This window comes from Capricornis sumatraensis, chromosome 3 (genome assembly GCF_032405125.1).
Source record: "Capricornis sumatraensis isolate serow.1 chromosome 3, serow.2, whole genome shotgun sequence".
NCBI classification, from domain to species: domain Eukaryota; kingdom Metazoa; phylum Chordata; class Mammalia; order Artiodactyla; family Bovidae; genus Capricornis; species Capricornis sumatraensis.
In genome coordinates, this window is record NC_091071.1 from 54390692 (window position 1) to 54534870 (window position 144179).

Below are 144179 nucleotides of genomic sequence, written 5' to 3' on the forward strand. Positions count from 1 at the left end.
CAGATGTGAGTACGTTTCTCACTAAATATTTTAACAATGCATATCTTTAACTATAGTTGAATATATTTTTAGAGTTTTTTCTCTAGAAGTAAAATGTACATGTAATAAAATTCATAAAGCTTAAATTATGCTTTTTGACTTTATCAAATGCATTTACCTACATAAACTGAATCTCTATTAAGATGTGGTTCATTATGATACTTGGAAAGTATCCTTGGGTCTGTTTGTAGTCAATCCCTGTCCTGCTTCCCACCAAAGAGGCAATCATTTTACAGTTAAAAAAAATTATGAATTAGCTTTCTCTTTTCTAGAACTCCACATAAATAAGATCATACATTATGTGCACTTTTAGATAAGGCTTTTTCAGCCAGCATAATGGGTTTGAAATTCACTTGTGTTACTGTGGATATTGTTAGTTTGTTCCTTTTCACTTCTGAGTATACATTCTATGAATAAACACAGTTTGCTTATTAATTCTCCTTCTTATGTACACTTGGGTTGTTTCCAGTCTTTGGCTATTATTTATAAAGCTATAATGAATATATCTTTTCATTACTCTAAGTACTAAGAAACAGAATTTCTGGATTATAGGATAGGTATACATACATTTAGTTCTACAAGTAACTGTCAGACCTTTTTCAAAAGAGGTTGTATCACTTTATACCCCCAGCTAGCAAAGCACGAGAGTTCTAGGTGCTCTACATTTTTGTCAAAATATTGTCAGTCTTTTTAATTTTAGCCACTCTGTTGGATGTAGAATAAACATTCCCCCCTCCCCCTTGGCCACTATAGCCCCTACTTTCAGAGACAGTCTTAATATGCCTAGATTTCTTGACTTTTGGATATGTCTCCCTTTAGGAGCTGAGTGACACTACCAAAGTGATTTCCTGATTGTCTTCTCTCTGGGACAGTGTGTCTGAGTCAACATGATAAGTATGTTAGTTATTAATATTTTGTGTAACTACTGTTGCAGCTGATGAGAAAGGCAGGTGAAAGCTATTCTTCCAATTAGACAAAGAAAACCCTAATATCTTGGGAATCTGCAGACTATTAGAATGGATGCACCTGTACAACCCCACTGTTGGCATGCTTGGAATGCAGACTTGAGCAGTGAGAAACAGCTGCTTTTTAATTACTTCTTTGGCTAGAATTTCTTCCCCACTGGCTCTCAAGGGGATGAGAGGCAATATTCAGGGTAGCTTATATAATAGCCATAATTTGTGTGTCTCTGGAAAAGCAAATTTATTGCAATGAAAAGGAATCTCTCTTAGCTTGATCTCATGAACTGGGGAATCAATCCTTAATTAGATTGATATGTTATGATCTACTCTTAGAGAATATATCTTTTGGATTATTTGGGAAGCATTGCTGAGAGTGAGTTAGGACCGTGGAGGTTTGTATTACTCAGGGCTGCTGTAACAAAATGACAGGGATTGGGTGACAAACTAATTAAATAAATTAATTTTCTCACAGTTCTGGAGGCTGGAAGTCAAAGATCTAGGTGTTGGCAGGTTTGTTTTCTCCAGAGGCCCTGCTGTTGGCTTGCAGATGGCTGTCTTCTCCCTCACATGTCCTCACATGGCCCTTTTTCTGTGTCTTTTCTTCTAAAAGGACACCTGTCATATTGAATTAGGACCCCACCTTTATTACCCCCTTTTAACTTTACCTCCTTAAAGATCCTGTCTCCAAACACAGTCACACTGAGGGTTAGAGCTTTAATGCATGAATTTGAAGGAGACATAGAGACATAATTTAGTCCATTATAAGCCTTATCATGCTTCCCTGGTAGCTCAACTGGTAAAGAATCTACCTGCAATTCAGGAGACCCCGGTTCAATTCCTAGGTTGGGAAGATCCCCTTGGAGAAGGGAATGGCTACCCACTCCAGTATTCTGGTCTGGAGAATTCCATGGACTGTATAGTCCATAGGGTCACAAATAGGCACAACTGAGTGACTTCACTTTTCACTTTCATAAGCCTTATATTAATAGGTAATACCTGGAGAAGACAAAAAGGGCAAGAAGCATTAATTAGGCAGGGAAACCTTTCAGACCATGATGCAAATCTAACATCCATGAAAGGAATTGAGGAAGGAAGCAGAAATGGATAGGGAAAAACCTTAGCAAGTAATGCAGATTTTGGCAAAATTAGTGGAGAACTTGGAGTGAATGCTGGACTTGCCCAATAGGATCCTGTCATGGGAAGAAATGGGCAGACTCTACAGTGCTCAGTTTTTGGCTGAAGGCTTTGTTCACTTCAGTTCAGTTGCTCAGTCGTGTCCGACTCTTTGCGACCCCATGAATCACAGCACGCCAGGCCTCCCTGTCCATCACCAACTCCAGAAGTTCACTCAAACTCATGTGCATTGAGTTGCTGATGCCATCCAGCCGTCTTATCCTCTGTCGTCCTCTTCTCCTCCTGCCCCCAACCCCTCCCAGCATCAGAGTCTTCCAATGAGTCAACTCTTCGCATGAGGTGGCCAAAATATTGGAGTTTCAGCTTTAGCATCAGTCCTTCCAGGACTGATCTCCTTTAGGATGGACTGGTTGGATCTCCTTGCAGTCCAAGGGACTCTCAAGAGTCTTCTCCAACACCACAATTCAAAAGCATCAATTCTTCTGCACTCAGCTTTCTTCACAGGCCAACTCTCACATCCATATATGACCACTGGAAAAACCATAGCCTTGACTAGACAAACCTTTGTTGGCAAAGTAATGTCTCTGCTTTTGAATATGCTATCTAGGCTGGTCATAACTTTCCTTCCAAGGAGCAAGTGTCTTTTAATTTCATGGTTACAATCACCATCTGCTGTGATTTTGGAGGCCAAAAAAAATTAAAGTCTGACACTGTTTCCCCATCTATTTCCCATGAAGTGATGGGATGAGATGCCATGATCTTAGTTTTCTGAATGTTGAGCTTTAAGCCAACTTTTTCACTCTCCTCTTTCATTTTCATCAAGAGGTTCTTTAGTTCCTCTTCACTTTCTGCCGTAAGAGTGGTGTTATTTGCATATCTGAGGTCATTGATATTTCTCCTGGCAATCTTGATTCCAGCTTGTGCTTCTTCCAGTCGCCCAGCGTTTCTCATATATACTCTGCATATAAGTTAAATAAGTGGGTAAAGTATAATCTAAAGGCTATGAATATGAAATATATCCATTTAATACCCTGATGGCCACTTTATGTATGTGATGTTTTTCCCAGTAAATTTATAGATCCTATGTTTGATTACAGTAAATGACATTGAATCATGTACATCTTCCTCATAGTATTTCAGAGATAATGGCTCTCCTTTTATCAAATACCAGTATTTTATTTACCAGATGATACAGTTATCAACTTTTTTAAAAAGGAAATTAGACCATGACATAGGCCTTCTTTCTTTCCTCAAGGGAGTCACCCCTTCCCTGCAAAATGAGGAGAGAAATGAATCCCATCCAGTTGCTTTAACTCTTTTCTCCCAAGCTGATTAGGTATTAGACTTGTATTTTATCTCAGATGTCCAGAAAAGACAGGTTTATAAGACAGAAAGTAAATTAGTGGTTTACCAGGACTGGAATTGAGAAAGGAATTAACTATTCACAAATGTAAGAGATCTTATTGGTGGAATGAAAATGCAATAAAAATAATTTGTGATGGTGGCTTTACCACTTGGTATAATTACTAAGAACACTGAATTTTAGACTCGAAATAGATGAATTTTACCATATGTAAAATATAGCTCAATAAACTCACTAAAAAAGTGAAAGCTGAAAGTAAAACCCTTGTTACAAAGATATAAAAACCTGTCAAGTTTGGGAGGAAAAGTGTACCTGACGAACATATTTAGTAAGGGAAATTCAAGCTATTAATATTGTAAATCAACAGCTTTATCTTAAGGTGACTTATCCAATTATATTACTGTGTATTCTATACTTCTATAGTATGAAAAATTTTCTTTAAATAATTGACAAAAGCTATATAAAATTGAAGTTACATTAAGTGAAAATTGCCCTCCCTACCCCAAATAACCAATGACAAAGATATAATAATTTTCTAACTGTGAAAGTAAGTTATTTTGAGAAAAACTATAATAGTTAGGTATAAATAACATCCAAAATTCAAATGATAGCAATGGGAGATGTTTGCTGTGTCATAATATACAGCAGGTTGAAGAAACGGTTTGGAGTACTCAAATGTGTACAGTACATAGGGCACATATTTGAACACCACACTGAGAGTCTCTTCTGCATTGTTGATCATAAATTGGATTGGTTAAGTAATTAAACTGTGAATTTTTGAAGGTCAAAGACATTGTTTCCTTGGCATGTTTTATTTGTACTCTTCTGTATATATTTAATAATAGTACATACTGGGCCAAATTATTAAAGTAATTCAATTATAGCAAATGATAATACTCAACTGAGAGAACCATTAATCACTTTTAATCTATCTGTTGCAGGCATTGGGTTCTTTTTACAGCATAGACTTTGTAATGATTTAGTTTCAGGCAATAATGCACAAATACGTTTAGTCTTAATAACTCATAAAGTACTAAAATATTGAACAACTTAGATCAGATCCACAAAAAATTTATTGACTGAAAAATAGCATAGATTCATATATTTTAATTTAAGACTATAAAGTTCATGGTATGTTAAATATTTGGAATGAATAATTTTTCAGCCACTGTTACAATTTGTGGGTCTCAGGAGAAGACTGTTACGGATGTCCTGCTCTCTGACATTTCTCCATTCATCTCTGGTAGCAAAAATAATTTTGTAGCTCTGGGAATTTTTTCCCATATACATCTTCTTCATATATCATCATCATCATCAGTTTGTTTATGCCATTACAGACTATTGACTTCAGATTTATCCTGTTCTTGTTCCTCAGGAAGGTTTAAGTATCACCAAGCATCTTATTTTCTTCTAATGTCCTTCCTCACTGTCTTTAGGGTCAAAGAGGGAGTGGTGGCAGAATCATTTGCATGAATTGGCTTTAGTCTATCTGTAATTTAATTCATCTGTTCTGCTTTTCAGTGCCAAATGTTTGAGAGAAACTAGAGTTTGGGGAGTGGATATAATAAAGTGCATGGATATGTACACACTGATAGATATTAATTCATGATTACTTTCATGGCTTGATTGCTGGAGGTCCATGGACTCTCCTGTTCTTTTATCCTTTGCTTTGGAATCTTTAGACTTCTAGTGGACTTAAAACTTTATCATGGGTATAGTTATCTGTAACTGTAAGAGTTGGAGGATAAAGTCCTTCAAGGCTTTCCTTGTGGCTCAGCAGGTAAAGAATCCGCCTGCAATGTGGGAGACCTGAGTTCAATCCCTGGGTTGGGAAGATCACCTGGAGAAGGGAAAGGCTACCCACTCCAGTATTCTGGCCTGGAGAGTTCCATGGACTGTATAGTCCATGGGGTTGCAAAGAATCAGACATGACTGAGCAACTTTCACTTAGTCATTTTGCTATGAGGACAGTTAAAAAAGAAACCAACTTAGCTTGAGATATAGGAAAATTTACTGAATCAGGAAGGAATATTTAAAGTCTTTGCTTGGAACTTTCTAGATCTGAAAGCCATATTTTCTCAGACATATTAGGAAAACATTGGTTATACTGGCCATCTTCAGAATCTATAGTGTATTTAAAGAAAAATCTTGTAGCATGGAAGGCCAAATTTAAAAGTGAAGGTCAGTGCATGCAGAACACCAGCTGAGACCAGACAGGAGTACCTGACCAGTGGAAAAGAATATATAGAACCACAAAAACTCATAAGGATTAAGGAACTAGGCGGTAAAACAGGAGTGTTAGTAGGATTGGACCTGCCCTCTACGGGTAGGGGAAATGAAGCAGGGGTCCAATCCCCACATTGGGGCAATTGTCTGAGTCAGGGGAGAAACATTTAAGGCTGAGAGTGAAACAGCTGATTCGTGGCAGCCTAAATGGAATGAGAATCAGAAAGTCCTTGCCATAGCCATACATAGCCTAGACAGGGACGCAGGTCCCCGAGAAGGTGCAGTGGCTGGGAGCTAGAGTTTAGGGATTGTGGAGCAATCCCAGGGTGAGGGCTGCTGTTGACTGCAGAGAGATGGATGGAGGGGATGGGAGGGAGGAGATTGTGGTGGGAAATGTCTGTGAAGGAAAGCCAGGCAGCCATGGAAGCAAGGCAATAACGCTGAATCACGTGTATGGGGTGGAGCCATCACCATAGCCTCTCTCTTCCCACATGTGAGCATTGGCAGCTGAACAATAGAGAGGCTGGAGCACCAAATGCCTGATGCACTGAACTACAGAGTAGGACTCCACACAGGGTACTCCTTTAGGTGACTGATGTGCCAAACTACAGAGTAGGACCCCACCAAGGGTGCCCCTTTAAGTGCCTGTTGTGCAGATCTACAAAGTAGGACCCCAGCCAGGGGCCCCCTCTATGTGCCTGGTGCTCTGAACAACAAAGGACCCCAGGCAAGGGAGTCCTCTAAGTACCTGAATGGGCAGAGCTAAGGAGAAAGACTGGCCAAAAAGGCCTTCTGATTTATACCTATAAAAGGCTCAAAAAAAGACTCTGATAGGGAGTCCTATGGTGGAGGCAGTCCGTATCCTTGTACACTTGGTGCCCCCAGGGTCCCTGCAAGCCAAGAAGCTGCACCACCTTCATGCTCAACTCTCATTGGGGCAGAGCTGTCAAAGGCGAAAAAAGTCTTGCGTCTATGCATGCAGGGTCACTTAGGTTGTGGTCAACTCTTTGCGACCCTGGGGACTGTGGCCTACCAGTCTTCTCTGTCAGGGGAGTTCTCCAGGCAAGAATGCTGCAGTGTTTTGGTCAACACTGGTTGCTATACCCTTCTAGAGCACTATATTTCCTGCTGCCCTAGCTGCCAACTCCCTGGTGCTACCAGAACCCCTGAGACCCAAGCAGCTGCACCATCTTCACACCTGGCCCTCACTGGGACAGACCTAAGTCCTCCATGGCAGCCTCAGGAGCAAACCTTAGTGGATGACCCACAAGCAGAGGTGGAAATAAAACCACAATTGAATCCCAGGGGCAGTGTGAATAAGGAAGAAGACCTGAAACCTTCCCACCAGCTGTACAAGCTGCAGATTAAATCCACGTGATCAACTAGGCAGCCTCTGTGTCTATGGAATATATAAAAGGACACTGAGAGCTCCTACAAAAGAAAAAATGCACTAGTTCTGATATCTGTGGACATTGGAGGCAAGAACACAGGAATAGGACCAGATTAGAAGCTGAACTGCCCCCACAGCAGCTCCAGAGAGCAGCACAGTGTTGGAGGGCACCCTAGGGAGATGAGGTGGACTGTGACTCACAGTGAGGGAAAGGACCCTGACAGCAGTGACTCAAGAAAAACATTTATTATTCTTATGTTTTGACCTTCTTTTGGATTTTTTTTTCTTTTTATTACCTTTTTCTTTTTTCCCCCTTCCCCCCCCCCAACCCCCGCCGTTGTAGTTGTCAGTTTTATTGGCACTGCTGTTGCTGCTGCTGCTAAGTTGCTTCAGTCATGTCCGACTCTGTGCGACCCCATAGATGGCAGCTCATCAGGCTCTGCCATCCCTGGGATTCTCCAGGCAAGAACACTGGAGTGGGTTGCCATTTCCTTCTCCAGTACATGAAAGTGAAAAGTGAAAGTGAAGTCACTCAGTCATGTCTGACACTTAGTAACCCCATGGACTGCAGCCCACCAGGGTCCTCCGTCCATGGGATTTTCCAGGCAAGAGTACTGGAGTGGGTTGCCATTGCCTTCTCCGTTATTGACACTATGAAATTTAATTAAGTTTTTGAGCTTTTATATTTTTTCTCTCAATCACATTATTTATTGTTATAAACGTCTGCCACTACATTGGGCTTTTGCAGTTCTGTGGAGAGTTCCTTTTTTTTAATCTTAATTTTTAGTTATTTAAACCTATTATTATTTTTTCTACATTTATTCCTTTGTTTGCTTTTCCTACTGTTCATGCCCCCTTGCAGTTAAAATTTAATATATTTAAATATTCTTTATCTAAATCTATTTAACTTTGCATATGTCTTCTTTCTTCCTTTCCTCTCAATATATTTGTCAATCTTGTTTTCACTGATTTATTCCCTGCTTGGCACCTTGCTTTAGTTTTGTTTTCCAGCTTGTGATTTTGTTAGTTTTGTTCTTAACTGGTAGATATAATTTTTGATTTCTTTTGTTCACCAGGTAAATCTACTGTACTTTATTTTTGTTGGACTGTTTTGATTTTGCTTATGGGTGTATATGTATACGTGTATATTCCATTATTTTGATTATTATTTGCCTTATTTTGTAACTGCCATTTGTCTGGGGTTCATCTTTGGATTCTTATTTTTGGGTATCTGTTTTAATCTCACTCAATGACATAACAAACCACTTGTGGAATCTTCGTTTCTGACCAGAGATCAAGCCCTGAGCCTTTGGAGTGGGAGCACTGACTCTAAGACCCTAGACTACCAGAGAACTAACCCTAGGGAGTATCACATAGTGGGAACTCACCCAAATGAAAACACTTAAATACAAGACCCTGCATCACACAATCACCAGTAGCACCCTGTGCAGGATGTCTCATCTAAACAACAAACAAAACAAAAATACAAACCCAATCATCAGCAGACAGGATTACCACCTCACTCAGCCTTGAGCATCAGAGGAAAAGCAAACAAAAAAATTCAGCACAAATCTCACCCTATACAAAGCTTACACAAACCACTGGACCAACCTTCAGTTCAGTTCAGTTCAGTCACTCAGTCATGTCCGACTCTTTGTGACCCCATGAATCGCAGCATGCCAGGCCTCCCTGTCCATCACCAACTCCCGGAGTTCACTCAAACTCATGTCCCTCGAGTCCGTGATGCCATCCAGCCATCTTATCCTCTATTATCCCCTTCTTCTCCTGCCCCCAATCCCTCCCAGCATCAGGGTCTTTTCCAATGACTCAACTCTTCACATGAGTTGGCCAAGGTTTTGGAGTTTCAGCCTCAGCATCCCAACTTTAGGAGGGTAGAAACCAAAAGGAAGAAAGAATTCAACCTTGAAGCCTGGGAAAAGGAGACCTCAAACACAATAAGTTAAAAAAAATAATAAAAAGGCAGGGAAATACAACACAAATGAAGGAACAAGCTAGAAACAGAGAAGTCCAAATAAATGAAGAAGAAATAGGCAAAATACCTGAAAAAGAATTCAGAATAATGATAGCAAAGATGATCAAAAACCTTGAAAACAGAGTGGAGAAAATGCAAGACTCAATTAACAAAAACATAGAAGAATTAAAGAATAAACATACAAAGACAAACAACACAATTACTGAAATTAAAAATACTCTAGAAAGAATCAATAGCAGAATATCTGAAGTAGAAAAATGAATCAGTGAGCTGGAAGATAAAATGATGGAAATAACTTCTGAAGAGAAGAATAAAGTAAAAGGAATGAAAAGAACAGGATAGTCTCAGAGACCTTTGGGACAATATCAAATGCACCAATATTCGAATTATAGGCATCCCAGAAAAAGAAAAGGAAAAGAGAGGGTATGAGAAAATTTTTGGAGAGGTTATAGTTGAAAATTTCCCCAACATGGAAAAGGAAATAATCAAGTCCAAGAGGTGCAAAGAGTCCCATACAGGATAAACCCAAGGAGAAACATGTCAAGACACATGCTAATCAAAATAACAAAGACTAAACACAAAGAAATAATATTAAAAGCAGCAAGGGAAAAGCAACAAGTAACATATAAGGGAAACCCCATTCACTTAACAGCTGATGTTTCAGCAGAAACTTTGCAGACCAGAAGGGAATGGCAGGATATATTTAAAGTACTGAAAGGGGAAAATATACAACCAAGATTATTGTACCTGGCAAGGATCTCATTCAAAATTGATGGAGAAATCAGAAGCTTTTCAGACAAGTGAAAGTTAAGAGAATTCAGTACCACCAAACCAGCTTTACAGCAAATGTTAAATGGACTTAAATGGTCAAGAAATACAAGGGAAGAGAAAGTTCTACAAAATCAACCCCAAACAATTAAGAAAATGGTAACAGGAACATATATATCAATAATTACTTTAAATGTAAACAGATTAAATGCTCCAACCAAAAGACATTGACTGGCTGAATAGATACAAAAACAAGACTATATATATGCTGTCTATAAGAAACCACTTCAGACCTCAAGATACATATAGACTGAAAGTGAGAGGATGGAAAAATACATTCCATACAAGTGGGAAGCAAAAGAAAGCTGGAGTATCAGTCCTCATATCAGATGAAATAGACTTAAAGATTATTACAGGAGATAAGGATGGACATTAAATAATGATCAATCCAAGAGGAAGACATACAATTATAAATATCTGTGCACCCAACATAGGAGCACCTCAATACATAAGACAAACACTAACAGACATAAAAGGAGAAATTGACAATAACACAATAATAGTAGGATACTTTAACACCCCACTCATACCAATGGACAGATCATCAAAAGAGAAAATTATTAAGGAAACACAAGTCTTAAATGATACATTACATGAGATGGATCTCATTGATATCTTCAGGACATTCCATCCAAATGCAGAATACACCTTCTCAAGTGCACATGGAACATTCTCCAGTTCAGTTCATTCGCTCAGCTGTGTCCTACTCTTTGCGACCCCATGAATTGCAGCACACCAGGCCTCCCTGTCCATCACCAACCCCCAGAGTTCACTCAGACTCACGTCCATCGAGTCCGTGATGCCATCCAGCCATCTCATCCTCGGTCATCCCCTTCTCCTTCTGCCCTCAATCCCTCCTAGCATCAGAGTCTTTTCCAATGAGTCAACTCTTCTCATGAGGAGCCAAAGTATTGGAGTTTCAGCTTCAGCATCATTCCTTCCAAAGAAATCCCAGGGCTGATCTCCTTCAGAATGGACTGGGTGGATCTCCTTGTAGTCCAAGGGACTCTCAAGAGTCTTCTCCAACACCACAGTTCAAAAGCATCAGTTCTTCGGTGCTCAGCTTTCTTCACAGTCCAACTCTCACATCCATACATGACAACTGGAAAAACCATAGCCTTGACTAGACGGACCTTAGTCAGCAAAGTAATGTCTCTGCTTTTGAATATGCTATCTAGGTTGGTCATAACTTTCCTTCCAGGGAGTAAGTGTCTTTTAATTTCATGGCTGCAATCACCATCGGCAGTGATTTTGGAGCCAAAAAAAAAAAAAAAAGTCTGACCCTGTTTCCACTGTTTCCCCATCTATTTCCCATGAAGTGATGAGACTGGATGCCATGATCTTCGTTTTCTGAATGTTGAGCTTTAAGCCAACTTTTTCACTCTCCTCTTTCACTTTCATCAAGAGGCGTTTTAGTTTCTCTTCACTTTCTGCCATAAGGGTGGAGTCATCTGCATATCTGAGGTTATTGATATTTTTCCCGGCAATCTTAATTCCAGCTTGTGCTTCTTCCAGCCCAGCGTTTCTCATGATGTACTCTGCATAGCAGTTAAATAAGCAGGGTGACAACATACAGCCTTGAAGTACTCCTTTTCCTATTTGGAACGAGGCTGTTGTTCCAAGTCCAGTTCTAACTGTTGCTTCCTGACTGCATACAGATTTCTCAAGAGGCAGGTTAGCTGGTCTGGTATTCCCATCTCTCTCAGAATTTTCCACAGTTTATTGTGATCCACACTGTCAAAGGCATTGGCATAGTCGATAAAGCAGAAATAGATGTTTTTCTGGAACTCTCTTGCTTTTCCCATGATCCAGCGGATATTGGCAATTTGATCTCTGGTTCCTTTGCCTTTTCTAAAACTACCTTGAACATCAGGGAGTTCATGGTTCACATATTGCTGAAGCCTGGCTTGGAGAATTTTGAGCATTACTTTACTAGCATGTGAGATGAGTGCAATTGTGTGGTAGTTTGAGCATTCTTTGGCATTGCCTTTCTTTGGGATTAGAATGAAAACTGACCTTTCCCAGTCCTATGGCCACTGCTGAGTTTTCCAAATTTGCTGGCATATTGAGTGCAGTATTTTCACAGCATCATCTTTCGGGATTTGAAATAGCTCAACTGGAATTCCATCACCTCCACTAGCTGTGTTCGTAGTGATGCTTTCTAAAGCTCACTTGACTTCACATTCCAGGATGTCTGGCTCTAGGTGAGTGATCACACCATCATGATTATCCGGGTCATGAAGGTCTTTTTTGTGCAGTTCTTCTGTGTATTCTTGCCACCTCTTCTTAATATCTTCTGCTTCTGTTAGATCCATACCATTTCTGTCCTTTTTCGAGCCTATCTTTGCATGAAATGTTCCCTTGGTATCTCTAATTTTCTTGAAGAGATCTCTAGTCTTTCCCATTCTGTTGTTTTCCTCTATTTCTTTGCATTGATCACTGAAGAAGGCTTTCTTACCTCTTCTTGCTATTCTTTGGAACCCTGCATTCAGATGCTTATATCTTTCCTCTTCTCCTTTGTTTTTCTCCTCTCTTCTTTTCACAGCTATGTGTAAGGCCTACCCAGACAGCCATTTTGCTTTTTTGCATTTATTTTCCATGGGGATGGTCTTGATCCCTGTCTCCTGTACATTGTCATGAACCTCATTCCATAGTTCATCAGGCACTCTATCTATCAGATCTAGACCCATAAATCTATTTCTCATTCTCCAGGATAGACCAAATCTTGGGTCATAAATTAAATCTCAGTAAATTAAAAAAAATTAAAATCATATCAAATATCATCTCCAACCACAAAGCTATGACTAGATATCAATGACAAGAAGAAAACTATAAGACACCATAAACACATGGAGATTAAACAACATGTTTCTAAATAACCAACAGGTTACTGAAGAAATAAAAAGTGAAATCAAATTTCTAGAAACAAGTGACAATGGATATACGATAACTCAAAACCCTTAAGATGCAGCAAAAACAGTTCTAAGAGGGAAATTTATAGTAATACAATCCTACCTCAAGAAATAAGAAAAACATTGAATAGACAAACTAACTTTATGTCTAAAACAGCTGGAAAAAGAACCAGCCGCCCCCCCCCCCCAAATTAGTAGAAGGAAATAAATCATAAAGATTGAAACAGAAATAAATTAAAAAGAGAAGAAAGTAACAATAGTGAAGATTAATAAAGCTAAAAGCTGGTTCTTTGAGAAGATAAACAAAATTGACAAGCCTTTAGGCAGACTCATCAAGAGAAAAAGACAGAAGAATCAAATCAACAAAATTAGAAATGAAAAAGGAGAGGTTACAACAGACAATGCAGAAATACAAAGGATTATAAAATAACGTGGAAGAAATGGACAGATTCTTAGAAAAGTTTAGTCTTCCAAGACTGAGCCAGTAAGAAATAGAAATTATGAACAAGCCAATTACGAGCACTGAAATTTAAGCTGTGATCAAAAACCTCCCTAAAAACAAAAGCATGGGACCAGGTAGCTTCACAGGTGAATTCTGTTTTGTTGTTATTATTTTATTATTATTATTATTTTTTTAAATTTTCTAAAACCAATACAGTATTGTAAAGTTAAAAAAAAATAAATAAAAAAATTAAAAAAAGGAAAAAAAATTAAATTTATTTATTTTAATTGGAGGCTAGTTACTTTAAATATTGCATTGTTTTTGACATACATCAAAATGAATTCACCACAGGTGTACATGTGTTCCCAATCTTGACCCCCTCTCCCACCACCCTCCCCATCCCATCCCTCTGGGTCATCCCAGTGCACCAGCTCCAGGTATCCTGTATCCTGCATCAAACCTAGACTGGTGATTCATTTCTTGTATGATATTATACATGTTTCAATGCCATTCTCCCAAATCATCCCACCCTCTCCCTCTCCCACAGAATCCAAAAGACTGTTCTATACATCTGTGTCTCATTTGCTGTCTCCCATACAGGGTTATCATTACCATCTTTCTAAATTCCATATATATGCATTAGTATACTGTATTGGTGTTTTCCTTTCTGGCTTACTTCACTCTGTATAATCGGCTCCAGTTTCATCCACCTCATTAGAACTGATTTAAATGTATTCTTTTTAATGGGTGAATAATACTCCACTGTGTATATGTACCACCACTTTCTTATCCATTCATCTGCTGATGGACATCTAGGTTGCTTCCATGTCCTGGCTATTATAAACAGTGCTGCAATGGACATTGTGGTACATGTGTCTCTTTCAGTTCTGGTTTCCTCGGTGTGTATGCCCAGCAGTGGGATTGCTGAGTCATAAGGCAGTTCTATTTCCAGTTTTTAAAGGAATCTCCACACTGTTCTCCATAGTGACTGTACTAGTTTGCATGCCCACCAACAGTGTAAGAGAGTTCCCTTTTCTCCACACCCTCTCCAGCATTTATTGCTTGTAGACATTTGGATTGCAGCCATTCTGACTGGCGTGAAATGGTATCTTATTGTGGTTTTGATTTGCATTTCTCTGATAATGAGTGATGTTGAGCATCTTTTCATGTGTTTGTTAGCCATCTGAATGTCTTCTTTGGAGAAATGTCTGTTTAGTTCTTTGGCCCATTTTTTGATTGGGTCATTTATTTTTCTGGAATTGAGCTGCAGGAGTTTCTTGTATATTTTTGAGATTAGTTGTTTGTCGGTTGCTTCATTTGCTATTATTTTCTCCCATTCAGAAGGCTGTCTCTTCACCTTGGTTATAGTTTCCTTTGTTGTGCAGAAGCTTTTAAGTTTAATTAGGTCCCATTTGTTTATTTTTACTTTTATTTCCAATATACTGGAAGTGGGGTCATAGAGGATCCTGCTGTGATGTATGTCAGAGAGTGTTTTGCCTATGTTCTCCTCTAGGAGTTTTATAGTTTCTGGTCTAACGTTTAGATCTTTAATCTACTTTGAGTTTATTTTTGTGTGTGGCATTAGAAAGTGTTTTAGTTTGATTCTTTCACAAGTGGTTGACAAGTTTTCCCAGCACCACTTGTTAAAGAGACTGTCTTTAATCCATTGTATATTCTTACCTCCTTTGTCAAAGATAAAGTGTCCATAGGTGTGTGGATTTATCTCTGGGCTCTCTATTTTGTTCCATTGATCTATGTTTCTCTCTTTGTGCCAGTACCATACTGTCTTGATGACTGTGGCTTTGTATTATAGCCTGAAGTCAGGCAGGTTGATTCCTCCAGTTCCATTCTTCTTTCTCAAGATTGCTTTGGCTATTCGATATTGTTTTGTATTTCCATACAAATTGTGAAAATATTTGTTCTAGTTCTGTGAAAAATACCATTGGTAGCTTGATAAAGATTGCATTGAATCTACACATTGCTTTGTGTATTATACTCATTTTCACTATATTGATTCTTCCCATCCATGAACATGGTATGTTTCTCCATCTATTAGTGTCCTCTTTGATTTCTTTCACCAGTGTTTTATAGTTTTCTATATATAGGTCTTTAGTTTCTTTAGGTAGATATATTCCTAAGTATTTTAATCTTTTCATTGCAATGGTGAATGGAATTGTTTCCTTAATTTCTTTTTCTATTTTCTCATTATTAGTGTATAGGAATGCAAGGGATTTCTGTGTGTTGTTTTATATCCTGCAACTTTTGTATATTCATTGATTAATTCTAGTAATTTTCTGGTAGAGTCTTTAGGGTTTTCTGTATAGAGAATCATGTCATCTGCAAACAGTGAGAGTTTTACTTCTTTTCCAATTTGGATTCCTTTTATTTTGTTTTCTGCTCTGATTGCTGCAGCCAAAATTCCAAAACCATGTTGAATAGTAGTGGTGAAAGTGGGCCCCCTTGTCTTATTCCTGACTTTAGGGGAAAGACTTTCAATTTTCACCACTGAGGATAATGTTTGCTGTGGGTTTGTCATATATAACTTTTATTATGTTGAGGTATGTTCCTTCTATTCCTGCTTTCTGGAGAGTTTTTGTCATAAATGGATTTTGAATTTTGTCAAAGGCTTTATCTGCATCTATTGAGATAATCATATGGCTTTTATTTTTTAATTTGTTAATGTGGTGTATTACATTGGTTGATTTCCGAATATTGAAGAATCCTTGCATCCCTGGGATAAAGCCCACTTGGTCATGGTGTATGATCTTTTTAATGTGTTGTTGGATTCTGATTGACAGAATTTTGTTAAGGATTTTTGCGTCTATGTTCATCAGTGATATTGGCCTGTAGTTTTCTTTTTTTGTGGCAGCTTTGTCTGGTTTTGGTGTTAGGGTGATGGTGGCCTCATAGAATGAGTTTGTAAGTTTACTTTCCTCTGCAATTTTCTGGCAGCGTTTGAGTAGGATAGGTGTTAGCTATTCTCTGAATTTTTGGTAGAATTTAGCTGTGAAGCCGTCTGGACCTGGGCTTTTGTTTGATGGAAGATTTCTGATTACAGTTTCAATTTCCATGCTTGTGATGGGTCTGTTAAGATTTTCCATTTCTTCCTGGTTCAGTTTTGGAAAGTTGTACTTTTCTAAGAATTTGTCCATTTCTTCCACGTTGTCCTTTTTATTGGCATATAATTGCTGATAGTAGTCTCTTATGATCCTTTGTATTTTTGTGTTGTCTGTTGTGATCTCTCCATTTTCATTTCTAATTTTATTGATTTGATTTTTCTCCCTTTGTTTCTTAATGAGTCTGGCTAGTGATTTGTCAATTTTATATATCATCTCGAAGATCCAGCTTTTATCTTTGTTGATTTTTGCTATGGTCTCTTTTGTTTCTTTTACATTTATTTCTGCCTTATTTTTTTTTTTTAAGATTTCTTTCCTTCTACTAACCCTGGGGTTCTTCACTTCTTCCTTTCCTAGTTGCTTTAGGTGTAGAGTTAGGTTATTTATTTGACTTTTTTCTTGTTTCTTGAGGTATGCCTGTATTGCTTTGAACTTTCCCCTTAGCACTGCTTTCCAGTGTCCCACAGGTTTCGGGTTGTTGTGTTTTCATTTACATTAGTTTCTATGCATATTTTGATTTTTTTAAAATTTCTTCCGTGATTTGTTGGTTATTCAGAAGTGTGTTGTTCAGTATCCATATGTTGAAATTTTTAATAATTTTTCTTCTGTAATTGAGATCTAATCTCATTGCATTTTGTTCAGAAAAGATACCCGAAATGATTTCTTTTTCTTTTCTTTTTTTTGAGTTTACCAAGGCTAGATTTATGGCCTAGGATGTGATGTATCCTGGAGAAGATTCCGTGTGCACTTCAGAAAATGGTGAAATTCACTGTTTTGGGGTGAAATGTCCTACAGATATCAATTAGGTCTAACTGGTCTATTGTATCATATGAAGTTTGTGTTTCTTTGTTAATTTTCTGTTTAGTTGATATATCCATAGGTGTGAGTGGGGTATTAAAGTCTCCCACTATTATTGTGTTGTTGTTAATTTCCCCTTTCATATATTAGGTTTGTCTTACATATTGTGGGTCTCCTATGTTGGGTGCATATATATTTATAATTGTTATAGCTTCTTGTTGGATTGATCCTTTGATCATTATGTAGTGTCCTTCTTTGTCTCTTTTCACAGCCTTTGTTTTAAAGTCTATTTTATCTGGTATGAGTATTGCTACTCCTGCTTTCTTTTGGTCTCTGTTTGCATGGAATATCTTTTTCCAGCCCTTCACTTTCAGTCTGTATGTGTCCCTTGTTTTGAGGTGGGTCTATTGTAGACAACATATATAGGGGTCTTGTTTTTGTATCCATTTAGCCAGTGTTTGTCTTTTGGTTGGGGCTTTCAACCCATTTAACTTTAAGGTAATTATTGATAAGTATGATCCCATTGCCATTTACTTTATTGTTTTGGGTTTGAGTTTATACACCCTTTTTGCATTTCCTGTCTAGAGAATATCCTTTAGCATTTGTTGCAGAGCTGGTTTGGTGATGCTGAATTCTCTCAGCTTTTGCTTGTCTGTAAATCTTTTGATTTCTCCTTCATATTTGAAGGAGATCGTTGCTGGGTACAGTAATCTGGGCTGTAGGTAATTTTCTTTGATCACTTTAAATATGTCTTGCCATTCCCTCCTGGCTTGAAGAGTTTCTATTGAAAGATCAGCTGTTATCCTTATGGTGATCCCCTTGTGTGTTATTTGTTGTTTTTCCCTTGCTGCTTTTAATATTTGTTCTTTGTGTTTGATCTTTGTTAATTTGATTAATATGTGTCTTGAGGTGTTTTGCCTTGGGTTTATCCTGTTTGGGACTCTCTGGGTTTCTTGGACTTGGGTGATTATTTCCATCTCCATTTTAGGGAAGTTTTCAACTCTTATCTCCTCAAGTATTTTCTCATGGTCTTTCTTTTTGTCTTTCTGGTACTCCTATGATTCGAACGGTGGAGCATTTAATATTGTCCTGGAGGTCTCTGAGATTGTCCTCATTTCTTTTAATTCATTTTTCTTTTTTCCTCTCTGATTTATTTATTTCTACCATTCTATCTTCTACTTCACTAATTCTATCTTCTGCCTCTGTTATTCTTTTTGTTGCCTCCAGAGTGATTTTGATCTCATTTATTGGATTATTCACTATATATTGACTCTTTTTTATTTCTTCTAAGTCTGTGTTAAACTTTTCTTGCATCTTCTCAATCCTGGTCTCCAGGCTATTTATCTGTGATTCTATTTTGATTTCAAGATTTTGGATAATTTTCACTACCATTATTTGGAATTCTTTATCAGGTAGATTCTCTATGTCTTCCTGTTTTGTTTGGTTTGGTGGGCATTTATCCTGTTCCTTCACCTGCTGGGTATTCCTCTATCTCTTCATCTTGGTTATATTTCTGCGTTTGCAGTGGCCTTTCTGTATTCTGGCAGTTTGTGGAGTTCTCTTTATTGTGGAGTTTTTCCTCACTGTGGGTGGGGTTATATTGGTGGCTTGTCAAGGTTTCTTGGTTAGGGAAGCTTGTGTCAGTGTTTTGGTGGGTGGAGCTGGATTTCTTTTCTCTGGAGTGCAATGAAATATCCAGTAATGAGTTATGAGATGTCAATAGTTTTGGAGTAACTTTGGGCAGCCTGTATATTGGAGCTCAGGGCTGTGTTCCTGTGTTGCTGGAGAATTTGCATGGTATGTCCTGCTCTGGAACTTGTTGGCCCTTGGGTGGTGCTTCGTTTCATTATAGGTATAGAGGCATTTGACAAGCTCCTATCGATTAATGTTCCCTGGAGTCAGGAGGTCTCTGATGTTCTCAGGGTGTGGACTTAAGCCTCCTGCTTCTGGTTTTCAGTCTTATTTTTACAGTAGTCTCAAGATGTCTCCTTCTATACAGCACCATTGATAAAACATCTAGGTTAAAGATGAAAAGTTTCTCCACAGTGAGGGACACCCAGAGAGGTTAACAGAGTTACATGGAGAAGAGGAGAGGGAGGAGGGAGTTAGAGGTGAACCGAATGAGATGAGGTGGAGTCAAAAGAGCAGAGAGCAAGCTAGCCAGTACTCTCTTCCTTATGTGTGCTCCACCATCTGGACCACTCAGAGATGTTCACAGAGAAGAGGGAGGAAGCAGATAGAGGTGGTCAGGAGGATAAAAGGGGGGCAATGAAAAGGAGAGAGACAGATCCAGCCAGTAATCATTTTCCTAATTGTTCTCCACAGCCTGGAACACACAGAGATTCACAGAGTTGGTTAAAGAAGAGAAGGGGGAGGGAGGAGACAGAGGAGACCTGGTGGAGAAAAAGGAGAGTCCAAAGTGGGAGAGAGCAGTCAAGCCAGTAATCTTGCTCCCAAGTAAAAATGGGTATTGAAGATTGGGTTCTTAAAGGTACAAAATTGATAACAAATACCAAAATCACTGCAGATAGTGACTGCAGCTATGAAATTAAAAGACGCTTTCTCCTTGGAAGAAAAGTTATGACCAACCTAGACAGCATATTCAAAAGCAGAGACATTACTTTGCCGACTAAGGTCCGTCTAGTCAAGGCTATGGTTTTTCCAGTGGTCATGTATGGATGTGAGAGTTGGACTGTGAAGAAGGCTGAGTGCCAAAGAATTGATGCTTTTATTCTGTGGTGTTGGAGAAGCCTCTTGAGTCCCTTGGGCTACAAGGAGATCCAACCAGTCCATCCTGAAGGAGATCAGCCCTGGGATTTCTTTGAAAGGAATGATGCTAAAGCTGAAACTCCAGTACTTTGGCCACCTCATGCGAAGAGTTGACTCATTGGAAAAGACTCTGATGCTGGGAGGGATTGGGGGCAGGAGGAGAAGGGGACGACAGAGGATGAGATGGCTTGATGGCATCACTAACTCGATGAACGTGAATCTGGGTGAACTCCAGGAGTTGGTGATGGTCAGGGAGGCCTGGCGTGCTGTGATTCATGGGGTTGCAAAGAGTCGGACATGACTGTGTGACTGAACTGAACTGAACCAAAAACTAAAGATTAAAAATCTAGAGTAGAGGTTGGATTTTCAAAAATACAATATTAAAGAAAAGAAGAAGAAGAAAAAAAGACAAAGTCACAAAAATTATTTCTAAATATATATATATGAGGTTTGCTTTAAAAATAGGGTCTTTTAAAAGTAATAATATGGTATAAAAATGAAAATTAAAGCAGTAATAGAGGACTGAAAGATTAAAAAAAAGTTAAAAAAAGAAAAAATAATGATCGTAAAATTAATAAAGCTACATCTAAGACTTTCTCTGGTGTTGTGGGCAGTGTGGGGTCAGTTCATTTTCAGATAGTTCCTTTGTCTGGCTTATATTTCTCAAGATCTATAGGCCCCTTCCTATGTAGTTGGTACTAACTACAGGGTTTTAATCTATTGCACCTGTCACTTCCAGGGTGTTTCACTCTGTTTTAGCTTCTTCTGTTTGCTGGTCTCTTCAGTGTCTGATTTCCACCCTGACACAAGGGGGTGGTGGTGGACACTTTTTTAGGCTCACTTGTTCAGTCACACTGTGGGGATGGAGGGATGCTTCAAACAAATAACACTGGTATGTGCTCTCAGTGTCTCAGCTACACTGGGCTTGCCCTCGCTTATGGCGCACACAGTTCAGGCTCTAGGTTGCTCTGCTGGGAACTGTCCGAGGCTGGCCCTGGGCTGCATGCAACTCCGAGGTCTAAGCCGCTCAGGTTCAGGCACTTGGGTAGTCCTCAGAGGCACAGACTTGGTTGGGCCGGCGTTTTGTGCCCTTACCAGGTCCGAGCAGCTCAGGTGATGAGGTGTTTGGCGAGCATGGTCGCTGCGACTTATTGCCTCTCCCATCCCTGCTGCTCAGTTTTCTGGGTGTACCACTGGCACACCTTCTCAGGTGGATGATGACTGTCCAGAATCCCAAGAAGTCTTAGTTAGCAAAGAAGCCTGTTTGCAGTTTGGTAGATAATGTCTCTCCGGGGCTGCGATTGCCCCCTTTCGGCTCTGGCTGCCTATCACTGGAGGGGAATGGTCTGCAGTTGGCTAATTCTGTTCAGTCCTTTGTTCTGTGCACGGACCTGGTGGTGTCTTTTGTTAGAGCTTTTCATGGCATAGCTATCCCACAGTCTTGTTTGTTAGCCCAAGTTAGTTTGCTCTGATTACCCTCAGGGCATTCAGGCCTGATCCTTACTCTAATCAATGCAGCCTGCACCTCTCTTCCCAGACACCACTTGGTAGTGGTGTATGCGGGCGTCTGCTGCTTCTCTGCTGGGGGAGTTACCACTGGGCTAGTAATCTGTGGGTTGTAATTATTTATTTATTTTTCCTCCCTGCTATGTTGCCCTCTGTGCTTCCAAGGCTCACCACAGACTCGGCAGTGAGAGTGTTTCTTGGTGTTTGGAAACGTCTCTCTTTTTAAGACTCCCTTCCCAGGACGGAGCTCTGTCCCTACCTCTTTTGTCTCTTTTTTTGTCTTTTATAGTTTTTCCTACCTCCTTTTGAAGACAACGGGCTGCTTTTCTGGGTGCCTGATGTCATCTGTCAGCATTGAGAAGTTGTTTTGTGGAATTTACTCAGTGTTTAAATGTTCTTTTGATGAATTTGTGGGGAAGAAAGTGATCTCCCCGTCCTATTCCTCTGCCATCTTAGGACAACCCCCAGGAGAATCGTATCAAACATTTAGAGAAGAGCTAATGCTTATCCTTCTAAACTCTTTCAGAAAACTGCATAGAAAGGAACACTTCTAAACTCATTCTACAAGGCCACCATCACCTTGATACCAAAACCAGGCAAAGACAGCACACACAAAAAAACACCAAGCCAATATCTCTGATGAACATAGATGCAAAAATCCTCAACAAAATTTTAGCAAACAGAATTCAGCAACCCATCAAAAAGCTCATACATCATGATCAAGTTGGGTTTATTCCTGAGATGCAAGGATTCTTCAATATATGGAGATCAATCATGATGATACCCCATATTAACAAATTGAAAGATAAAAACCATATGATAATCTCAATAGGTGCAGAAAAAGCCTTTGACAAAATTCAGCACCCATTTATTTTTTTTTCAAGTATAAAGAACTTTCATTTATTTATTTTTTAAATGGTCTTGTGTTTTATAAATAAATTTATATTTATAAATAAATTTATATTTATTTGTAAATTTTTATTTAATAAAAAATTCATTTAATTGGAGGCTAATTATTTTACAACATTGTAGTGGTTTTTGCCATACATTTACATGAATCAGCCATGGGTGTGCATGTGTTCCCCATCCTGAACCCCCCTCCCAACTCCCTCCCCATCCCATCCCTCAGGGCCATGCCACTGCACCAGTCCTGAGCACCCGTTCTCATGCATTGAACCTGGACTGGCAATCTGTTTCACATATGATAATATACATGTTTCAATGCTATTCTCTCATATCATCCCACCCTCACCTTCTCCCACAGAGTCCAAAAGACTGTTGTATTCATCTGTGTCTCTTGCTGTCTCACATATAGTGTCGTCATTACCGTCTTTCTAAATTCCATATATATGCGTTAGTATACTCTATTAGTGTTTTTCTTTCTGGCTTATTTCACTCTGTATAATAGGCTCCAGTTTCATCCACCTCATTAGAACTGATTCAAATGTATTCTTTTTAATGGCTGAGTAATATTCCACTGTGTATGTGTACCACAGCTTTCTTATCCATTTGTCTGCTGATGGACAACATGTCAGTTGCTTCATTTGCTATTATTTTCTCCCATTCTGAAGGCTGTCTTTTCACCTTGCTTATAGTTTCCTTCTTTGTGCAAAAGCTTTTAAGTTTAATTAGGTCCCATTTGTTTATTTTAGCTTTTATTTCCATTACTCTGGGAGGTGGGTCAGAGAGGATCCTGCTGTGATTTATGTCAGAGAGTGTTTTGCCTACGTTTTCCTCTAGGAGTTTTAAAGTTTCTGGTCTTACATTTAGATCTTTGATCCATTTTGAGTTTATTTTTGTGTATGGTGTTATAAAGTGTTCTAGTTTCATTCTTTTACAATTGGTTGACCAGTTTTTCCAGCACCACTTGCTGAAGAGACTGTTTTTTCTCCATTGTATATTCTTGCCTCATTTGTCAAAGATAAGATTCCATAGGTGCATGGATTTATCTCTGGGCTTTCTATTTTGTTCCATTGATCTATGTTTCTGTCTTTGTGCCAGTACCATACTGTCTTGATGACTGTGGCTTTGTAGTATAGCCTGAAGTCAGGCAGGTTGATTCCTCCAGTTCCATTCTTTTTTCTCAAGATTGCTTTCTATTCAAGGTTTTTTGTATTTCCATACTAATTGTGAAATTATTTGTTCTAGTTCTGTGAAAAACACCGTTGGTAGCTTGATAGGGATTGCACTGAATCTACAAATTGCTTTGGGAAGTATACTCATTTTCACTATATTGATTCTTCCCATCCATGAACATGGTATATTTCTCCATCTATTTGTGTCATCTTTGATTTATTTAATCAGTATTTTATAGTTTTCTGGACTTTCCTAGTTGCTCAGAAGCTAAAGCGTCTGTCTACAATGCGGGAGACCTGGGTTTGATCCCTAGATCGGGAAGATTCCCTGGAGAAGGAAATGGCAACCCACTTCAGTACTCTTGCCTAGAAAATCCCATGGATGGAGGAACCTGGTGCAGGCTACTGTCCATGGGGTCGCAGAGTTGGACACCATTGAGCGACTTCACTTTCACTTTCAGTTTATAGTTTTCTATATTGGTCTTTTGTTTCTTTAGATTTATTCTTAAATATTTTGTTCTTTTTGTTGCAATGGTGAATAATTGTTTCCTTAATTTCTCTTTCAGTTTTCTCAGTTTTGTTAGTGTATAGGAATGCAAGGCATTTCTCTGTGTTAATTTTATACCCTGCAACTTTACTATATTCATTGATTAGCTCTAGTAATTTTCTGGAGGTGTCTTTTGAGTTTTCTATGTAGAGGATCATGTCATCAGCAAACAGTGAGAATTTTACTTCTTCTTTTCCAATCTGGATTCCTTTTATTTCCTTTTCTTCTCTGATTGCTGTGGTTAAAACTTCCAAAACTATGTTGAATAGTAGTGGTGAGACTGGGCACCCTTGTCTTGTTATTGACTTTAGGGGAAATGCTTTCAATTTTTCACCATTGAGTATAATGTTTGCTGTGGGTTTGTCATATATGGCTTTTATTACGTTGAGGTATGTTCCTTCTATCCCTGCTTTCTGGAGGGTTTTTGTCATAAATGGATGTTGAATTTTGTCAAAGGCTTTATCTGCATCTATTGAGATAATCATATGGTTTCTATCTTTCAATTTTCTAATGTGGTGTATTACATTGATTGATTTGCAGATATTGAAGGATACTTGCATCCCTGGGATAAAGCCCACTTGGTCATGATGTATGATCTTTTTAGTGTGTTGTTGGATTCTGTTGGCTAGGATTTTGTTAAGGATTTTTGCATCTATGTTCATCAGTGATATTGACCTGTATTTTTCTTTTTTTGTGGCATCTATGTCTGGTTTTGGTGTTAGGGTGATGGTTGTCATAAAATGAGTTTGGAAAATTATTTTCCTCTTCAATTTTCTGGAAGAGTTTGAGTAGGATAGGTGTTAGCTCTTTTCTAATTTTTTGGTAGAATTCAGCTGTGAAGCTGTCTGGTCCTGGGCTTTTGTTTGATGGAAGATTTCTGATTACAGTTTCAATTTCCATGCTAGTGATGTGTCTGTTAAGATTTTCTATTTCTTCCTGGTTCAGTTTTGGAAAGTTGTGCTTTTCTAAGAATTTGTCCATTTCTTCCAATTTGTCCATTTTATTCGCATATACCTGCTGATATATAGTAGTCTCTTAGAATCCTTGGTACTTTTGTGTTGTCTGTTGTGATTTCTCCATTTTCATTTCTAATTTTATTGATTTTATTTTTTCCTTTGTTTCTTGATGAGTCTGGCAAATGGTGTGTCAATTTTATTTATCCTTTCAAAGAACCAGCTTTTGGCTTTGTTGATTTTTGCTATAGTGTCTTTTGTTTCTTTTACATTTTTTTCTGCCCTAATTTTTAGTTTTTTTTTTTTTTTTTCTTCTACCAACCCTGGGGGTCTTCATTTCTTCCTTTACTAGTTGCTTTAGGTGTAGAGTTAGTTTATTTATATGACTTTTTCTTGTTTCTTGAGGTAAGTCTGTATTGCTATGAATCTTCCTCTTAGCACTGCTTTTACAGTGTCCCATAGTTTTTGGGTTTTTGTGTTTTCATTGTCATTTTTTTCTATGTGTATTTTGATTTCTTTATTGATATCTTCTGTGATTTGTTGGTTATTCAGAACCGTTTTGCTTAGCCTCCATATGTTGAAATTTTTAATGGTTTCTTTTTTTCCCCTGTATTTGACATCTAATCTTACTCTATTGTGATCAGAACAGATGCTCAGAATGATTTCAATTTTTTTTTTGAATTTAATAGGGCTAGATTAATGGCCCAGGGTGTGATGTATCCTGGAGAATGTTCCGTGTGCACGTCAGAAAAAGGTAAAATTCATTGTTTTGGGGTGAAATGTCCTATAGATATCAATTAGGTCTAACTGATCCATTGCATCATTTAAAGTTTGTGTTTCCTTGCTAATTTTCTGTTTAGTTGATCTAACCATAGGTGTGATTTTGGTATTAAAGTCTCCCACTATTATTGTGTTATTTTTAATTTCCCATTTCATACTTGTTAGCATTTGCTGTAATATTTTAGTACTCCTATGTTGGGTGCATATATATTTATAATTGTTATATCTTCTTGTTGGATTGATCCTTTGATTATTATGTAGTGTCATCTTTGTCTCTTTTCACAGCTTTTATTTCAAAGTCTATTTTATCTGATATGAGTGATGCTATTCCTGCTTTCTTTTGGTTTCCATTCCCATGAAATATCTTTTCCAGCCCTTCATTTTCAGTCTGTATGTGTCCCTTGTTTTGAGGTGAGTCTCTTATAGACAACATATATAGGGGTCTTGTTTTTTAATAAATTCAGCTAGTCTTTGTCTTTTGGTTGGGGCATTCAACCTATTTACATTTAAGGTAATTATTGATAAGTATGATTCCTGTTGGCATTTACTTTGTTGTTTTGGGTTTGAGTTTATACACCTTTTCTGTGTTTCCTGTCTAGAGAAGATCCTTTAGCATTTGTTGAAGAGTTGGTTTGGTGGTGATGAATTCTTTCAGCTTTTGCTTGTCTGTAAAGCTTTTGATTTCTCCTTCATATTTGAATGAGATCCTTGCTGGGTACAGTAATCTGTCTTGTAGGTTTTTCTCTTTCCTCACTTTAAGTATGTCCTGCCATTCCCATCTGGCCTGAAGAGTTTCTATCGAAAGATAAGCTGTTATCCTTATGGTGATCCCCTTGTATGTTATTTGTTGTTTTTCCCTTGCTGCTTTTAATATTTGTTCTTTGTGTTTGATCTTTGTTCATTTGATTAATATGTGTCTTGGGATGTTTTATCTTGGGTTTATTCTGTTTGGTTATCTTGGACTTGGGTGACTATTTCCTTCCCCATTTTAGGGAAGTTTTAAACTATTATCTCCTCAAGTATTTTCTCATGGCCTTTCCTTTTGTCTTCTTTTTCTGGGACTCCTATGATTCGACTGTTGGGATGTTTGACATTATTCCAGAGATCTTGGAGGTTGTGCTTATTTCTTTTAATTCTTTTTTCCTCTCTGTTTCATTTATTTCCATCATTCTATCTTCTTCCTAACTTATCCTTTCTTCCTGTATTATTCTACTGTTGGTTTCCTCCAGGGTGTTTTTGATCCTATTTATTGCATTATCCATTATTGATTGACTTTTTAAAATTTCTCCTGGGACCTTATTAAACATTTCTTGCATCTTCTCAATCCTTGTCTCCAGGCTATTTATCTGTAACTCCATTTTGTTTTCAAGATTTTGGATCTTTTTACTATCATTATTCTGAATTCTTTTTCAGATAGACTCCCTTTCGCCTCCTCTTTTGTTTCGTTTCATGGGCATTTATCATGTTCCTTTCCCTGCTGAGTATTTCTCTGCCTTTTTATCTAAGATTACTGTGTTTGGGGTGGCCTTTCCATATTCTGGCAGTTTCTGGTTCCTCTTATTGTGGAGGTTCCTCCCTGTGGTTGGGGTTGGACGAGTGGGTTGTCAAGGTTTCCTGGTTAGGGAAGCTTGCATCAGTGTTTTAGTGGGTGGAGCTTGATTTCTTCTCTCTGGAGTGCAATGAAGTGTACAGTAGTGAGTTTTGAGATGTCTGTGGGTTTGATGTGACCTTGGGCAGCCCGTATATTAAAGTTCAGGGCTATGTTCCTGCATTGCTGGTACGACCGCTCTGGAACTTGTTGGCTTTTGAGTGGAGCTTGGTTTCAGTGTAGGTATGGAGGCTTTTGGATGAGCTCTTATTGGTTAATGTTCCCTGGAGTCAGGAGTTCTCTGGTGTTCTCAGGTTTTGGTCTTAAGCCTCCTGCCTCTGGTTTTCGTCTTATTCTTACAGTAGCCTCAAGACTTCTCCATCCACACAGCACTGATGATACAACTTCTAGGTTAATGGAGGAAACATTCTCCACAATGAGGAGCACTCAGAAAGTTTCGCTGAGTTACATGGAGAAGAGAAGAAGGAGGAGGGAGATAGAGGTGACCATGAGGAGAAGAGGGGGAATCCAAAGGGGAGAGAGAAATCTATCCAGTAATAAAATCCCTATGTGCTCTCCACAGCCTGGAACACCCAGAGAGGTTCATGGAGTTACATAGAGAAGCGAAGAGGGAGGAAGGAGATAGAGGTAACCAGGAGGAGGAGAGGAGGGGTCTAAAGGAGTGAGACAGATCTAATCAGTAATCAGTTCCCTAAGTGTTCTCCTGCCAGGAGCCAGCACAGGAGATCTCACCCATGACAAGGTCATGTGAAGGAGACCTGACAAGCAAGGCTTCAGGACTCAAGGGACTCCCTTGGCTGATCCCACCCGTGACAAGTTCATGTGGAAGAGACCTGACGAGCAAGGCAGATCAGGACTCAAGGGACCCCCTGGACCTGCTCAAACATCAGCCCCAAACTAGAATCTGTCTGTCTACTGTTTACTATATTATGCCTTTCACCAACTCCTCTAACACCAACGGGGGGCTATCCCCGACCACCTTTCTCTGAAGAAAATCAGCTTAGTGCTCTAGTTAATAAATCTCCTGGGCGTAATAAGAGTGTTTCAATTCAAACCCCTCTGATGGCTCTCTAACTTGCCTGACAGGTTTATCTGGACTTTACAACTACACTTGTGATTGTTTACAGCCTCCCAACCGCGAAAGGCATGGGAAGCTTAAATAAAGGCTTTCGAGGAGCTAAAAATTATTAGAATGGTACTGGTGAAGGGTCTCATTGTTGAGCCAATGTTTGTTGCCAAGTTTTCATATTGTGTGCATCAATTAACATAGTTGATATATAGAAATATAAGTAGTGGCCTTGATATTAACAACACTAAACCTTGAGTTAATAAATTCTTTCCCTGTTATAGCCCACTGCACCTTTGCCCTATAGGAATGCAACTTGATCTAGTGCTTTCAGAGAATGGCGCCTGACTTTAGAAAAAACACTTTTAGAGAAAATAAGCTTTCTGGTTAACTAACCTTTATTAGAAGAAAGAGTCGTAAAATGTTAATAGGCCTCCTGGGCAGAAGATGATGTAAATTACCTATGAGTTGTATGTACAAATAGGCATGCAGAAAGAAAGCCTGGTCTCGATAAGGGTCAGGGCTGCTGACCTTGCATGACTCTGCATCTTCCATTACTCTTTATGCACAACTTTAAAAATAAAGCTGTGGGCCTTGCTCACTGAAGCTTGGTCACCCCGTGTCACTTTTTTCCCTCTCTCTCTTTCTCTTTCCTTTTCAGGTTGACTCCCTGGAGCACAGAGGCCCTCTGAGTTCACTTTCCTGTTTGGGCTTCTAAGACTCACTCGAGAAGGTGCCAAAGGTGGGGCACCTTCAGCAGTTTGAAAGGGCGCCTGTGGCCTATGTGAACAGTGCAAGTCACGTGCTGGGGCTTTATTGGCTTTCTGTGTACACAAAGGAATATCAGTCTCTTTCTCTCCTCTATTTTCTTAACTGCAACATTCATTCTTTCTTTCTCCGCTCCCCCCCCCCGCCCCCCCCCGCCTTGCTGATGCTATCACCCTGAGGATATTCCTGGATCCAACTGGGGCTGGACTCCCATGTTCTCCACAGCTTGGAATACACAAAGAGATTCACTAAGTTGGGAAGAGAAGAGAAGTGGGAGGGATGAGATAGAGGTTACCTAGGGAGAAAAAGGAGAGTCAAAAGGGTGAGACGGCAGTCAAGCCAATAATCACACTCCTAAGTAAAACTGAGTACTGAAAATTGCATTCTTAAAGGTACAATATTGATAACAAATACCAAAAAGCAAAGATTAAAAATCTAGAGTAGAGGTTAGGCTCTCAAAAATACAGTGTTAAAAAAACAAAACAAAATCACAAAAATATAAAATATATATATGAAGTTTGCTTTAAAAATAGGGTCTTTTTTTGCAAGGTAATAGGTTATAAAAATGAAAATTAAAGGAGTAATAGAGCATTTAAAATAAAAAAATTAATTTAAAAAATGATATTAGTAAAATATATCTAGGAATTTCTTTGGAGCTGTTGAGGGCAGTGTGGGGTCAATTCAGTTTGAGATAGTTCCTTGTTCCAGCTTATACTTCTCAAGAGCTATAGGCCCCTTCCAATATAGTTGGTGTTAACTACAGGGTTTTAATCTGTTGCACCTGTCACTTCCAAGGTGGTTCCCTCTGTTTATTTTGACTTCTTCTGTTCGCTGGTCTCTTCAGTGTCTAATTTCTACCCTGACCCCAGAAGGTGGTGGTGGTCACTTATTTAGGCTCACTTGTTCAGTCATGCTGTGGGAGGGTGGGACACTGTAAACAAATATCACTGGTGTGTGTGGGGAGTGCTCACAGTGTCTCGGCCAACTAGGTTTGCCCCCACTCACGATGTGTGTGCTCTCCGAGTGTACACTGCTTAGGCCTCAGGTTGCTCTGCAGGTACACTGTCTAAAGCAGGCCCTGGGTTTTGTGCATTCCCAGGTCTAAGCTGCTCAGGTTCAGGTTCTTGGGTACTCCACAGAGGCGCAGACTCAGTTGGGCCTGCATTTTGTGTCTTCCCCATGTCTGAGTAGCTCAGGCGACCAGGTGCTTGGCTAGTGCACACTTCCCAGGTGTGGTGCATCTTATCACCTCCCCCATTCCAGCTGCTTGGTTTCCTGGGTGCACAGTGGGAGAGCCATCTCAGGGGTGCCATGTGTCTCTTCTGAGATTTGATCTCTGGCTGCGACTTTCATGGTGGATGTCAACCATCCAGGATCCCAGGGAAACTTGATTAGTAACTGGGAGCCTGCTCACAGTTTGGTAGAGGATGCCATTTCTGGGGCTGAGATTGCCACTTTCTGGCTCTGGCTGTTGCCCACCTTCATCCCTGTCTCTGGCAAGAGATGGTTTGGTCGGTTGCCAGCTAGCTCTCCTCTGGTTTTCACTCAGTTGTTTGCTCTGTGAGTGGCTCGACAATGCTTTAGGTTAGGGCTTTTCACGGGAAATTTCTCTATCTCTGGCTATCCCACAGTTTGGGTTGCTATCTCACGTTATCTCCCTCAGATTGCCCTCAGGGCATTCAGGCTCGGTTCTTTCCCTATGCAATGCAGCCTACGCCTCCCTGTTCAGCCCCTGCTTGCTGATGGTGCACGTGAGCGTCTGGGCTACTTCTCTGCTGGGAGTTGCCTTTAGGCACGTAATCTGTGGGTTTTATTTATTTATTTTTCCTCCTGTTATGTTGCCCTCTGAGATTCCAAAACTCCCCACAGACCCGCCAGTGAGAGTGTTTCCTGGTGTTTGGAGATTTTTCTTTTACAACTCCCTCCTGGGATGGGGTCTCCATCCCTAACTCTTTTGTCTCTCTTTTTATCATTTATATTCTGTCGTACCTCCTTTCAAAGACAATGGACTGCCTTTCTGAATGCCTTGTGTCCTCTGCCAGCATTCAGAAGTTCTTTTTTTGTGAATTTGCTCAGTGTTCAAATGTTCTTTCAATGATTTTATGGGGGAGGATGTGGTCTCTCTGTCTTATTCCTCCACTATCTTAGGACTGCCCCCCAATCTGTGTTTCTAAATTGGTACCTATTGATGAAGTTAGGCTTCTACCCTCTTTGAGACTGGGAGATGCAGGTGCTGTCTTCCTCACTGATTACATTTTGAGGTCCTTGAAAGAGGTGTTCCTGGGTTATTAAGCAGCTTTGACTGAGTAGATTACAATAAGTTGGAAAATTCTTAAAGAGATGGGAACACTAGACCACCTGACCTGCCTCTTGAGAAACCAGTATGCAGATCAGGAAGCAACAGTTAGAACTGGATATGGAACAACAGACTGGTTCCAAATAGGAAAGGAGTATGTCAAGGCTGTATATTGTCACTCTGCTTATTTAATTTATATGCAGAGTACATATGAGAAATCCTGGGCTGGATGAAGCACAAGCTGGAATCAAGATTGCTGGGAGAAATATCAATGACCTCAGATATGTGGATGACATCACCCTTATGGCAGAAAGTGAAGAACTGAAGAGCCTCTTGATGAAAGTGAAAGAGGAGAGTGAAAAAGTTGGCTTAAAGCTCAACATTCAGAAAACTAAAATCATGGGCCTCTGGTCCCATCACTTCATGGCAAATAGATGGGGAAACAATGGAAACAGTGACAGACTATCTTTTGTGGCTCCAAAATCACTGCAATGATGATTGCAGCCACGAAATTAAAAGCCACTTACTCCTTGGAAGGAAAGTTATGACCAACCTAGACACAATATTAAAGAGCAGAGACATTATTTTGTCAACAAATGTCCATCTAGTCAAGGCTATGGTTTTTCCAGTAGTCATGTATGGATGTGAGAGTTGGACTATAAAGAAAGCTGAGTGCTGAAGAATTGATGCTTTTGAACTGTGGTGTTGGAGAAGGCTCTTGAGAGTCCCTTGGACTGCCAGGAGATCCAACCAGTCCATCCTAAAGGAGATCAGTCCTGGGTACACTCCGGGAGTTGGTGATGGACAGGGAGGCCTTGAGTGTTGTGGTTCATGGGGTTGCAAAGAGTTGGACAAGATTGAGTGACTGAATTGAACTGAAGAGGTCTTTACAAAAATCTACATTGCAGAGGGGCAAAGGAAGAACTTACAATTTTTCTAAAGCAAATACTTTATGAGAGGCCAGGGCCCAGAGTCAGGAAGAAACCTGTCTTAAATTTAGCCAGTGTGAGGGTATTGTTAAGGCTCTCTTGGTTAGTTGTTTAATTAGAGCTCTTTGCTTATAAACCCGAAGTTTCTAATTATACAGGCAGTTTTTTGATATTGGAGAAGCGTATGAATGTTGTTTTGATCTTCAATAAGTTTTATTCTTGTGCTAGACTAGATGATGTAAAAATGTAATCAAGTGATAATTACTGATAATACAGATAACAGAGGATCACTTTAGGTGAGCTTTTTTGGAATGATTTTTCTTTTTTTTTTAGACCATTTCTATAATGAGGTTTTGATGTATTAATTGATGTGGGTATTTCCTTTGCCTTTTAAGTTTTTGAGAATATCCCCCCATCTTCATCAATTAAGTATTTTTATTAGCATGTAGTTTAGTTCCTTTTTAGTTGTCAGTGAAAGAAATAGATTGCTTGGATGTGGAAACTATTGAGTTTCCTTTTATTAACCTACAGAGGTGGATTTAGCTAAAACCCAAAGCTCGGAATTTTCTGAGCTTTTCAAGCTCTGCTTCCCAACATCCAGTTTACAGCAGATTGGTTCTATAGACTTTGTCCTTGCCCCAATACAAATGCATGTCATTTGCTTCATTTTTAATAGACAAAGAACATGTCTGATGACTTAGTCTGGTTGTTTTATTTTATTCAGTCTTCTTGTTTTAACACAGCTTAGTCTTTCTCCTCCACTCTATGTTTATAACAAAAACTATTTTAAAAAATGAGTGTATCTGATTCTGAGGAAACATAAGTAAAAATAAAATCTCTTGCCAACCCAGTGAATCCTCTCCATTAAATGTAAAAAGAATGAGACAGCTTTTTTAAAAAAAAATGCAAAACCATTAAATCAGATTGATGTGCATTATAGGCAATATGCTAAAGAAATTAAGAGGACAAAAGAAATCATACTTTTTAAATGTAGTCAGGCAGACATAATCCATTATGGATATGCTAACTGCAAGGAGATCCAACCAGTCCATTCTAAAGGAGATCAGCCCTGGTTGTTCATTGGAAGGACTGACACTAAAGCTGAAACTCCAGTAATTTGGCCATCTCATGAGAAGAGTTGACTCATTGGAAAAGACTCTGATGCTGGGAGGGATTGGGGGCAGGAGGAGAAGGGGATGACAGAGGATGAGATGGCTGGATGGCATCACTGACTCGATGGACATGAGTTTGGGTGAACTCTGGGAGTTGGTGATGGACAGGGAGGCCTGGTGTGCTGCAATTCATGGGGTTGCAAAGAGTCGGACATGACTGAGCAATTGAACTGAACTGATCTGTCTTTATCCAAGGAAAAAGAAAAATTCATTTATTTTATTGACAAGCAGGAAGTTACAACTTGGAGCCTGGCACCTCAGCTAAATTCCTACAGATACAGGGCAGCAGAGCATCATCTTCCCCAATGTTCACATATCAAAGGAATGGCTTTCAGGTCCCCAATAAAGACCTTCCTGGGCATGTACAACTGGCAAGAGGCTCATTAAGCTTTTAAAAGGATTCACATACATCTCGAAGAGATAGAGAAAACCTTTATGGTTTCAGATGTTCTAAAGAAAAGGTAAGAAAAGGGTGGGGAAATTCTACTTGCTGTTTCACACTATGGAAAAATTTAAATTTAAATTTCTTAGGTGTGTGTTCACCCTTACAATCCATGCAATGTTCTCCTTCTTTCTTTCTTTCTTTCTTTCTTTTTTTTTTTTTAATTCCTATTAGGGAAGAACAGTTTTACCCTCTAAGTTCTATCACTGGTCTAATTACTAAATTGAGATAAAACATATTAATAGAAGAAAGAGATTTAATTTTATGTGTCTGGGAGCCCCAAAGTTATGAGACACAAGGGCAAGCTGGGCAGTTGAGGCTGATGTGCCAACCTGAGTTATGGAATCAGAGAGGGGCTTGGGATTTCCAAAGGGAGAAGAATTGTTTCTGTGACAATAAGAAGAGTAGATGTTTGGTAATTAAATGCTTGCCTTGCCATACAGATAGGTCTTTCAGGTAAAAAAATAACTCTCATAATAGCTTTATTTCTGATAGGCCTCCTGTATAAATTCTTTTAGGTAGTTAAAAGAAAGAAAAACTTTTCTTAAAGAGTCAGCCAGGTCTTGATTGCCTTCAGCTCAAAATTGTCCATATGTCAAAATGACACTTTTTGGGGTCACATATTTCCCTTATGGAGATTCCTTGGTTGCTCAGTGATAAAGAATGATCCTGCCAATGCAGGAGACACAGGAGGTGTGAGTTTGATCCCTGGGTTGGAAAGGTCCCTTGAGGGAGGAAAGGGCAACCCACTCCAGTATTCTTGCCAGGAAGATCCCATGAAGAGAGGAGCCTCATGGGCTACAGTCCATGGGGTTGCAAAGAGTCAGACATGACTGAGCATGCATGCACATGCCTTCTCCCCTCACTCCCAAACAGCTTCATTGACTAAAAGCATCTTCAGTCAATGTGAATTTGTGATAACATTTTTACATTTCACCAGAAATTATATTAAAATCTCACAGAATCTGTTTCTTTCAGTTCAGTTCAGTTGCTCAGTCGTGTCTGACTCTTTGTGACCCCATGAACCACAGCAGGCCAGGCTTCCCTGTCTATCACCAACTCCTGGAGTCTACCCAAACTCACGTCCATTGGGTCAGTGATGCCATCCAACCATCTCATCCTCTGTCCTCCTCTTCTCCTCCTGCTCTCAATCTTTCTCAGCATCAGGGTCTTTTCAAATGAGTCAGCTCTTTGCATCAGGTGATCAAGGTATTGGAGTTTCAGCATCAACGTCAGTCCTTCCAATGAACACCCAGGAGTGATTTCCTTTAGGATGGACTGGTTGGATTTTTTTGCAGTCCAAGGGACTCTCAAGAGTCTTCTCCAACACCACAGTTCAAAAGCATCAATTCTTCAGCACTCAGCTATCTTTATAGTCCAACTCTCACATCCATACATGACTACTGGAAAAACCATAGTCTTGACTAGATGGACCTTTGTTGACAAAGTAATGTCTCTGCTTTTTAATATGGTGTCTAGGTTGGTCATAACTTTCCTTCCAAGGAGTAAGTGTCTTTTAATTTCATGGCTGCAATCACCATTGGCAGTGATTTTGTAGTCCAAAAAAATAAAGTCAGCCGCTGTTTTGACTGTTTCCCCATCTATTTGCCATGAAGTGATGGGACCGGATGCCATGATTTTAGTTTTCTGAATGTTGAGTTTCAAGCCAACTTTTTCACTTTCCTCTTTCACTTTCATCAAGAGGCTTTTCAGTTCTTCACTTTCTGCCATAAGGGTGGTGTCATCTGCATATCTGAGGTTATTGATATTTCTCCCAGCAATCTTGATTCCAGCTTGTGCTTCTTCCAGCCCAACATTTCTCATGATGTACTCTGCATATAAGTTAAATAAGCAGGGTGACAATACAGCCCTGATGTACTCCTTTTCCTATTTGGAACCAGTCTGTTGTTCCATGTCCAGTGCTAACTGTTGCTTCCTGACTGGCATACAGATTTCTCAAGAGGCAGGTCAGGTGGTCTGGTATTCCCATCTCTCTCAGAATTTTCCACAGTTTATAGTGCTCCACACAGTCAAAGGCTTTGGCATAGTCAATAAAGCAGAAAGAGATGTTTTTCTGGAACTCTCTTGCTTTTTCCATGATCCAGCAGATGTTGGTAATTTGATCTCTGGTTCCTCTGCCTTTTCTAAAATCAGCTTGAACATCTGGAAGTTCACGGTTCACGTATTGCTGAAGCCTGCCTTGAAGAATTTTGAGCATTACTTTAGCAGCATGTGAGATGAGTGCAATTGTGCAGTAGTTCGAGGATTCTTTGACATTTCCTTTCTTAGGGATTGGAATGAAAACTGACCTTTTCCAGTCCTGTGGCCATTGCTGAGTTTCCCAAATTTGCTGGCATATTGAGTGCAGCACTTTCACACCATCATGTTTTAGGATTTGAAAGAGCTCAACTGGAATTCCATTACCCCCACTAGCTTTGTGTGTAGTGATGCTTTCTAAGGCCCACTTGACTTCACATTCCAGGATGTCTGGCTCTAGGTGAATGATCACACCTTCATGATTATCTGGGTCATGAAGATCTTTTTTGTATTGTTCTTCTGTGTATTCTTGCCACCTCTTAATATCTTCTGCTTCTGTCAGGTCCATACTATTTATTTCCTTTATTGAGCCCATCTTTGCATGAAATGTTCCCTTGGTATCTCTAATTTTCTTGAAGAAATTTCTAGTCTTTCTCATTCTGTTGTTTTCCTCTATTTGTTTGCATTGATCCCTAAGAAGGCTTTCTTATCTCTCCTTGCTATTCTTTGGAACTCTGCATTCGAATGGGTATATCTTTCCCTTTCTCCTTTGCTTTTGGCTTCTCTTCTTTTCACAGCTATTTGTAAGGCCTCCTCATACAGCCATTTTGCTTTTTTGCATTTCTTTTTCTTGGGGATGGTCTTGATCCCCGTCTCCTGTACAGTGTCATGCACCCTTATCTGTAGTTTATCAGGCACTCTGTCTACCAGGTCTAGTCCCTTAAATCATTTTCACTTCTACTGTATAATAAAGAATTTGATTTAGGTCATACCTGAATGGTTTAGTGGTTTTTCCCACTTTCTTCAATGTAAGTCTGAATTTGCCAATAAGCAGTTCATTATCTGAGCCACAGTCTGTTTCTTTAAAACAGCATAAAGCCAGATCAAGATGGAGGAATAGAAGGACATGGAGCTACAAATATATCAAAAATACATCTCCATGGGGAAGAATTCTCACAAAATATTTGTTGAATGCTGGCAGAAAATCTCATAAAATCAAAACCAAAATTGCAAGAAAGATCATCATGTAACTGGGTGGGATAAAAAACAAAAAGAGGAAAAAGGAACCAAATGGGACCTGGCACTCTGGGAGGGGTCTCTGAAAGAGGAAAGGTTTCTTTACCCCGGGAACTCCATTCAATTTTGGGGAGTTCAGCCAAGACAGAAAGGGAGCTTCAGAGGCTCAGAGACGAGTGCAGTAGGTGTCTTCTGGCAGGCAGAATAGAGACCAGCACAAAGGTCCTAGCCACCTCCCTGCACCCCCCAGCTTGAGACACTCACCTGCTGGTATGGGCAGGGACCATGTATTGAAGTTCAGGCTTCAGAGGACAGACCTGAGGAGAGGAGTGTGTTGGTTGCATGAAGACAGCTGAGTGCTCTGTGTGGCAACCAGGAGAGAGTGAAGAAGGAACCCAGGTCCATCATTAAAGCTCTATTGTTAACCTCTGTGCTTGAAGGGAGGGCGGGGCCCAACATAACAGCCACATTCTTACAAGCTCATGGAGGGAGCACCTCTACTTCTAGCAGTTCTGGGAGCTCATAAGCACTAGTGGGTTCTCCACATATGAAGGGGGTGCTGAAATTTGATCTGATGCACGGGGGCTTTGCAATCCCCAGATTTACACCACCACAGGCTTTGTAAACTCAGCACCTGTTGGGGCTTCCCAGCAGAATACTGGCACTCCTATGGCTGGGTCAAGTCTGGCATTAGCAGGTGTGTGCTTTGTGGGTATGGCTGCTCACACTGAAGCAGGGCCGGGCTCTCAGCTGTTTCCATTGTTCCCACGTTGGGTGTGTGGCTATGCATTCTGGTACCCGACTTCAGTGGGTCTTTGTCTACAGATCTGCCCTGGTGGCTTTGTGAACACAATGCCTGAGGGTTTGCATTCCCATGGCTGAGGCAGGGCTGAGGGCACTATGAACAATAGTATTCTTTGTGAACCTGCACAATGAGTGGCGGATGACACCATAGGGTGCACTTCCCTGTGGATACCACCTGCAGAGGAATACTCAGTGACTCATCTCCCAACAGGAGTGCTCCAGTACTGCCCACCTCACACCACAGTTCAGAAACAGATCTGTGGGCTTCTGCACCAACATTTGGGGAGCAGACCCTGCATCCCCAACAGGGCTATGACAAGCACAGAGTAAAGAGGAGGCCCTGATCAGCCTCCAGTGCAAGCTCTGGTCATCATAACACCAGTCACATCCCCTCAGAGGGATAATGGGCAGCACACACTGAAGAAAGACATGGTAGGCATCTATACTAAAGGCAGACCTTGCACCAAAAATATTAGAGTCACACAGCCTACACAGGGATGTTCCCATATAAAAATAGCCCTCTAAGACCACAGTAGGTAACTGTTCCTCTTAAACTCTTAATCAGAGAAATATAAGTAAAATGAAGAAGTAGAGGAACCATTTCCAGTTAAAAGATCAAGAGAATTCCCCTGAAAGAACAGTGAAACATCTCTCCAGTGTAACACACTGCGTTCAAAATGGAGGTAATAAAAATATTGAAGGAATTAAGAAAGGCCATTAATAGAAATGTAGATTACTATAAAAAGGAACTAGAAATTATAAAGAGAAACCAGGTAAAATTGGAAGACTCATTTACCCGGACAAAATCTGAGCTAAAGGCAATAAATAGTAAGCTGGAAGACAGAATACTGAAAATCAGCCTATCAGAACAGCAGTCAGAAAGACAAGAAAAGTGAAAGCAGTATGTGAAACCTATGGGATAATGTAACTCATGCCAATCTTCCCAAAATAGGGATCCCAGAAGGAGAAGAAAGGAAAAAAAAGGATCCAAAATGCATTTGAAGAAATTATAGCTGAAAATTCTCAAACCTAAAAAAGAAAACAGATATCCATGTAGAGGAAGCATACAGTATCTCAAACAAGATGAACCCAAATAGGCTTATTCCAAGACATAGTCTAAATAAAATGGCAAAAGTTAAAGAGAGGATGAGAGGATTCTAAAGTCAGCAAGAGAAAAACAAACAGTTAATTACAAGGGAACCCCCATAAGGATATCAGCTGATTTCTCTACAGAAATGTTGCAGGCCAGATGAGAATGGTAAGATATTTTCAAAATCCTGAAAGGGGAAAACCTGAAACCTAAGATACTCTACTCTACAAGATTATAATTTAGAATAGAAGAAGCAATAAAATATTTCTCAGACAACCAAAACTGAAAAAATGCAGCAATACTATGCCTATTGTAAAAGAAACATTGAAAAGTCTCTAAATAGAAAAGAATCTATAGGAAAAGAGAAAATCATAGTTGGAAAGCAAATCACTTAAGTCAGTATACAGATTAAAGAAAAAAAATTGTGAAAGCAATGACAGCTACAATGAACCAAAGGAAAACTATGAAAATGTAGAAGAAAACATAAAAAAATCAAAATATTGAAAAGAAGATTAAGAAATGCAGATTTGTTTAAAATGCGTTTGAGCCTATATGACTACCAGTCTAAAGCAAGTAGATATCGTTATGGTTTGAAAGTCACTCAGTTGTGTCCGACTCTTGGCAACCCCATGGACTATACAGTCCAGAATACTGAAGTGGGTAGCCTTTCCCTTCTCCAGGGGATCTTCCCAACCCAGGAATTGAACCCAGGTCTCCCTCATTGCAGGCAGATTCTTTACCAACTGAGCCACAAGAGAAGCCCAACAATACTGGACTGGGTAGATTATCCCTTTTCCAGTGGATCTTCCTGACCCAGGAGTTGAACTGGGGTCTCCTGCATTGCAGGTGAATTCTTTACCAAGCGAGCTATCAGGGAAGCCCTAAGTAATGGGTTAACATACTTAAAAAAAAAAAAACCAAAACAGGATAATCACAAATCAAAAATATTCAATAAATTCACAAAAAAACAAAAGAGAATACAAGCATAATACAAAAGAAAACCATCATACCACAAAAAGTAAAACATAAAGGAAAAGAAAGGAATGAAGAAAAACTTAGGATCACCTGGAAAACTGGTTTAAAATGGCAATATATACATCAGTATCAAATTACCTTAAATGTCCATGGACTGACCGTTCCATTCAACAGACATTTGGGGGGCAGGTGGATAAAAAAAACAAGAGTCTACAATATGCTTGCCTACAAGAGACCCATTTTAGGGTAAAGGACACACATAGATTGAAAATGAGGGTATGGTAAAAGATATTTCATGTAAACAGAAATGACAAGAAAGTGGGGATAGCAATACTTATATCAGACAAAATACACTTTAAAACAAAGGCCATAACGAAAGATGAAGACGGCATTATATATAGGTAAAGGGATCAATGGGAGGGATTGGGGGCAGGAGGAGAAGGGGACGACAGAGGATGAGATGGCTGGATGGCATCACTGACTCGATGGACGTGAGTCTGAGTAAACTCTGGGAGTTGGTGATGGACAGGGAGGCCTGGCGTGCTGCGATTCATGGGGTCGCAAAGAGTCGGACATGACTGAGCAACTGAACTGCACCGAAAAGGGATCAATACAAGGAGAGTATAAGAGACTCATTAACATATATGCACACAATATAGGAGGACCTAAATACATGAAACAAATACTTCCAGACATAAAGGGAGAAATTGATTGCAGTACAATAATGGGAAACTTTAACACCCACTCACACTAATGAACAGATCTTATAGACAGAAAATTAGTACTAATGTTTATCATGATCTTAAAATGCTCAAGGAGTCAAGAAGAAAATAATACTTGCATTTATATAATGTACTGGAAAGAAGTATGTGTTCTTTAAAAAAATGTTAATGAATGTTCCACATTTCTATATTTTAAAGTACTTCTGTTTGCAACTTTTTCACATATATCCCCCTGAAGTGATCATTTGCAGTGTTGCTGAGGCATAGATTTGAATTTAAGGTGCTGCGTTAGGAGAGCTGGAACAAGTAAATTATCTGGTAAGTGAAGTTAGCTGCTATCACGAAGCACGTCACAATTTGACTCTGTGATTCTCTACTTATTAAGTATGTATGTAATATTTCTTATGAGGTAATTTCTGTTTTGAATTTTGGTATAAATTTATATCCATAGTTTACATGTTTAAGAGAGTTTTATGATATAACATTTGTATAAGCTGAAGTTTTCTAATGTTTTATATGATTCACTGCTTCCCTTTTGTTTTTACTTGGCATTTTTGTTAAATCTTCGAAAATTTAAATGCTGGCAGTTCAGAATGCCCACTGAAGAGTATTTCTGAGGCTATTGATGGGTCAAAGCTGTAAAAGGTGTAAGAGTGAGCAGAGTGGGGAGTAAACAGCATTTGTGGTTCAAATTAGGATGAAGGAATCCAAAGGAGAAGATCCAATGGATGAAACAGGAATCTCTTGCTCAGAGAGAGATGATTCACCTAGAAATAAAATAATCAGAACTTCTGTTTTTTAAGTGTAGGCAATCATTTATCATATGGATAAAATATACAGAATCTTAATCACTCTGAGAAAAAAAGCTATATGCTTTTATTTAAAATGGTTTTATTTTGTTCAATGAGTTCTTAAAGTTTGTACAAAGAAGGTTGAGTTGTTTTATTAAAATATTGCTCATTACTCTTTAGCGTCAGACACTTCAATTATTTTTCAGTGCTTTTACAATAAAGTCCAAAGTCCCCAGTGTTTAAAAAAGGCCTCTGTGGTATAACCCTGCTGCTGCTAAGTCACTTCAGTCGTGTCCGACTCTGTGCGACCCCGCAGACGGCAGCCCACCAGGCTCCCCTGTCCCTGGAATTCTCCAGGCAAGAACACTGGAGTGGGTTGCCATTTCCTTCTCCAATGCATGAAAGTGAAAAGTGAAAGTGAAGTCGCTCAGTCGTGTCTGACTCTTAGCGACCCCATGGACTGCAGCCCACCAGGCTCCTCCATCCATGGGATTTTCCAGGCAAGAGTACTGGAGTGGAGTGCCATTGCCTTCTCTGGTATAACCCTAAGCAATGTCTATACACCTCTGTGTCCCAATTTAAGCTTCCCTCCTTCATCCTACAGCCTTGCCTAACCTCCTGCAGTTCTCTGGGCCACACTGTTTCAGGCTCCTGTGACTTTGCTTGTTCATTCCACAGCCAGCCCTCTTGGGAGTGAGTCAGGAAAGGTTTCCCAAGTGTTAGAAGACCTTAGCAGAAAAGTAGTTGAAATGAATGGTTCTCAAACTTTAGTGTGTTTCAGACTCTCCCAACAAGCTAGGTTGCTTAAGTATACGTTCCTAGACCTCTAGGGGATTTCAGATTCAGCAAGTGTGGGAGGTGAATCCCAGGAACCTGAATTTTAACAAACACTTCAGGGGTTTTCAAGCAGGTGGTTCATGTTAACAGGTTTTTGAAACCCTGCTTTTGAAGGATGGGTAGCCCTCAGCTAGGCAGGAAGGAGCCTGGAGAACTGAATAAGATATGGCATAAGAACACCTTGAGCAACAATGTAAAGGCAGTGGGTGCTGCTGGAGCCAGTTCATTTTGGCTTGTAAAAGTTGGTTCTTGAATTTTCAGAAATTTTGTGAGCTGCTTGTTAAACACAGTCATTATTAAATTAAATTATATGAACTTGCAATTAAGTAAGTTATATTAAAAGCAAAATAATAAACATGGAAAACATCACTTCCTAATTATTTCACTTCATTTTATTATATATATGCTTAAGGTTATTTATGTCTATTTTATCTAGGTGGTAGAAGTGCTGTGTAATTATATACTACTGTGTTTCTCTTCCGAATTCCATGTTCAGTATTGGCATGTTAGTAGTTGGAAATTGGATGTGGTGTGTGTATTTACAACATAGAAATTGGCCAATGTTAAAAATCAGGGTTTCCTGCCAGCCCCAAGCGTTTTACCACATCACCGCTTAAGGATGAAAAAGAGTTTTGTTGTACATAGTAGAATGCAAGAAGTGTGACGCTTTTGGATCTTAAACTGGAAGTCGTTAAATATGAGACCAAAGAAATAAATTAATGGCTGTATCATGGAATTCTTTGTGGCCCAGTTTTGAGAAGCATGGCCTTTATTCTAGTGATGTTGGGAAACCACTGTGGCAGTTTCGTCAAGGAGCATTATGGTCAGATTTAATTTTGGAAGGGTGGCTCCGTGGAGGATAATTTTGAAGTTGACGAGACTGAAAGCCAGTTGACTGTTTAGGAGGCCATATTCCGTATGACAGATGGTGATGAGTTGGGCTATGAGAGTAAAAATGCAGATGGAGGAGAGTAGACTAATTGGAGAAATATCGAGAAGTTAAACTTGACAGTGATTAGGATGAGGGTCAGGTCATATATAATTAATATTTCTAACCTGAGTGACTGTGTGATGATGCAAGCCATTGAGATACAGAATCCTGTATTGTGAACCACAAGTAACCTGTTAGAGGCATGCCATTTGGGAAACTTTCATATTATATTCACTATCTATACTTCTTTTATCTCTAAATTCATAAGAAAGGTTAGGGAAGAGGGGAGGGGATAATATACATATATATTATAGACGACATAATGCAAGGCATGTTGGAAAATGCTCACAGAGCTCAGTTAAGTAGCACATTTAATACTGATGTGACTTATTGGAACATGAGAGGGCTGAAAGTGAGATACCTATTAATTAAGAGCATAGGAATTTCTTTCGAAACTGGGGAAACTGAAGTTACTGACTGGGGGCTGTGTTATCACTACTGTGTTCTAGTGTTTCTCTGTTATCACTGAAAAGAGGTAGGAAACTGTACAATTGAGAATTGAGCTCCTTCAGGCTAATTGGGAGTGCAAAAGAAACAAGCTAATGTCTTTTTCCCCCCTGATAATCCTAATTGGCAATTATAGTAAAAATAATATAGAATATTTTTAGTATAAATTGAGAGAGAAGACTGCACAAGTTCTGGCCTATTACCAGAATACTTCTAACAGTAAGAAATACCCAAATTTCCATTACTTTTTAAGGTCTGAGAAAGTTATATTTATTTATGTAAAGTACCACAGCGTATGATTTAATTTTATTTCTCAGACCCAATTCTCAATAAATCTATGTTTATCACCATATTTTTACTGAAAGTGAGGAGAATAATATTTAAGGGAGTAATATTTAAGGAATAATAATATTTATGGGAATAACATTTAAAAGAGTAGTATCTCTTAAATGGGGCTTCCCTGGTAGCTCAGCAGAGAAGGCAATGGCACCCCACTCCAGTACTCTTGCCTGGAAAATCCCATGGATGGAGGAGCCTGGTGGGCTGCAGTCCATGGGGTCACTAACAGTCGGACACGACTGAGCGACTTCACTTTCACTTTTCACTTTCATGCATTGGAGAAGGAAATGGCAACCCACTCCAGTGTTCTTGCCTGGAGAATTCCAGGGACAGGGGAGCCTGGTGGGCTGCTGTCTATGGGGTCGCACAGAGTCGGACATGACTGAAGCGACTTAGCAGAGGCACCAGCAGGTAGCTTAGCTGCGAAAGAATCCGCCTGCAATCTGGGAGACACTTGTTCTTTTCCTGGGTCAGGAAGATCCCCTGGAGAAAGGATAGACTACCCACTCCAGTATTCTTGGGCTTTCCTAGTGGCTCTGGTGGTAAATAATATGACTGCAATGCAGGAGAAGAAGATCCTGGAGACGAGCATGACAACCCACTCCAGTATTCCTGCCTGGAGAATCCCCATGGACAGAGGAGCCTGGCAGGCTATACAGTCCACAGGGTCACAAAGAGTTGGACGTGACTAAGCACAGCATAGCACTTCCCTTAATATTATTCTGTACTTGTGGCAGCAATGAGATAAACTATATGATAAAGTCAGGACTGACCTCAAAAATTCAGGTTGTATAGACAAAGTGTCCATATGGCTATATGTTGAAGTTAAAAATCATCTCACTCTTTGGGAGGTCACGGTCAGAAGGCAGGGTCTGGAAGAGCAGATAAGCATACAAGCAGTATAATGCTGTACAAATATGGTAGGCACATAGGGGACATAAGTCACTAAGCCTGGAAGGGAAGGAGACGGGAGGGTCTGTGAGTTAGAACTGTCTTCCATCAGAGAACATTGCTCCTGTGAAGTTTCAAGTGATTCTATATTATTAGGATTTATGAGATGATAGGAGATGAGGCTGATTGACAGGCAAGGACCAAAGGCACGAAGGATTGGTGAAAAGTTTAGATTTTATCCTATAAAGCACATGAGAACCTTTGGGAGGTTTTATAAGGGGACTAACTGAGTTTCGGGAAGGCTAGTCTGAAAGCAAGTGGAGAACAGCAAAGAGGGGGATGGCAGAGGAAGCAGGGAGTGAGATCAGTTAAGAGACATAATAATCCAAATTAAAAGACTTATAAATCTGGATAAAACCCTTATAAATCTGGATTAAAGCCTTATAAATCTGGATTAAAGCCATGGCAGTGTGCCTATTAAAGGAGGGACATATTTAGACCAATGCAGAAAGGAGAATCTGAAGACTGATTGTAGGGAGGGAGTGACAGAGAAGACAAAATTGAGATTCATTTCTGTTTTGCATGTAGGTACTTCTCCCTGCCAGAGGTGATAGAGAAAGTTGAATGGATTACAGTCTGTCATCCACATTCCTGCCAGTACTGGTTGGTACATTCATCTCTAAGATATTGCCATTGTGCAACTTTATGACAGGTTAACCATTGACATCACATGACTGGAACAATGAAAAAGATAAGAAAATTAATTTTGTATTTTTTGTGAGAACTGAACATTTATACACTGTATAATTGTTAGGAACTTGATTTAGGTCATACCTGAATGCTCAAACTACCACACAGTTGCACTCATCTCACATGCTAGTAAAGTAATGCTCAAAATTCTCCAAGGCAGGCTTCAGCAATACATGAACTGTGAACTCCCTGATGTTCAAGCTGGTTTTAGAAAAGGCAAAAGAACCAGAGATCAAATTGCCAACATCCACTGGATCAATGAGAAAGCAAGAGAGTTCCAGAAAAACATCTATTTCTGTTTTATTGACTATGCCAAAGCCTTTGACAGTGTGGATCACAATAAATTGTGAAAAAATCTTCAAGAGATGGGAATACCAGACCACCTGACCTGCCTCTTGAGAAACCTGTATGCAGGTCAGGAAGCAACAATTAGAACTGGACATGGAACAACAGACTGGTTCCAAATAGGAAAAGAAGTGTGTCAAGGCTGTATATTGTTACCCTGCTTCTTTAACTTCTATGCAGAGTACATCATGAGAAACGCTGGGTTGGAAGAAGCACAAGCTGGACTCAAGGTTGCTGGGAGAAATTATCAATAACCTCAGATATGCAGATGACACCACCTTTATGGAAGAAAGTGAAGAGGAACTAAAAAGCCTCTTGATGAAAGTGAAAGTGGAGAGTGAAAAAGTTGGCTTAAATCTCAACATTCAGAAAACGAAGATCATGGCATCCGGTCCCATCACTTCATGGGAAATAGATGGGGAAACAGTGAAAACAGTGTCAGACTTTAGTTTTTTGGGCTCCAAAATCACTGCAGATGGTGACTGCAGCCATGAAATTAAAAGATGCTTACTCCTTGGAAGAAAAGTTGTGACCAACCTAGATAGTATGTTGAAAAGCAGAGACATTACTTTGCCAACAAAGGTCTGTCTAGTCAAGGCTATGGTTTTTCCAGGGCATGCATGGATTTGAGAGTTGGACTGTGAAGAAAGCTGAGCACCAAAGAATTGATGCTTTTGAACTGTGGTGTTGGAGAAGACTCTTGAGAGTCCCTAGGACTGCAAGGAGATCCAACCAATCCATTCTGAAGGAGATCAGCCCTGGGATTTCTTTGGAAGGAATGATGTTAAAGCTGAAACTCCAGTACTTTGGCCACCTCATGCGAAGAGTTGACTCATTGGAAAAGACTCATACTGGGAGGGATTAGGGGCAGGAGGAGAAGGGGATGACAGAGGATGAGATGGCTGGATGGCATCATTGACTCGATGGACATCAGTCTAAGTGAACTCCGGGAGTTGGTGATGGACAGGGAGGCCTGGTGTGCTGCAATTCATGGGGTCACAAAGAGTCGGACACGACTGAGTGACTGAATTGAACTGAATGTTCTAGTTTTTCCCCCTACTTTCTTCAATTTAAGTCTGAACTTGGCTTAAGAAATGCAAGAAAAAGAAATGCCAAAAAGCAAAATGGCTGTCTGAGGAGGCCTTACAAAGGACTGCGAAAAGAAGAGAAACCAAAAGCAAATGAGAAAAGGAAAGATATACCCATTTGAATGCAGAGTTCCAAACAATAGCAAGAATAGATAAGAAAGCCTTCCTCAGTGATTAGTGAAAGAAATAGATGAGAACAATAGAATGGGAAAGACTAGAGATCTCTTCAAGAAAATTAGAGATACCAAGGGAATATTTCATGCAAAGATGTGCTCAATAAAGGAAAGAAATGGTATGGACTTAACAGAAGCAGAAAATATTAAGAAGAAGTGGTAAGAATACACAGAAGAACTCTACAAAAAAGATCTTCACGACCCAGTTAATCACATTGGAGTGATCACTCACTTAGAGCCAGACATCCTGGAATGTGAAGTCAAGTGGGCCTTAGGAAGCATCACTACGAACAAAGCTAGTGGAGGTGATGAAATTCCAGTTGAGCTCTTTCAAATCCTGAAAGATGATGCTGTGAAAGTGCTGCCCTGAATATGCCAGCAAATTTGGGAAACTCAGCAATGGCCACAGGACTGGAAAAGGTCAGTTTTCATTCCAATCTCTAAGAGAGGAAATGACAAAGAATGCTCGAACTACAGCACAATTGCACTCATCTCACATTCTAGTAAAGTAATGCTCAAAATTCTCCAAGGCAGGCTTGAGCAATATGTGAACCGTGAACTTCCAGATGTTCAAGCTGGTCTTAGAAAAGGTAGAGGAACCAGAGATCAAATTGCCAACACCTGCTAGATCATCGACAAAGCAAGAAAGTTCCAGAAAAACATCTATTTCTGCTTTATTGACTATGTAAAAGGCTTTGACTGTGTGGATCACTAAAAACTGTGGAAAATTCTGAAAGAGATGGGAATATCAGACCACCTGACCTGCCTCTTGAGAAACCTGTATGCAGGTCAGGAAGTGACAATTAGAACTGGACGTGGAACAACAGACTGGTTCCAAATAGGAAAAAGAGTATGCCAAGGCTGTATATTGCCACCCTGCTTATTTAACTTATATGCAGAGTACATATGAGAAATGCTGGGCTGGATGAAGCACAAGCTGGAATCAAGATTGCTGGGAGAAATATCAATAACCTCAGATATGCGGATGATATCATCATTATGGCAGAAAGTGAAGAAGAACTGAAGAGCCTCTTGATGAAAGTGAAAGAGGAGAGTGAAAAAGTTGGCTTAAAGCTCAACATTCAGAAAACGAAGATCATGGCATCTGGTCCCATCACTTCCTGGGAAATAGATGGGGAAACAGTGGAAACAGTGAGATACTTTATTTTTGAGGGGCTCCCCAATCACTGCAGATGATGATTGCAGCCACGAAATTAAAAGACACTTACTACTTGGATGGAAAGTTATGACCAACCTAAACACCATATTAAAAAGCAGAGACATTACCTTGTCAACAAAAATCTGTCTAGTCAAGACTATGGTTTTTCCAGTAGTCATGCATGGATTTGAGAGTTGGACTATAAAGAAAGCTGAGTGCTGAATAATTGATGCTTTTGAACTGTGGCATTGGAGAAGACTCTTGAGAGTCTCTTGGACTGCAAGGAGATCCATCCAGTCTGTCCTAAAGGTAATCAGTCCTGAATGTTCATTGGAATGACTGATGTTGAAGGTGAAACTCCAATACTTTGACCACCTGTTGTGAAGAGTTTACTTATTTGAAAAGACTCTGATGTTTGGAAAGGTTGAGGGCAGGAGGAAAAGAGGACAACAGTGGATGAGATGGTTGGATGGCATCACCAACTCAATGGACATGAGTTTGAGTAAATTCTGGGAGTTGGTGATATGACTGCAAGGCCTGGCATGCTGTAGTCCATGGGGCTGCAAAGAGTCGGACACGAATGAGCAACTGAGCGACTGAAATGAACATTTATACAAGGAAGCGTATGCAAATACTTATAATAAAAAGTTGCTACTTCTGTATATTAGTTAAGTTATATTGCTTACAACTTCTGGCACTGTGAAGGAAGTGGTATAATATAATGAGGTGTTGAATGGATTAAGCCAGTTTAGTCCTATGAAGAATATGTGTTCAAAGAAATCATTGTGCCAGAATGGATAGGTTTCAGTTAATATAATACAACTGGGGGAAATAAAGCTATCTCTACTTGTAATTTTGTGATCTGTATTCATTTCAACATTTTTTAGTATTTGTGAAATATTGGGCTTCTTTTGGACATTGATAGTGATTCCTGAAGAGCAGAGAAATTAAATAATTACTAACTTTACTGTGAAAATGTATGTTTAACTAAAAAATTGGGAAAATATGTAAATGAGATAGATATGCTGTGCCTATAATACACACCCTAAACACATTAGGCCTGTAGAACAGTGCTTCAATTTGTGATTATATCTAAAATATTTAGATAGAAGTTTCTGGAGTGAACCCCTTGTTCATGCTGGTAACCAATCAATGAGGAATAAAAGCAACTTAAAAAAATCAGTTTGTATCCTATTTAATGGATCTTTTGAAGCATTATTATTGTAAAAGAGTAAATATGCCTTTCCTAAAAATGATCATGTATACTTTAAAATTGGGACTCAGAACACTTTTCTTATACTGGGTTAGAAACCAGTATTCTTTCATTAATTTTGAGAAAATATCAGAAATGTTATAGTTTAAAAATTAAGCAGTCTCCAGTTATGATTGCCAAGATCAGTGAGAAAAAATAAGGAAGATTAACAAGAAGAATCACACTAAAAATTTGTATAGGAACGGTGAAAACCTGAAGCCTAATGATATGTCAGCATGCTTTTGTAACAAACCAGCACAGATGCCTTTAAGCAATGGGATGTTTGTGTGAAGTAATTAGTGAGAAGCAAGTTGAGGTGTTAAGTTTGTTGTATTGTGGTCTTTTCTATCTGTTCCAATCTGCCTCCATGGTAACTGTTGCTACTTCTCCAGCCTGACTCCCTTCCAGCTCTCAGTATTTTCTTTTATTGGAAAATATTCTTTGTTTGGGTGCAATTTCATTTATGTGTATTAATTGGATTTTTAAAAACAATAATTCAAAACTTAGATATATAAATTATTGATCTTCAGATTATTAGTCTACAGAGAAGTTCATGTTGAGACTTGAATTTTTGGCCCCTTTCACTTTATTGCTTTGCTGGAAATATTAATTCAGTTAAAAAATTGTTTCATAATAACTTTGAACCCTTTAGAGAAAACAACTATCCGCTGGTTATGCCACTGGCATTATGAGTTACTGGTTCCAAATTTTGCCTTCAGAAAGCTGAGAGGTAAAAGACCCCGAAGAATATTGAATTAATTTTTCATATTAGCCTGCTCAATATTTTGCTCCTTTAATAATGTATCAGTAAAGTGTTTTTAAACTTAATTTCTAATTCTTCTCTCATACTTTCCACATTTATTGAAAAGTAAATAGTATGCTTTCTTCTGTGAAGAGAAGCTGGACCTGCAGGCACGTGATTGAGGCGTGAGTCCCACCTTTGCCAGATGTTGCCTTGGTGACACTGATTATGCTACTTAGCCTCTCTTTTCTTCTGTTTCTCATTTGTACTGTTAAGGAGGTAGTGGTTTAGTTAGTAAGTTGCATCTGACTCACTGAGACCCCTGATAGGCTCCTCTGTTCATGAAATTTCCAGGCAGGATTACTGGAGTGGATTGTCATTTGCCTTCTCCAGGGAATCTTCTCTATGCAGAGATTGAACCTGAGTCTCCTGCATTGAAAGTGGACTCTTTACCAACTGAACAACTAGGGAAGCCCTGTACTGTTTAGGATGTTCTATCAAATAGAATGTGTGACAGTTCATAGCATAAAGTAAAACTTGAGCTCTTATACAAACTGTAGTTCTATTTTGGTTCAAAGGACAAGGGGAAAATTTATGATTATACAGGGTTCTTAAAAAATTATGTATACTTCCCATTTCTTATATTTTTAATGTAATTTGCAGTTATGCAGACATAAATGATATAAGACTATTTATGAACACATTGCAATCATGACAATTATTAAAAAGTTTTTAACAAAGAAGAATCTTAGTTATACTTTCAATGTCACATAAAATTCAGAAAAACTATTCTATTACATAATTCAACAAGAAATAAAATAAAAAAGGATGTTTGCCATATTCAATTCTGATAAGATTTTCTTCTCTTAGAAGATGTAAATCATGAATTTGAGTATTTTAAGGCGTCTGCCTCCAATGCGGGATACTCGGGTTCGATCCCTGGGTCAGGAAGATTCCCTGGAGAAGGAAATGGTAACGCACTCCAGTATTCTTGCCTGGAGAATCCCATGGACGGAGAAGCCTGGTAGGCTACAGTCCACGGGGTCGCAAAGAATTTGACACGACTGAGCGACTTCACTTACTTACTTATTACCATTATTAAAAGTAAAACATGCTACATGATGTAGAAGAGAGTTGAGATACTAACTGCCTTTGCTTGTATGATCAAAACAGAAATGACATATAAATCCAGGTCAGTGTGAAGGGAATTTCAGTTCTCTATTAGTCAAGAAGAAAAGTTGTTTTCCACTGCCTCAAAAACTTTAGACAGGAAACTTAAAAAGATTCTACATTTTTGGTAGTAATTGAATGATCATGTAATTTCAGTTTCATCCTATAACTATGTAAGTGAACCCTGGTTACAGGATGGAATAAATTAAAACTATTTAAGCTTCACTTCTATTTAATTTCTCCTCCCACAGACAGTTGTATAAAATGTATTTTTATGTTATTATGGAGGAAAATGCAATATTAAAAATTTTATAATATTCAAATTTAAACTTTATTCAGTGCAATATTATATATAAAACATATTCTAATTTTGTTAATTTTATTAAAATATAAAACATTTTATGCAGACTATGTAGCAAAATTCTTGAGGAGGTTGGCAAGCAGAGGAGAAAAGTCCATTAACTAAATAATTAGTATTAGTAAAAAATACTTTAGGTAACCGAACCGAAGAAATAAATATATTGATGTCTTTTCTTACATATCTCAGAATGATTAGGTATCCCATACTGCACTGTTGATCTTCTCTGCAAAAATCCATCTTCAGTTGTTTTCTGTCTTTAAGTGGAAATACTATCCATTTATTTGCTTAAGCCAGAGATATGTAAGGTATCCTTAACCCCACCTTTTCACCTCTCACACTCTATCAATCAAGTTGTTGATTCTACTGTTAAAATATTTCCCTGTCCACATCTGTCCATTTCTGTTGCCACTTCCTTAATTCAATTCTACTTTTTTTGCTGTTATGAATAATACTGTGTGAAATTTGTATACACATTTTTGTGTAGACATATGTTTTCATTTCTTTTAGGATATACCTAAGAGTAGAATTGCTTTGTCAAATGCTAACTCTGTTAAACATTTTAAAGGACTGCCAAAATGTTTTCTAAAGAGATTCCACCATTTTGTATATCTACCAGCAGTGTATAGGGATTCCAATTTTTCTACATTCTCACCAGCACTTGTTACTGTCTATCTTTGTGATGATAGCCATCTTCACAGGCACGCAGTAGTATCTCTGTGATTTTTGTTTTTCTAATGACTAATGATTTTGAGCATCCTTTTATGTGCTTATTAGATACTTGTTTATCTTCTTAGGAGAAATGTATATTCTGGGATTGATTCTTAAATATTAGCATTCAATCAAGTATCTGTAGGTGTAGAGAAAAAGTTAATCCATAAGACTTGAGATAAACACATAGAAAAAAAATGACCCTAGGAAAAGAATAATAATTCAGGAGAAAGAAATCTCACTCTGATGAGCAACCTGAGACATATAAGATCTCTTGCAGTCCGAAAAGGAAGTTTGAGCAGCAGACAGACTATCTAGGCATGTAGCTCTAAAGTCTTTCAGTGTGGGGAGGAGAGTTCTGACACTTGCAGCAGGAGATGGGGGAGACGTCAGAACTTCTGGCTGCTGCACTGGACCGAAAACACGTGCTTTCCAATAAATGTGTGCTATTAGTGTATAAAGTTAGTTTATAAAGTTCTGTTTGCAGTTAACTTATCTTGGAGGCTAAGATAATAGCAAGGGACAGCTTGTATTTGTTTTTTTTTCCCAGTGCAGGATGTGGTTATAATTTTCTGTTCTCGAAATATTGTATATTCCATATTAACACATGCTCTATTAATGTTAAGTACTCATATAATAAGCATGTTTTGGTTTCAAATGTAAAAATTATCAAGTAAATTTTGCATTGATCTGCATACTGGATTAAGAGCTTAAGCAATGAAAAACTCTGCAACTTCTTAAACAATAGAATAAAAATAGTCCGGTACCAGTGAGAAATTAGACTCTTTCTGCTGGTCTGGTAGTAAGGGAAGGGGCAAAGCTTCATTCAGGGGTTGGATTTGCTCTGCAACATTAACTTGTTTGATTATAAGAAGTTTTAAATATTAAAAACTGTTAATAGTGCATTTTTTTTTTCTGTCCAGATTACCTGTCTGTGGTCCCATTCACTAATTTATCCTGCTTGTAAAGCTAGGGCTGAGATTAGAAGCCAGGAAGTGATTCCATTTCCCACTCTCTTAGTACACCCTGTTGCTTATTCTTTTCCAAGATGCACAACAGAGCAATTAAAAATGATAGCCTTTTGGGGACTGTGTCTTGGTCTAAGAGGGGTCACTTAACATCAGTCTTTTGCTAGAATGTCAATCCTATGGAAGAATATCTGCCCTAAAACTGGCAGTAGAGATTGGGGTAAGGTGTAATTGATTTCTCTTTTTTCTTCCCTTTATTCACAATACATAATTAATAGGCTTTTTCTCCTTTTTTGTGTTTGGCAGTATTGAGTGAACTGGGGAGAAATAAAAGGAAGCTCTGTAAAGTAAATAAGCGAGCTCAGAAGCAATTTTTTTACACTATATAATAATGATTTTACTTTTAGTACCAGGAATATGTCACCATAGAAAATTTTTATAGCTATCAGAGAACTAATAAGAGAAAAAAAATAACCATTTGACTTTGGTATATAAAATTAATACTAATGATAGTCATCAATAAGAATAATGAAAACTGCATATCATCCATGGATAATTACCTTATGTGTAACAACTATCATGAACATCATTAATATCTGTCAAATTATTACTATAGATTTTATTTGATTACAACATTAAACTGTGTTCAGATATGCTCAGGTTCTTCAGTTCTGTTTCTGAAATCTTAAACTTAAACATCTCACTCTTTCATCATCGTCTCCTTTCCTTCTAGATTAATAATTCAGGTCAAACTCACTTTAATTCTTTGAACTTCAGTTTGCCCATCAGTAAAATAAACACTGTTACAAAGGGTTATTGTGAAAACTGAATAACATCACAAAGGCAAAGCGTGTGGCAGAGTGGCTGACTCATGGTAGACACTGAATGAATATTCCCTTCTGCTTTTTCCCTGTTTTTGTTTTGGTCTTCAGATTCTGACCTTTCAAGTTTACTTCAGTTACTCTCTTGCCTGTATCCATAAGCCTCTCATCTCCTTGTCCTTCTTATAAATTACTTCATATTTCACACACTTCTCTGCTCCTATGCTTGAGTGTTCAGTGTAGCAAAGAAAATTACATGTTGATGGATTGGTCCTCTACAAGTTCAGCTTCATTTGAACTTTCAGTACCCTTTATCTGTTCTCATATAATAATATGTCCTGTGTTCTCCTCAGTCTGAGATTCATACCTTATCATTCCCCTAAATTCGTATGTTAAAATCCTAAACTCCTAAGATGATGATATTGGGTGGTGAGCATTTGGGAGGTGCTTGTGTCATGAGGGTGGAGCTTTTGTGAATCAGATTCATGCTTTTTAGGGGGACGCTCTGGAGAGATCCCTACTTCCTTCCACCATGTGAAGATGCAGTGAAAAGGTGCCAGCTCTGAACCGGGAAAAGTCCCAGACTTCCCTGGTGGCTCAGACGGTAAAGCGCCTGTCTACAATGTGGGAGACCTGGGTTTGATCCCTGGGTTGGCAAGATTCCCTGGAGAAGGACATGGCAACGCACTCCAGTACTCTTGCCTAGAAAATCCCATGGAAGGAGGAGCCTGGTGTCCATGGGGTCCCAAAGAGTCGGGCACGACTGGGCTACTTCACTTTAGTGGCTAAGATGTGTCCAACTGTTTTGTATCCCCATGGATGCCAAAATGTGACCATACTGGTGACTTGATCTTAGACTTCTCCACAATTATAAGCAATGCATTTCTGTTGTTATAAGAGACCTAGTCTCCTATTTTTCTATAGTAGCCCAAACAGGCTAAGTCACATTCTAGACAATGAATAACCTCACCACCTGAATTACAGAAAAGGTGTGATGCCCTCAAATTTGACTGTTATTGGTCAACATGGGTACACTTGCAGAATCCTGTACTTCTTTTATAGGTCTTGGGAATACTAATGTGTGTTTATCCTTTCATTCAAGGTATGTCCTTCAACTTGTGCTTTTAATGCCATGTTTTTATCATTATTCTTTAGGATCTTGCTCTATCAATTTTTCTCCCTCCATCTCTCTCAATCTTCTGTCTGTTTTTCTGTCCTGAATCTTGTTTCTTATCTCTAAGCATATTTATATTTCTTTTTAAAATTTTACTTTATTTTTAATATAAATTTATTTATTTTAATTGGAGACTAATTACTTTATAATATTGTAGTGGTTTTGCCATACATTGACATGAATCCTCCATGGATGTACATGTGTTCTCCATCCTGAACCCCCCTGCCACCTCCCTCCCCATACCATCCTTCTGGGTCATCCCAGTGCACCAGCCCCGAGCACCCTGTATCATGCATTGAACCTGGACTGACGATTCATTTCGCATATGATAATATACATGTTTAAATGTCCTTCTCTTTTAACTGAGGTACAGTTGATGTACAATATTGTATTAATTTGAGGTGTGCAACAGTGATATGATATATATTCAGTCAGTTCAGTCACTCAGTCATGTTCGACTCTTTGCAGTCCCATGAACTGCAGCATGCCAGGTTTCCCTGTGCATCACCAACTTCCAGAGCTTGCTCAAACTCATGTCCATCAAGTCAGTGATGCCATCCAACCATCTTATCCTCTATTATCCCTTTCTCCTCCTGGTTTCATTCTTTCCCAGCATCAGGGTCTTTCCCAATGAGTCCATTTTTTGCATCAGGCCAAAGGATTAGAACTTCAGCTTCAGCATCAGTCCTTCTAACGAATATTCAGGACTTATTTCTTTTAGGATTGATTAGTTTGATCTCCTTGCAGTTCAAGGGACTCTCGAGTCTGCCCCAATACCACAGTTCAAAAGTATCTTCAGTGCTCAGCTTTCTTTGTAGTCCAATTCTCAGATACATACATGACTACTGGAAAAACCATAGCCTTGACTAGACAAACCTTTGTCAGCAAAGTAATGTTTCTGCTTTTTAATATGCTGTCTAAATTGGTCATAGCTCTTCTTCCAAGGAGTGAACATCTTTTAATTTCATGGCTGCAGTTACCATCTGCAGTGATTTTGGAGCCCCCCAAAATAAAGTATGTCACTGTTTCCATTGTTTCCCCATCTATTTTCCATGAAGTGATGGGACCAGATACCATGATCTTCATTTTCTGAATGTTGAGCTTTAAGCCAAATTTTCCACTCTCCTCTTTCACTTTCATCAAGAGGCTTTTCAGTTCTTCACTTTCTGTCATAAGGGTGGTGTCATCTGCATATCTGAGATTGATATTTCTTCTGGCAATCTTGTTTCCAGCTTGTGCTTCATCCAGGCCAGCATATTGCATGATGTACTTTGCATAAGTTAAATAAGCAGAGTGACAATATATAGCCTAGATATACTCTTTTCCCAGTTTGGAACCAGTCTGTTGTTCCATGTCCTGTTCTGACTCTCTTCTTGACCTGCATACAGGTTTCTCAGGAGGCAGGTAACATGGTCTGGTATTCTCATCTCTTGAAGAATTTTCCACAGTTTGTTGTTATTCACATAGTCAAAGGCTTTGGCATAGCCAATAAAGCAGAAGTAGATGTCTTTCTCGATGCTTTCTCTATGATTCAATGGATGTTGGCAATTTGATATAGGTGTGTGTATATGTATATATATATAAGCATACCTCATTTTATTGCACTTTGCTTTTGCTTTATTGCAAAGATATTGTGTTTTTTACATACTGAAGGTTTATTACAACTCTTAAACAAGTCTATTGGTACCATTTTTCTAAAGCATTTTTTATTTAGGGTATGTACATTTTTAAGACAACACTGTTGTATACTTAACATATTACAATATAGTGTAAACATGCCTTTTATATGCACTGGGAAACAAAAACAAATTTTGTGTGACTTGCTTTACTGTGGTAGTCTGAAATCAAACCCCTGCAATATCTTGAAGGTATGCCTGTATGTATGTGTGTGTGTGTGTGTATGTGTGTATGATATATGAACCACAATAAATCTAGTGGTTAACATCTATCACCACACATAGTTATAAATGTTTTTCTTGTGATGAGAACTTTTAAGATTTACTCTCTTAACAGCTTTCAAGTATACATTACAGTTAGAACTGGACATGGAACAACAGACTGGTTCCAAATAGGGAAAGGAGTATGTCAAGGATATATATTGTCACCCTGCTTATTTAACTTGTATGCTGAGTACATCATGAGAAACACTGGGCTGGAAGAAAAACAAGCTGGAATCAAGATTGCTGGGAGAAATTATCAATAACCTCAGATATGCAGATGATACCACCCTTATGGCACAAAGTGAAGAGGAGCTAAAAGGCCTCTTGATGAAAGTGAAAGAGGAGAGTGAAAGAGTTGGCTTAAAGCTCAACATTCAGAAAACGAAGATCATGGCATCTGGTCCCATCACTTCCTGGGAAATAGATGGGGAAACAGTGGAAACAGTGTCAGACTTTATATTTTTGGGCTCCAAAATCACTGCAGATGGTGATTGCAGCCATGAAATTAAAAGACGCTTACTCCTTGGAAGGAAAGTTATGACCAATTTAGACAGCATATTCAAAAGCAGAGACATCTGTTTAGTCAAGGCTATGGTTTTTCCGATGGTCATGTATGGATGTGAAAGTTGGACTGTGAAGAAAGCTGAGAGCCAAAGAATTGACGGTTTTGAACTGTGGTGTTGGAGAAGACTCTTGAGAGTCCCTTGGACTGCAAGGAGATCCAACCAGTCCATTCAAAAAGAGATCAGTCCTGGGTGTTCTTTAGAAAGACTGATGCTAAAACTGAAACTCCAATACTTTGGCCACCTCATGTGAAGAGTTGACTCATTGGAAAATACTCTGATGCTCAGAGGGACTGGGGGCAGGAGGAGAAGGAGACGACAGAGGAGAGATGGCTGGATGGCATCATTGACTCGATGGACATGAGTTTGGGTGAACTCCAGGAATTGGTCATGGACAGGGAGGCATGGCATGCTGCGATTCATGGGGTCGCAAAGAGTCAGACACGACTGAGCGACTGAACTGAACTGATTGTTAACTATAGCTACTGTGCTACACATTACATCCCCAAGACTTATTTCTTATAACTGGAATTTATACCTTTTGACCACCTTCACTCATTTCACACATCTTCTTCTCTCTGGCAACCACCAATCTTTTCTTTGTATCTATGATTTTTTGTTTTCAGATTCCACATGTAAAAAAAGATCATACCGTATTTGCCTTTCTCAGTCTGATTTATTTCACTTAGCATAATGTCCTCAGGGTCCGTCCATTGTAGCAAGTGGGAGGATTTCTTTCTTTTTATGGCTGAATAATATTCCATGTACACATGTATCTATTCATCATTCACAGTTTCTTTATATATTCATCTGTCAGTGGACTTAGGTTTATTTCATGTCTTGACTGTTGTAAATCATGCATGAGGGTGCAGATATCAGATATCCTTATGAGTTAGTGACTTTGTTTCCTTTGGATATATACCCAGAATGGAAATTTCTGGATAATACAGTTGTTCTATTTTTAATTTTTTGAGGAAACTCCATACTGTTTCAGTAGTGGCTGCACCAATGTACTTTTCCACCAGCAGCACACAAGTGTTCATTTTTCTCTGTATTCTTGACAACATTGCTTTTTTCCCCCTGCTCTTGGTTCAGATTGTCTACTTGCTTAAAGGGTGGCTGTTGTGAAGTATTGATATATAGCAATTCTTAATGCCATTAAAAAGAATTTTATAGAGCATGACAGTGATCTTGTATACTCTTCATTATGACTTGTTACATCTTTAATTACAAAATATTAGAGGAGCACAACTAAAATTTAGGTTTCCTGTTGTGAAATGATTAAATTATTTTACAGCTAGATAACAAAAGTTCGTTTTGATTATCAAAACATTGACTCTGTTGTTTACTCTCTTCTTATGGCAACTTTTTAAGACATTTTGATAACTTAGTCCTTATATTTTATGTTGTTCCTAAAAATCCTAAAAATTGTTTTTTTTAAAATATTACTTATATTAGTAATTGCTATGCTTTTAAATATTGCTGTGCTTTTAAATATTACTTATACTAGTAATTATATCTTGTGTTTAAAAAGCATATTCATGTCTTGTCTCACCTGACAATTTACTTTACTTTTTACTTTCCATTATCAGATCCTAAGTTCTTAATAATAAAACTGTTAAGGTGTCTTTCCTGCTTGAATTCCCTATGTGTTTTTTGGAGTGGCCACCATGGAACACAAAGATTTGCTCTCTCACTCTGTAAAGAAGAAGGATAATAGAAATAATTAGGTTTGCTTTGGCCTTCTTCCGATGTAATTTATTTGAAACATTTGTGATTACCAAATTTGACATAGAAGAAAGACTGGTGAATCACTATAAAAGTAGTCTTTTAAGTTTAATTATGTATAAGGAAAAATATTGATGTGAATGTACTTCAGTGATTGTATGTTTAAGGTAAAGGAGACATATTCATGTTCATGCATAAATACTGGGAAAATATCTATCTCTAAAGTGATTTTCTTTCTAAGTTTCATCAATCAGGCATAATCATAGTACTTACATAATACAAACCCAAAGTCGTACCAGTTTTTCAAGGTTGGCATATTCAGAATAAGTTCTTACTCCCATGGCAATCGACTTCATTCTTGTAAATTGATTGTGTGTTGTAACTTGAGGGAGGATTCTACTCTTCAATTCTGTGAGTGCTGATTAACATACTGCATTAGCCAGAGCTGTTAGTATTATAACCATAACAGGGATAAGTTGACTACATTAAAAAATCAGCACTGATGAGAAAACTTTGAAGAAACTTCAAAGGGTGTTTCTTTTCCTGCCTACAACATAATCCTGCAGAACCATAAAGCTGAGGCCTCCTCAGGGAGGCCCTTTTGAGCACCTCCAAGCACATTGTATTCTATTGCCTTTGGCAATGAGATATAACAATGTTTTGCTTACTGTGTGTTTATCATCAAGATGGGTCAAAGCTTTCTCTTGCTTTAAGGCTGCAATGTAAACAGTAAAAAAAAAAAAAAAAAAGTTGCTTGGCCTTATGTTTCCCATTGGAAGAATGTCTACCTATCTCTCCAGTGACTGTGGGAGCTCATGTTACTGCCACAATCGTTAAAGAATGCTGCAGAGGCTTATCTACTAGCTAGAAACTACATTGTTCTTATCACCACAGTCTTCTGAAAAGAGTGAAAAGAAAAATGGCTTTTTCGAATGCAAGCCTCCAAATTCACCAAACAGCTTCAACTGTTTTGGCCCAAGGTGCTCATTTAGCACTGACATTTCATTCTGTTTCTTCAGAATCACAAATGTTGTCACCAAATGCGCTTGTGGCAACTCACACTTAATGAGACTGAGAACTTTGGTTTCCATGGTAGACTTTGCCTTATTCTATGTAGATATAACTTCCCTGGTGGCTCAGACGGTAAAGCGTCTGTTTACAATGCGGGAGACCCGGCTGTGATCCCTGGGTCAGGAAGATCCCCTGGAGAAGGAAATGGCAATCCACTCCAGTACTATTGCCTGGAAAATCCCATGGACAGAGGAGCCTGGTAGGCTACAGCTCTTGGGGTGGCAAAGAGTTGGACACGACTGAGCGACTTCACTTCACTATGTAGATAAAGCTAAATATTGTCAAGGTAATAGTCTCAAAATATCATCACCGAAAGGGAAACTTAAAAATATTTATAAATGAATGACAATGAATGTATTACCTGTTGATATTTATGGGAAAATGTTAAAATAGTACTTAGAGGTTAATTTACAACCTCAATTGCTTAGACTAAAGAAAGAAAAAAGTTATATCTTAAGTCAGGAATCAAGAAAAGAACAAAAGTAGGAACAAAGCAAAATAAAAATGAGTAGAAAAAATTAAAAAGAAATGTTAGAAATAATAGGTTCCCAAAACCTGGAAGATAGTTATTGGAAAACATAATTGTGTAGAAATCTTTGTCAAGAATGATCAAGGAATGAAGAGAAAAAGCACAGATAAATAATAGTTGCACTACAAAAAGGCAACATGACTGAGATATTTTCAGATTAATAAAATAAATCTTAGAAGTCTGTGAACAAGTTTATGCCAATACATTTCAGAGCTTGGATGAAATTGAAAATTTTATAGTAAATATAAATTAAGAAGCTTGAACATAAAATAGAAATTCAAGTAAACAAATGAAAAATAAATAAGTAATCAAAATCTCACTCAACAAAGGATGCCATATAACTGGATGGTCTTACAGATAAATTTTATCAAACTTCTTTTAAAAAGATATTTCACATATGCACTCACACATATATATATTAATTGATATAATTGACATATATGACAGCACCCTTATTGTAAAAAGTGAAGAAGAACTAAAGAGCCTCTTGATGAAAGTGAAAGAGGAGAGTGAAAAAGTTGGCTTAAAGCTCAACATTCAGAAAACTAAGATCATGGCATCCGGTCCCATTACTTCATGGCAAATAGATGGGGAAACAGTGGAGACAGCAGCTGACTTTATTTTTGGGGCTCCAAAATCACTGCGGATGGTGATTGCAGCCATGAAATTTAAAGGCACTTACTCCTTGGAAGGAAAGTTATGACCAACCTAGGCAGCATATTAAAAAGCAGAGATATTAGTTTGCCAACAAAGGTCCGTCTAGTTAAAGCTATGGTTTTTCCAGTAGTCATGTATGAATCTGGGAGTTGGACTAAAGATAAAGCTGAGTGCTTTTGAACTGTGGTGTTGGAGAAGACTCTTGAGAGTCCCTTGGACTGCAAGGAGATCCAACCAGTCCATTCTGAAGGAGGTGAGTCCTGGTGTTCATTGGAAGGACTGATGCAAAGAGCTGACTCATCTGAAAAGACCCTGATGCTGGGAAAGATTGAGGGGAGAAGGAGAAAGGGATGACAGAGGATAAGATGGTTGGATGACATCATCGACTCAATGGACATGGGTCTGGGTGGACTCCAGGAATTGGTGATGGGCAGGGAGGCCTGGCATGCTGCACTTCATAGGGTTGCAAAGAGTTGGACATGACTGAGTGACTGAATTGAACTGAACTGACATATAACATCATGTAAGTTAAGATGCAAAATGTGTTTATTTAATACATTTATGTAGTGCAATATGATTACCACTGTAGAGATGGCTAATAACTCTATCACAACACATAATTATCATTTCTTTTTTGTGGAGAAAGCATTTAAGATCTAGTCTCTTCGTAATTTTCAAGTATATAAAACAATATTATTAGCTATAATCATTATACTGTGCATTAGATCCCCAGAACTTATTCATCATCTAACAGTAAATTTGAAAAAGATATTTCTAATATTTTAGTTATGAATACATATCCATATGTGTATATATATATTCTTTTCAGCATAGAAATAGGGCAAATCTAAAGTCATTTTATGAGGTTACTGTTACTTTGATCAGAGAAGGCAATGGCAACCCACTCCAGTACTCTTGCCTGGAAAATCCCATGGGCGGAGGAGCCTGGTAGGCTGCAGTCCATGGGGTCGGGAAGAGTCAGACATGACTGAGCGACTTCACTTTCACTTTTCACTTTCATGCATTTGAGAAGGCAGTGGCAACCCACTGCATTGTTTTTGCCTGGAGAATCCCAGGGATGGGGGAGCCTGGTGGGCTGGCGTCTCTGGGGTCGCACAGAGTTGGACATGACTGAAGCGACATAGCAGCAGCAGCAGCAGCAGCAGCATTACTTTCATATAAAAACTGAATAACTGTAGTACAAGGAAATAAAATTATAGATCAATCTCATTTCTGAACTGAAATAGATTCTAAGTATCTACTCACAACTCAAATTCATTCAGCATTATGTAAAAATCATTACATCTCAATCCAATGAAACATAACAGAAATGCAAGAAATTTTCAACATTATAGATTGAGGAGGGTAAGGGATCACTTCTGTGATGCAGAAAAATGAATTGATAAATTTAACATTCTTCAGGAGAAAAGCCACTAGCAAATTAAGAAAGGAAATTAACTTTGCTACCCTTTAAAATTATTCTAAAATGTTTTTATATAATCATAATGGTAAAATTGCAGAAGAATTCTCAGTAAAGTCAAGAACAAGACAAAATGCTATCATTTCTTTCTTTCATCCTTTTAATAGAAGTCTTAACCAATGCAATAACAAAGCAAATGAGATACAATTTTGAAACAAAAATGTGTCCACTTCTTTTATTTTCAGATGCTACAATTATTTCTGTAGAAAATCCTAAAGAATCTGTTAAAACTATGGGCTTAGCAATTTTCTGAAGACAAGGCCACATTAAAAAAAAATGGCAAACACTCTATATACCAAAAATTGCTAACCAGAATATATAATATGCAAAAAAATTCTATTTAAAATAACATAGGGGCTTCCCTGGTTGCTCAGTGGTAAAGAGTCCTGGGAGCCAAAACTACTAAGCCCATGTGTTGCAACTATTGAAGCCCATGCACTCTAGAGTCTGTGCTCCACAACAAGAGAATCCCCTGCAGTGTGAGGTCCTGCCACGGAAATCAAGAGTAGCCCCTGCTCCCTGCCACTAGAGTAAAGCCCACATAGCATTGAAGACCCAGCATAGCCACAAATAAAAATAAAAAGATAAGTAAAGTTAAAAAAGACATGCCCACAAAAGTTGTAGCATACTATTTCAGAATAAATATTAAGAAAATTATTTAAAAAATAACAAAATTTAGAAGATAATAGGACCAAACCTAACAGTGTGCAAGACGTATATGGAGAAACATAAAATCATACTGAAGGGTGAAAAAACATAAGCAGTGTTTATCCACTATGTTAAATAATTCATCCCTTCTCAGGTTATAATCAAATATGATTACAAAGAAAAAATTTCTCCAGGAAGGGTGTCAAGCTGTCCCATATTAACATAGAAGGGAAAACAATCAAGAATGTGCAAATAATTCTGGAGATGACTGAAGTCAAGAATCTTTCCCTACTAATTTTCATGATATTTAAGTCTATAGAAATACAATTGTATCTTGTTGTTACAAGATTAGTCCTAAAAACCTAATAGAGAGACCAGAATCAGTATTATGCACAAGTATATATAAAGTGATATTAATAGAGATCTGTTAATATCTCTGTTAACACAGAGATGGATGGCATCACTGACTTGGTGAACATGAGTTTGGGTAAGCTCTGAGATTTAGTGATGGATAGGGAAGCCTGGTATGCTGCAGTCCATGGAGTCACAAAGAGTCAGACACGACTGAGTGACTGAACTGAACTGAACAGAGATGTGAATATAAACACATCAGTGGAACTACAAATAAGAGGAAAGAACATCTAGTCATTATGTGGTGCCTGGATAATTCATTATCTATGTTTAAAAAAAGACACAATTATCTCAAGCTAAAGCAAAGGAATTTTCCAAGTGGATTAAAGCTTTCAATGTGAATTTTTTTTCTTCCAAAATTTAAAAGAAAATATCTTGAGAGTCCTTTGGACAACAAGGAGATAAAACCAGTCCATTCTAAAGGAAACCAACCTTGAATATTCATTGGAAGGGTTGATGCTGAAGCTGAAGCCCTAATACTTTGGCCACCTGATGCGAAGAACCAACTCAATGGAAAAGACCCAGATGCTGGGAAAGATTGAGGGCAGGAGGAAAAGGGGACAGCAGAGGATGAGATGGTTGGATGACATCATTGACAATGGACATGAATTTGAGCAAACACTTGGGAGATGGTGAAGGATAGGGAAACCTGGTGTGCTGTAGTCCATGGGGCTGCAAAGTCAGACATGACTTACTGGCTAAATAACAACAGCAATAAGTGAATATCTTTGTGATATCAAATTCTGGAGATTGGTTAGCTCTGAGATAATTAGATGTGAAAGTTTAAGGGGAGAAGCATACAAATCATTTTAACCAAGTTAATATTCTTTTATTCTAGAATTTTAAACTGATATAATCTAATACGAATTATAGTTCAAGCTATGATGATTTTTTCATTATATTATTTGCATTTTTTTCTGTATGTTTAAAACATTTAAAATAACAAAATAAAGATTGTACCAATCTGAGATTGCTTTGTGAATAAGAAGAATAATTTTATTGTTTCTATAACTGGGTAATTCTTTTTAACCAGTGAGATATAATTAAGGCCAAAGTTGAAAAAGGTAAGAACTGTAGCTTTAAAATAGTTAACTTAAAAAAAATAGAACAAATACATATACACCATATGATAGCAGCTTTAAGGAAATTATAGCATTGCCTTGTTATCTATCTTTCAATTATAATATAATCTACAATTATTTATTGACCAGGTACCAGAAATGTTGAACATAGGAAAAAGGTAAATGTTTTGAAGGTTATTGTAGCAGATAAAATTTAAATATGAGAAGTACTTAAGCAATTCATAGCTTATACATTATATAGGCTGATGTTAGCCTGTGAATTGTAACCCTATGAATACATTAATGTTTCTTTTGTCTTTTCACTCAGAAATTTAAGGTGAAATATTTTGTTTAGTATAAATTACATGTGCATGATAAGGATGTTAATTTTCTCTTCAACCAATTCTTCTGAAGTGGATCATAAAATCTATGTCATGAATTTTGTCTTTAAAATGTGTTTTTCTGGGGCAAAAGAATTAGATCCAAAAATATAGATATTAGATATTTCAGATAAATGCTATTCATATAACAGTTTACCACACTCACTTTAAATGCATGTTAATTTTTTCATATTTATTAACAAAATATTGGTAAGGATAGAAAATGAATGAAATTTTAGGGAAATAATGGCACATTCCAAGGATTGTGTCTTCAAACAGACTGTCAAATACAAATCTTCACACATAAATATATGTATTTCAGCTTTACTATCTCACAATTTGTGTGGGTCAGGAGGCCAGCATGGTTTCATTGTGCCCTCTGCTCTTGGTCTCACAAGACTTAAATCAAGGTTTGGGTGGAACTGGAGTTCTCATTTGGAACTCAAGGTCATCTTCCAAGCTCATTCAGATTATTGACAGAATTCAATCTTTGAAGTTGTAGATCTCATGGAAACTTGTTTCTTCATGGACAGCAGGAAAATTCTGACTTCTGTCTTGTAAGATGAAGTCTTCTGCAGCCTAATCAAAAAGGAACTCTCTCATCATGCTCAAGTTCTACCCACACTGAAGGGAGAGGGATAATATACTGTGTGCTCACCAAGACCAGGAATCTTGGGGACAATCTTAGAGCTCTGCCTACCATGGGGTGTCTTATGTTTTGATCGTGACTTTTACTAATGCAAATACTGAAGACAAGTATACCAAGCAGCTAATGATTTTGTTTCTCCTCTCTTTGGGTTATTGTGTCTGAGCAATTCAATGCAATATTTTCTGATAATAACTAACACGACTCATAGTAGGTATGTTTCTGATCTTCTGAATTAAATTTGGAGCAGCAGATAGCTATATCTTAGCTCCTGTTGTTGCTTAAGTGTGGTGAAATTGTTCCTGAATGTAGAGGTGTATAAAATGCTGTGAACCATATTTGTCAATGCCAGTAAATCACACAATAAGAATTAGTATTTATTGAAGTAAGATTTACACTTTTAAATAAAAAGTGTTTGGTAATTATATTTGAAGAGCAAAATTAGTAAAATAAATGGTATATTGTCTTTCAGAGTTATTAAAAAATGGACTCTACAATTTTATGGAATATTATGATGAGAAGCTTGGGGAAAATTCTTATTGTTAGACTATATGCCACAGAAATTTTATGTTCTTCTTTCTTCCTAAGTGATATTAATTTTTGGTTTTTTAAAAAATAATGATTGTAAGGTAAATTAGTCATGGAAACATGAGATCTTTAACGTTTTTGTCCTTTATTCTTTGAAGAACATAGAATGGAAAGTTTTATTTTTTAAACTAGAATTATTTTTAAATGGTAAATATCAAAAATTACAAACAGATAAATAAAAATTCTGATTTTGTATTCTACCAGTTTCAGGACCTGATAGGTTAATGGGAAGAGACTTCAAGAAAGACAGTATGAAAATTCAAATCTGCACAGGTGTATGTGGACCCTTTAGGCATAATCATATAATAGGATAGAAGTACTTTCTATCCTACGTATATTTCTAATGTGTTAAGAAAGAAAAAAAAATTAGACTTTTGAGGGACAGGGAACTGAGGTATGAACTCCTGTCAGTCTGTGTAGGTTATTACCTCTCATTACATTATTGGACCCATAAAATACAATGAGTTTAAAGTCGTCACACCTCTCACCTTGGTGCTGTTCATCTCTCATCCCTAGGATGGATTAAAATAACAATTCATATAAATTCTAAATGTAGTTCTACTGTCAATGCAAATCCTCTTGCATTTAGCGGCCTCATTTTTTTTGGGCTCCAAAATCACTGCAGATGGTGACTGCAGCCATGAAATTAAAAGACGCTCACTCCTTGGAAGAAAAGTTATGACCAACCTAAATAGCATATTCAAAAGCAGAGACATTACTTTGCCGACTAAATCCGTCTAGTCAAGGCTATGGTTTTTCCTGTGGTCATGTATGGATGTGAAGAAAGTGAAGCGCCGAAGAATTGATGCTTTTGAACTGTGGTGTTGGAGAAGACTCTTGAGAGTCCCTTGGACTACAAGGAGGTCCAACCAGTCCATTCTGAAGGAGATCAGCCCTGGGATTTCTTTGGAAGGAATAATGCTAAAGCTGAAACTCCAGTACTTTGGCCACCTAATGTGAAGAGTTGACTCATTGGAAAAGACTTTGATGCTGGGAGGGGTTGGGGGCAGGAGTAAAAGGGGACGACCGAGGATGAGAAAAAAGGAATACTACATGGAGGGACATTTGGTAATCCTACCCAAGTAAATTCTCAAGTCTTTGAGAAATGCTTACACCCCGATAAGAATGGAAAATGTTGAAAATTTTAAACACTTTTTATAATGGATATTATAGTGTGGTTCATTTTTTCTTTTACAAAGATTTAAATATTGATTATATCTGATGGTTGTATATGTTTTCACTTTGCAGCATTGTACAGAACCTGAATCAGAACTTTAATTTGATACATTTTGTTGTTTAGTTGTTATTTCATGTCTGACTTTTGGTGACCCCATGGACTATAGCCTGCCAAGCTCCTCTGTCCATGGGATTTCCCAGGCCAGAATACTGAAGTGGTTTACCATTTTCTTCTCCAGGGATTCTTCCTGACCCAGAGATCAAAGCCGAGTCTCCTGCATTGGCAGGCGGATTCTTCACTGCTGAGCCACCTGGGAAACATTAGTAAAGTTCTTTGTGGTACATTATTGCAGTTAAATATTTTTGTTAATAGGTAATATAGAAGCAACTGTAAACATATTTAGAATCATCTTGGTCAAAATAAAGTCAAAGATTTTAAGAAAAACTGTATCACTCACCTCTTGCATTATGTTGAAATGACACCAAAGCCATTGTCAGAAATATAGTAGATATTATTTATAGATTTCAGTTTTAAGCAACTGAATTTTGTAATGACATTTGGTAAATGCATCATGTTTCCAGAAACTAGAAATGATGCCTTAAATTAAACCAAATTCTTTGAGATATACTGGGCTAACAAGGAGACAGGGAATTAATGTTTGAAATAAAATGAACACTTTAAAATGTGCAAAACTGGTTTCAGTAAAAAATTAGAAAAAAAGGAATAATAAGGTTACAACAAAGCAACTACTTTCCTACATATTGAATAATATCTTCAGCAACCAAACTAATTGGTCTAAGTAACAAATGGGCTAATAAGTAGTATAAAGATAGAATACAGAAATACAGATAATTGCTTGCGTTCCTTTGAAGTAGTGAGTGGTATTCTTTTTCATCTCCAAAAGGAAATATGCAAGCTATTTATGTCTGATGAATTAATCTGAACTTGAAATTAGTCAAGCTCCACTCCCCCCCCCCCACCCCCAGTATATTCAGTTGTTAACTGTAAATGACTGGAGTCAATTTGAGAAAACCCTGGAACTGAAGTTGGGGAAGTGGAGGAGTATTAATGATAGTGCAGTATACTTTGATTGGAGTGAAAGTTCAGAAAAAGAATAGCAAGTCCCTGAATTAAGCACTATAAATAGAATGTTTACATTAGCAAGCTATAATCATTCAGGAACATGAAATCAAGCAAATCATCTATAAGTTAAGATGTATTATAGTCAGCTTTTAAAATAACAGTACAACTTACTTCTAATGGATTCATTCTCCATTTCACTAAAGGTTCTTTTAGTTATATTTGACAAAGTTTAATCCAACAAAGCAATGTAGTCTCCAATTTTGCTATCTTTATTTTCTATTGTATTTGGATATCAATTGACAAAAGATATATACCAAAAAATGTTTTATGAAAAATGTTATTAATATCATGAAGAGTAGATATGTTTTTGATTTTGTCTCTCTGGAATGATGACATCTGAACTGAGACTTGAATGGTGCAAAGGAGCCAGTTCTACAAAAATCAGGAAGAAATACTTAAAAGCAGAGGAAGGAGACAATTCAAAGTTGAGAATGAACTGGGAGTCAAGGGCTACATCATGTTGGCTTTTGTGCATCAAAGTTAGGATTCTAAATTTTATTCTTAGGTAGTGAGAAGTGCAACCACTGGAAATTTAATATTTTTTCATTGTAAAATATATCATACACAGAAAAGAGTGTATCTCTCACTTAAATTAGGAAATAGAATGTTGCTAAATAATATTGAAGCCTACTCATTCCCTTCCCAGTGGGATACCACTCCTCCTCTTTCCACCAGCCTAAATTTAAAATTTTGCATATCCTAGACTTTCTTCCTAGTTATTAGGTTGGTACAAAAGTAATTTCAGTTTTGTATTGTACTTTGCTGTTTGATATTGAAATATATTCTTAAATAAATGTGGTTATGTTAAACATCATTTTAATGCACATTTATTGCTTTACTTTTTTTTGCTGATGACTTATTACTTGCTGTGTATTTTATATTTTAGACTATGGAAATGATGTTAGACAGAAAGCTAATACAAGTGATTTTCTTGAGTTCAAAGTGCGTTGTTAAGCTGTGTAGACACCTTACAAGATCAACAGCACATTTGGCCCAGGAACTGCTAATGAACCTACAGTGCAGTGGTGGCTAAATAAGTTTTGCAAAGGAGACGAGAGCCTTGAAGATGAGAAACACAGTGACTGGCCATTGGAAGTTGACAACAGCTAACTGAGAGCATCATTTAAACTGATTCTCATACAACTATATGTGAAGCTCCAAACAACTCCCCATCAACCATTCTACAGTCATTTGGCATTTGAAACAAATTGGAAAGGAGAAAAAGCTTGATAAGTGGGTGCTTCATGAGCTGATTGCAAATAAAAAAAAATGGTCATTTTGAAGTGTCATCTTCTCTTCTAGGCAACAACAATGAACAATTTCTTCATCGGATTGTGATGTGCGATGAAAAATGGATTTTATGCAATAACCAACGATGACCAGCTCAGTGATTGGACTGAGAAGAAGCTCCAAAGGACTTCACAAAGCCAAATTTGCACTAAAAAAAGAGTCATGGTCACTCTTTGGTGGTCTGTCGCTGGTCTGATTGACTACAGTTTCTGAATCCTGGCGAAACCATCACATCCGAGAAATATTCTCAGCAAATTGATGAGATACACTGAAAACTGTAATGCCTGAAGCTGGCATTGTTCAACAGAAAGGGCCCAGTTCTTTTCCATGACAACTCCTGACCACACGTCACACAACCAATGCTTCAAAAATTGAATGAATTAGGCTATGAAATTTTGCTCATCTGCCATTTTCACCTGATCTCTTGCCAACTGACCTGCACTTCTTCAAGCATCTCAACAACTTTGTGCAGGGAAAAAGCTTCTACAAACAACAGGAGGCCGAAAATGCTTGCTAAGAGTTTGTAGACTCTTGAAGCATGAATTTTTATGTTACGGGAATAAATAAACTTATTTTTTGTTGGTTGCAAATATGTGTTGATTGTAATGGTTCCTATTTTGATTAATAAATATGTGTTTGAACCTAGTTATAATGATTTAAAATTCATGATCTGAAACTGCAATTACGTTTGCACCAATTTAATATTTCATATTGCTGCATTTCATGGTTTAGTTTTACATCTTTTTAACTATAAATATCCAATTCATACTGTGTATATTCTTCTGTAATTTGCTTTTTTACCTCAACGTTGTTGCTGTTGTTCAGTCACTCAATCATGTCCGACTCTTTGTGACGCTATGGACTGCAACTCGCCAGGCTTCCCTGTCCTTCACCATCTCCTTGGAGCTTGCTCAGACTCATGTCTGTTGAGTTGGTGATGCCATCCAACCATCTCGTCCTCTGTCATCCCCTTCTCCTCTGCCTGTAATCTTTCCCAGCATCAGGGTCTTTTTCAGTGAGTTGACTCTTCGCATCAGGTGGCCAAAGTATTGTAGCTTCACCTTCAGCATCAGCCCCTCCAATGAATATTCAGGATTGATTTCATTTAGGATTGACTGGTTTGATCTCCTTGCAGTCCAAGGGACTCTCAAGAGTATTCTCCAACACCACAGTTCAAAAGCATCAATTCTTCAGCACTCAACCTTCTTTATGGTCCAACTCTCACATCCATATGTGACTACTGGAAAAACTATAACTTTACTATATGGATCTTTGGCAGTAAAGTGACATCTCTGCTTCTTAATACACTGTCTAGGTTTATCATAGTTTTTCTTCCAAGGAGCAAGCATCTTTTTATTTCATGGCTGCAGTCACCATCTGCAGTGATTTTGGAGCCCAAGAAAATAAAGTATGTCATTGTTTCCATTGTTTCCCCATCTATTTGCCACGAAGTGATAGGACAAGATGCCATCATCTTAGTTTTTCGAATGTTGAGTTTTACGCCATCTTTTTCACTCTCCTCTTTCATCTGCATTAAAGTAAAATAAAGTAAAATTAAAAAAAAAAAAGAAAGAAAAAAAAAAGAGGATCTTTAGTTCCTCTTTGCTTTCTGCCATAAGGGTAGTGCCATCTGCATATCTGATGACAGATATTATTATAATAATATATAATAATAATAATATATTATTATAATATTATAATATGTTATTATTTCTCCTGGCAATCTTGACTGGCTTGTGCTTCATTTTGCAGTTTTATGATCCACACCATCAAAGGCCATAAGGGTAGTGTCATCTGCATATCTGATGACAGATATTATTATAACAATATGTTATTATTATAATAAATAATAATAATTTATTATTATTATTATATATTATTATAATATTATAATATGTTATTATTTCTCCTGGCTATCTTGACTGGCTTGTGCTTCATTTTGCAGTTTTGTGATCTACAGCATCAAAGGCTTTAGCATAGTCAGTGAAGCAGAAGTAGATGTTTTTCTGGAATTCCTTTGCTTTTTCTATGACCCAGCAGATGTTGGCATTTTGATCTCTGGCTCCTCTGCCTTTTATAAATCCAGCTTGAACATTTGGAAGTTCTCAGTCACATGCTGTTGAAGCCTGGCTTGGAGAATTTTGAGCATTACTTTCCTAGCATGTGAAATGAGTGTAATTGTGCAGTAGTTTGAATATACTTTGACTCTGTATTTTATTCATTTTTCTTGCTGAACAGTTATTCTATTACTACACCACAATTTATTTATCCTTTATATTATTGACTGAGATTTGATCTGTACTCTTCCCTTTTTTTTGTTCTAAAAAATGAAGAAACTATGCGTAATGCTCTGAGTTAACTTGTATACTGATACATAAATGTAAGAGTTTTTATAATAATAGAAAATTGTTGGATGTAGGCTGTGTGAATCTCCTACTTTAAAAGGAAATACCGATTGTTTTTCTAAGTGAAAGTATTAATTTATAAATGTATCAGCAGAGGATCAAGTCTCATTTATCCATATCCTCTTTAACACTTATTATTTTCAAGTTTTAATATTTTTAAAAATGAATCAAGCTAAATATTAACTGCTTGTGGTTTTACATTGGATTTCTCTGAATGTCAATAAGGTCAAGCACATTTTTTATGCTTTTTTTGGGGGGGATTCATCCTGTTTTCTTAATTTGTAGATGTATATGGCTTTAAGATATATTCTAAATGTGAGGCTTTTTAGTTTTATTTGTTACATATATTTTTCACTCTGTCTTTTAATTCTGTAAATGATGTCATTTGATGAATAAAAATTTTGATTTTAATTATGAACTCTTTATTTTATTATTAAAACCTTTATATTCTTATTTAAAATATTTCTTAATACTCCCAAATTATAATATTTATTCTCCTATATTACCTTCTAAATGCTTTATTATTTTGCCTTTCACACATGTTTGCAATAACTGTGAATCAGTTTTGGTGTTTGGCATAGAATAACTTGTTTTTTCATGTGGATCTACAATTATGTGGCTTTTTTTTGGGGAAGTCTCTATTGAGTTTGTTACAATATTGCTTCTGTTTCATGTTTTGTTTTTCTGGCCACATGGCATGTAGGATCTTAGCTCCCTAACCAGGTATGGAACCTGTACTCCCTGCATTGGAAGGTTAAGTCTTAACCACTTGATCATCAAAGAAGTCCCAATTATGTAGCTTTAACTCTTACTCATGGCTGTTTATTTTGTTGTGTGTTAGGGTTATGTTTAATTGAAAATCACTGTCCTGTTTTCCCATATTTGTTGTAATTCAGTGGTCCACACACTCAATTGTCACTGCTTTGTAGATAATTTCTTATTTCTTATTTTTTAAAAACTTTAATTTTTATTTCAAGATATTAGGTGTATTTTTCCTTTTTTTTCTTTTGGAGGGAGGCTTGAGATGGTTTCCCAAAAATGCAGAAAGGATTTATTATATATGTTCTGGACAGCTCTTGATCATTTTCTTTTTACAAAGTACTTTCTCTCATTCTGTCTCTCATCTTCTTCTGGTCCTCCACTGAAACATATGTTTAACAGTCTCACTTGATCTTCCATATCTTCTAACCTGTGTTCAAATTTTTCATCTTTGCCTCTTGGTAAATTCATCTGATTTGAATTCCAGTTTACTAGTTTTTGCTTCACATATGACTAATCTAGTTAATACAAACTTTGAGTTTCTATTATAAATTATATATATGTAATTTCTAGGTGTATATGTATCTGGCTATTTTCTAATATCTCTTATGCTGATAATCTTTTATTCTGTTGTCTTTTCAACTGCTTCTTTTTATTTCTTATTTATTTTATTTTTGGCCGTGCTGGATCTTCATTGCTGTGCACAGGCTTTCTCTCATTGCGGAGAGTGGGGGCTACTCTCCAGATGCAATGTGCAGGCTTCTCATTGAAGTGTCTTCTCTTGTTGTGGAGCATGGTCTCTTGGGTCCATGGGCTTCAGTAGTTGCTGCATATGGGCTCAGTAGTTGAGGCACACAGGCTTAGTTGCCCTGTGACATGTGGAATCTTCCCGGACCAGGGATCAAACTGGTATTCTCTGCATTGCAAGGTGAAGTCTTAACCACTAGACCACCAGGGAAGCCCCTTCTTTTTATTTATTTAAGCATATTAATCATATTCTTTCATGTTATTTTTCTCATAATTCCATTATCTGCAGTGATTGTTAGCCTTATTCCATACTCTGTGGTCTTTGCTCAATCTTATTCATGTTTGTTTATTTCTTTGTGAGTTTAATAATTTTATGTACTGTGAATGTATATGGTAGTCAGAATAATGGCCTCCAAACATGTGCATGTCCTAATTCTCAGAACTTGTGGATATGTTACTTAACACAGCAGAGGGACTTTGCAGATATGATTAACATTATGGCATTTTTTAAGACCCACAGAGCTACACAACACAAAGAATACACTTTAATGTAGTTTGGACTTTAATTACAATACATCTATATTGATTCATTAATTGTAACAAATACATCCCCCTAATGCATGATATTAATAACAGAGAAAACTACATGGGCGTGAGGGAGTAAGTTGGAATTCTGTACTGTCTGCTCAATTTTCCTCTAAATTTAAAATTGCTCTACAAAGTCTATTAACAAAAGAAGGCACAAAAGAGTTGTCAGACTACGTCTTCTAGAGTTATTTTTATTCCATGTTTCACAGGAATTCATATTTGCCTTATATAATATTCCACTGCTGACTGAAGCATAATTTATTCATTCTTCTGTGTTCTTTTAGAAATGTTTCTAGGATTTTTATTATAAATAGTGGTGCTATGAACATTCTTATGTATGTCTCCTGATCTATTTTCCTGGTAAGAGTTTCTAATTGACATATCTAAGAGTTGACTTGCTGGAGTACTAGTCTAATTTATATTTCTGCCAGCAAAGTATAAGAAATGCTATCTTCATGGCTAACAAACACATGAAAAGATGCTTAACATCACTCATCAGAGAAATGCAAGTCAAACCACAATGAGGTACCATCTCACGCTGATCAGAATGGCCGCTATCAAAAAGTCTACAAAAAATAAATGCTGGAGAGGATGTGGAGAAAAGGGAACCGTCTTACACTGTTGTTGGGAATGCAAACTACACAGCCACTGTGGAGAACAGTGTGGAGATTCCTTAGAAAACTAGAATAGAACTGCTATATGACCCAGCAATCCTGCTGCTGGGCATACACACCAAGGAAACCAGAATTGAAAGAGATACGTGTACCCTACTGTTCATTGCAGCACTGTTTACAATAGCCAGGACATGGAAGCAACCTAGATGTCCTTTGGCAGATGAGTAGATAAGAAAGCAGTGGTACATATACACAATGAAATATTACTCAGCTATTAAAAAGAACACATTTGAATCAGTTCTAATGAGCTGGATGAAACTGGTGCCTATTATACAGAGTGAAGTAAGTCAGAAAACAAAACACTAATACAGTATATTAACACATATATATGGAATTTAGAAAGATGGTAATGATGACCCTATATGCGAGATAGCAAAAGAGACACAGATGTAAAGAAGACTTTTGGACTCTCTGGGAGAAGGCAAGGGTGGGATGATTTGAGAGAATAGCATTGAATCATGTATATTATCATAAGTGAAATAGATCACCAGTACAGGTTTGATGCATGAGACAGGGTGCTCAGGGCTGGTGCACTGGGATGACCCTCAGGGATGGAATGGGGAGGAAGGTGGGAGGGGGGTTCAGGATGGGGAACACGTGTACACCCATGGATGATTCATGTCAATGTAGGGCAAAAACCACTACAATATTGTAAAGTAATTAGCCTCCAACTAAAATAAATAAATTAAAAAAAAAGAAATACTATCTTCAGTTCCTGTAATGTTATCTTAGTTTTTGACATCAAATGATGAAAATGGTTTTTCTTTGTTCCATTTCCCTGTTCACTATTAACATGACAATATATACATATATTTATCAATATGCGAGTTTTCCTTTTTTTAGAATGACTGTTCATGTCTTTAACTAGATTGTCTTAACAAATATTCTCTTACTTTTAATATATTCTTAATGCTATTTTTTGCATTCATTGTAAATATCTTATTCCTTTTCTTAGTTTTTAAGTCTTTAATAGTTCTTAATTTAAAATAAATTCATATATCATTTCTTTTAGAGAATACTCCTTTCTGCCATGTTTAAGAAATATCTCCCTACCACAAAGCCAGAGAGATATTTCTCACTTATAGTTTTAAAGTTGTGTTTCTGACATAGTCATTCCTCAGCATCTGCGGAGAATTGGTTCCATGACCCCCTTGGACACCAAAATCCAAGGATACTCAAGTCTTTTATGTAAAATGAAGTAGTATACTCAGTCCACTTTATTTATGGGTTCTGCATTGGTGCATATAGAGGGCCAACTGAATAAGTAATTGATTCATCTGGAATATATATATATATATATTTGTATATAAGGCAGGGATACAATTTTATTTTTTTCCCTTATTTGTTTTTAATCTCATTTAGAATAGATCCTTCATCACTAAGTGGTAGATTATCCAATTATATATAAATTTCCAAATATTCTTATGTCTGCTTTATTGCATTGTTCAATTTGCCTATATCTGAAGTAGTACTACAGTGTTTTTATTACTATAACTTTAAAAGAACACCCAAATCCTAGCAGGGTAATTCCTCCTCTATGCTTTTCTTCAAAAATGTTTAGCTATCCTTGCTCTTTGCATGTCCATGTAATTTAAAAATGATTTTTTCAGTTCCAGTCAAAAAATACCCTTTGAGATTCACACTGAAATTGCATTGTGGCTATAGATGAGTCTGGGGAGAATTGACAACTTTTAATATTAAATATACCCATCTATGAAGACTGCATATCTTTCTTTGATTTTTTTGAGTTTAGATTTTTTTCCACAGAACTTATAAACATTGTCTGTTAGACTTTCCATCAGTACTTGATCTTACTGTAAATGAAGTCTTATTTTTGTCTGCTAGATGATTTTTGCTTGTATTGAGAGATGCAATTGATTTTTGTATTTTGATCATATGTCTAGTAGTTTTGTTAAATTCTGTATGCACTCTATTATGTGTAAGTATGAAGGAAGGAGTTGTGCTAGAATGAGAAGCATAATAGAGGTAACTCAGTCTGTTTTCTTGGAAAAAATCCTTCTGAGGAAAGACTTTTAAAAACATATTTTAAAATTCTAAAACATGAACAGGCTTCCAAAAATTCAAACTATGGAGAAGCACATTAAAGAAAGTGACTCTGTTATTATATCACTTCACTCTATGGAAATAATGATTATTTGCAGTATGTCCTCATGCTTGTTCTTTTTCTATCCCTTTGTACATATTTTGTGTGTATATTGGTTGTTACTAAACTGGGATAACAATTTATGTATTATTTTACTTCAAGTAGCTATTTTGGACTGTTAAAATATCAAATTGATATACATTTTTTATTATGACTCTAAACTATAATCTATTCCCTCATTCAAAAGTGTTGTAGTTTAAGGATCATAAGTTTTACTACGATCCATAATATGACTCATTGTAAGTCTTAAATCATCTACTCTAGTTTCTACTTATCCTACAAAAAGGGAGAATGCTTTGGACAACTGCACCAGTTTCCCTCTTTGAACTGATGTGTTAAACACAGCTTCCCACAATATTAGGAATAATTTTATTCCATGGAAAAATGTTTATTTTCATGCTATGTTCAGAGTCACCTTGCCACAAATAACACAGAATTATCTTATTTCAGTCTCAGCTTTTCCTGAACATGCCTTTTGGTGCTAGTAATTTCCATGCACTTATTTCTCATCTGATTTGCATCTACTGTAACTAAACTGCTTCATGGTAGCTTAATAGTTTTCTTTTTCATTAATAGTTCCTCTTTTCAAAACTAGATTTATCTCACTATAGCATTTCTGTTTTCTACCTTGTACTTTATATCTGTACTTTCCCTGCTTCAATCTTATTTTTTTTAATCTGGTTTGATTTTTTGTTATTGCTTTGTTTATAATCTAATCTGAGTTTGCTTTTGTTTAAATTGGACAAATCTGTAAAAGATCTTTAAAAATAAAAAGCACCAAAATTTATTACTTTAATCTTTCCCAAATTACCATGATAATGATTTTTTCAAACTGAGTTTTGAATATAAAACATTAGAAGTATTAATAGTGGGAAGATGGTCAAATTTTTTTCTGCATTGAGGTACTGAGATAAGACAATAGTACTTCTTTTTCATAAAAAAGAGATATTTAAAAAATTATCTATGTTTTTATTTAAAAATATATGTAGACTTTTATTGTAAATGACACTGTTTCCTTTTTTCCTGGCAAATGTCAAGAAGTGCTTAGAGAAATTTAGAGAAAGATGAGTTATTTATTCATTAGAGACATTTTAATTTGTTTTTGTGATATTTTTCAATTCCTGATTTATGAGAGGCTTGAACGATTTTTTTTATGACTTTTCTGATTCTATAGCAACCAATTAAATACAGAAATAAAAACTTCAGGTCAAGTTAAATGCTTTCATGGTCATAGAGAAATAGTACTTTTTCTAATTTTCAAGAGCTCAAATCAATGCATTATTTCTTTTATCAGTACTACTTTTATATATATTTACCACTGTATTTTCCAGGGCTTCCTTTCCATAAATAGACATTAATTTTTTCTTTGATTAATATATAAATTTATAATTCTGAACGTTTATTATTCATGACCAGTTATTAAACTTTCATGACTTCACTTATAAACATAAATCATTTAGAAATTCATTCTTTTAAATTTTAATTATATAATATTTGATAGATGATACTGCTTTATTTTCATCATAGTCAAGATCTAGCTATATTAAAAATACAATATACCTCTATATTTCCCAATTCTTACAAATTAATATGTGATTCTGAAAGATTTTAATATCAGAAAACATTTTTTATATGAATTAATATTTCAGCCTTTTTCTGAGCAAGAAATTTTAGCCAGGTATTACCTTCATCATATTGCCCTAACTATTAAACTATTTCAAAGTTTATAGTAATACTTAAGGGACCATTGGCTTAAAACGATGCTGCCTCTCACACTTGCAGCTGTGTGCGATTGTGCTGAGTACTGCGCTCTGGCTGTAAATGTGAATCAGCCAGGGAAACTGCTCCAAATGTCTTTTTGGTTCCCACCTGGGGCCATTTTTTGTTGTTGTTGGAAAGGATGAGCAGAAATAGCTTAAACCTTGGACTTGAAACTGGTACTCTGTCACTTCTGCCTATATTCCAATGACCAGAGCAAGTCATGTGATCAAGTCTAATATCAATAAAACGGGAAAATGTATTTTTTCAAGGGAAGTTCAGGATGAGGAGTAATATTTGCTAATATCATTGAATTTACCATACTGCTCCTCTGCTGTTAATTAATAGCTCCATTATTTAAATTGTAGCTAAGATACATATTACCACTCTATTTCCCTTCCTTTTAAGAAATATATATTAATTTATTCTTTGATTTATATAAATTTACTATATTAAATGATATATATGATAAATGATATATAAAATGATATTTAATATATTAAATGATATTGTGACCCACTAAAATATATATTTACAAAAAAATACTTTTCTTTGTATTTCTTTGTGTTGATACTTGGCACAAATATTTTGCTTTTCCTGAAACCATGTTCACCAGAATTTTCTCACTAAAATGTATGCACCATATTTTTAACCTCCATCAGTCTAAATTTACAGCTTGATCTGAGCTTTGTGCAGAGATTAAAGTTGTCATGAAGATAAGATAAAGCTGTCAGTGCTTTGTAAACATGTGAAAAGAATTAATTTTCTAATGTTTTATAGGTCATGTAATTTCTCTTTTGGTCTGCAATATGATACTATTTGCTGGAAAAATTATAGACTCAATCACATATACATTGCTTATTCAATTCAAGTCCTTAAGAGTTTTGTGCTGACAAAATATTTCATCATCTTGTAAATTTTGTGTGAATTCAGTCATATATAACAGTATCACCAGTTCTCCCTCTGGCCAAATCCTAAAATTTATATAATATTACTATGTAAAAAAGAGCAATGTTTATTTCTTTTTTTTCCATTTCAATGATGGGATAAATTACTATTTAAAAATGGAAAATGATAGTGTTTAATAGGATTTTGTCAAAAAAACCTTTATTTTCTCTCTACCGTTTAACTGTTTGTTTTTCTCACAGCTTTCTTTTGGAACTTCTTTTCTTTATTATTTCTTTGAGTAATATAACTACCTCCCATGGCTTCAATAAATGTCTTTCCATATGGTGATGGCTCTATTATATATATATCTCATTTCTCCTTCATAATCTCAAAATGTATATTAAAAAATCTGTATTCATCATCACATATGAATATATTATAAACAGCTCAAATATTAATAATTATTATTATATTTCTTGGTCAACCATATTATTCCTCTTTTAATTCTGTTTGGTTGATGGCATTGCTAATGACATATTCTGTTAGGCAGGAAACTTCACTGCTACAGAAAGGTCCAGTCACGTCACATTTGACCTTTGAGAACAGAGTTATCGGCTTTCCCTTTTATCAGGGCTTATTAACCTAACCACTCTGATTCAGTTAATATCATTGTACTTCAAATATCTGTAGTCATCAGCTAGGAAGCCTCTCTGTATTTCCTAAGCATTCTGTTCTAGGTAACTATTGATGGTTACAAGCTGACAGCTTAATGGCTTAAAACTGTATCATATTATTATTGCTTAGGTTCCTGTAGAGTGATGGTCTTAGCTGGCCGTTCATCCTTGGACATGCTCATGCAGTTTCAGTCAGATTTTCAACTGGATTGAAGTAATCTGAAAGACTGACTGGACTGAACATCCAGAATGACTCAGTCTATGTGGTTGGCAGTTCTGCTGGAGCTGTTTAGCAGAGCACCTACCTGTTGCCCCTCTGGGTAACTTGGACTTCTCACAGTATGGTAGTTGCTGTATCATACTGATAAAAGCAGTCATAAAATGGTGGAAAATAAACTGCTCTTCAGTGGGAACAAGGTCACTTTGTACAAGTATACATAGAAGATGAGAGAGAGTTCCTCAGCCATCTTTGAAAAATACAATATTCCAAACTTACAACCCCACATCAATTTATCAAAAGCTTCTGTGTTGAAAGATCAATCCACCAAATGATCTGTATTTTATTTTAACACATTTACTTATTTATCTAAGACTTAGTGAAACTATTTTTAGAGTTTATTATAATATTAAGGGACTGTTGGCATGTTTTGGAAATCCTGGATTCAAGAGCCTTCAAGCTCTTCAACGACTATCAATCTGACCTTTTCATGTCCTTCTCTACTCTCTTCACTGGCCTCCCTCTCAAATTTTTCTTAGTCTCGTATCTTTTCTGCTCATTTCTTTTGTTTCTCAGCCTGCAATTTGTCCTTCTCTGCAGCTACAGCCCAAGCTTGTGTTCAATGTTGATTACATTTTCCATCTTTCTCCTAGCAACTACTCATTTTTTAAAAACATGGCACTCCCACAGTACTTATCACATTGCTTATTTATATTATTTACCTTTTTATGTCCTTTCATAGACAGAGCAACTAGAGGTCAAAGACAGTGTCTTGTTCATTTTATAGCTTCATTACCAGGCTTGACTCAGAGTAGGCCTTCAATAAATGTTTGCCAATTGAATTAGTTATGATTCAAAACATCTTGATAGCTTTTAGTGCGGGTCCAGAAACAAGAAGATGAAATTTAACATCAGTAAATATAAATTTCATTATTTCAGTTCAAATGGTCTGCTTTAGTGCTTTTGAGAATGACTTTGCTTATTGACAGTTCATGTGAGAAAATTATCATGTGATTTTAGCAAATACAATTTCAATATTGGTCATGCATTAAAAAAAATGTAGTTCAATGTTAGACATGATGAAGACCCTAGAAATAATTTCATTTAAGGAAATATAAAAAGGAGTGAAAATATGTGCCTTGGAGAAGGCTTAGTGAAAATATGATACTTTTTTCAGTCAATTAATAAGCAAGCATGTGTGGATTTTGCTAGCTGCTGAGTATTTCTATTCTAATTATGCCTTTTTGAACTTGGGGGAATAACAAAAGAATAGGTTCAGGAACACATTGAGTCCACTGTGAGATCTTAGCTGAAGCACCATTGATCTGATCTAATAAACTCCTACTCTGACTGGTGGACCACAGTGATGTTTTGGATCCCTTGGAATTACTGTCAGATAAGAATCACTTTATCCAGTAGTTCCTGAAAGGTCTGACTATGTTCTTTTCCCCAGTGTACAGTTACTTTTATAAAAAGTAACTTTCCCTTTGGGGAAGGCTAGGACAAATTACCAATATACATTTTTGGCAACAATTTCATGTAAGAGATCCTGGGTTGTAACCTGGCCAATCTGAGAATTAATTGAGGAGCCATGACTCCCTATTTTTATTATCCAAGTTATTATCCATTTGTTCACTTGACCTTGGAACTTTTCAACTTACACAGAACAAGGAAGAATTTAGTATGCTTCTTATCTCACTTCTAGAAACACAATAATCAATTAGCCAATGCCACTGATCTGTGCACTCAATAGACCAGAGTTTGAGCAAGTTCCAGGAGATGGTAAAGGACAGGGAAGCCTGGCGTGCTGCAGTCCATGGGGTCTCAAACAGTCAGACATGACTGAGTGACTGAACAACAACAACAACTGGTCTTTGCAAACCAGACTATTCTGATCACAGCTTTAACTCTGCCATCCATAGTGGTAACCACGCCCCCTTACCCTTGACAGTTGAGTGCTGCCATTGGCCTTGCCACTCTGGGATCTGATTACTTGCCTTTAGGTTTCTTGTTACAGTGACTGTAGTTTCCACTGTAAAATCTGACTACAGAGGAGAGTGATCACGCGGGTTCTTCAAGGATGCCGGGGCTCCTTTCCCAAATTTATTCCTTATAGTTGCAGTGAAAGGTTGTCTCTTGACCCTCCCAGTTTGGTTGAATAGATCTTACATGGTAAGTATACTGTCACATTCCAATCTCTCTAAGACTTTAAATACCTTCCTCTGCATTAGACCAAAGCAAGTCTAGCATTTCTAACTCACTTCTTGTGGGCAGCATTTTGGCCTGTTTCAGCCAGTAAACCAATTGAAATGTTAGAGACCTTTCTAACTGCCCAAGCTGTGTTAAATGCAGAGTCTCTGTTTAGTGAGTTGATGTCAACAAATGTAGCCTGATCCAGCTTTATGTTCTTTACAGCAATTATCTTTCTCCCTAATATTCACTGCTACACCTGTTCCCAGATTTTTGCCTGTACAATTTAGAAAATTCAAATAGTTCTTTTGGAGTGTAGTACACCATTTCATTGATCATACTTTGCATTTCAAAAGAGCCAGTGTTGTTGCTGTTCAGGCACCCAGTCATGCCTGACCTTTTGTAACCCCATGGACTGTACCATGATAGGCCTTCCTGTTCCTCACCATCTCCTGAAGTTTGCCTAAATTTATGTCTGTTGCATCAGTGATGCTATCCAGTCATCTCATCCTCTGATGCCCTCTCCTCCTTCTCCCCTCAGTCTTTCCCAGCATCAGATCTTTTCCAATGAGTTGGGTGTTTGCATCAGGTGAGCAAAATACTGGAGCTTCAGCTTCACCATCAGTCCTTCCAATGAGTACTCAGGGTTGATTTCCCTTAAGATTGACTGGTTTGATATCCTTGTTGTCGAAGGGACTCTCAGGAGTCTTCTCCAGCACCACAGTTTGAAGGCATCAGTTCTTTGGTGCTCTCCCTTCTTTATGGTCCAGCTCTCACAACAGTACGCAACCACTGGGAAGACCATAGCCTTGACTATACGGACCTTTGTTGGCAGAGTAATGTCTCTGCTTTTCAACACACTGTCTAGGCTTGTCATAGCTTTCCTGCTGAGAAGCCACTGTCTTCTGATTTCATGGCTGCGGTCACCATCTGCAGTGATTTTAGAGCCCAAGAAGAGGAAATCTGTCACTACTTCCACCTTTTCCCTTTCTAGGTGCTATGAAGGAGTGGGAGTGGATGCCATGATCTTAGTTTTAAGCTGGCTCTATCACTCTCCTCCTTTACCCTCATCAAGAGGCTGTTTAGTTCCTCTCTGCTTTCTGCCACTAGAGTGGTATCATCTGTGTATCTGAGGTTGTTTAGCCAATAGTGTAGTTCCAGTCTGAATGACAGCAAGTTCAAGACCGAAGAGAGTCAGTGTTTCAGCTCAAGGCTCAAGGAAGGAAAATAATGGACTGATTCCATGTTAGAAAGAAATGAAAGGTGGACTTCGAAGAAAGGCAAATTGGGAAAATTTCTGCAGAGTTATAGTTGTCAAAACACAAAATTTGTTTCTCAAGACTAAATCAGTAAATTCACTTTTATAGAAAGTATTCAGAAGATGAAGACATATGCCTGGTATTTTTAAGATGGATGCTTATGTTCAGCTAGTCATTGTTTCCTCTAAAAAGCAACAAACATTTTTCCAGTAACATGTGCAAGACATACATTATGATGAGAGTAATGTGTTTTGCTTCATTATTGCTTTTCAAAGGCTTGAGGATTCTAGCCTAGAGGATCACATAGAAATTCTGAAAAGATAAGTTATTACAGAGTCAAGAACAGGGGTTTCTGTCCAGTGGTTAAGACTGTGTGCTTCCAACTTAGGGGGCACAAGTTCAATCCCTGGTTGGAAAATAAGGTCCCACATGTTGTGCAGTGTGGCCAAATATATGTATGTATGTATGTGTGTGTGTAAATATATATATATGTAAAATATGAAAAAGAACATGAGTGGAGGTAATAAGAGCAGTGCATTAGAGGATGAACTAGGATGATCTCTAAGATTCTTTCAAATTATAAGGGTCTCTAGTTCTTAAAAATGATATGGGAATGCAAACAAGTTTGTTCTGTTTAATGTCCTTGGCTCATTTCTTAATTCTCTATAAGTTGACACTTTAAGAAATATTTACATTTTAAACAAAACACTAATTTACTTATGATAGGTCTGTTGCATTTATAAAACTACCTAATTCATTATTTAGGCACAATTCTGGTGTTATCTTAGAAAACTCATGTGTTTCCTTTTCCAGACAAAAATATTCATGAGCCTTATTCTTCCTTTCAGGTTTAATAGTTTCTAAAAAGTTAATTGAAAGAAAAGGCCTGGAAAGTGACTGAACTTGGAAAAAAAAAGTATTTCTTTATAACATTGGGTTATTCCATAAAGGTTACTGCCTAAAAATGGAATATTTCTTCATTATTTAGGAGTTAGAGCTGACAAGTCCAATAAAAACCCATAAACTAAGATTGGGAATTGAATTCTGTGATATCTGTGATTCTGTGATATTGAAAATATTATACTTCTAGGTTAGAACAGTGGCATAATAAAGGCCCGATTTACTCTTCTCAACCTCTGATTGGAATTCTAAAAAAGAAAAAAGAAAACCTACATGACCATTGGAAAAATGAGAGTAAGAGTTTACTACAAGAAAGATGGGAATTGATAATCCCATGTTATTAAAAATTGATAAGATGACTTAAGAAGCATAATAAAAATCTTCATCTTTTGAGCTGAAACAGAGTTTTTCTGTAGAATAGTTGAGAGCTTTCTGTGATCATCTCCAAGGCTTTAGCTGAGGGATAAAGAAAATCTAAGATCAAGTAGAGGATAAAAATTCTTGAAATTCTAGAAAACTCAAGAATTGGAAGTTGCCAAATGAAAAGACTTGTGGTGAGTAAAATCATAAAGTGAAAATATTGTTACAGAATTAAATGCACATTTTAGAAATTATTATAAAGATGGAAGATGATATTTTAAAAGGTAAAACCATAATTTGGGTCTGAAAGTGAAAAAGTGAAAGTGAATTCACTCAGTCGTGTCTGACTCTGCGGCCCCATGGATTGTAACCTATGAGCCTCCTCCATCCATGGAATTTTCCAGGCAGGAGTACTGGAGTGGGTTGCCATTTCCTTCTCCAGGGGATCTTCCCCATCCAGGGATCGAACCTGGGTCTATATTGCTCAAATCAGTCAGCAAAAAAGAAAAGGAAGTGTAAGGTTTGAAACTTAATCTTATATACTGTGTAGACAAGACTAGCTATTTCATTTTTTCACTTTATACTTAAAGAACATAGACTGACATGTGTTTCTAAATGTACTGCAAAGGTTAGTTTTTCCCTCTTTCGATAATTATATCCTTCTGGTATATACCATACCACTGAGTTTTTTATTTTGTCCTTGAGTTGTCCACTTTCTAGTTTTCCTTATGGAGACATACTCTTTCCAACTGTCTAGAAACACACTCTATACCCACTGTCTCCATATAGAACCTCATTTTACTTGGAACTGGTCACTGAAAATTGAACACAGATACTCCAGCAGTGTGCTACTCTGTATTCCTTTGCTATATTATATTTTTATTTATTTATATTATATTATATATTTTATATTTTAATGGCCCAGAGGAGTTTGGGTAATTAAAGTCTATTACAGTGTGGGAGGGGTAAATTAAACCTATATGCTAAATAGGACTAGTCTATGGGAAAGCACACAGAAAGTATGACTTTTTATAGGGCCTTCCCATTGGCCTAGTCTACTTCCTTACCTCAGGCATCTCAGCTCAGATCTGCGTGTTCCTGACAACAAGAAGAGAATCTCAAATTGATTTTTCAAATATTTTCAAATAGTAACTACAAATTTTTTTTAAAAAGTTTGTAAGTAAAATAACCAGGCAAATATAAATCAAGAAGACTGGAGTTGTAAATTTAATTTCAGACAAAATGCAATTCATAGTCCAAATATAATAAAGGATATACAAATATATGTAATATAGTTGTGAACATGTTTGCAGCCAACAATGTATTCTTAATATAAATAAAGCAAAAGCTGACAAAACTACAGGAATAATAAACCAACAACAAATATAGATGGAGATTTTAACATATTCCTTTTAAAATTAGATAGAAAGAAATAAGTAAAAATGTTTGAATAATATAAGTAGAATAATTTTGTTTTTACATTTATGCTCAGCAAGAGAAAGTTCTTTCCAGTCACGCACATGAGATATTTATAAAATTTGACAAAATAATTCACATAGAAAGCTTTAATACAGTCCCCAAATCAATTTCATGGAGACTGTATTGTTTTATCAAGCCCAATGCTGCTGAACTACCCTGGCTTGAAAAAGGAGCTGAGAAGAAGAGTTGTGAAATTCTTAGAAGAGTGAAGCATGGCTTAGTCAGCTATATACTTGGGATATGCATATTTTCTGTATATGTGCAGGTATTTATTAAAAAACAAATAGAAATTATCCAAATTTAATGAGAGTAAAATTAAATCCCATTGGAGTTTGGTTGGAATTACATTAAAACTTGCAAATAATTTGGAAAGGATAAGCATCTTTAAAAAATAACTTTATTGTGTTTTGAAGAACTCAATATTTTAACTAAAAATAGCTATTAAAAAACATTTAGTATCTATAAGTGATCTATCTAGAATAGTTTTCTTGGTAGTCATGCAGTATGAGTGTTTTTTTTGAGTTTTCTTGGTATTGAATCATTTAAAAGTGTTTTGGCTAGTGAAGTTGTTTAGATAGACCATGGTACAGGTCAGTTCAATGCTGTAGCTTGTACTGATGCATCTGCACTCATAAATTATACAAATGGCAAGTCAATATTAGCATTTTATTTACCTAATAAATTTGAGTAAGATTGCTGAGACCACATACTTTGTATCTAAAGACAAATACTTTGTGCATTTCTTACATGGAATAATGTTGATTTGATGGTCAAGCAAATAACAGCATGTAACTTTATTTTGCATATTCTACTACCATATATTTGAAGGCCATTTAAAATATTCTTTTTGAAAAATGTCTGTAGTTGGCATATCTGTTCTATGAGGCTTGTTTATTTCTTTACAGAGAGAGCATTTTTGAAAATGAGATTAGAATGCATTACCTTATGTAGTAATAATGCCACAAACAACTAGGATAGTTTTTATATACTAGATAAGGAAATGAATTAATGGTTTATCTCTGTCACTTTTGAGAGTATAATTTTTTATGAATTCAGAAATATGTTCAGTCTATAATCCTGATGATTATATAAAATTCCTATTATTACTATTATTATTCATAATAGTTTATGCATCATTGAGGGGATAATTGCACATTATTTATAGCTTTTTGGGTATAAAATTTGATTTGCAATTTCAGATAATGTAAATGTCTTAATTTTTAAATTAAAAAGAAGAATGTGACCTGTATATATTTCCCAGCATTGAAAATGTGCATGGTCTGTTCTTTCCAAATATCTATCTACACTCATAGTAACAAGGTTTTGAAGAGCTGTTATTACCAAGAGAGATACTAGCTGATCAAGAGGATAGGATACATATAATTAGTATAATTTTAGTAACAAGTTTATCTGGTTTGCTGTTATTTATACAACTTTAAATCACCCTGACCTACACATCTTTTTCTTCTTAAGATTAAATTCTCTTTTCAAAATATGTGACAAGTTTATATTACACATCATGTCTTGCATTCATGAACTGAAGGAACAATGTTAATTCAATTTCTCTTAGTTTTTTTATATCTCTACTTTTAAAAATAGCTGTTTATATATAAAATTTGTTTTAGTCTTTGCTTAGAGTTTTCTGATGTTGATTATTTAACTGATTTATGATAAGTATACATGGTGCTTTTCATCTTTCCTAGTGAGAGAAATGTTGCGGCAAGAAAATCACCTTGAAATTGCTGAAGTCACTGTTCCTGTATTGTCTGAAGAAAAGGGTTCTAATTTAAACATGGCGCATATATCTGCTTTATGGCAGGCTTAATCCTTGTGGAAGGGCCTGGGATTCTAGACCCATTGCGGCTCTGGGGTGGCTCCTTGCACTAGGACAGAGCTGCGACTGTGAAATGAGTGTTTTAGAGTTAAGGATAAGTCCCTTAGGGCATGCTCAGAGGACCATGGTGCTCTGAACAGAGATAGGACCCTTCTGAAAAGAGTCATAGGAAAGGAATTTCATTAACATTAGAACCTTCCTTTTCTCAGACTCCCTAAATCTCAGGTCAAAAATAACCTGAAAATATCATCTTGAACTTTTCTTTTTTTTTATTATTTTCTTCAATTGTTACTGAAGTTCCTAAAAAGTGAAATCTGCATAGGAGATGTTTAAACTGAAGCTCATTAAGTACATCAAGTGTATTTTTACTGTCAGTTAATTTTACCCTTAGTCTATATTTTAAATTTGTTTTGAGGAAATAAGTATCTGCTCTATCAAATTTGGGCTTCCCTGGTGGCTCAATGGTAGAGAATTCTCCTGCAATGCAGGAGATGTGGGTTGGATCCTTGAGTGGGGAAGTGGCAACCCACTCCAGTATTCAAGAGTCACAGAGGACTCATCAACTAAACAACAACTATTGTATTTTGTCTTTAAAGACTTAAATTGGAATTTTTATGACATTTAATGACAACTTGATTCTAATTCAGGAATATCTAATATGATATTTAAAAGAAAAACAGATGTGTTTTGATGAATGATCAGATCAGAAAAGAAGTGGGGTCATGGCTTCAAAGCATTGGTCCAAATGTTAATATTCCAGCCAACCAGAAGATGTCACTATTGTGTATAGAATGTATAAAAGAAGGAAGAAAAAATAAAGTCAATAACTTTTCTACAGTTCCATTGTGCCTCTCCTAATCTTGCTAAATTTCCTCTAGAGCTCTTTGAAAGAAAACACTGGGGTGAAACATTGTCTTCAAGCTGACAGGCACCAAAAAATTACTACCTTTATTGGACAGGCATGCCAGTCAGTCATACTCCTACGTCTTTTCATTTGGAAAAAAGAAATTAAAGTACATTGGCAGAAAAATTCCACCCTAATTAATAATTTTGTGTGGGGCAAACTGGGAATTAATAACCACACACTAGATCTGTTTTACCTCTAGCAAAAGAATGTGTCTATCATAAATAATTTAGCACACGTTAATTAAAAAAACTCAAACTATTTTGAAAATGCCTATGATTAAAGTAATAGTTCATTTAAAATAGAGAAAATAAGCTGCCGAATATACATTCCAACTTAAGATTAATGGATGTCACTAATAGATCACATTTTTAAACAATACATTTAGTCTGTTAGAGTTCTATTTTTAAAGAAAATGATGTTGACATTTCTGTACCTGGTGTTATGAGAGACATTAAATAAGATGTTTACTTCAGTTCTCGCATAGTTACTTTACAGTTTAGACAAGGAACCACATCAGTGACGTAGCTTCTTTGTGGGTAAAAATATCTTTGCTGGACATATTTACTCTGGGAGCAAACAGTGAGGGAAGACAGGAAGACATGAACTGGATCCCAGTTGCCTGCAAGGCTTAGTGGTCTGAACAGCTGGACTTATTTCGGGTCACTGGCAGGTTTGACAGGATGGATATCAAAGGAACAACAACTAGACAACATCAGGAATGTTTTCCACTGAGTTATTTTCATAGAATATTTTCTTATTTTACCCTTCTTTTCATTTAGCCCCAAGTTGAAGTCTACCTTAAATACATATAATTATGCTTTGAGACATAGTAACTGACTTGATTGAAATTAGAAAGTATCCCTTTTTTCTGGTTTAGGTAGTACCATAAAAGTGACTAACTAAAAAAAAGCTTTTAAAAAGAATAACGATAGCAAGCTCTAATTTGGACATGAGTTTGAGTGAACTCCGGGAGATCGTGATGGACAGGGAGGCCTGGCATGCTGAGATTCATGAAGTCGCAAAGAGTCGGACACGACTGAGCGACTGAACTGAACTGAACTGAATGTCTATCAGGGAAACCAAGGCTTCCCTGGCGGCTCAGACTGTAAAGAATCTGCCTGGAATGCGAGAGACCTGGGTTTGATCCCTGGGCTGGGAAGATCCCCTGGAGGAGGACATGGCAACCCACTCCAGTATTCTTGCCTGGAGAATCCCAGGGACAGAGAAGCCTGGCAGGCTACAGTCCAGGGGACTGCAAAGAGTCGAACATTACTGAGCGACTAAGCGCAGCACACAATGCCTATCAGGGCTTACTATGCATCAGGTATTATTACATGTACTTTGCATGCAGTACCTCCTCTTAAAAAATTTGTGAGGTGAAACACAGAGAGGGTCAGGAAATTATCCAATGTTACTATACTAAAGAGAGGCAGAGTGGAGTTCCAAACCCTGACTGTGTAGCATCAGAGACCAGTTTTAACCACACTACTCTGTATTACTTCTCTGAAATATTTGTAACACACCATTTAGCTGAGGTTATCTCTTTCGTAAAATTTGTTGTTGCAATTTTCTGCTGATAACAAGTGGGAAGAGGTTTTCATGATCCACCCTAACCTACGAACATAGATGAAAGAAAATGATCCTATTAAAATCTAGGCACTGGTTTTATTTTTTTATTCATCTTCAGTTCAGTTCAGTTCAGTTCAGTTGCTCAGTCGTGTTCGACTCTTTGCGACCCCATGAATCGCACACGCCAGGCCTCCCTGTCCATCACCGACTCCAGGAGTTCACTCAGATTCATGTCCATCGAGTCAGTGATGCCATCCAGCCATCTCATCCTCTGTCGTCCCCTTCTCCTCCTGCCCCCAATCCCTCCCAGCATCAGAGTCTTTTCCAGTGAGTCAACTCTTTGCATGATGTGGCCAAAGTACTGGAGTTTCAGCTTTAGCATCATTCCTTCCAAAGAAATCCCAGGGCTGATCTTCAGAATGCATTGGTTGATCTCCTTGCAGTCCAAGGGACTCTTTATTCATCTTAACCTATCTTAATATTTAGAAGAGCCAGAGAATTTAATCTTCCTTCAGTGAATAATATTTTTATTCTTAAAAAGAAGGAAACTTTTAGTGAGGGGTCATTACCAACCAAAGGTCTTTAAATTGTGATCTCATTATTTAAGAAGCAAAAGAATTGGAGCTATTTTCTTTTCTAGCTTTGTGAACAACAGCGCTCATTTGAAAAGCTGTGATTAGGGTGAATATTTTAACCCGAGAGAATTGCAAAATATATTGACCCATGTATGCCTACAGTATCTGACCTGGCACCTAACATAACAAATAGACAATTTATCAGTTTAAAGCCAAACTTAAAACAGGGTGCATTCTAAATGTATTTCTTCAAATATTTTTTTATTGTAAAAGAGGAGAGAAACACCTTAAGATAAATGTCTGTGCTAATTTTTTTATGATTTATTGACTCATAAGCATTTGAGAATCTTTTGAGATTTCTTAATTGAGATTAGAGGTGATGAGTTATTTTATTACCTCTAGGCCAATGGGATAAAGTTTGTATTGATATATAAAATAGAAGTTTCCAGATAATTAGATCCCTACACAGTTCATTTGAGCCATTTAGTTTATTTTTCCTTTTTATTGAGATATACTTGACATGCAACATTGTATAAGTTTAAGCCTAAAATGTTGATTTGACACATTTATAAATTATACTATGCTTACCAGGGTAGTGTTAGCCAGCACTAACTCTATTATATCAAAATTATCTCATTTTTGTGATGAGAACATTTAAAACTTAATCTCAACAACTCTGAAATATAATACAGTATTATTGACTAAAATCACTATGCTATGCATTAGGTCTTCAAAATTTGTTTATCTTCACTGACACTGGGAAGTTGTTTCTCCAACATCTCCTTGTTCCCAGCCTCGGTTGACACCATTCTCTCTTGGTTTCTTTGAGCTTGGGTTTTTTAGATTCCACATATACTGTTGACTCTTGGACAACACAGGGGTTAGGGGGATGACCTTCTGCTCAGTCAGAGTTTTGCTTATAACTAACTCTACTCAGTGTCCGTGGTTTCCCACTGGCAAATCCAGCCAGCCATGGATGGTAAAGTCCTGTAGTCTTTACTCTTGAAAAAAAATCTTTTAAGTGGATCTGCACAGTTCAAATGCATGTAAGGGCCAACTGTAAATGATATGATATAGCAATTGTCTTTTCTGTCTGATACTTCCTTTAGCATAAAGCCCTCAAGTATTCATTCATGGTGTTGCAAATGGCAGAGTTTCTTTCTCCCTTATGGCCGAATAATATTCCACTTGTGTGTGTATGTGTGTCTGTGTGTGTATTTCACATCTGCTTTATCCATTCATTTGTGGATGAACATAGTTTGTTTCCATATCTTGGCTGTTGTGAGTAATGCTGCAATAAACATGGGAGTGCAGACATCTTTTCCATACCTTGTTTTTATTTCTTCTGGATATGTATAAAGAGTGGGATTGGTGGATCGTATAATAGTTCTATTTTAATTTTTTGAGGAACATCCATACTATTTTCCATAGTGATAGAATCAATTTATGTTCCCACCAACAGTGCACAAGACTGTCTTCCCCACGTCTTCTCTGACACTTGTCATCTTTTGTCTTCCTGATAGTCATTCTAACAGGTATGAGATGATGTTACACTGTGGTTTTGATTTGCCTTTGCCTGATGAGTTAGTGAGGCTGTATGCACTGATCCATAGCTCAGCAAGTAGAGTGAAGGGTATGTGTGAACCATTTGGCATGTGTGAGTCATTTGTTCTAATCATGTATAAAGCCTCAGAGTTGGGCAGGGAAATCCCATCAGAATGCTTTAGTTCTTATGAAATTTATGCAGTGAGGGATTAATCCATTTTAAATAAATAGATCAATGTAACAAATATTTATTAGTCATTTTAATATCAAGTCAGTAACTTAATGAGGGATATATGACAGAAAAAGTCCTGCTCTTATAAACTGGAGTAGAGGAGAAGGGATTGTGCTTATTTCTGCCTTGTAAATTTACTGAGTATATAATTCCTCTTATTATTCCTTTCTGCCTTTAACAGATAATCTTGGTTTCTTATTCAACTTTTGGTTTAGTTGGGGAAACAAGTCACAGCTCTATATTTATATGCCCATAGATCTGTGAGGTTTCTCAGGAGATAGGTAAGATGGTATTATATTCCCATCTCTTTAAGGACTTTTCACAGTTTTTCCACAGAGCTTTCTCAATTTGCGTACAGTTGTGAGAGCTGGAACATAAAGAAGGGAGAGCACCAAAGAATTGATGCCTTTGAACTGTGGTGCTGGAGAAGACTCCTGAGAGTCCCTTGGGCAGCAAGGGGATCAAACCAGTCAATTTTAAGGGAAATCAACCCTGAGTACTCACTGGAAGGACTGATGGTGAAGCTGAAGCTCCAGTATTTTGCTCACCAGATGTGAACAGTTGAGTTATTGGAAAACTCCCTGATGCTGGAAAAGATTGAGGACAGAAGGAGAAGAGGACATCAGAGGATAAGATGGCTGGATGGCATCACCAATGCAATGGACACAAACTTGGGCAAACTTCAGGAGAGGGTGAAGGACAGGGTAGTTGGCATGCTGCAGTCCATGGGGTCACAAAGAGTTAGATATGACTGTGTGACTGAACAACAACATATTCGTAAGAGTGTAATTAATAATCTAGGGAAAAGAAGATAAAGCTAGATGAGTTGTACAATAAGATCCATATGCATTCAAGGTGAGTGAGAGCTTGCTGTAGACTGAGGAGACTAGAGAAAACTTCATGGGAGATATGGAGCCATAGTTGGCACTTAGAAAACCGGTAGGGTTTCAGTTCTGTTCATTTCAGTGGCTCAGTCGTGTCTGACTCTGACCCCATGTACTGCAGTATGCCAGACCTCCCTGTCCATCACCAACTCCTGGAGTTTACCCAAACTCATGGCCATTGAGTCAGTGATGCCATCCAAACATCTCATCCTTTGTTGTCCCCTTCTCCTTCTGCCTTCAATCTTTACCAGCATCAGGGGCTTTTCAAATAAGTCAGTTCTTCGTATCAGGTGGCCAAAATATTGGAGTTTCAGCTTCAACATCAGGCCTTCCAATGAACACCCGGGACTGATCTCCTTTAGGATGGACTGGTTGGATCTCCTTGTCATCCAAGGGACTCTCAAGAGTCTCCTCCAACACCACAGTTCAAAGGCATCAATTCTTTGGCGCTCAGTTTTCTTTATAGTTCAACTCTCAAATCCATACATGACCAATGGTAAAACCATTGCTTTGATTAGATGGACCTTTTTGACATAGTAATGTCTCTGCTTTTTAATATGCTGCATAGGTTGCTGATAACTTTTCTTCCAAGGAGTAAGCGTCTTAATTTCATGGCTGCAGTCACCATCTGCAGTGACTTTCAAGACCCCCAAAATAAAGTCTGTCACTGTTTCCACTGTTTCCCCATCTATTTGACGGGAAGTGATGGGAGTGGCCACTGTGCAGTGCAAGAGCAACTGAGAGGAGATATCCCATGACCAAGGTGACTGGCAGTGGCCGAGAGGAAATATCCCATGTCCAAGGTCAGGAGCAGAGGTTGTGAGGAGATACCCCACATCCAAGGTAAGGAGCTGCGGCTGCACTTTGCTGGAACAGCCGTGAAGAGATACCCCATGTGCAAGATAAGAGAAACCCAAGTAAGATGATAGGTACTAAGAGAGGGCATCAGAGGGCAGGAAGACTGAAACCATAATCACAGAAAACTAGCCAATCTGATCACATGGACCACAGCCTTGTCTAACTCCATGAAACTAAGCCATGCCATGTGGGGCCACTCAAGATGTCCAGGTCATGGTGGAGAGGTCTGACAGAATGTGGTCCACTGGAGAAGGGAATGGCAAACCACTTCAGTGTTCTTGCCTTGAGAACCCCATGAACAGTATGAATAGGCAAAAAGATAGGACACTGAAAGATGAACTCCCCAGGTCAGTAGGTGCCCAAATGCTACTGCAGATCAGTGGAGAAATAACCCCAGAAAGAATGAAGGGATGAAGCCAAAGCAAAAACACCACCCAGTTGTGGATGTGACCAGTGATAGAAGCAAAGTCCAATGCTGTAAAGAGCAATATTGCATAGGAACATGGAATGTTAGGTCCATGAATCAAGGCAAACTGAAAGTGGTCAAACAGGAAATGGCAACAGTGAATGCTGACAGTCTAGGAATCAACGAACTAAAATGGACTGGAATGGTTGAATTTAACTCAGATGACCATTATATCTGATACTGTGGGAAAAAATCCCTTAGAAGAAATGGAGTATCCATCATAGTCAACAAAAGAGTCCAAAATGCAGTACTTGGATGCAATCTCTGAAACAACAGAATGATCTCTGTTCCTTTCCAAGACAAACCATTCAATATCACGGTAATCCAAGTCTATTCCCTGATCAGTAACACTGCAGAAGCTGAAGTTGAATGGTTCTATGAAGACCTATAAGACCTTTTTAGAACTAACACCCCCAAAAGATGTCCTTTACATTATAGGGGACTGGAGTGAAAAGTAGGAAATCAAAAAAACCTGGAGTAACAGGCAAATTTGGCTTGGAGTACAGAATGAAGCAGGGCAAAGGCTAATAGAGTTTTGCCAAGAGAACACACTGGTCATAGCAAACACCCTCTTCCAACAACACAAGAGAAGACTCTACACATGGAAATCACCAGATGGCCAACATCGAAATCAGATTGATTATATTCTTTGCAGCCAAAGATGGAGAAGCTCTATACAGTCAGGGAAAACAAGTCCAGGAATTGACTGTGGCTCAGATCATGAAATCCTTATTGTCAAATTCAGACTTAAATTGAGGAAAGTGAAGAAAACCCCTAGGCCATTTAGGTATGACCTTAATCAAATCCTTTATGATATACAGTGAAAGTGAAAAATAGATTTAAGGGACAAGATCTAATAGACAAAAGGCTTGATGAACTATGGATGGAGGTTCATGATATTGTGGAGGAGACAGGGATCAAGACCAACCCCAAGGAAAAGAAATGCAAAAAAGCAAAATGACTGTCTGAGGAGGCCTTACAAATAGCTATGAAAGGAAGAGAAGTGAAAAGTAAAGGAGAGAAGGAAAGACCAATGCAGTTCAGTTCAGTCACTCAGTCGTGTCCAAATCTTTGCGACCCCATGACACACAGCACGCCAGGCCTTCCTGTCCATCACCAACTCCTGGAGTTGACTCAGACTCACGTCCATTGAGTCAGTGATGCTATCCAGCCATCTCATCCTCTGTCGTCCCCTTCTCCTCCTGCCCCCCAATCTCTCCCAGGATCAGTGTATTTTCCAATGAGTCAACTCTTCGCATGAGGTGGCCAAAGTATTGGAGTTTCAGCTTCAGCATCAGTCCTTCCAAAGAACACCCAGGACTGATTTCCTTTAGAATAGACTGGTTGGATCTCCTTGCAGTCCAAGGGACTCTTAAGTCTTTTCCAACACCACAGTTTAAAAGCATCAATTCTTTGGCACTCAGCCTTCTTCACAGTCCAACTCTCACATCCATACATGACCACTGGAAAAACCATAGCCTTGACTAGACGGACCTTTGTAGGCAAAGTAATGTCTCTGCTCTTCAATATGCTATCTAGGTTGGTCATAATTTTCCTTCCAAGGAGTAAGCGTCTTTTAATTTTATGGCTGCAGTCACCCTCTGCAGTGATTTTGGAGCCCCCCACAAAAATAAAGTCTGACAGTGTTTCCACTGTTTCCCCATCTATTTCTCATGAAGTGATGGGACCAGATGCCATGATCTTCGTTTTCTGAATGTTGAGCTTTAAGCCAACTTTTTCACTCTCCTCTTTCACTTTCATCAAGAGGCCCTTTAGTTCCTCTTCACTTTCTGCCATAAGGGTGGTGTCATCTGCATATCTGAGGTTGTTGATATTTCTCCTGGCAATCTTGATTCCAGCTTGTGCTTCTTCCAGCCCAGTGTTTCTCATGATGTACTCTGCATAGAAGTTAAATAAGCAGGGTGACAATATACAGCCTTGACGTACTCCTTTTCCTATTTGGAACTAGTCTGTTGTTCCATGTATACCCATTTGAATTCAGAATTCTAAAGAATAGCAAGCAGAGACAAGAAAGCCTTTCTCAGCATCAATGCAAACAAATAGAGGAAAACAGTAGAATGGGAAAGAGTAAAGATCTCTTTAATAAAATTAGAGAGACCAAGGGAAAATTTTTCATGCAAAAATGGGCTCAATAAAGGACAGAAATATTATGGACTTAACAGAAGCAGAAGACATTAAGAACATGTGGCATGAATATATAGAAAAACTGTACAAAAAAGATCTTTATGACCCACAATATCATGATGGTGTGATCACTCATCTCTGGAATGTGAAGTCAGGTGGGCCTTAGGAAGCATCCCTATAAACAAAGTTAGTGGAGGTGATGGAATTCCAGTTGAGCTATTTCAAATCCTGAAAGACAATGCTGTGAAAGTGTTTCACTCAATATGTCAGCAAATTTGGAAAACTCAGCAGCGGCCACAGGCCTGGAAAAGATCAGTTTTCATTCCAACCACAAAGGAAGGCAATGCCGAAGAATGCTCAAACTACCGCACAGTTGCACTCATCTCACATGCTAGTTAAGTAATGCTCAAAATTCTTCACACCACGGTTGAGCAATCCATGAACTATGAAATTCTAGATGGTCAAGCTGGTTTTAGAAAAGGCAAAGGAACCAGAGATCAAATTGCCAACATCTGCTGGATCATTGAAAAAGCAAAAGTTACAGAGAAACATCTATTTCTGCTTTATTGACTATGCCAAAGCCTTTGACTGTGTGGATCACAATAAACTGTGGAAAATTCTGAAAGTGTTGGGAATACCAGACCACCTGACCTGCCTCTTGAGAAATCTGTATGCAAGTCAGGAACAACAGTTAGAACTGGGCATGGAACAGCAGACTGGTTCCAAATAGGAAAAGGAGTACGTCAAGGCTATATTGTCACCCTGCTTATTTAACTTATATGCAGAGTACATCATGAGAAACCCTGGGCTGGAAGAAGTGCAAGCAAGAATCAAGAATGCTGGGAGAAATATCAATAAGCTCAGATATGCAGATGACACCACACTTATTGTAGAAAGTGATAAGAACTAACAAGCCTCTTGATGAAAGCGAAAGAGGAGAGTGAAAAAGTTTACTTAAAGCTTAACATTCAGAAAACTAAGATCATGGCATCTGGTACCATCACTTGATGGCAAATAGATGGGGCAACAGTCTAAACATTGGCTGACTTTATTTTTTGGTTCCAAAATCACTGCAGTTGGTGATTTCAGCCATGAAATTAGAAACACTTACTACCTGGAAGGAAAGCTATGACCAACCTAGATAGCATATTAAAAAGCATAGACATTACTTTGTCAACAAATGTCCATCTAGTCAAGGCTATGATTTTTCCATGAGAGTTGGACTATAAAGAAAGCTGAGCACTGAAGAATTGATGCTTTTGAACTGTGGTGTTGAAGAAGACTCTTGAGAGTCCCTTGGACTGCAAGGAGATCCAACCAGTCCATTCTAAAGGAGATCAGTCCTGGGTGTTCATTGGAAGGCCTGATGTTGAAGCTGAAACTCCAATACTTAGGCCACCTGATGCGAAGAACTGAATCATTTGAAAAGGCCCTGATGCTGGGAAAGATTGAGAGCAGGAGGAGAAGGGGACAACAGAGGATAAGATGGTTGGATGGCATCACTGACTCAATGGACATGAGTTTGGGTAAACTCTGGGAGTTGGTGATTGACAGGGAGGCCTGGTGTGGTGCGGTTCATGGGGTTGAAAGAGTCGGACCCAACTGAGTGACTGAATTGAACTGAACTCATGGGACCAGATGCCGTGATCTTCGTTTTCTGAATGTTGAGCTTAAAGCCAACTTTTTCACTCTCCACTTTCATTTTCATCAAGAGGCTCTTTAGGTCCTCTTCACTTTCTGCCATAAGGGTGATGTTATCTGCATATCTGAGGTTATTGATATTTCTCCCAGCATTCTTGATACCAGCTTGTGCTTCATCCAGCCTATTGTTTCTCATGATGTACTCTGCATAGAAGTTAAATAAGCAGGGTGACAATATAGTCTTGACATTCTTCTTTTCCTATTTGCAACCAGTCTGTTGTTCCATGTCCAGTTCTAACTGTTGCTTCCTGACCTGCATACAGATTTCTCAAGGGGCAGGTCAGGTAGTCTGATATTCCCATCTCTTACAGAATTTTCCATAGTTTCTTGTGATCCACACAGTCAAAGGCTTTGGCATAGTCAATAAAGCAGAAATAGGTGTTTTTTGGAACTCTCTTGCTTTTTCGATGATTCAACAGATGTTGGCAATCTGATCTCTGGTTCCTCTGTCTTTTCTAAGATGAGCTTGAACATCTGGAAGTTCATGGTTTATGTATTGGTGAATCCTGGCTTAGAGAATTTTGAGCATTACTTTACTAGCATGTGAGAAGAGTGCAATTGTGTGATAGTTTGATCATTCTTTGGCATTGCTTTTCTTTGGGATTGGAATGAAAAGTGATCTTTTCGAAGTAAGTTTTAGAAAGTAGAAATGGCAAAAGGAGCCAGACAGAGGCAAATGTAGAGAGGCAAAACTGGGTAGAGAATAGTGTTACATGAGTATGGTTAAGTCAAAATTCCTGGAAGATGACTTTTGGTTGACAAACCAATTTCTATTGGCAGAAATTTCTTAGACTATCCATTATGCTGGTAATTTAGGTCTAGGATTGCCTTGAGTTGAAGATTTTCATTTTAAATTCCAATTTAGTATGACTGAAGGGAAAAAACTCTCTATATTTCATTCTCTCACAAGAGAATATATCAGTTCAGTTCCTATCAATTAAATTATGCTGTATTTAATTTTATGTGTGGGCTCAATAGCATATAACTCCCATATTCTGGGATTAAATCTGTGATAAAATTTGCTCTGAAATAGAATCCATTGGAATGATCATGGGTTAAGAGTTGATAAGGCTAATGTTCTTTCCTTTGTGTTGAAGATATTGTTTGAACCGTTTCTTACTGGAATTAGAGAAAATATTAAGTACAAAGCATGAAAACATTTATGGATATTTAGTTAAAATGGGATTTACTAATCTACTGCTCTTTCTTAAATATTATAATCACAAAATAATATCATCCTCTGAATGATGAAGCAATATTGACATGAAAATAGAATTAATCTAAGAAGTAGAAAACAAGCTTTCAACTCTAACTTGAAATTTGATGTCTTACTTTCTGTCATGGGGAACAGTTCCAAGTTTATTTCATAGGTACACAATTAGAAATATATATGTTGGGAGTAATTTTTGATAACATCATGCTTGTTACAGTTTGGTGCACATACTAATACTAAATAACCAAAATTTGAGAGCAGTTGATATATTGAAATGACTTTAGGTGCTTATATTACATAATCTTTTGGTCAAAATAATAGCAGAATATAAAGGGGATTTTCTTTTGGTGGATTAAAAAAGCCTTTTATCTATATATCAAAAACAGACTTCACCAAACTCTTTCTCTTTCTAGTAGAATTCAATAAATTTTAACTATTTACATGCCTTGATGAGAGCTGGGATGAAGTTTACAAAGTGTCATATTTTGAAAAATTGGATGATTTGTTCCAATTTAGGTATGGTCATAACCAAGCATGATTTTAAGTATATTTTTCTTAGCTAAACATGGTAGAAATTTAAATATTTTAAAACTTTTATCAATATTCACTCAAGAAGTTTTTCTTAAAATCACATCTAGCTTTAAGGTAGTTGCTGTGCTAAGTTACAGAACCAATTCTGTCAAGTTATACTCCATTTAGGACAGGTAGTGCAGTAGTAAAGAATCCACCTGCCACTGCAACAGGCACAGGAGATGTGAGTTTGATCCCTGGGTTGGGAAGATCCCCTGGAGAAGGAAATGGCAACTCCACTATTCCAGCCAAGATAATCTGATAGATAGAGGAGCCTGGGGATCCTCTGTGGCCTGTAGCCACAATTCATGTGGATTCCAAGAGTTGCACATGTCTCAGCATATGGACACGACTGAAGCGACCTAGCAGCAGCAGCAGCAGCAGAAGCAGCAGCAGCAGCATATTTAGGGCATTATGATGGCCATTAAATATTAGCAACTCTGGTACTTACAGAAAGTATACTTTGGTGTTTCAGGGACTATTACAACCCTTTATGTTCAATAGTTACATAAACAGAAACTTTAGAAATGAAAATCAGATCACTATTTATTCTTGCTATGTTGGTAATATATATAAAAAATGTTATTAGGAATCTTGGCCATTGTGATAGTATTATAGGTTTAAACATACCCTTGGTAAAAATTCAGCAGCCATGCCTCTTAAGTTTTGCTTATTCTGCCCTTCACAGAAATCACTGTTATATTTTAACTTGAAATTTCTATAATTTTTATGCCTAACCAAATAGTTGCCATTTTCAGAAATTTTTATTTGACCCTACTGAATCTTTTCTTTGCAATATTCTGATGGTTTTTGATGTACAGTTTCTACCTGTTCTCATATTTAATCATTTTCCTTAATCACCTGGCTACTTATTTTCTAGTGTCTGTAGTATATAGGGATTTCAAAAAAAGTTATTGAATTTACTTTTTGTCCATAAGTCCCAGGGGAAAAAAAAAACATATACACAGACATACTAATATTCCCTTGTTTTATGAAGTGATATACTGAATTTTTACTAAAAGTAAATATTAAAGTCACTTTAATTTTCATATAAGTTGGAATTTCTAGGAGTTTTCCTAATATCAAAGTATAAATCACACATTTTTGAAGGAAATCTCTGTATCTTTTGCTTTTTTTTTTCATGTGGAAGGACTTCATAAAGTTCCAAATTCTATTTCTATCTTCCATTTATTTCTCTGAGAGAGAATGTGTCACCTGGTGAGTCTGAGAAGAGGAACTGAGGTTACTTTATTCTCCTTCTTGCTCTTCATTTTGTGTTCTTCAGCCAGACTGCTGCAGAGCTCTTGAATTTGAGTCTCTTTCTGTCTGCCTTTGGGGGAAGCCTGAGACAGTCCTGTGCTGCTTTTGCCTCAAGATACATGGTGTTAGTGGTAAAGAATCCGCATGCCATTGCAGGAAACTCAGGTTCAATCCCTGGGTTGGGAAGACCCCCTGGCATAGGAAAAGGCAACCCACTCCAGTATTCTTGCCTGGAAAATTCCAGGGGCAGAGCAGCCTTGCAGGCTACAGTCCATGGGGTTGCAAAGAGTTAGACATGACTGAGGGACTGAGTACAACACATGCTGTCTTACTCAAGACAAGTACTAAGATGCTTGGCAGAGTTGCAGATCAAACCGTGTTTCCCAACACATTTCATTAGAGATAAGTGTGATGTTTTGTGCGAAATTTGAATCTATCAATTGTTTTCAACCTAGCAGGTAAATAAGCAAATATTCTTGATTTGACTTCTTAAATCCTCAACAATCATCATACCCTTTAAAATTTTTATTTAGCACGATAACCACTTAAGTTCTTTTCTTCAACTTGCTGGGGGAAATATTTTGTTCACTCAGCACTTTTTCCCTACTTTGAAATGTTAAATTTAACTTAGTAGAAATGAAACAGTATTAACAATCTCTGGAAAGTGAATTCCAAAAGAATCATATTTTAAGTTTATTACTAAGTGAACAAAGAATGACTCCTTAAAAGTGACATAAATCTTTTAGAATATTATTAATACTTTATTAGTTCAACTCAAAAACTGTGGCAAAGATTGTACATGCACTTTTGCAAAAAGATTTTGGCCTTTGGACAAAATGAAAAGTGTGATGAATTAGAATATTTTTCTATGCTTTTATAACTACTTTTAGTTTTTTTATTTCTGCATTTCTGCTGATATTTGTCTTATGGCTAGAGATTTGAGGCATCTCCTCATGCTTAAGAAAACGTATGAGAGTGACGCCAGGCCTCCCTGTCCATCACCATCTCCCGGAGTTCACTCAGACTCACGTCTATAGAGTCCGTGATGCCATCCAGCCATCTCATCCTGGGTCGTCCCCTTCTCCTCCTGGCCCCAATCCCTCCCAGCATCAGAGTCTTTCCCAATGAGTCAACTCTTCACATGAGGTGGCCAAAGTACTGGAGCTTCAGCTTTAGCATCATTCCTTCCAGAGAAATCCCAATGACTATGTATTTCAGTTTGCCAAATGTAGTCCTGGTATATTTGCTTGTTGTCTCAGGATAATTATTAATAGCAATTCTCTTCACTCTGAAAATGTCACATTAGGGTGGTAAATTATATGCTCACCCCCAAACAAAGTACATAGTTACTGGCAGTTGTGCATAGAATCATTCTTTTAGATGTTTTAATCTAATTGTTTCATTAAAAGTGAAAGTGAAGTCACTCAGTCATGTCCGACCCTTTGCGACCCTATGGACTGTAGCCTACCAGGCTTCTCCGTCCATGGGATTTTCCAGGCAAGAGTACTGGAGTGGGTTGCTTTTCCTTCTCCAGGGGATCTTCCCGACCCCAGGGATCAAATCCAGGTCTCCACTTATCTTCAAAACTTAAATTCAAGTCTTTAGGAAGATTTCTATATATTAACTTGAATTGAAATTTGTTACTTTTAGTTTAGTCTTAATATCAATGTTTGTTTGTTTTAATTGAAAGTGAAAGTCACTCAGTTGTGTCCGACACTTTGCGACTTCATCCATGGAGAGTCCATGGAGTTCTCCAGGCTAGAATACTGGAGGGGGTAGCCATTCCTTTCTCCAGGGGATCTTCCCAATCCAGGGATCAAACCCAGGTCTCCCGCATTGCAGGTGGATTCTTTACCAGCTTAGCCATAGGGAAGCCCTTGTTTTGGTTAGTCTGTACTTAATTTTATTAGTATGTATTTAAGTGGAGATAATATTAGTACATGCAGCCTAAGATTACTAGGAGGATTTAACCCAGATGTTTGTGCATCCTCTAGCAATTTTTAAATTGTTTATGATGCTGAAAGTTTTTAATCAGCACAGATTCTGCATTAACTGAACCTCACCTGTAAGTCTTCCTATCTTAGTGCCTGATTTTTGTGTCCAAAATTGCATTGTGTTAAATGACTTCCAATTTTACTTGACTTTCAGAGTGTTGGTAAAAATGTCTGACCCTTAATGTAACATGGTCTAGTGTCAAAATAACAGAAGTTATCCAATTTTTGCTCTTGTACTCCTGTTGAAAATTTAGCACTTAAGAAAAAAAATATTTTTTTTTTTTTTGCAGTAAGCAATCAAGTCACATAGCATTTAATACAAGAGGGCTTTAAGTTGTTTAATAAACTCTGGCTTTAAACTGACAAGGGAAAAAAAAAACATGCAATATTGGAGAAATGTACTACTTTAGTTATTGTATACTACTGAGAAAAGGATAGAGGCACATGAACAGATGATGTGTTTTAAGAAAAGGTCAATTTTCATCTTAATCTCATTTAGAAACTTCACAGTAAATAAAGAAAAATTTCAGGAGAATAAATTTATCATGACATTCCAGATTGAGAAGAATCAACTATATACTATGCATGTGCATGCGTATGCGTTTACCATATTTACCATGGATAGATGTTGCTCAGAGTGTCTGTCTTTACGTATAATGACTTGAATCAACCCACTATTAGTAAATGATTAAAAAATACATAATAAACTATTTTTAAATAATTGTTTTAATGTTAAACTTATTTGGTATACATTGTTAACCAGAGTTCAGTTCAGTTCAGTCACTCAGTCGTGTCCGACTCTTTGCGACTCCATGAATCGCAGCACGCCAGGCCTCCCTGTCCATCATCAACTCCCGGAGGTCACTCAGATTCATATCACTGAGTCAGTGATGCCATCCAGCCATCTCATCCTCTGTTGTCCCCTTTTACTCTTGCCCCCAATCCCTCCCAGCATCAGAGTCTTTTCCAATGAGTCAACTCTTCGCATGAGGTGTCCAAAGTACTGGAGCTTCAGCTTTAGCATCATTCCTTCCAAAGAAATCCCAGGGCTGATCTCCTTCAGAATGGACTGGTTGGATCTCCTTGCAGTCCAAGGGACCCTCAAGAGTCTTCTCCAACACCACATTTTAAAGGCATCAATTCTTCCGCGCTCAGCCTTCTTCACAGTCCAACTCTCACATCCATACATGACTACAGGAAAACTAATGCATATATATGGAATTTAGAAAGATGGTAACGATAAACCTTTATGTGAGATAGCAAAAGAGACACAGATGTATAGTACAGTCTTTTGGACTTTGTGGGAGAGGGTGAGGGTGGGATGATTTGGGAGAATGGGATTGAAACATGTATATTATCATATGTGAAATAAATTGCCAGTCTAGGTTCGATGCATAATACATGATGCTTGGGGCTGGTGCACTGGGATGACCCAGAGGGATGGTATGGGGTGGGAGGGCGGTTCAGGAAAGGGAACACGTGTACACCTGTGGTGGATTCATGTCACTGTATGGCAAAACCAATACAATATTGTAAAGTAATTAGCCTCCAATTAAAATAAATAAATTTATATTAAAAAAAGAGATGTAAAAAAATAAAATAAAATTTATTTTTAATTAGCTGTATATAATTTATGGATGTATTTAAGTCTCATGTTGATGAAACTGTTTGTCAATAAAAGGATTTAATAAATATTATTTTCTTTGGGAAAATTTATTGTATTCTGGTTATTGGTAAACTTCCCTGAAAGACATGAGATGGTCTCTTAATAGAACTGAAAATATGGATTATAGAATCAGGTTTTGTAGCAACAAAGTGGTGGAATGGTCCTGGGTTCCTGAGGGCAGATGTGATTGGCTTATTTGAATAATCCTACTGGCTCGCAGTGAACTGAAGCCCAGGACTCGAGTATAAGCAGGTACTGACTGAGTCTGATTTCCATGATAGGGGTTGTTTGGTTAAGGGGACTCATATTTGAGAGAAGAGTGGAGAAGGGACTGTTGTTAGGCCTTTGGATGCCTTCTCACATGTAGATATCAAGGCAGCTCATAGTTATTATTTCAGGCTTTAAATGACATTGGCTTAATTTCAGAGTTAGATATTAAGAGGATATAAGTTATTACTACCAATAAATCCACATTGCTGCAAATATCAAACAGTACAGGCAATAGAGGCTTCCACATGTAGGTCTTCCAATTTGAGTTTATAGTTTTGGGCTTCTTGTTATTATTTTTCAAGGTGAGGAGGCTCAATATCATAAGATGAGCTGTACTTTAACTGGTTTCAATAGACTCAGATGGCAATTTTGGCTTGAAATAAAACTTATGTCCAATTTGCCAAGGATATTGTGTCTTTGTGAAAAAAAAATCGGCTACTCCTTATATTTTATGTTTCTAATCTTCAGGCTGATATGGACACTGTGTACTTTATCGTTTAAGTGATTCTGTGTGCTTACAAGGAAAGAGATTATACCAATGGTCCATAATCTAAATGAATATCAACCTGCTGAAGTAAAACTTAAGATGAGTCTTTTAGCTTCTTAAGTACTATTTGGTTATCTCTTTTATGTACTTGCATGGTAATTGTCATCATATGGTATATGTGAAGTGGTAAAATAGACTTAAAAAACCCTATTCTTTGATAATTATTGCTTCTCTTAATTCAATATAGCCCCAGATTGTTGATTTAGAATGGGTTTAATATATAGAATGCCAATTTGAAACTCTTTTAGTAAATGCTTTAAGTTTTTTCATTACTAGATGTTGAATCTAGTAATGAAAAACCTTCTGCCATCCATCCTTCTGCTTCTTCCTGCTTATAATTCAGATACAGTACAGTCTCTGAAGATGGAGTAGCCATCCTATTATTGTGAGAGTGAAAGCCACACTCTAAAGATAACAAAACAGTAAAGGTAGAAGGAAAGCGGGTTCTGGACAGCTCTTCTGTCAGTCCTATGGGTCCTAGATTGCTTCCCAATGGACTTTCTGTTACACATGAACTGTGCTGTGGTAAGGTTTCTATGGAAGGCAGCTGACTGCAGTCATTGCTGACTTTACAATTTTTAGCTAAGCATCAGGTACCAGACTGAAATTGATGTTTCCATATATATGATTGCCATTTCCAATGAACAATCAGTATTTGAAAGAGCAGAATTTACCTGAAGGCTAAGCAAGTTTACTGAGGATGACACTTTAATATTCTCCAGGAAAGAAAATGCTTCAGCTTTCCCAGTCTTGACACTGAATTGGCAAAATGGTGAGTTATTGCTGCAAGAAGATCTGAGTTTAGTTGCTGAGTTTATGAATTTTTGTTTAAAACAATGCATGTTTAAAAGACAATCCAACCCTATTTATAGTAACCTTTCCAAACTTTTTCTGTAGAAGGCAGGGAATTGCAAAGACATTGGGCTGTTGCCATTGAAATAAATGAAAATGCCATATCCATCCATTTAATATTAGCAAACCTGCTTATTTTCAGTTTCACTTTAAGTTCTCTTTCTGTGCCCTCTTGCTGTTACCCAGTATGAAAGTTCCAAGGACAAATGCTCTCACTGTTGCTTTAAAATGAAACTTTGAGTTTGACTTGCATATTGATTGAAAAAGAATACAATTCATTTGCAGGCAACAGAGAATCCTTTTGGGACTGTGAGTGATAAAGGAACAAAAGTTAACTGTTTCAAAGACAAAAACTCTATTCACAAGTTATCCAAGCATTTAAACATCAAAGTTGTTTGGAGAAGTTCTTAAATTCTTCCCTTTACAGCCCTAGATTCCAAAACCCATTTTATTTCCTTACCCCTTATCTGCCACTCTTGTCTCCTTCTACCTGCAGTCCAGACAAATAGATTCCTACTATTTCATTTACAAGGAACAGAGAAGGAACTTTGTTGCACATGTTCAGAAAGTTTTTAGTGTGCGTCTTAAATATCTTCCTTTATTTAGACGCTTTTCTTTTTGTCATTGAACTTAAATAAAGAACAATTATCTTCAAAAATATGAAGAAAATTAATATTTACTGATATCTACTGTACACAAGTTCTAGAAAGTGCATTTGCATATATTATTTAATTTAATTTTCAATGCCTGCAGCATAAAAATGGGAATAGGCAAGGTGGTGAGATGGAAGCCTTGAAAGTCCTTCAGACTGAGTTATCCCAGATTTTTCATTACTTGCTGTTTGATCTTCCTCAGTACCTGAATGGAATTATTTCCATGTAAAAGATAGAGAGCTTGAGCCTCAGGAGGATTTAAGGCTTTAATTGTTTATTCTTTAATAGATGAGCCAACAATTTTAGGAATATAACCTCAGCTGTCCAAAAGGACTCAAATAGTTCATAGAAACATGCTTAATGTGCTCCAGTTCAGTTCAGTCACTCAGTCATGTCTGACTCTTTGTGACCCCATGAATTGCAGCACACCAGGCCTCCCTGTCCATCACCAACTCCCGGAGTTCACTCAAACTCAACATCCATCGAGTCGGTGATGCCATCCAGTCAGTGATGCCATCCAGTCATCTCATCCTCTGTCATCCCCTTTTCCTCCTGCCCCCAATCCCTCCCAGAATCACAGTCTTTTCCAATGAGTCAACTCTTCGCATGAGGTGGAGTTTCAGCCTCAGCATCAGTCCTTCCAATGAACACCCAGGACTGGTCTCCTTTAGGATGAACTGGTTGGATCTCCTTGCAGTCCAAGGGACTCTCAAGAATCTCCTCCAGCACCACAGTTCAGAAGCATCAATTCCTCGGCGCTCAGCTTTCTTCCCTTAGCTGATTTTAATTTGTATCCTTCTACTGTAAAAACCCATAACCATAAATGTAACAGCTTTTGGTGAATTCTCTGAATCCTTCTGGTAGATTTTTGGAACTTGAGGTAGTCTTGGGAACTTGTAATTGGTGTCAGAATTAAGTGTTGTTATGGAGACTGCTGAGTTTTGCAGTTGATGTCAAGATGATATTAATTTGGGGGACTCCTGAATTTTGTAAGCAGGTAACTCAATAGGGGCATTATTGTTGTTGTTCAGTCACTCAGTCATGTCTCTTTGTGACCCCGTGGACAGCAGCATGCCAGGCTTCCCTGACCTTCACTATTTCATGAAGTTTGCTCAAACTCATGTCCATTGAGTTGGTGATGCCATCCAACCATCTCATCCTCTGTCATCCCCTTCTTCTCCTGCCTGCAATCTTTCCCAGCATCAGGGTCTTTTCTAATGAGTTGGCTCTTCACCTCAGGTGATCACATGTATTGGAGCTTCACCTTCAACATTAGTCCCTCCAATGAATATTCAAAATTCCTTCAGGATTGACTGGTTTGATCTCCTTGATGCCCAAGGGACTCTCAAGAGTCTTCCCCAGCACCACAGTAGGAGTATAGCATTGCCCATTTTTAAAAGACACTCAGGAATAATTCTATACTTATCAAATGTTTTTTCTCTTTTTTTGGTAAGGGAAAAGAGTGGAGAAATGTTGAAGAACAAGATCATGTTATAGCTTTACTCTGTTAGGATATAAATGAATACATTTTATTTATAGGCTGGAAAGTATAGAAGAAATTATAAATCATAATAGTGTTACTACTTCACATTTGCACATTTCTGATTCCCTAATATTTCTATAAGGTATCTTTATTTTATTAATGAGGTAATTGGGGGCTCAGAGAAATGAGGGACCTTTCCTGGATCCGTGAAAATAATAAAACCTTTACACTTAAATTTTCTCATTAAATATTCAGGTTGTTAAATATTCGAGGTTGTTATGTTTTATCCAAGTTACTCCTTCAGAAACTGCAGGTGAGCACAGACTTTTGTGAAGATTCTTTGATACACTCTGTTCAGTAAACTTAGCACAAAAATGTTTTGACACATTCATATGTGTTTTCTTTTGGTAATTTCCCGTTTCCTCATCCTACTCAGGTGGTAATCAATTTTGTGATTTTTCCAGTGGGCATTTTCTGGCTTCCCATAAGTAGAAGTTGTATACCAGATTTTTATCCCCTGGATTTTTTTTCAAAAACTTTAGTCCACTGAAGAGAAGAGGATCCAGGGAAAGAGAGCAAACAGAGAAGGGTTTCTCAGATCGCAAATGATCTTGGGGAATGGAAAGATCTGTGAGTTTCCTGTACCTCAGAAATCTACTCCTTGTGCCCTCTGATGTTCCTAGCCTTCTCTGCACATCTTAGCTTTGTTGGTCTCTGGGTGGGGTGAAACCAAAACCTTTCCTTTCTGTGCAGAAAGTCTGGGGAAGCTGTCACTTGCCTTGTTCTTCCTTTCCCAAGAAAGATAATTCATTTTGGTTGGGGAGTTGCCTCTTGGCCCTGAGCAGTGCTGGCTTGGGGAATGGGTTGATGCAGCCTGAATGAAGCTGTTTTTTCTTCCCTTTCTGTGTAGTTATTGTCAAATTATTCTCTGTTGAAGTTTCTTAAGTGTATTTCAGAACCTCCCAGAACCACTTTGTCCATGGACAGTTATGTAAGTGTTGATCCTTGTAGATGGACAGGGGCTAGACATTTCTACTTTGCCATCTTGGTGACCTCACTCTTAAGTAATTTGTTTTAGTTTACATCCAAATTACATGACTATGCACTATTGTTCACAGTGTCTATTTTTCTGATTCTGGGACTGCCTAGGTACTCAGCGGGAGAAACCTACTCATTATTTTCTAGGCAGTCTCTTCCCTGTGTTGAATCTTAGGCTTATTTACGCAAATATCAATCCCTTACATCTCTAATATTTCTGAATTCCTGAAATCCTGTCTTTGGTTGAGGCACATTCTTGCTGTGTATATATGTGTTCGTGAGTACACATGTGCACATGCATGTGTCTGTGTGTGTTTTACAGAGAGTAGATGATAGATTCAAATCTTCTTTACTTTTCTTTCCTTAATTTAATGATAGTTTAAAGGTGGAGGAAGTAGTCCTAGGTGGGTTTATTCACTCAAGTAGCTTCTTAAAACCACTAAATTGAATTTTTGCCAGGGGAATAACATCTACAGGATTTAGAAGGTATATGAGTGCTGTGCTGCTTTCGAACGATTTATTTTTCAATCTTTTAATGATTACTACTTTGATCTACTTCCAGATTCCATGCATGCATCACATACATTTTAAGATCATAAATTATCTGTAATACCTTAGCACTTTTATTTTGTAGTGTTAAGAAATTGCATCAAAATATTTGAAAACAGTTTTCATGATGTAAACACAGCCTAAATTTACCCCAGTTGGGCTACTATTTAACGACTTGGATTTCAGCTAGATTGACTACACTTAAAATAATGGCATGTGTAGTCTCTAATGATCCATTGGTAACTTAAAAGTCAAATTAAAGACCTACAAATCCAGTCATCTGTGACAGTGACTTTAATCATCTCTTAAAGGAATTTACTAAGAATCTAAGTTTTTCTAGTTCAGATAAGAACTTTTTATATTAACTGGAAATCTCAGGGAAAATGGTAATAAAGAAGGAAAACTCAAGAATATGTCATATCTATGTTTTCTCATCAGAAATATTATGAGATATAAAGAAAGTGAAGTTGCTCAGTCATGTCCGACTCTGCAACCCCATGGACTGTAGCCTACCAGACTCCTCTGTCCATGGGGTTTTTTCAGGCAAGAGTACTGGAGTACTCCAGTACTGGAGTACTGGAGTAGGCTGCCATTTCCTTCTCTGATTATAAGATACAGATTTCTTCAATTGATTTTTTTCAAAAAGATATGCATAAAGTGGCAAAAAGTAAATGAAATAAAGTAGAGTTTATTCATAATAGTTACTTGATAAAAATGATTTTCTGTTTTAACCCACATGGTATGGAATGAGTATGATAAATGATAATATAAAATGTGTTGAATTTTCTCTTTTATTTTTAAATAATAAGATTATTTATACACAAAAGCAAAGCTATTGTTAGTTATTAAAAGGTAAGCAGAAAGACCAAAGACTGTTGCTTATCATCTCCTTGTACAAAGAGTTAAGTCACAGCCCACCAACAGTGCAACCTAAGGGGAATTCAGGATGGGAAAAACAGGATGCTACATTCTGTATTTTGGATATTTGGGGCCCTAGATAATTAAGACGCATATCTATGGAAAATTTCAATGACCCCAGATTTGTGCATACATAGAAAAGCACTAAAATCATTAACTTCAGATATCTGTTCTTTGTGACTAGCAGTAATTTTTTTATGCTTGACTACATGTATTTCTCAGTCAAAAAATCTATGTATATAGTGACTTGTCCCCTACCTCTTCAGAGCATTTCCTCAGAGATGAGAGGCTATTTCCCAGGCTATCAGCCTCATTAAGGTTCTAAATAAAGCTGAAACTCATCAATCTTACATTGTATGTTTCTTTCAGCTAACAGAAACGAGAGTGTTTATTTTACTTTCAGTTCAGTTCAGTTCAGTTCAGTTGCTCAGTCATGTCTGACTCTTTGCAACCACATGGATTGCAGCACACCAAACCTCCCTGTCCCTCACCAACTCCCAGAGTTTACTCAAACTCATGTCCATTGAGTCGGTGATGCCATCCAACCAACTCATCCTCTGTTGTCCCCTTCTCCTCCTGCCTTCCATCTTTCCCAGCATCAGGGTCTTTTCAAATGAGTCAGTTTTTCACATCAGGTGGCCAAAGGATTAGAGTTTCAGCTTCAGCATCAGTCCTTCCAATGAATATTCAGGGCTGATTTCCTTTAGGATAGACTTGTTGGATCTCCTTGCAGTCCAAGGGACTCTCAAGAGTCTTCTCCAACACCACAGTTCAAAAGCATCATTTCTTCAGTGTTCAGCTTTATAATCCAGCTCTCACATCCATACATGACTACTGAAAAAACCATATTTTACTTTACTGAATGTTTATTATGTGCAAGGCTCTGTCCCAAAAGTTGTATAAATATTATCTGAGCTAATCTTCACAAAATTTCTATGAGGCATTCCAATGTTAAGATAAAGAAATGGAGGCTTAGAAAGTTTAACATTTTTGCTATGATTCCAAATTAGTAAGTGTTGGAATGTTTGAATCAGAAAGCCATAGTCTAAAGATCTATTTTTCAGGAATATTTAATTTTCTCGGTCTTTGAAATACACTGATGAAATTATATTGTCTTCATCCTCAAGAAATGCAGAGTCTGTTTCAATAAAAAAATAATTGTTTTATAGGGATAATCTGGTTTAATGGAAGTATGACCATGAGTCTGCCTAGGCAGTTTCTGAAGATACAGAAAAGGTAGAGTTTGAGCTGAATGTTCTAGAATGAGTAAAATTTTTTCAATTACTGAAGCAAAAGTTGTTATTCAGGTTGAAGAATTAGTGGACGATATTCTAAAGGTTTACGAGAGAATTGTATATATGAGCAAAAAAAATGATATTAAAGTTTTGAAGCAAAATGAGTTCTTAAAAAAAAATTAGTCCTGTACTTTGGACAGCTCTCTTTCTCTCTCTGTCTCTCAATTTTACACACACACACATACACACAAGTTACCTGAGAAAAGATATGTTCCAGACTCCTAAATTACTGAGAAATGACACCTCTATTTTTTCCACTGTTGACAACTTGACAGTTTTTTTTTTTTTTTTCCTGTTTCTACTCAACAAAATAATTTGGTCTTTATTGAACAGCCTTAAAGGTTTAAAGGGCAGACTCTGTCCAGCAGAGCAGCTGCAGTTTTCTACTATTTTCACTTATCTTCATGCCTAACAATGCAATTATAAATAAATGGTGACTTCCCAGGCTGTTGCTGACACTAATGTGAGAGGAAATATGGCAGCAACCTGGTAGACTTAAGCATTTAAAACTATGAAGTACTTAAGATAAGGAAAGTCCAATTTCAGTGGATTCAGCTAATGAGCAATAACATTTTCAGTGGAAGACTAAAGTAGATTTAGTCTGGGAGAAACTTAAACTGCATTTTAAACAGTTTTTTTTTTTTTTAAATCTCTTTCTAGTTGTAAGAAAATATAAAACTAATAAGAAGATTGATAGATACTGATTCTTACTTGGAAATCTTACAGTAATGGAGCCTTAGTAATTAGAATAATCATGAAACTATTGTAGGTATGAATTTTATCTCCAGCTACATCCATATGATCATGATGTTCATGAGAAACTAAAATCATAATTTTTTCTAATACAAAATTAAAATATTATGAAAAAGAATTCCACTATGGATGGGGAGAAGAGAAGCAAAACATTTTTCATGTAATCTTACTGGCCAGAGAAAATTATGTTAATGCTTGATGTTTCTTTTCAATATCCATATGAATAAAGTATGAATATTGCTATGTTTCTTTCAATTTATTAAAAGTAGGCATAGATTTTTAGGATTATAATACAAATAACTTGATAATTATAACATTTTTTGATATAATGATTTTTTAACAATTGAAGTATAGTTGATTTACAATACTGTGTTGTTTATTGCTATACTGCAGAGTGATTCAGTTATGCATATATGTGCATTCTTTTTTATGTTTTTTCCATTATGATTTATCATAGAATATTGAATATAGTTCTCTGTGCTATACAGTAAGACCTTGTTTTTTGTCCATTCTGTATATTAAAACTTACTTCTGCTAACCCCAACCTCTCACTCCATCCCTCCCTTAAACCCCTCCCCTTTGACAACCACCAGCCTGTTCTCTATGTTCATGATTCTGTTTATGTTTCATAGATAAGTTCATTTGTGTGTAACAGAACTCTTTATATAGTTCTGATTTGAGTAGGGGCTGCTGCTGCTGCTTAGTTGCTAAGTCATGCCCAACTCATTGTGACCCCATGGACTGTAGCCCTTCAGGCTCCTCTGTCCATGGGACTTCCCCAGGCAAGACTACTGGAGTGGGTTGTCATTTCCTTCTCCAGGGAGTCTTCCTGACTCAGGGATCAAACCCATGTTTCCTGCTTGACAGGCAGATTTTTTACCACTGAGCCACCTGGGAAGCCCAAGTGAGCTGCTAATCACCATCAAATTTATGGAATTTTGTCGATAAGCCTTCAAATCCTCTTAGATAAATATCAAGTGAGGTATCATTCTTTTGATATGTAGCAAATACACATTTGAGTCAATTAGCATTTGACAGCTGTGAGAAAACTTATGTAACCTGATAATCAGCTGGAGTCTCTCAACTACTTTAGATGTAGGTATTTTAACTTAAGCCTCCATTTCAGACCCTTTTGAGGTTCATGGCCTTCTTCAGCACTTGTGTAAATTCCCTTACGACTTTCATTGTTTAGTAACCTCTTGCTTTGAGCCTCTGGTTTGTTGACTTGGTTCAGGTTATAGATTATCTCGCCTCCTCTAATGTTGGCTCAGACCTGGAATTTATGTTTTATGACTTAGATCAAGTGACCAAACAAACAAACAAAACTGTTACTCAAGCCATATGTTTGCTTAAGTTTAGGAGAGGGGTGTGTGCATGAGTTTGGGGGTTTAACATAATTAGATATTTCTGTCTTAAAACTTTTTTGGCCACCCTACAACAGGGGATTATTTATGGGCATGTCACCTCATATAGCACTTTTGCTGCAAACTAGTTTGGTAAATTCTCTTTCTCTTGTCATTTTTCTTTTTCTTTTTCTTTTTTTTTTTTTTACCTTTCTTGTTTTTCTCCCTTGCCACAAGTAATGCCAACTTATTCTCAGTTTTTGCAGAGCAATAGATTTATCTTTCCAACTACTAAACTCTGCATGTGCAAACTCATTAAAAACTCAGCAGAAGAATGTTGTCTTTCATTTATTTTTAGAAAGAAATCTCATAAATAGCATTATTTTCTTTCCATTACACAAGTTTTGTAAAAGCTTATTTATTTTTAACTGAAGGATAATTGCTTTACACTATTGTGTTGGTTTTTGCCATAAATTAACATGAATCAGCCATAGGTATATATGTGTCCCATCCCTCTTGAGCCTCCCACCTCCCACCTCATCCCACCCCTACACAAGTATTTAAAATGAAATAATTATCATTTTTTTCATAAATTATTATCAAAACCAAATATATAGATCTAGCAATTAGAAAATCAATAGGTGCAACCCCCTTTTTACCCTTTTCCTCCTCTACCTCTCTTTCTTGCTTTTTCTTCATTTTACTTTTTCTTATACAAATAATTCTATAAAGATATTTGTATTTGTATTTTTATCTTCCCTGGTGGCTCAAATGTAAAGAAACTGCCTGCAATATGGGAGATCAGAGTTCAATCCCTGGGTTGGAAAGATCTCCCGGAGAAGGAAATAGCAACCCACTCCAGTATTCTTGCCTGGAGAATCCCATGAACAGAAGAGCCTGGGGTCCATGGGGTTGCAAAGAGTCAGACATGACTGAGGTGACTTAGTACAGCATAGCAATATAAATAATAATTGCAGCAGCATAAGAGTCCCTTGGACTGCAAGCAGATCCAACCAGTCCATCCTAAAGGAGATCAGTCCTGGGTTTTCATTGGAAGGAATGATGTTGAAGCTGAAACTCCAATCCTTTGGCCACCTGATGTGAAGAACTGACTCATTTTGAAAAGACCCTGATGCTGGGAAAGATTGAGGGTGGGAGGAGAAGGGGATGACAGAGGATGAGATGGTTGGATGGCATCACTGACTCAATGGACATGAGTTTGGGTAAACTCCAGGAGCTGGTGATGGACAGGGAGGTCTGGCATGCTGTGATTCATGGAGTTGCAGAGTCAGACACGACTGAGTGACTGAACTGAACTGAAGAATTACCTTCAACTAGCCTGTGCCTCTCAGTGACAGCTGAAAAGATTTTGGCCTATGCCTTCCAGTCATCCTTTATTCTTATTTTGTACCAGCATTATATTTTTTAAGAAATGTGACCTTATATCTCATTTAAGGAACTAGGTAAATTTAACAGTGTTAGAATTATAAAACTTAATTGTCATTAATTATAGCATTCTCTTTTTTCAAATTATTTTTTTATTTTGGAAATTCAGAAAAATATGCAAAATTAAAGACAATTTATAAACCCCTTACACACAAAATCCAATTTAAGCAGTTATGGCTAATGTTTTACTTAATTTCCACCTACTCTCTTCTCTAATCCTCTGGCATGCTAAAACAAAACAGCTTTATTGAAGCATAATTTATAAACTATAAAGTTCACTCATTTTTAGTGTAAAATTCAGTATCTTTTTAGTAAGTTTTCAGTTGTATAAATATCACCACACCCAGTTTTAGAACATTTTTTATCACTTTAGAGAGATTTCTTGTTTCCATTTTCCTTTTCTCTCTTTCCTATCCTGAGCCCTCTGCCACCACTATCTGCTTTCCATCACTATAGATTGCAAGATTTTTTTTATTGCTGATGGAAGCAATGTTTATTATAGAGCTGTTTTATGTGAGGAAGTTTCTCAAACAGTATTTGTATAATTTTGATAATCTTACCGTGTAAGTAGTCATCATCTTCACTTCAGAGATGAGGAAACCTGGGATTAATTGATTAACATATACTCAAGATCACATCTTAGAGATGGTGAAGAAATCATTCAATTCAAATCTGACAGATAAAAAGCCTCCATTGTTTTTCACATGTGCTGCTTTATAGTTTATGCCATAGTGTTTACAAATGCTTTCATATATTCAATTATTCATCAAGCAGTTATTAGCATTTAAGTGTGTGAAGTTTCTTGTTTCCGACTCTTTGTGACCCCATGGACTGTAGCCCCACAGGCTGCTCCATCTATGGGATTTTCCAGGCAAGAATATTGGAGTGGGTTGCCATTTCCTTCTTCAGAGGATCTTCCTGACCCAAAGATCGAACCTGGCTCTCCCACATTGCAGGCAGACTCTTTACTGTCTGAGTCACAAGGGAAGCTTTAAATGTGTAAGGCACTGGAATCTCAAATACAGGTTTGTTCCTATTCTTAAGGAACTCATAGTGTGTGGGACAATGTGACAATGTGAGGGATATGATTCAAAGGACATGAACTAGGGCAAACTCTGGGAGATAGTGAGGGACATGGAAGCCTGGTGTGTTGAAGTTCATGAGTCTTGAAGAGTAGGACAGGAGTTGGTCACTGAACAACAAAATTGACAAATCAGTGTATCTGTGTATGTGTGTATGTAATGTATGTGTCCGTCTGTATACCTTTATGTATGTGTGTGTATAGAAATAATCAATTTTGCCTGAAGATTCACAGATGACTCATCCTCAGAAATGGTGTTTAAGTTGACACCTCGTGAAGGTGTTCATAAGTTGAACAAGGGGTCTAGGGTCATTTCAGGTAATAGGAAAGGCACTGCAAAGACACGCTGATATTATTTTACCCATCTCTTTTCCTTTTTTTCCTCCTTTTCCTTCTTGTTCAAGCTCTTCTCTGCTCTCCCCCTTTCTCTCTGGTATATGCTTGGCTCTTCAATTTCTTTTCTCACTAGTGCCTTCCTCTAGACTTCTGCAAACCCATAAGTAACTTATATATATATATAAAAGATGGCCCTGCCTTGAAGTATGCAACCCTGTACCAAGAGGCAGGGGACAAGTGAATGAATCTGGGATTCATCTCCAGTCCCTGTTCTCTAGAAGCCCTGGGTAGGATACATCCTGAATCACTTTTTGTGATATGTGACTCTGCTGCTGCTGCTGTTAAGTCACTTCAGTCGTGTCGACTGAAGCTTCAGTCGCTTCACTCTGTGCGACCCCATAGATGGCAATCCACCAGGCTCCCCCATCCCTGGACCCTAGACTCCTCTAATATAGTCCTTAGATATGTTAGGCAAAATATATGATAATCTTTTGGCGTGACTTTTCTAGCCTTGAAAGGCTTTATATCAAAAGTTTAGTCTGAGACTCTTAAAAGTTTCACAAAGCAAAATGTCTAGGATCAATTATGGTTATATAATTCATTAGGTCAAGTTTATTAAGTCCAGACCTATATCACAAACAAGTCTTCATTTGGTTTTATTATTATTTTTTTTTAATGAAAGTGATTTTAGGGAGAAAATGATGTTTCAATGAATGTTAAATCCCAAATTGTTGATGGAGGTTTGTATCTACTGAGACTCATATCCTGGATAGTTCTTTGCTGTTAGGGTATATTAATGTAAAATTTAATTAAATTATTAAAGAACACTCTAGGTTTATTTCTGAAGCTTGTCTCTCAGTAATGTCTTTGGATGAAGATCAGATGTCTCATGCATGACCTACAACCAAGATGGGAAAAGGACATAATTTAAGGAACTGTCTCCAATATGGGTCTTCCCTAGTGGCTCAGTGGTAAAGAATTCACCTGCCAAGGCAGGTCAGGCTTGATCTCTGGGTCAGGAAGATCCCTTGGAGAGGGAAATGGTAACCTGCTCTAGTATGCTTGCCTGGAGAATCCCCATGGACAGAAGAGCCTGGCAGGCTATAGTCTATAGGGTCACAAAGTATTAGACATGACTGAGCGACTAAAAAACAACAATAACAACAGACACCTCTTGATACAACTCTTTCCTCCCTTTAATCTCTTGAGATAGTTTTCTTTCTTCCTGTTAGTTTTTCTTTTTTCTTCCCTTTCTTCAGTTCAGTTCAGTCACTCAGTTGTGTCCAACTCTTTGTGACTCCATGGACTGCAGGACCCCAGACCTCCCTGTCCATCATCAACTTCCGGAGTTTACTCAAACTCATGTCCATTGAGTCGGTGATGCTATCCAACCATCTCATCCTGTTGTCCCCTTCTCCTCCTGGTTTCAATCTTTCTCAAAATCAAGGTGTTTTTGAAGGGTTAATGTGGCCACAATAGGGAAAGTTGAGATGTGCTGCTTGCAAACAGGATGTTCTGCCGAGGAGAAGGACACAGCCTTGAGATTAATGGTCCCTTGCAAATAAGAGAACATTCTCTTCTTGTGATAAGGGCTCTGGACAGACTCTGCAGTAGGCCAGAATTTCACTCCCTTTTGCTGTACAATAACATTTATGCACATGCACTGTACTGTAAAAGCTTGGTCATACAGTCTGGAATTCTGCCCATGGGGGCTATATAAAAGTAAACCACAAGCCTGCTTGCTTGTGCAGTTATTTTTCCTCTGGCCAGAGTGATGTCTGTCTCTTGTGTGTGTCTGGTCTTTTATGTCATTTACCTCGTAATATCCAACAGTTTTCAAAAGAGTCAATTCTTCACATAAGGTGGCCAAAGTACTGGAGTTTCAGCTTCAGCATCAGTACTTCCAATGAATATTCAGGACTGATTTCCTTTAGGATGGACTGATTGAATCACCTTGCAGTCCAAGGAACTCTCAAGAGTCTTCTTCAACACCACAGTTCAAAAGCATCAATTCTTTGGTGTTCAGCTTTTTCCAGAGTTCAAATATCACATCCATACATGACTAGTGGAAAAAGCGTAGCTTTGACTAGACAGATTTTTGTTGACAAAGTAATGTCTCTGCATTATAATACAGTTTCTAGGTTGGACATAACCATTCTTCCATGGAGTAAGCCTCATTCAATTTCATGGCTGCAATCACCATCTGCAGTGATTTTGGAGCCCAGAAAAATGAAGTCTGACACTGTTTCCACCGTTTCCCCATCTATTTCCCATGAAATGATGGGACCAGATGCCATGATCTTAGTTTTCTGAATGCTGAGCTTTAAGCCAAAATTTTCACTCTCTTCTTACACTTTCATCAAGAGGCTTTAGTTCTCCTTTGCTTTGTGCCATAAGGGTGGTGTTTTCTGCATATCTGAGGTTACTGATATTTCTCCCGACATTCTTGATTCTAGCTTGTGCTTCATCCAGCCCAGCATTTCTCATAATGTACTCTGCAAATAAGTTAAATAAGCAGGTGACAGCATACAGCCTTGACATACTCCTTTCCCTCATTTTAGGTACAGTTCTAACTGTTTATTCTTTACCTGCATACAGGTTTCTCAAGAGGCATCTCAGGTGGTCTGGTAATCCCATCTCTTTCAGAATTTTCCACAGTTTGTTGTGATCCACACAGTCAAAGGCTTTGGCATAGTCAATAAAGCAAAAATAGATGTTTTCAGGAACTCTATTGCTTTTTTGATGATCCAGTGGATGTTGGCAATTTGATCTCTGGTTCCTCTGCCTTTGCTAAATCCATCTTGAACATCTGGAATTTCATGGTTCATGTACTGTTGAAGCCTGGCTTGAAGAATATTGAGCATTGCTTTAGTAGTGTGTGAGATGTATGCAATTGTGTCATAGTTGGAGCATTCTTTGACATTGCCTTTCTTTGGGATTGGAATGAAAATTGACCTTTTCCAGTCCTGGGACCACTGCTGAGTTTTCTAAATTTGCTGGCATCTTGAGTGCAACACTTTCATAGCATCATCTTTTAGGATTTGAAATAGCTCAACTGGTATTCCATCACCTCTACTAGCTTTGTTCGTGGTGATGCTTCCTAAGGCCCACTTGAGTTCACATTCCAGGATGTCTGGCTCTAGGTGAGTGATTACACCATTGTGATTATCTGGGTTGTGAAGATCTTTTTTGTATAGTTCTTCTGTGTATTCTTTCCACCTCTTCTTAATATCTTCTGCTTCTGTTAAGTCATAACATTTCTGTCCTTTATTGAGCCCATCTTGCATGAAATATTCTCTTGGTATCACCAATTTTCTTGAAGAGATCTCTAGTCTTTCTGATTCTATTGTTTTCCTCTATTTCTTTCTGCTGATCACTGAGGAAGGCTTTCTTTTCTCTCCTTGATATACTTTGGAACACTGCATTCAAATCGGTATATGTATCCTTTTCTCCTTTGCTTTTCACTTCTCTCTTTTTCACAGCTATTTGTAAGGCCTCCTCAGAAAGTCATTTTGCATTTTTGCATTTCTTTTTCTTGGGAATGTTCTTGAATCCTGCCTCCTCTACAATGTCATGAACCTCCGTCCATACTTCTTCAGGCACTCTGTCAATCAGATATAATCCCTTAAAGCTATTTCTCACTTCCACTGTATATTTGTAGGAGATTTGATGTAGGTCATAGCTGAATGGTCTAGTGGTTTTCTCCACTTTCTTCAATTTAAGTCTGAATGTGGCAGTAAGTTAATGATCTAAGCTGCAGTCAGCTCCTGGTCTTGTTTTCCCTGACTGTATAGAGCTTCTCCATCTTTGGTTGCAAAGAATATAATCAATCTGATTTCGGTGTTGACCATCGGGTGATGTCCATGTGTAGAGTCTTCTCTTGTGTTGTTGGAAGAGGGTTTTTGCTATGACCAGTGCATTCTCTTGGCAAAACTCTATTAGCTTTGCCCTGCATATTCTGTACTACAACGTCGAATTTGCCTGTTATTCCGGTTGTTTCTTGATTTCCTATTTTTGCATTCCAGTCCCCTATGATGAAAAAGACATCTTTTTTGGGTGTTAGTTCTAGAAGGTCTTGTAGGTCTTCATGGAACCGTTCAACTTCAGCTTCCTCCGTGTTACTTATTGGGGCATAGATTTGGATTACCATGATATAGAATGGTTTGCCTTGGAAACAAACAGAGATCATTCTGTCGTTTTTGAGATTGCATCCAAGTACTGCATTTCGGACTCTTTTGTTGACTATGATGGATCCTCCATTTCTTCTAAGGGATTCCTGCCCACAGTAGTAGATAAAATGGTCATCTGTCAAATTCACCCATTCTAGTCCAGTTTAATTTGCTGATTCCTAGAACGTTGATGTTCACTCTTGTCATCTCCTGTTTGAGTACTTCCAGTTTGCCTTGATTCATGGACCTATCATTCCATGTTCCTATGCAATATTGCTCTTTACAGCATTGGATGTTGCTTCCATCATCAGTCACATCCACAACTGGGTGTTGTTTTGGTTTGGCTCCATCTCTTGATTCTTTCTGAAGTTACTTCTCCACCGATCTCCAGTAGCATATTGGCACCTACTGACCTGGGGAGTTCATCTTTCAATGTCCTATCTTTTTGCTTTTTCATACTGTTCATGGGGTTCTCAAGGCAAGAATACTGAAATGGTTTGCCATTCCCTTCTCAGGTGGACCACATTTTGTTAGAACTCTCCTCCATGATTCATCTTGTTGGATGGCCCTACATAGCATGGCTCATAGTTTTGTTGAGATAGAAAAGGCTGTGGTCTATGTGATCAGATTGGTTAGCTTTCTCTGATTGTGGTTTTCAGTCTGTCTGGCCTCTGATGGTGAAGGATCAGAGGCTTATGGATTATGAGAGAGACTGACTGAGGGGGAAACTGGGTTTTGTTCTGATGGGTGGGGCCATGCTCAGTAAATCTTTAATCCAATTTTCTTTTGATTGATAGAGCTCCCTCTACCCATCCCTGTTATTTACCTGGGGCCAAACTATGGTGGCCAAACTATGCTGGAGTGTCAAGTGGCCGAGAGGAGATATCCCATGTCCAAGGTCAGGAGTGGCAGCTTTGAGGACATACCCCACGTCCAAGGTAAGGAGCAGCAGCTGCACTTTGCTGGAGCAGTCATGAAGAGATACCTGATGTCCAAGGTAAAAGAAACCCCAGCAAAATGGTAGGCACTGAGAGAGGGCATCAGAGGGCAGACAGACTAAACCACAATCACAGAAAACTAGCCAATCTGATCACATGGACCACAGCCTTGTCTAACTCAATGAAACTAAGCCATGCCATGTAGGGCCACCCAAGATGGACGGCTCATGGTGGAGAGGTCTGAAAAATGTGGTCCATGGGAGAATGGAATGGCAAACCACTTCATTATTCTTACCTTGAGAACCCCATAAACAGTATGAAAAGGCAAAAAGATAGGTCGCTGGAAAATGAACTCCCCAGATCAGTAGGTGCCCAATATGCTACTGGAAATCAGTGGAGAAATAACTACAGAAAGAATGAAGTGATGGAGCCAAAGCGAAAACAATACCCAGCTGTGGATGTGACTGGTGATGGAAGCAAGGTCTGATGCTGTAAACAGCAATATTTCATAGAAACCTGGAATGTTAGGTCCATGAAAAGGATAAATAGGAAGTGGTCAAACAAGAGATGGCAAGAGTGAACATCGACATTCTAGGAATCAGCAAACTAAAATGGACTGGAATGGGTGAATTTAACTCAGATGACCATTATATCTACTACTGGGGGCAGGAATCCCTTAGAAGAAATGGAGTAGCCATCATAGTCAACAAAAGAGTCTAAAATGCAATACTTGGATGGAATCTCAGAAACAACAGAATGATCTCTGTTTCCAAGGCAAACCATTCAATATCATGGTAATCCAAGTCTATGCCCCAGCAAGTAACACTGAAGAAGCTGAAGTTGAACGGTTCCATGAAGACCTACAAGACCTTCTAGAACTAACACCCAAAAAAGATGAACTATGGATGGAGGTTCATGACATTGTACAGGAGGCAGGAATCAAGACCATCCCCAGGGAAAAGAAATGCAAAAAAGAAAAATGACTATTTGAGGGGGCCTTACAAATAGCTGTGAAAGGAGAGAAGTGAAAAGCAAAAAAGAAAAGGTAAGATATACCCAGTTGAATGCAGAGCTCCAAAGTAGAGCAAGAAGAAATAGGAGAGCCTTCTTCAGTAATCAGTGGAAAGAAATAGAGGAAAACAATAGAATCGGAAAGATTAGAGATCTCTTTAAGAAAATTAGAGATACCAAGAAAACATTTCATGCAGAGATAGGCTCAATAAAGGACAGAAATGTTATGACCTAACAGAAGCAGAAGATATTAAGGAGAGGTGGAAAGAACACACAGAAGAACTGTACAAAAAATAAGATCTTCATGATCAAGATAATCATGATGGTGTGATCACTCACCTATAGCCAGACATCCTGGAATGCTAATTCAAGTGGGCTTTAGGAAGCATCACTACAAACAAAGTTAGTGGAGGTGATGGAATTCCAGTTGAGCTATCTCAAATCCTAAAAGATGATGCTATGAAAGTGTTGCACTCAAGATGCCAGCAAATTTGGAAAACTCAGCAGTGGCCCCAGGACAGGAAAAAGTCAGTTTTCATTCCAATCCCAAAGAAAGGCAGTGCCAAAGAATGCTCAAACTACCACACAATTGCAACATGCTAGCAAAGTAATGCTCAAAATTCTCCAAGCCAGGCTTCAGCAATACATGAATCATGAACTTTCGTAAGTTCAAGCTGGATTTAGAAAAGGCAGAGGAACCAAAGATCAAATTGTGAACATCCACTGGATCATCAAAAAAGCAAGAGAATTCCTAAAAAAATCAACTTCTGCTTTATCGACTATGCCAAAGCCTTTGACTATGTGGATCACAAAAAGCTGTGGAAAATTCTGAAAGAGATGGGAATACCAGACCACTTGGCCTGCCTCTTGAGAAATCTGTATGCAGGACAGGAAGCATCAGTTAGAACTGGACATGGAATAACAGACTCGTTCCAAATCAGGAAAGGAGTACGTCAGGGCTGAAAAGTGTCACCCTGTTTCTTTAACTTATATACAGAGTACATCATGCAAAACGTTGGGCTGAATGAAGCACAAGGTGGAATCAAGATTGCCAGGAGAAATATCAGTAACCTCAGATATGCAGATAACACCACCCGTATGGCACAAAGCGAAGGAGAACTGAAGAGCCTCTTGATGAAAGTGTAAGAGGAGAGTGAAAATATTTGGCTTAAAGCTCAACGTTCAGAAAACTAAGATGATGGCATCAGGTCCCATGACTTCCTGGCAAATAGATGGGGAAACAGTGGGAACAGTGGCTGTCTTTATTTTTTTGGGCCCCCAAATCACTGCAGATGGTAACTGTAGCTGTGAAATTAAAAGATGCTTACTCCTTGGAAGGAAAGTTATAACCAACCTAGACACCATATTAAAAAGCAGAGACATTACTTCGCCAGCAGTCTGTCTATTTAAGGCTATGGTTTTTCTAGTAGTCATGTATGGATGTGAGATTTGGAATATAAAGAAAGCTGAGTGCCAAAGAATTGACATTTCTGAACTGTGGTTTGGAGAAGACTCTTGAGAGTCCCTTGGATTGCAGGGAGATCCAACAGTGCATCCTAAAAGAGATCAGTCCTGAGTGTTCATTGGAAAGACTGATGGTGAAGCTGAAACTCCAATACTTTGGCCCCCTGATGAGAAGAGCTGACTCATTTGAAGCGACCCTGATCCTGGGAAAGATTCAAGGTGGGAGGAGAAGGAGACGACAGAGCCAACTCAATAGACATGAGTCTGGGCAAACTACGGGCATTGATGATGGACAGGGAGGCCTGGAATGGTCCAGTCCATGGGTCACAAAGAGTCAGATAGGACTTAGCAATTGAACTGAAACTGAACTGAACTGAAACTATGGTGGATGTAATGAAGATAATGGTGATCTCCTTCAAAAGGTCCATGCCTGTACTGCTACAATCAGTGCCCCCAACCCTGCATCAAGCCACTGCTGACCCACGTCTCTGCTAGAGACTCTTGGACAGTCTGGTACAAATTTTGGTCATTCACTTTTGGGGTCACTGCTCCTTTCTCCTGGGTCCTGGTGCGTGCAAGTTCTGTTTGTGCCCTCCAAATGTCTATTTCCAAGTCCTGTGTAAGTTCTGGCAGCTCTGTGGTGGGGTTAATGGTGACCTCCTCCAAGAGGACTTATGCCATACCTGTCTGCTCCACCCCCCCATACCCATTCCCTTTCTTATTATTTTTATTATAGTTTCCTTTCTTTTTTGTATTACTTCTGCTGTACTGATCATAATATGACACTTTAGTAGACATTTGGTGATGGTTTATTTGCTAAGTCATGTCCAATCCTGTTGCAATCTCATGGACTGTAGCCCTCCAGGCTCCTCTACCCATTGAATTCTCTAGGCAAGTATACCGGAGCGAAGACTTTAGCTACACCCACATCTTCTGGTCCTGAAGGCCTCTCTCTCCATTCTGAGTTCTCAGAAGATGATTCTTGGATGCTGGTGAAGTGAAAACACTTCCTCTGTCTCACTGCAGGAAAGTCAACAATGGCCTCTGCAAAGAAAGTAGCTGAGAAGCGGCATAACCGCATGGATAACATCTGTAGAAAACTGAGCCATCCAAGAGAGAAGACATTTCTGATCCCATCCGACAGATTATCAAATAACAGTCTAGCAGTTTTTACAGCCCACAGACTAACCCCAAGAAAGATTTTGAAGAGGTACTGAAGAAAATGATGGCTGAGCACATTCCTCTGCTCGACATGCTCTTCTCCAGTTCTGAGAAAGATGGCGCCTTCACTTCACAGTCTCGGATAGTGTCTCCAAGAACCCCATCCATCTCTCATATCAGCTCTCCTGAGAATGCAACATACTCATGTATCCTCACAAGTTCTGAAAACATCTCAAGGGTGAGATCACAGAGCTCCCAGAATTATACATCTTTGATACAGCAGATCACGAAAAGGGAGCTCTTTGCTAACAAGGATTTGACTAACTATTGTAGTGGAAATTATTTTAGTACCTTAGCACTTGACTTTGATTCCACCTCTGATCAGAGCTCTGAATTTTAACTCAGGATTCAGTGGTGAAAAAAATTATCTCTGAATGAAGAGGCCTGAAAACAAGGAACTCACTATGGCAAGGAAGATGCAACCTATAGCAACAACAGGACCTGTGAAGAGTTGCTTAGGAGCATTTTTAATGTATGTGACTCCAAACGCAGAGTCTTGAATAATTTTTACTGAGCTTATCATCGGTTTTACCAGCTGCAGTCATTGACTGGAACTATTTACATCTCATATGTGTTGCCTCACAAGAAATACATACTTCATATACATAAAACTGCTGTACAAATTTAGCTCCAATTTTTAAGTCAATTTTAGATTTTCACTTCTGCTTTTCTTAGAGATGTGCTCTTTTTAAAATTTCTGCATGTTTAGCATGTCATGGTTCATGATCACTGTAACAAAATTAATAATATGGAGAAAAGAAAGGAAAAAAAGAACTCATAAGTAATCCTGTTTCCCTGAGTAACTGATGTTAATGATTTGTGGTATAACCTGCCCCCACAAATTCCTTGGTCAATGTGTTTTTCTTTCATTTGGATTAAATTTTTTTTATTATAGAAACTTTCAAATATATACAGAAGTGGAGAGGGTATTATGACTCTTATATATGTGTCATAAATAATGATGTCTCATTTTTCCTCCACTTTCCTCTGCTCCACTCTGGATTGTTCCTGTTGTTGTTCAGTTCCTAAGTTGTGTCTGAATCTTTGCTACTCTAGGAACTGTAGCTGGCCAGGCTCTTCTGTCCTCCACTATCTCCCACTAAGTCTGGATTAGTTTGAGGCAAGTCCAAGATATCATATTATTTCATCTGTAAACATTTCAGTACATTCAAAAGATAAAGACTGATTTCAGATACAGCTATACAATGTCTTTAAAATTTTTTTATTTTTAAATTCTATCATTGGAATATAATTGCTTTGCAATGTTCTGTTTGTTTCTGTTGTGCAATGAGGTGGATCAGCTATATGTATACACATATACCCTCCCTTTTGAGCCTCCTTCTTATCCCCACATCCCACCTCTATAGGTCACTGCAGAGCACCGAGCTGACCTCTTGACCTATACAAAACTTCACACTAGCTGTCTATTTTACACATGCACAATGTCATTTTTTATTACTAAAGCTGTAAATTAATTTCTTAATATCAAATACCTTATCAACATTTAAGTTTTCTCATTTGTATGAAAAGTTTATATTTTCTTAAATAGTTTATTTGTTCAAATCAGTATCCAAGAAAGGATTGTTCATTGTTATTGGTTATCTGCCTTATCTCTGTGTTCTGTTTCCATTCTTTTTATATTTTAAGTTATTTGTTAATGAAACTGGCTCTTTTATCTCCTCATTTTCTCCAGTCTGAATTTTAGTGACTGTGTGACCATAGAAACACAACCTGGTTTTTTTCCCCTACATTAGAGGCTTGATCAGGTAAATGTTTTATATCTTTTTTTTTTTTTTTTGGAAGACTCTGTGTAAATGGTGTATTTTGGTGTTTATTTTTTCTTTCCTTCTGCCACATCAAGTGGCAGGCATGTGGGAACTTAGTTCTTTGGCCAGGGATCAAACTCTCACCCCTAGAATTAGAAGCATGGAGTTTTAACAAGACCGCCAGAAAAGTCACAGTATATGTAATTTTATCAAAAGAGAAAACAATTTGAGAGTGAAGGCCTAGATTTATTCTTGCATTAGATGTTGTGAAGATTAGTAGTTTATCATTCCTTCCTACTTTATTAGCTGGGATATCTATAAAAAGAAACTCTATGCTGCTTATCAGTTGATATGGCTGTGGCTGAGTCTTGTTTCCCAAAGGAAAGGCCAGATAAAAGCTTGATTGTGTTTCTAATTGAAAATAAACTCCAGATATTGTATCTCTTAAAAAAAAAAAAAAGAATACTGGAGCAGGTTGCTATGTTCTTCTCCAGGGGAATTTTCCTGACCCAGGAATTGAACCTGGGTCTCCTGCATTGCAGGAGATTCTTTACCAACTGAGCTACAAGGGAAGCATGAAGTAGACACTTAGAGATTTTTATTTACTTAACTAAAAATAAATGAGAGTTTCAGGCTTTCATTCTGTGCACAAAAAAACATATAAATAAATGTGCTTTTATATATCTCCTTGGAAAAAAATCTTTAAGATTTTCTGCAGAAAAAATACTTCCTTATCTGTATGTTTGATGCTACTAAGAATGGCTGGTTGTTTTCCTGATGGCAGATATGCTGCTATTTATCATGGCTGTGGAAAATCTGTGAGCAGTAGTGTTGAATCAGTGGGAACATTTTCCATCAAATTGCTAGAAATCATCAAAATGAAACCTGTAATGCTTGTCAAGTAGGCTCTGGAATAACATTTTGTAAGTTTGGGCAGCAAAGAAATGCTTTGTCACAAAGTGCGAATGATCTAGGTAGGACTTTTTAGGCAGTTTAGATAATAGAATGGGAACCACTGAGAAATCAGTTTATCTGACAGTCAGCAAAAATATGAAGGGTCTCTGTAAGCATCCTGCAAAGGGAAAATTGAAATGATCAAATAAGGCATACTCTTTCAATAAATAAAAATCTACATGAAACTCTGGACATGCGCAGTAAATAAAAAGTTGAGAAGGGGACTGGCAGAGAGAGTACAGAAATCCATAGGTAAATGTTAGGTTTCATTTGCAGGTAATCACTTCATTGTGACTGCACACGAGAATTCTTGGAGTACTTTAAAAAAATACCAGTGCCAGTGAAGGGCCTGGACAGATTTGTTTTGTCTTGTTTTTTGTTCCCCAAATGATTCCTCTGATCTCATAAGGGCTGGGAACCACAATATTACATGACTTGCCCCCAAAACTCTATTCTAACCATTTTTTAGTGATGAGCAAAAACTACTAGATTAAGTCCTTTATATCATCTATTATAAAACTATAAATATTAAACGGGAAACAAACAAAAATTACTGAAATTTAAGTGTGGCGATGCACTTCACCATATCTAAGCTTCATTATTTTATAACCAGGAAGGGAGGAAATTGTGCAATCTTCTCTGAATTGTACTAGTAGAGAATTATTGTTTTTCTTCATTTTGTGGCATTTCAGAAGGTGTTGTAAAAATATCAGCTATGGGTGCCCCTAAAAGTTATTATCCCTTAAAAGAAAATCAAAAAATCTAGTTATCAGAATATTGTTTTAAGGAAGTACTTGCCAGGGAAGCACGAATGTGAGTTTTGAACAATAAGAGAGAGACCCTAAGATCAAACTTTTATTTACTCATGTTGATGTACTTATTGTCTAATCTGTGATAGGGGAGGGACAATCTCTGTTCATTGTCAGAGACACTCCTTCCTCTTAGTCTGAAACATAGTAGCTGCTTTGTATATGTTTATTGAAGCAGTAAAATTTATTAGAAGGGAGGGAAAAAGCTGATGGTGGGCAACCTGTAGAGAAAACATTAAGTGCCAGAGATGTCCAGGGCTGTTGGAGAGGGGAAAACGTTGCTTCTGATATAATGACCTTGGGTATCTCATAGAATTAGACTCCTGATTTTGGTGGCAAGAGAAGGATATTACTAGGTTGGATGAGTCTTGGTGAAGGGGTGTACATATCATTTGGATTACCAGGCTGATGCTGGCTCCAACTCTTAGGGTTCCATCTCCTGCAGAAGCAAGAGAAGTTAGGGCCCAGGGACAAACAGCTACCATCTCAGAAGAATCACCATTATTTCATCGTTTTAATGAAGTATTCATTTTAAGGTAAGAAATACCCCATGAAAATACTCTGACATAATGAAGAGTGAGAGACTTGGCAGCATGGAAAGTTGGAGTTACTCTTTAAAGCAGTGTTTTAAGATGGATAGTTTCATTAAGTCATTGTGACTTGATTGGAATAGATTTGGATAAGCTTGTTTTTTGTTTGTTTTCCCTTAATTTTTACAGTTAAAGGAATACTTGTAATAATACACTACCTAGAGAATTTGTACCTTCATATCTTTCATACATTTCATTGGTATGATGTTATACTTTTATATTAATTGTATTATATCATATATATTAAAATTACAACTTGATTTATATTGCCTCTTCTTTTCCTGTTCTATTTTTAATGAATTTTTCTCTTTTCAGCAACACAGGGTAAAATTAATCAGCAAGGGCAACAATAGACTTTTAACAAGAGTTTCTGAGCAAACACTACCCAAAATCTGATAATATAAATATAGGAAATGAAAAGCAACAGAAAAAGAAAATCAAAAATATTCCACTAACATTTTTATCAGCCCTATCATATTGAACATCAACTTTTCCTTATTTATAGACATAATAATTTTCTATATTTATAAGAAAGATTTTCCTGGCAGATGGGTGATAAAAGATACCATATCAGCATTACTTTTTTTTTTTTTTTTTCAAAATTCTGACAAAACTTTTGTCAAAACTTGTGAGGGGAATTTCAAAAGAGAGTTATTAAACTGTATTAGATAATCATTTAATAATAGAGAAAAAGTGTTAATGTCAGCAGTTAACATCAGCCAAGTCAACCAGCATTATAACTCAGTTATAACTTAGGCTAGATATGAAACAGAAGAGACACAAAAGGAAAAGTCATGTGCTGTGTTGTTTGGGAAGTACTGCCCTTAATTTGAACTCTTTTGACTGGAACATAAAATCTCAGGAAATTCAAGCCACTAGAAATTCCACTTCTTTCTTGGCTAACATAGTAGCACTGTGTAACAGCTGAAAACCACATTTTTGTGTTTGTCATTTAATTCTCTTCTACCACCTGCGTGTGGCAAACGATCTTTCCACAGTTGCCAATTGTAGCTTTGCCATCTGATGGACAAAATGGAGGATAAATTTAACTTTCTGGAAACACTTTGATCCACTAGTTATGTATGCTCTAGACAGGCTCATTCTCATTGGTCGTCTAGAATTTGCTACTGCCTAAGTGGAGTGGGTGCTGTAGGTTCAGTTAATTGGCAGTGTACTGAGATAATAATTGCTATTTGAAACTGTTGAACAAAGCTGTTTAAATTAAAGGGAGATGATGGACAAACCTATCATGAGTTTCTGTATCTAATTAGCTGAAACAATTAGGATAAAAGGAGTGACTCAGCTGAATAAGTGAACATACTTTAGAATTCTGTGTACTTGGATTCGAATTCTGCTTCTTTCTCCTTATTGCAGTGTGACATAGAAGTAAGTTTTATTACCTTTCTAAGTTACAGTTTCTACATCTATAATATAGGAATTATTTCTACCTTATATATTTATTCAGCCTTCCTTGGTCGCTTAGATGGTAAAAAAATCCTCCTGTAATGCAGGAGATACTGGTTCAATCCCTGGGTCAGGAAGATCTACTGGAGAAAGGAATGGGTACCTGCTCCAGTATCCTTGCCACGTCCATGGAGAACCCCATGGACAGAGAAGCCTGGAGGGCTACAGACCATTGGAACACAAAGAGTCAGACATGACTGAGCGACTTACACTTTCATGTACCAGACAGTGAAAAAGTACTCAAGGTGCAGTGCTCAACAAAACAACTATGGCTATTGATTTAATGGAACTTACAGCATAGGGAGGGAGGCATATATTAAGAATGAAAGTGAACGTGAAGTCAGTTGTGTCCGACTCTTTGCGACCCAATCCTTGGAATTCCAGGGCTCCACAATCCTTGGAATTTTCCAGGCAAGAATACTGGAATGGGTTGCCATTTTCCTCTCCAGGGAATCTTCCTGAGCTGGGGATGGAACCTGGGTCTCCTGCATTGCGGGCAGATGCTTTTACTGTCTGAGACACTAGGGAAGTCCACAAATAAATATATTAAGGATACCCACAAATAAATCTATGATTTCAAATTGGGAAGCTGTTGTGAAGGAAAGTATTGTGAAGTATGCAATATCATGAGAACCCAATTTAGGCTGAATAATTAGTGAAGTTTTCTGCAAATAAGTTATGTTTGATTTGAGATTGGAATAATGAATATAGGTATTTTGTGAAATGGAAGGAGAAAGGAAGGAAAAAAATACATTTTAGGAACAGGAAACAGCGTGTGGAAAGGTATAGCACTTTCAAGGAACTGACTTAAGATAAAAGGAGTAATTATAGTGTGACTTGAGGCTAGATATAGAGATTATAGAGGCATTTGGCCATGTAAGAATTTGAAATTTCATCTTAAAAGCCAATGAAAAAGGGTTAAAGCGGGAAAATGATAAAATCAGACTTGCAATTTTAAATGGTTAGCTCATGTACTATTTGGAGAATGGACCAGGGGAGAGAGACTGGCCTAAGATGGATGGTTCTAGGTGCAGTCTGGGGGAAATATGGTGGTAGCTTTCAATATGGTTGAGATGAAAAGATGGGATTCATAGATAGCCAAAGAAAACATCATTAGACTGGTGATTGATACAGAGAAAGGAGTGGAAAAGGAGAGACACTTGCCAGTGTTGATTCTTGTTCAGTCTTGAGGAACTGAGAATATGGTTATTCTGTTCAGTGAACAAGAAAACCTCAAAGAAGACTAGCTTTGGAGAAAGGATGTTTGGGACATGTTGAGTTTTAGGCAACTTTGACACATGTGATATATACAGGAGGTCTTCAGATTTGTAGATCTGAAGCTGTAGAAGAGGTAAAACATAATGATATAAAGTTGGGAATTATCGGTGATTGGATGTCTATTGAAGTCAAAGGTGTAGATTAGATTGCTTGGGGAGAGAGTGGAGTATAGGAGAGTAGAGTATAAGAAGAAAAGAGGGACAAAAACTAAGCCTCTAGGGATATCAGTATCGTCTAGGCAAAACACCAGGTACAAGTGAGGGTGACTGAGAAGCAGGGACTGAAGTTTTGAGAAGAATATGGCATCCTCTAAGTATATATTTCACTCAGTAAAAACACTTTTAAACTGTTTTTGAGAGTACCTGTACTATTTTGTATTTCCACCAGCAAAATATATAATTTCTAGTTTGTCCACAATCTTGACAAGCACTGAGTAGTGTCAGTTCTTAGTCTTCAAAATTTTTTTTTCTTTTATTAGGTGTGTATCAGTTTAGTTCAGTTCAGTCACTTAGTCACCTCCGACTCTTTGTGACCCCGTGAAATGCAGCATGCCAGGCCTCCCTGTCCATCATCAACTCTGGGAGGTGCTGTAAAATCTCATTTTATAGGTGTGTATAGTAGTATCTCATTGTTTTAGTTTGCATTTCCCTAGTGGCTAATAAGTTTGGAACTTCTTTCACATGCTTATTATGTGTACATCTTCTGCATGTCTTCTTTGGTGAAGTATTTGTCCAATATTTTGCCCATTTAAAAAATGGAATTTTTTTTTTTGTACTGTTGAGTATTAAGAGTTCTTTATATATATTGGATGTAAGTCCGTTGTTAGATATGTGATTGGTATTTTCCCCCAATCTATATAGCTTTTCCTTCTCTTATCAATATCTTTTATGGGAGAAAAGTTTTTTGTCTTTGTAATCTCAGTATATCATTTTTGAATTTTATAGATACATGCTTTTGGTGTTTGATATGTGGGGGGAGTGTGTAATTTCCTTGGTTCTGTTTTACCACAAAGATTTGAAATAGTGGACCAGTGTTACAGCAGAGTTTTACTTGGTAAAGAAAGTCCATCCCTGAGGTGTGTAGGTGGGCCACTCCTGCAGGAGAGGCCCAAATCCATTTTGGCCTCCTCTTTTTATACGTTTTGTCTCCTCCCCCCACCCCACCCCCACTAATCTGCTTTATGCAAATAAAGGCTAACCAGGAAGGGGGCATGTCTGTTTCACCAGAGGCTCTCACTTCAGGATTCAGAGTTTTCCTTTGTTCCCTTTATGCGGGCTTTTCCCTTTCTTTGTCTGTCATTTAGCCACTACTATTTGGGACTCCTAGTTCCTATTATAACTACCTAACATATCTAAGAACTCTTTGAAAAGACCATCATTATGCTACACTGAATTTGCTTTGTACCTTTGTAAAAAGTAATTATCCATATACATGTATGGGTCCATTTCTGGATTCTCTGTTCTCTTCTGTTGATACCATATTGTAGCGTTACATTAGATTTTGAAATTAGGTAGTGTTAGTCTTTCAATTCTGTTCTTTATGCAGATTGCTTTGTCTATTCTAGATCCTTTTTATCTCCATATGAATTTAGAATCACCTTGCCAGTTTTTACATAAAAGTCTCCTGGGCTTTTGTTTGGAATTGGGCAGAATCTCTAGAATAACTTGAGGAGAAATGAGACTAGATAAGTTTCCCTGAGAGAAGAAATAAAATTCACATTTTGCCTGCAATGGTTATGCCATTGAGTGCTTATGTTTGGGCTGGTGGGCAGAAGAAAATGTGAAATGGGCTCCAAGAAAACTAAATGTGAAAAAAGGTAAAAGAAAAAAGAATATTTGATTATTAGGAATGAAAATCCTGGTAGGGTTAAATGAATGATTATTAATTATTGTGGATTCAATACATATGCAAAAGACATTCAAAAGATACTGAGTGATTTAAATTTGAGAGAAAAGCACACTCTTTTCACATAAAAGAAACATTCAACACGTAATGGCTGCTCTAATGGATGCAAAACAGAGTAATGCTTTTAGCTGGATTGGGGAGAGATTATATCAGAAGAGTTGAACTGAATTTTTGTGCACTGTAATTTCTGTCTTAAATAAAATAACAGTAACCACTGTGATGCTATCCATTTCCCTAACTCAAATGTCTGTAATTAAGAAACTGAATTCATCCATCTCTACTTATTATGAATGTCAGAGTTTTTAAGCCTTAATAGCTTTCAGAATGCTTCTCAACTGAGGAAGATTTCACAGACTTGAATAAAAATGTCTCAAGGATATCCAGGAGCTAATGGATGACTTGTTTCCTTGTTCTCTATGTCTTTATTAATAGATACAAAGAGAGCTATATTAGATGATTTACCTCATAGACTTTAAAGTTTCTGCTTTCTTAGCCTATTTATTTCTGTTGCTATTTTAGTGCTCAGTAACACTTGAAGTACTTAGAGAGATGCCTTAAGAGGTATGTAATGATGCAGAGACTAGGAGGAGGGGACTAGTCAGGGATCAGTACAGAAGATGCCTATGAGGATTGGCTAGGCAAACAAAACCCTCTCTATTCAACATGAAAGTCTTTCAAAGTAGACTTTGTTGACTTACCAACTCCTCTGCCTCTTGCAATAACAAAACAGGAGTTAATATTTCAAATGCTTATTTTATAAAAGACAAGTTGCTAAGGTCAGCTCTTACCCTGAAGAACACTAATTTCTTTGTTTCACTGCATTTCTCAGGGCACTGTGGTTATCTGTAATAGTCCAAATCAAGGCTTGAGATTAAGTAGAGTCTATACTCTGCCATAATCATCCTCTAAATATGAGTCATTTTCCTGAAAGGGAGTTTCTAAAAGGTCTGACATACCTCATAATCCAAGGTTTAAAACTTTGTGGAAAACCTATAAACTTATAGTGTAGATAATTTGATCTTACTTCGTAGGAAGTGATCTTGTTCTTCATCCACTTAATGCATCTGTAATATCTCAGGGCAGGACTTTGAGGTGTTCATTAAAAGTTTGTTGAATATATTGAGTAATTGGTAGAACAGGGACTAGGATCTCAGTTCCCTTAATTACTAGGGTTTTTTTTTTTTTTCCTAATTACTTTAAAGGTAAAATTTAAGTTCCAACAAATTAGACACAGTAAATAAATTCCCTTACAAGAAACCAGTTTACAAGTGTTTTGTTGTTTTTATTTTTAAACCCAACTAACAGCCCGACAGCCAACAAGTTTAAGTCTCCCTATCCTTAAAAGTTTGGAAAAGTAGTTTAGGATATTCTGCTAAGCCTCCAACAACTGACAAGTTTCCTTCCTCATATTTTGAATTGCTACTTCATTGACTCACTCTGACACCAATATTGCATTAGCCTGCTTCACAAACGGGTAATGGAAAGATAAGGGGATTAAAACTTTTGGAGACATATTTGGCAATAAAAATATCAAATCTTTCACTAGGCTACCAACAGCATTTGGACAACACACAGATCAAATTTTGAGGCGTTCTGAGTCACAGAAATGATTTAAAGGGGCCTAGAAGCAATGTAAAATGAAACTGGATTTCAATACACCTGGGAGTTATTGGTATCTAAACATATCAGTCTCTACTTCTTTTGCAATACAAAAAAAAGAAATTCTAAATGTTGGCATAAAGATAATCTGGGACTGTCAAATGATAGAATTAGTTACAGCATAGGAACTCATTAAAGGGAAAATATTAAAGAGTTTTCTGAATTTTATTTTAGTCTGTATTTCACAAATTCTCAAAGGCTTCCAGGGTTCTATCTGTCATCACAATTCTCAAGAGATGAGCAGTCTTTTTAAAAAATATAAGTTGTGGAGACTTGTTCATATAACAACAGGTGAGTTTCCTGTAGGGGTGTTACATTTACCTTTATATTAGAAAATAATTTAAATTAAATAAATACCTAATCATAGTTGAAGGGCGGGCTTTCCAGGTGGCTTTAGTGGTAAAGAACCCACCTGCCAATGCATTGACACACAGGAGACGTGGGTTTGACCCCTGGGTAGGGAAGATTCTGCTGGAGGAGAACATGGCAACCCACTCCAGTATTCTTGCCTGGAGAATCCCATGGACAGAGGAGTCTGGCAGACTACACACATTGGGCTGCAGTCGGACATCACTGAGGCGACTTAGTACACATAGTTTAAAATGTCAAAAAATGTTAAATGTTATGAAAAACGGTCATACCTGCCACCTTCCCAACACTATCTTACAGTATTTTGGTAATTACTTCTGGTATTTATCTCCATGTGTGTGTATTAGCCACTCAGTTGCGTCCAGCTCTGTAGCCCACCAGACTTCTCTGTTTATGGAATTCTCCAGGCAAGAATACTAGAGTGGGTAGCCATTCCCTTCTCGAGTGTCTCTTCCTGACCCAGGGATCCAACTCGGGTCTCCTGCATTGCAGGCAGATTCTTTACTGTCTGAGCCACCAGGAAAATGCATTTACTTCCATATATCTAACCAACTAAATATTCCATTACTTTGCTTTGTCATTTTTGAACATTATGTGTTGATTTTCTCCTGTAGTGATTGTAGATTTTATGTCTCTTATGACCCCCTTTTCTGCTTCTTTAACTATGTATGGTGATATTAAATTTTTCTCTTAAATCCATAGTTACTCCTTCTATAGTGTGATAATATGAAAAAGATTAACTACCAAGCCAAGTAGTATACCTTGTTTACATTTCTGTTTTGTACAACATTTTGCTTTGCAGCTAAGAATCATGCTCTTCCTGCTTTAGAGAATTACCTAGTTTTCTTTTCCTTTTGTTTATTTTTTCTTTCATTTGCTTAATTTTCTTTAGTCTATGACATCTCTGTTCTTCTGTCCTCTGTAAAATGCCTTCTATTACAATTTTCCAGGAGTCAGTCTTATCAGTTAGTATATCTACTCCAGTTTTGTTTGTCTTTGTAAATTAATCATAAATCTGACATAATTCTACTCTCCTCAGATATAGTTGCTTGCTAAGATCTGCTGAAATGCTATTTTGGGAACTCCTTTTTCCTCTCCCCTTGAATCTCTAATTTCTGTATTTCTTTTCCTTGCTGTATCTTCTCTGGTAAATTCATGATATTGAATTCATGAGAAGTAAAATTTTAATATCCTTAGTGTCAGATAGGGTTTTCTTTTTCCTCTACCCTATTCTTTGACTAATAATTTGGATTGATACACACATTGAGGCCAGAAATGATTTGGCCTTAGCAATAAGAAGGTCATGTTCCACTGCCTTCTGGTCTTCGTAATGTTTTTTCTCATTCTCTTTGTATGACCTAATCCTTCTAGGATCATCTGTTTTTTCTTGTTCTGAAACTCTATAACGATGTACCTTGATACAGATCTTTTTACATCCATTTTGCTAGGAAAGGACACCCATTTCCTTCTGTTTAAGAAAATCTTGTATTTTTTGTTTAAAATAATTTACTTTCTTCTAGTTTCCTTGTTTTTTTTTTAAAGGACTACTTCCTCATCCCAACTTAATCAAGATATAATTGACATATATCATTGTGTAAATTTAAGATGTACAACAGGATAAATTTGATATATGTGTATACTGAGAAATGATTACAACATTGCTGCTGCTGCTGCTGCTGCTAAGTCGCATCAGTCGTGTCTGACTCTGTGCGACCCCAGAGACGGCAGCCCACCAGGCTCTCCCATCCCCGGGATTCTCCAGGCAAGAACAGTGGGTTGCCATTTCCTTCTCCAATGCATGAAAGTGAAAAGTGAAAGTGAAGTTGCTCAGTTGTGTCCGACTCTTCGCGACCCCATGGACTGCAGCCTACCAGGCTCCTCCATCCATGGAATTTTCCAGGCAACATTACAACATTAGAATTTCTAGAAATTCTTTAATTTCCTTTTGGGCATTCTGTGTCATCCCATAGTTCCTTCATTCATTTCTTTATTTTCTCTCTCATCCTCTTTTCTTCCTGCTCCTCCTCTTCCCTCTTTCCCCCTTGTTCTCTCTTTCTTTCTCTCTTTCTTTTTCTTCTCTCTCCCTTCCTGTCTTCCTGCTATTCTTCTCTTCCTGGCCATCACCTTCTCTCTTAACACATTCTGGGAGATATATTTGACTTTATCAACTAACCTTTCTTCACTCATGATAAAAAAAAAAAAAACAAACAAAAAAAAACACACTTCATTTGCCATATTTTTAATACCTGAGAACTTTATCTTGCTCTATAAATATTCATTTTGATGCATGTAATATTTTTTCCTTTAATAATTGGGATAGTCATTTTTTAGCTCACTGATAGTATCATTTATAGATAACTATAAAATTTCTTCTGTTCCTGCCATTCTCTGTGTCATCTGAGTGTTTTTCTTTTCTCCTTGTTGATTTGGTATATATTTCCATGTGGTGATGTATGGCAAAACCAATACAATATTGTAAAGTAATTAACCTTCAATTAAAATAAATACATTTATATTAAAAAAAAGAAAAAAAAAAGAAATTTTTGTATGTTTGGTATTCTTGACTTTCCATTCATTTTAGAATGCGTTGCTGAAACACTAGTGGAAATTATGTGCATTGTTGGGCATGGATAAATCATAGCTTTTTCTCTAGGATCATCAAGTAATCAATCAATGTTATTATTTTTTTTAACTTTGAACCTTCAAATGTCAGTATATGAAATGAGGGATTGACTAATTTTGTCTGTAAAGGACAGATTAATATTTTAGGTTTAATGGGTGCTTTATAGTAATCATCACAACTGCAGATTGTTGCCAACTTACAATGGCTTGACTTAAAGATTTTTTGACTTTGTGACTGTGTGAAAGTGATATGCATTCAGTAGAAACCATACTTCAAATTTTGAATTTGGTTCTTTTTTGAAGCTGTGATATGCAGTAGGACACTCATGTGATGCTGGGCAGTGGCAGAGAGTCACAGGTCCCAGTTAATCACATGATCATGACAATAAGTAGTCAATATGCTGACAACCATTCTGTACCCATACGACCATTATTTTTCACTTTAAGTGAAGTATTAAATAAATTACATGAGATATTCAAAACCTAATTATAGAATAGGCCTTCCATTAGATGATTTTGCCCAACTGCAGGCTAATGTAATTATTCTGAGTACATTTAAAGTAGGCTAAGCTAAGCTCTGATATTTGGTAGGTAAGGTGTATTAAATGCATTTTCAATTTAAGATATTTTCAGTTTATGATGGGTGTATTGGGAAGTCTAAGTTGAGGAAGATCTGTACTCAACTCTGCCCTTATAGTGAGTGAATGAAGCCACAGGCAATAGTAAATGAATGTGTGTGGTTGTGTTCCAATAAAACTTTATTTATTAAAAAAGTAGTAAACTAAATTTGGCCTGAAAGCTCTAATTTGCTGACCCCTGACAGAGCACACTACTTTTAGGGCTTCCATTTCTTTAGAAATGATTTCTCAGAACTTTTTACCAAGAGTTGAAGATAAGGCAGGAAATCAGTGTTCTAGACCCGGGCAGGGAAAGGCAGCTGAGGGTTGTACCATTTAATATGGAAATCCTCATTTATTGGCTAATCTTTACCCACTTCTGCTTGACATCCTCAAATCCTATACTCCTGTAGTTCAGTTCCTCAATAATGTTTCTCAACCTAATGCGCATAGGAAAAACCTGAGGATCTTAAAGTGCAGGCTCAGATATATAAGGTTTAAAGTTGGACTGGAGAGTCTATATTTCTGATAAGCTTCTGAATGATGTTGATGCTGCTGATCCTCAAAGAACATTTTGAATTGCTAGCAAGGGAATAAATACCATATTTTCTATGGATAGAAGACAGAAGAAATCTTGTTTTCTCTCTACAGGCTTTCAAACAATCCTAATGTTTCTTGCCCCATTTTTCACTCAGGCCTTCCATGGCTCAGATCCCTGAGTCTTTCTAGTTTTCTGTAAGTAAATTGACTAGCTTTTTGTCAGTGTCCTTTTCTATAGGCAGCTAGATTTTCAATTCATGTTCTGGTCATGTTTAGTTATTTATTTATTTTTTCATTTATTCTCCAATTTTGTGTATATATTTGGGATTCCTTTCTTTGTTTTAATGAGGATGGAGCTTGTACTTTGCACTTTGTAAAAAGCATTTGGAATAATATTTTTGAGGATGGAAAGAAGAACATGTTTGAATTTGAAACTGAATTAGAAAGTAGACTATCACAA